The sequence below is a fragment of the Coregonus clupeaformis genome, chromosome 20 (genome assembly GCF_020615455.1).
Source record: "Coregonus clupeaformis isolate EN_2021a chromosome 20, ASM2061545v1, whole genome shotgun sequence".
Taxonomy (NCBI): Eukaryota; Metazoa; Chordata; class Actinopteri; order Salmoniformes; family Salmonidae; genus Coregonus; species Coregonus clupeaformis.
Genome location: NC_059211.1, coordinates 13731385 through 13874173, shown reverse-complemented (window position 1 = coordinate 13874173; position 142789 = coordinate 13731385). Strand labels below are relative to the sequence as shown.

The 142789-nt window shown below is 43.0% G+C and overlaps 2 protein-coding genes across 5 annotated transcripts; one reads left to right on the top strand and one right to left on the bottom strand.

Moving 5' to 3' along the window:
- The first annotated feature begins 6160 nt into the window (after positions 1–6160).
- LOC121533743 (guanylate kinase-like) lies at positions 6161–36641 on the top strand. Of its 4 annotated transcripts, none has more exons than XM_041839943.2 (16): positions 6161–6347; positions 8414–8529; positions 8986–9027; positions 9229–9325; positions 9866–10004; positions 11862–11946; positions 12090–12175; positions 12275–12318; positions 12494–12609; positions 13007–13048; positions 20200–20277; positions 27674–27770; positions 27923–28061; positions 32391–32475; positions 32624–32709; positions 36301–36641. In XM_041839943.2, the coding sequence occupies exons 2-16, from the start codon at positions 8418–8420 to the stop codon at positions 36334–36336; spliced, it is 1284 nt and encodes a 427-aa protein (XP_041695877.1). In that variant the 5' UTR covers positions 6161–6347; positions 8414–8417; the 3' UTR covers positions 36337–36641. The 4 variants fall into 4 exon arrangements, with proteins under 4 accessions (XP_041695877.1, XP_041695879.1, XP_041695876.1 ...); XM_041839942.2 differs by lacking the exon at positions 36301–36641 and adding an exon at positions 32839–33564 and having other exon boundaries at positions 6162–6347; XM_041839945.2 differs by lacking the exon at positions 20200–20277.
- Positions 36642–40559: 3918 nt separating this feature from the next.
- obscna (obscurin, cytoskeletal calmodulin and titin-interacting RhoGEF a) lies at positions 40560–123565 on the bottom strand. Its single transcript, XM_045205751.1, has 85 exons — positions 123547–123565; positions 122980–123264; positions 122510–122671; positions 121326–121430; positions 120925–121191; positions 119204–119473; positions 118740–119006; positions 117148–117411; positions 116523–116789; positions 116139–116408; positions 114115–114384; positions 113561–113827; positions 113152–113424; positions 112758–113021; positions 112235–112501; positions 111732–111998; positions 111308–111577; positions 110878–111147; positions 110055–110330; positions 109301–109567; positions 107987–108253; positions 107527–107793; positions 107148–107417; positions 106615–106881; positions 106110–106376; positions 105531–105797; positions 104945–105214; positions 104389–104667; positions 104003–104260; positions 103335–103601; positions 102910–103173; positions 100892–101158; positions 100466–100753; positions 98452–98718; positions 98027–98290; positions 96213–96283; positions 96016–96106; positions 95591–95854; positions 93580–93846; positions 93155–93418; positions 91157–91411; positions 90721–90984; positions 88060–88326; positions 87635–87898; positions 83605–87480; positions 82506–82581; positions 82317–82414; positions 77619–77728; positions 77225–77428; positions 76971–77053; positions 76701–76874; positions 76405–76564; positions 76177–76284; positions 75922–76086; positions 73894–74052; positions 73436–73613; positions 72918–73031; positions 72520–72687; positions 72188–72290; positions 71920–72049; positions 71300–71433; positions 70026–70156; positions 69529–69715; positions 69304–69443; positions 69074–69186; positions 68640–68808; positions 68305–68392; positions 67961–68161; positions 67784–67844; positions 67567–67644; positions 67213–67385; positions 67066–67092; positions 66814–66966; positions 66684–66729; positions 66501–66575; positions 45988–47728; positions 45748–45879; positions 45527–45649; positions 44956–45123; positions 44732–44837; positions 44317–44556; positions 43819–44036; positions 43247–43343; positions 41576–41725; positions 40560–41375 (listed from the first exon to the last, which is right to left on the bottom strand). The coding sequence occupies exons 1-85, from the start codon at positions 123563–123565 to the stop codon at positions 41195–41197; spliced, it is 21741 nt and encodes a 7246-aa protein (XP_045061686.1). The 3' UTR covers positions 40560–41194.
- Positions 123566–142789: the final 19224 nt, after the last annotated feature.

Below are 142789 nucleotides of genomic sequence, written 5' to 3'. Positions count from 1 at the left end.
AAAGATCAGAACCATAATCTCGCTTACACTTTATAATAACTGTCATGAATACCGGTAAACAATTATAAATGCTTATACATGTTTATAAATCAGCATTTCCCAAACTCTGTCCTGGAGACCCCAAGTGGTGCACATTTTGGTCTTTGCCCTAGCTCTATACAGCTGATTCAAATAATCAAAGCTTGATGATGAGTTGATTATTTGAATTAGCTTTGTAATGCTAGGGCATAACCAAAACGTGCACCCATTGGGTCCCCAGGAACAAGTTAGGGAAACGTTGTTATAAATACTTTGTAAATTATTATTGATGTTATGCTTATGAATTGTAATTTTAGTTAATAAATAGTTTATTAATTCTTATTCATGAACGTTTTTATAAAGGTTTACCGAAGTCTCTTGATCTAAATTATGTTCACAGTCCTAGGAATTAGTCCTGGCCTGTTGCCCTTATCTATGGTGTGATTTGTCCCATCATAAAAAGCCAAGCAGCTCCTTGCATGTTGATCTGTCCAATCCGGAGCCTTGATATACTGTATGTCAATGTGATTGTCCTTTAAGAAACAAGTGGGTTACTTCAGGATTAGTCCAGCCCAGCCCAGGTCAGGTCAAGACTATTAAATCCTGCTATTCTGAGCTTTTCTTCAGGTTCCGACCGTCCACTGTTCCTGCCAAGACAAAGGATATGAGCTAAGGAGTCTAACCCAGTAGGGCAGGAGGGTGGGATGGACAGAGAGAGAATGAAGACAGAGGAAGGGACTATTTCCATGGGCTGAGCAAAGAGGAAAAGTGGAATCTTCACAATGAGGCATCAGTAGCGTCAGGACCCATCCTCTGTATGCCAGGGGTGTCAAACTCAATTTCCAGAAGGCTGTTTGTCTACTGGATGTTCTTATTTCCTTTTAATTTAGACAACTAGGTGACCGGAGTTCCTAACTAATCAATTACCTTAATTAATCAATTAACTACAAGGGAGGAGTGAAAAAAACCCGCAGACACTCTGGCCTCCAGGAATTGAGTTTGACGCCAGTGTCAGATGTAAAAACACGTAATACCATCACCTCACCTGAGACGGGTGGGTGACCTGAGAAAGGGGTGTATCTCCGAGGGGAAGGCTTCTCCAAGCTCTGATGCTGCTGGTGGTCATTAGTAGTAACTGCCTGGTACTCAGAACTCTATTGTCCCTCTAAGCACTCTGACATCAATTCAAATGTAATCGAAAATATAAACAAACACTTAATGAGAGCCCATGAGCTCATGCTGTGCAACATTTCTATAGGCTATGCAATTGCGTGAGAAAACAGAGTTTTGATGGCCTCTATTAAAAGAGGATGATCCCATCAGCTTTCTATAGGCTAGGCCTGCTATATTTATTTCTCAACCTTCCTAATATTAAGTACATTGCTTCTCTTTACAACAGGAGTATAGCCTATAGCATGAAAATGAACCACGGGAAAAGCGTCCTCCATAGCTATTTAAGTGCATAGATTACATGTATTTTTCCCCCCCAGTTTCAAGACAGGTGCTTGATAATGGTCCATTCTAAATCAAAACAAATTTCACACATATATTATTTATTATATGTAAATACACGATTAAATCAAGAATAGTCTGATGTGTGACAATATTAGCCTATCACTGAATGATATATTTTCACTTGTGAATGATGCCCAGCTTGTGTGCAGTAAGGCAAGAAACAGCCCATTACTTTTTTTGACCTACTTTTTCAAATCATAGTCGCACACCTCATGCAGCCTAGCCCATAGGCCTATATGTTTTTGTATCACAACTAAAGTGGCCAAATAACTTCTTATAATTAAGCACATAAATCCGATTTACAACCGGTGTAGAGCCTAACTGGCATACATAGGCGACGTGTGAGTTTCAAGTTTGGGAAGATAATTTTCACCATAAAAATTCACCTTTATAATAAAGCATTACATGCATAATCACATTTTTGGTGACTTTTGAGAATGGTGTTCTCCCGCTAATTGATTGCATTTTGGAACATTTGCGCTTATAGCCTACTGCTGTGTGCACATTGCTGCGTTAATAATGTGAAGAAATAGCCTAATAGTTTATCAACATTTTAAGCTAAACGTTCTGATCTGTTGCATCAGCCTCATTGCTTTTAAACTTTTTTTATGATAGTGGTTGTATTAATTTGGGATCTATCACATCCCCAAACTGTCCCAGACTATGTTTGGAATATTTATTTCTCACACAGTAGGACAAGTTGACCAATAGAATAGGTCAACTTTTGTACAATGGGGGATAGTAGATTGACATAGGTTAGTGTTTTTGCTGTTCGTTAGGCCTACTCATCTTGTTGGCTGACGGAAAGTAAATGTGGACAGTTCTTCCAACATCTTCGGAATTCGCAGTTGCATCCCCGATGTCTGTCTTCACTCGTAGCCTGTGAGAAGGACCCGATCACATGACGGGCATTTGCTAATAAGAATTGAGATATCTGAGAGAGCCATGTGAGTGAGAGGTGCTTCGGAGCACGTAGTTGGGAGAAGGGAATTATAAATATTATATTCAGCCCAAGGGCACAACAGCCACTGGCTGCAAAAGGCATGGATTTTTTTTAGGGGGCATCACGGTCACGCAAAGGGGATGCTGCCGGGAAATTCGAGGCATTATCAAGTGCTTGCCAAATTGTGAATGAGAGACTGATGAAGTGTGTGCAGCTTGCGCAAAAAAACTAAGCAGAGCTCATGCCTTTCATGCAACTTTTTTCTAATAATCATTAGAGTCGTATCATGCAGCCTTAGAATGTATAAAAAATCTAAACAAATAGCCCAACGTTTGTATCACAACTAAAGTTGCATAAATAACTCTAAATTAAGCATATAGGAGGACCTGTTTCTTTGTTAACCGCTCAACACAGAATAGCCACATGTGCACACCCCCTCAAATCGTTTGGAGAAAATATCCTTTGTATTTTATTCAGCTTTGTTCAATTGTATTGTTCATACTTAAAAATAATATAAAATAATGCCACGGAATTCTAAGCAAATCTTGTCTGCTAAATGAACTATTGCAGCCCACAGTCATATGGCATAGCCAGATCAGGGCCTAACAGTACCAAGTCTAGGTCCAAAAGGCTTCTTAACAGCTTCCACTCCCAAGCCATAAGACTGCTGAACAGCTAATCAAATGGCTACCAAGACTATTTGCATTGACCCCCCCTTTTTTTTACACTGCTGCTTCTCGCTGTTTATTATCTATGCATAGTCACTTTACCCCTACCTACATGTACATACAGTGGGGACAACAAATATTTGATACACTGCCGATTTTGCAGGTTTTCCTACTTACAAAGCATGTAGTGGTCTGTAATTTTTATCATAGGTACACTTCAACTGTGAGAGACGGAATCTAAAACAAAAATCAAGAAAATCACATTGTATGATTTTTAAATAATTAATTTGCATTTTATTGCATGACATAAGTATTTGATCACCTACCAACCAGTAAGAATTCCGGCTCTCACAGACCTGTTAGTTTTTCTTTAAGAAGCCCTCCTGTTCTCCACTCATTACCTGTGTTAACTGCACCTGTTTGAACTCGTTACCTGTATAAAAGACACCTGTCCCACACTCAATCAAACAGACTCCAACCTCTCCACAATGGCCAAGACTAGAGAGCTGTGTAAGGACATCAGGGATAAAATTGTAGACCTGCACAAGGCTGGGATGGGCTAAAGGACAATAGGCAAGCAGCTTGGTGAGAAGGCAACAACTGTTGGCGCAAGTATTAGAAAATGGAAGAAGTTCAAGATGACGGTCAATCACCCTCGGTCTGAACCTCCATGCAAGATCTCACCTCGTGGGGCATCAATGATCATGAGGAAGGTGAGGGATCAGCCCAGAACTACACGACAGGACCTGGTCAATGACCTGAAGAGAGCTGGGACCACAGTCTCAAAGAAAACCATTAGTAACACACTACGCCGTCATGGATAAAAATCCTGCAGCGCACGCAAGGTCCCCCTGCTCAAGCCAGCGCATGTCCAGGGCCGTCTGAAGTTTGCCAATGACCATCTGGATGATCCAGAGGAGGAATGGGAGAAGGTCATGTGGTCTGATGAGACAAAAATAGAGCTTTTTGGTCTAAACTCCACTCGCCGTGTTTGGAGGAAGAAGAAGGATGAGTACAACCCCAAGAACACCATCCCAACCGTGAAGAATGGAGGTGGAAACATCATTCTTTGGGGATGCTTTTCTGCAAAGGGGACAGGACGACTGCACCGTATTGAGGGGAGGATGGATGGGGCCATGTATCACGAGATCTTGGCCAACAACCTCCTTCCCTCAGTAAGAGCATTGAAGATGGGTCGTGGCTGGGTCTTCCAGCATGACAACGACCCGAAACACTCAGCTAGGGCAACTAAGGAGTGGCTCCGTAAGAAGCATCTCAAGGTCCTGGAGTGGCCTAGCCAGTCTCCAGACCTGAACCCAATAGAAAATCTTTGGAGGTCTGTATTGCCCAGCGACAGCCCCGAAACCTGAAGGATCTGGAGAAGGTCTGTATGGAGGAGTGGGCCAAAATCCCTGCTGCAGTGTGTGCAAACCTGGTCAAGAACTACAGGAAGTATGATCTCTGTAATTGCAAACAAAGGTTTCTGTACCAAATATTAAGTTCTGCTTTTCTGATGTATCAAATACTTATGTCATGCAATAAAATGCAAATTAATTACTTAAAAATCATACAATGTGATTTTCTGGATTTTTGTTTTAGATTCCGTCTCTCACAGTTGAAGTGTACCTATGATAAAAATTACAGACCTCTACATGCTTTGTAAGTAGGAAAACCTGCAAAATCGGCAGTGTATCAAATACTTGTTCTCCCCACTGTATGACCTCAATTACCTCGACTAACCTGTACCCCCGCACATTGACTGTCACGTTCATGGTATAAAGGAACAGACCAAGGTGCAGCGTGGTATACGTACATAGTCGTTTATTATTATAAACACAGACAAAATAACAAAATCCAACAGAACGTGATGTTCAAGAGGCTAAACATCCAACAAGCCAAACAGAAACCAGATCCCACAACATAGGTAGGCAAAATGGCTGCCTAAGTATGATCCCCAATCAGAGACAACGATCGACAGCTGCCTCTGATTGGGAACCACACCCGGCCAACATAGAAATAGATAGATAGACACTAGAATGTATCCAAATCACACCCTGACCTAACCAAACAGAGAATACAGGTGATCTCTAAGGTCAGGGCGTGACATTGACTCAGTACCGGTACCCCCAGTATATAGCCTCGTTATTGTTATTTTGTTGTTGCTCTTTTATTTTTTACTTTAGTTTATTTAGTAAACTCTTATTTTTCTTAAAACTGCATTGTTGGTTAAGGGCTTGTAAGTAAGCATTTTACAGTAAAGTCTACACCTATTGTATTCGGCGCATGAGACAAATAACATTTGATTTGATTTGATTTAACATAAGGACAAATCAGAGTGTGCTATTCTGTTCTTCTGAAATAGACTACATTTTCTTCATATCATGTTTCTTTAGACCAGTCTAAAATAAATAATGGATTTATTGTGATGGTGTAGGCTATATTAAATGGATTTATTATACTTTTTTAAATGTAGATGTTCCAAAGGTCTGCATCAGTGGCTTTTAGGCTATGCGTGGAAGCCAAGAGATGCTAAATGTGTTTATGTTAATTAACGGTCAATTACGGTGAGACCAGCTGTTATTTGCTTGAAAATCACTGGGCTGACAAAATTGAAAGACTGCCACAGCCCTAATCTGGACCCATCCTCTATGTGAGACCAATGTCACATGAAACACCAACCATGCCAGGACAGCCACCTCTCACTTACGGACTGCAAATCTACTAGATCAAACAAGGTCTATACCTCTTGACTGTGTCTGTGGATACTAAAGTGGATGATGGTGTGGCCTTTTGTTCCCCTTAATCACATTTCCTCCTTCATTAAGAGGTTTATCATTAAACAGTGTTTAGTAGCCAAGAGCTGAGGATGACAACATGCTAGACCAGTGATACATTGTGACAAATCAGAAAAATGGACCTGAGAAGCCAACAGAGCCAGTCCTGTCACATGACCTGAAGTAATTAAGCCGCTACCTGTTTGGACGGCACAGATAAGCAACGCCAACACGCCAGCATGCCAGCATGCGATTGGCTGATGGGAGGAGGTGGTAATTGATGCTGGCAGTAAGCTGTCTCTGTCGATCAGTGTGACACACACACCTACCAACAACTCACTAACACACACCCAGGTCAAGCGGTCTCCTCCATCCCAATCACGCCGAGACATCTTCTCTACAGCCACACAGTACAGCCACTGAGATAAGGTAAGACAAATATACAACTTTAAAGATGTAAGAAAGACATAGCTAATATACAGTAGGACATAGCTATTATACAGCACATCAAGTTGAAACTGAGGTCTGTCTTCAGTAGTCAATGTAACCTGGCAATGACTTACTGTACTGTACAACTAACTACTGTTTATGGACTCCACATCGACATTTGGAAATCATTAACAAGTGTGTAGCAATTTATACAAATCTGTTAAATTGGTACAGTCCTTGAATGTTATTTTGTTGCCGTGCTTGGAGATATAAATTGTATGCGTTAGTAGGATGCCACCGAAATATTGACAACGTATCTTTGAAAAGGTTATACAATGATTAGATATAATATCAGGTACCTAAATGAAGTAACAGCTATAGTATGTTGTCTTTGTGAAGTTGAGTCCTCTTAAGGGGTAGGCAATAGACCGTTAACTAATTTATTCAATTATGGCCAGTAACTGCATGGCCAGTCTGGTCTGTTGTTTTCCATGAAATGCCCAGCTAAGGTCAGCAGACAGCAATCTGGGTTGTGATGGTTCAAGGATCTATGGATCTCTTAGAGTGGAGTCTGGTATACACTCCAATTAAATAAGTAAAGAGTTTGACAGCCTTGAGTGTGTTTTCCCAGGAAATATCCTTGAATGGTCACGACCTCATTGGTATAGAGTCAAACAGGACTCGAAATAGGTCAGATTGGCTGATGAGTCTAACGTCAGCAAGAACATCCTTTCACCAATAGGATGAAGAGCTTCAGACATTACCTCCAATGTTTTGCCACCACTACTGACTGACTTGAAATGCACCTATTTGAACATGGTGTACATCTGGGAATATCCTTATTGTCCGAGTCACAATAGACAAACCAATATGCCTTTCTGCAGGCAGATATTCTGTAGGGTGTTGACCCAGCTCTGTACCTAATGTTCCATTTGGACCAGTTCCTATGAATCATCCTCATTGACCTGGATTGACTTCATTAAACTGCATTTTTAAATGCACCTTGAGAGCATGGCATCTGTTTGTACTGGATGGTGAAATATAGGCCTAATCCCACTATCATCCAACCTGCTCCATCAAATCGCATTTCTACCCATTTGTATCATGTTAAGTTGGGCTTTTGCTGATGTGATGAATTTGCTGTGAACCTAATGTTGGTTTCTTGGAAAAACTGCATAATTCCCATAGGGCTGACAGAGTGTTACTGGAATAGCTGCACATGCATTATCTAAATGAAAGTAGTGATTATGACCACCTAGCTAGATTAAACTCTCAGGGGTATAAAACGCAATTTCTCTTAAGGTTTTTGTGGGTTTCGTGTTTAACCCTTTAACCTCTTGACACTCTCGATGTGTGGTCCTTGTATGGTCCTAATGTGCAGTCACATGGCTGTCCCCCCATGTCTGATCGTGGCGTAGCCATTAAATCAGGGTGGCTAATTCCCTGGATCAGTGGATTAGCATTAGCATCTGAGCCTAAGGCCAGAGGAAGAACTGCTCAGCTATAGGCTCGCTAGCTGGTTAGCTTCCAAGCACTCTACGCAGATTGGCTCCTATGAGTGGAGTTAGACAGGGCCTGACTTAATCATGCCAAGAGAGGGTTATTTTGAAGGTTACAGAAAAAGTATTGAGAGTGCTTCAGTCCCTTTTGTTTGGTATATCTGTATCTGGTTGTGGTAGTGGCAGGCTAGACAGTGGTAGGCTACTGAATAGTGAAAGGCTACGCCAGTCTTCGCTACTTTACATAGATGGTCACTATTGTCACACAACCGTGCACAGACTTCGACTACCCTATAGGCAGTCTTTGGACAAAGAGAGACAACAATCCATGCTTTGGTTTTGTTAACCTGGCTGGCGCCACCAAATACTAAAAGTGATGTATTAATTTCATGCCCAAATTATCCCAAAGTGTCTAAAACGGATTGTGTAGCTCAATTAAATTAGTTTAAGATTATTTGTGTAGCAAAGCATAGCTAAATCTACAAAATCTAAATGTACATACTTTTACAGTACGAAAGGGTTTTTCACTGTATCTTTCTTTGTATTTCCTCTCTCCCTCTCCACCAGTGTTATGCAAGGACCCAGGCCGGTTGTTCTGAGCGGCCCCTCGGGGGCAGGGAAGAGCACTCTTATGAAGATGCTGCTGAGGGATTACGACGGAGTCTTTGGCTTCAGCGTGTCACGTACGTTTGTGTTTCACCTGCCATTTGACTCCCATCCCAATATCCTGTCTGGGAGGAAGTGGGACAGCAGTAGGCCCTATCTATCCTTACTGTCTCAGGCTTATCCACCTCTAGGCCAAGTTTGTCATAGGATTTTGGTCTGGGTTAGTGTATCCAATTTGTATCCAAGCATAAGGCCGTTTGTCATTGGACTTGGGTGGGATATTTCTATATACCATCCATATCCAGTTTAGTTATGGTTGTGCTGATTGGTGTGACACAGGGATGTCCTCTATCTCCATTCCTCTTCTTGCTGGCTGCAAGGAAGACCACTGAAAACAAAATAAACGGCATACAGTTAGAGTTGTATGGCATGTCTTTGAATGCACATCATTGAGAGGTTAAGGTTGTTGATAGCATTCTGTATGATTGGATGTTGATGATGGATGATGATGCTCATTGAATGTGTCCTTACAGATACAACAAGGAGCCCACGTCCAGGAGAGGTAGATGGCAAAGGTACAGTAACATTCTCTCACTCATAAACACAGATCATGTCAGTAAACCCATGTCAGTCATGTTAGTAATCCCAGATGGATATCAGTGATGCTCTTCAGGCTTTGTAACTTCTGGTTTTAACTTCTGATTTTGTAACTTAAATGCTGGTTTCAAGCCTGATTGACAATTAACTGATTATTCTCCTCTCCGGTCTATTTGAAGATTACCACTTCTCAAACAGGGAGGCTATGCAGGAGGATATTGACGATGGGAAATACATTGAGAATACTGAGTTTTCAGGAAACCTGTATGGAACAAGGTAGAGTACATTTTGATAACTTGCTGTTGACATCAAAATGTCTTATTTATAAAACATTTACAGGGGAATGTGGGGAATGTTACTGCAGTTTTGGAAAAGTATGCTAGTTCATTGGGTTTTAAATGAACAAGTACAGTAATTGTTCCACTAGTGACTAGAACCTACAAGTGATTCTTCTGTCATGGCATTGTATAGATATCTTTAAAGGAGAAGTTCACTTTTTTAACCAAATTGGTTTTGAGAAATGTACCCCAACCTGCGATACACTTTTTTTTTATACGTCCTTTTAGAAACGTCAATGGTCTCAGTATGTTTTACGCATGAAATGGTGTCATTCCAAACTTTATCCGCAACATTATATTACATTTTGTGCGACCCCAGACATACTTTTCCGTGTGGGCACGCATGGGCTACACAGAGAAGTATGTAAGCCTACTGTGCATATCCAGGTGGAAAGATGCATATGTTCTTGTTTCTGCTGTTCAATGGAATTGTGAAACAATGAATGAACATAACTTATATTTTCTGTTTTCTACATAGCAAGTATTCTGTAGACGAAGTGCGGGCCAATGGCCTCATCTGCATTCTGGATGTGGACATCCAGGGAGTGAGGAACATCAAGCAGACTGACCTGGACCCTATCTATGTCTCTATCCAGCCCCCCTCTATGGAGATCCTGGTAATGCCAAATTCAGAGTTCAGTGCCGCAATAGTCAGTATGGCCCATTATGAGACATTTACGAACCTCTTTTGATATACTCTTATTGAGGTGTAGACATATGTCACAATGGAATACAGACTATCATGGCTGTGTAACTGTAAACTCTGCAACAAGTCCACAATCATACATCGCAAAGGGTTCTACTGTGTATTTTGGCATTCCTCAATGTTCTGTGCTTGGACAGCTATTATTGGATAAAAGTAGAGACTCAAAGCTACAAAATGGTATATCATACACTGCAGTTGAGGTTTAATGGGAAAGTAATTCTGCTTTGAAAGTTGATAAACTTGTAACCCCACTTTTGAGAAAATGGCCCTTGAATGTTTTGGTACACCTACTGGAGAGCTCTTCTTTGTCTACACCTATTCAGCATCGTTCACACCCTCTTAAGCCTTAGCCCCACCCATCTCTTTAAGGCAAACAACCAAAGATTTCAAGACTAAAAGTGGTGAAAGTAGTAGCCTACAATAAGGAAAAACTCCAGGTAAAAATACACTTTATCTAGTCCTGGGCCTATATACTAATCTGATTTTCAAAGTGTCCATATAAAAATATTTTATAAATATTTTATAAATATTAGATGATTCTTACCCAGAAACTTTGCTATAACCATCACCCAGCCACATCTAGCTAAGTGGATGGGTCACTATTGTCTACACATGTACACATATTCATTAAATACAATAGATGGCCGTAATCACCCCCCAGACACACCTGGCTAACTTGATGGGTCATGTAATCATTCTCTTGTAAAGTGAAGTCTTTTGTTTAGACATGTAGCTAGCTAGCTAGCTAAACAATGAACCATAATCCCAACCCATAGCTACAGTACAAACGGATTTGGCATAGCTAGCTACCATCCTTGAAATGCTTGAGTATGAATATGCAGGTAGCTAAAGCTAACCAACTAGGTTCAATGTCAGCTAGCTAGCTATGCCAATTAGGCTATAACTAGCAATTCAAATGGTTTTCTGAGATACAAATAATATTACTACACAGATCATACATGTAATGTTAGCTAGCGAGCCAGCAAGCTAACATTCGCTAGTACGCTTTAACTTGCAATGAAAATGACTTTCTGACAAAATTAGAAACGTATAATATCTGAAAATGTAGCTAGACTCTTACCCGTATACATGGATGAATGCTTCACAACAGCGTGTATTTTCCATTTGGTTTGTAGCTAGCTATAGCTTGTTTGGCCCGTTGTTGTGTCAAGTCACTCCGGTCAACCGTGTGCAGAAAGTAACGTTAGTCAATCGCAACCTTTTCCCACTGATCTTTGTTGATAGCGTCTGCTAAATTCGGGGCAGCAATGTTGTTGAGAACAGTAGCAACACTTTTGCAGTTCTCTATGGCTAACATTATATCTTTCAAGAAAGCTGTGGTAGCCAGGATTATCTACTACACATACTGAGCAGCTCATGTTATAGACAGAAGTGTGCTACATGGCAGACCAATCCGAACTCATCTCTCGGCATGTCCAGCCCATCCATTATCTCAACCAATCATGGCTAGTGGGAAGGTTCTTGTCTTTTTCAGTGGCTAAACCAACTAGGCTCGTAATTTAACAATTTTATTCGTATTTACAGATGGCATACATGTTTGTCATTAAAGCACATGAAAGTTCACATGTTCCAGAAGGCATTAAATGTTGAAATGCCTCTTCTGCAAAGTAGTGACGTGCGACATACGCCTAGCTTCTTGAAACAGGTCACATATGCTACCCCTTGGAAATGTCATCGTTGAGCTAGTGACATGAGACTCTTGAAATGTAGATATTGTAATAGTTTTAGGGACAATTGATGTGTACAGGAAAAGCGACTGAGGGACAGAAATACGGAGACAGAGGAGAGTCTGCAGAAGCGTCTGGAGGCAGCACGTGTTGACATGGAGCTCAGTAGGTCCCCCTTACTGTCCCATATAGACATAGTTGTACTGCAAATCTTTGAAAAATATGGATGGAACCAATAATAATCCATTCTATGCCTTTAACAATGACTTGAGTGCTTTCATAATTATTTTATCACTTTCCTATTTTAGGCAACGAGCCTGGAGTGTTTGACATGCTTATTGTCAATGATGACTTAGAGGAGGCTTATGAGAAGTTGCAAAGTGTTCTCATTGAGGTGAGTCTGAAGAGAGGATGATTGTCTGCATGTAGAAAAGGGACAAAGTAGAATTCTCAAAATTTGACTCACATAATTTTCTCACGTTTGTCTCTACAGGAAATTACAAAAGTTCAGTCAACCAAGAAAGAACGATGCAATTCGTAAGAAGGAATTTGTTATTATGCATATCATAGCCACACATTTCCTATAACAAATTAGTTTGTTCAATTGAGAACAAGCTTTCATTATTCAATGTAAAGTATAGCTTTTCACAGTATGAACGTTTTTTTCAGTGTATCTTTCATTGTATTCAATCCCTCTCTCCCTTTGTGTCAGTATTATGTCAGGACCTAGGCCTGTTGTCATAAGCGGCCCCTCAGGGGCAGGGAAGAGCACTCTGCTGAAGAAGCTGCTGAAGGACTACAAGGGAGTTTTCGGCTTCAGCGTGTCACGTACGTATTGTGTCACCCAACATGTAGTTTCCAGCAGTAGGGCAGTAGTATCTATCCCCGCTTTCTCAGCCTTATCAAAGGCCGTTTATCATAGTACTTGGGGTGTGATATTTCTGTATACCACTCATATTCAAACAATTTTATAACAGTTTAGTTATGGCTTGGTGCGAGACAGGGATATCCACCGTCACCATTTCACTTCTTGATAGCTATCGACTGGATCATGAGAAAGACCACTGAGCACAAAATAAACGGCATACAGTTAGGGTTGTCTGGAATATCTTTGAATGCTCATCATTGGTTGAGGTTATTGATATCATTCTGTATAATTTATGACATGTATGCTCACAGAATAAGATGGATGTTACATTTATGCTCACTGAATGTGAGTTTACAGATACAACACGGGACCCACGTCCAGGAGAGGTAGATGGCAAAGGTACAGTATCATTCTCTCATTCATAAACACAGATCATGTCAGTAAACCCAGAAGGAGATCAGTGGTGCTCTACAGGCCAAGAATGAAGCTGGTCTTCTACTGTATCTTTAGTAAGAACTGTATGAACGCCGGGCCTCAAACTTAATATGTGTTGCAGTGCCATGAATGTTATGTGGTGGCAGTTACTGTGCCTTCAGAAAGTATTCACACTATACCATATTTTGTTATGTTACAAAGTGGGATTAAAATGGATTTAATTGTAATTTTCTGACAACAATCTACACAAAATACTGTAATGTCAAAATGGAAGAACAATTCTAACATTTGTAAAATAAAAAACAATAAAAAATTAAAACAATGTATATATCTTGATTAGATAAGTATTCAACCCCCTGAGTCAATAGATGGTTGAATCACCTTTGGCAGCGATTACAGCTGTGTCTTTCCGGGTAAGTCTCTAAGAGCTTTGCACACCTGGATTGTACACATTTTTGCACATTATTCTTTAAAAAATTATTCAAGCTCTGTCAAGTTGGATGTTGATCATTGTTCGACAGCCATTTCCAAGTCTTGCCATAGATCTTCAAGCCGATTTAAGTCAAAACTGTAACTAGGCCACTCAAGAACATTCAATGTCGTCTTGGGAAGACACTCCAGTGTACATTTGGCCTTGTGTTTTTGGTTATTGTCCTGCTGAAAGGTGATTTTGTCTCACAGTGTGTTGGAAAGCAGTACTCTCGGATTTTGCCTGTGCTTAGCTCTATTCCGTTTCTTCTTATCCTAAAAAACTCCAGAGTCCTTGCCGATGACAAGCATACCCAATACATGATGCAGCCACCACCATGCTTGAAAATATGATATAAGAGTGGTACTCAGTGATCTGTTTTGTTGGATTTGCCCAAAACATAACGCTTTGTATTCAGGACATTAAGTTAATTTCTTTGCCACATTTTTTGCAGTTTAACTTTAATGCCTTATTGTAAACAGAAATAATGTTTTAGAATATTTTTATTCTGTACAGGCTTCCTTCTTTTCACTATGTCATTTAGGTTAGTATTTTGGAGTAACTGCAACGTCGTTAATCCATCCTCAGTTTTCTCTTATCACAGCCATTATACTCTTTAACTGTTTTAAAGTCACCACTGGCCTCATGGTGAAATCCTTGAGCTGTTTCTTTCCTGTCTGGCAACTGAGTTAGGAAGGACGCCTGTATCTTTGTATTGACTGGGTGTATTGATACACCATCCAAAGTGCAATTAATAAGTTCACCATGCTCAAAGGGGTATTCAATGACTTTTTAAAATATGTTTTTGTATCTACCAATACGTGCCCTTCTTTGTGAGGCATTGGAAAACCTCCCTGGTCTTTGTGGTTGAATCTGTGTTCGAAATTCACTGCTCGACTGAGGGACCTTACAGATAATTGTATGTGTAGGGTACAGAGATGAGGTAGTCATTCAAAAATTATGTTAAAAACTATTATTGCACACATAGTGAGTCTATTTAACTTATTATGTGACTTGTTAAGCAAATGTTTACTGCTGGACTTATTCAGGCTTGCCATAACAAAAGGGTTGAATACTTATTGACTCAAGACATTTCAGCTTTTCATTTTAAATTAATTTGTAAAAATATTTAAAAAATAGAATTCCACTTTGACATTATGGGGTATTGTGTGTAGGCCAGTGATACAAAATGTAAATGTAATCCATTTTAAACAAAATTTTGAAAAAGTCAAGGGGTGTGAATACTTTCTGAAGGCACTGTTTCTGCACAAAATTGTTATATTTCTGCATAGACTATTAATGTTCAGACAGCTCACTGAAGGGCCAAAAGTTATGTTTTAAATAATACATAAGTATAACTAAAGACAGAAAACAATATTAAAGTTAATACATGTCGTACAGTAGTATGACATATAGCAGAGATATATTACAGCATCCAGTCATTTGTATTAACTAGACTCTTATGGCTCTTGAGTCATTATTTATATTTGTATATTTTCACAGGACATTTAGCCTAATTGTAAACAACTGTCATATCAAATTGCCCATAAACTGCACTGTAAAATATATACATCATACTACCATTCAAAAGTTTGGGGTCACTTAGAAAAATGTCCTTGTTTTCGAAAGAAAATCACTTTTTTTGTCCATTAAAATAACATCAAATTGATCAGAAATACAGTGTAGACATGGTTAATGTTGTAAATGGCTATTGCAGCTGGAAATAGCTGATTTTTTATGGAATATCTACATAGGTGTACATAGGCCCATTATCAGCAACCATCAGTCCTGTGTTCCAATGGCACGTTGTGTTTGCTAATCCAAGTTTATCATTTTAAAAGGCTAATTGATCATTAGAAAACCCTTTTGCAATTATGTTAGCACAGCTGAAAACTGTTGTGCTGATTAAAGAAGCAATACAACTGGCCTTCTTGAGAGTAGTTGAGTATCTGGAGCATCAGCAATTGTGGGTTCGATTACAGAATCAAAATGGCCAGAAACAAAGAACTTTCTTCTGAAACTCGTCAGTCTATTCTTGTTCTGAGAAATGAAGGCTATTCCATGCGAGAAATTGCCAAGAAACTGAAGATCTCGTACAACGCTGTGTACTACTCCCTTCACAGAACAGCGCAAACTGGCTCTAACCAGAATAGAAAGAGGAGTGGGAGGCCCCGGTGCACAACTGAGCAAGAGGAAAAATACATTAGAGTGTCTAGTTTGAGAAACAGGTGCCTCACAGGTCCTCAACTGGCAGCTTCATTAAATAGTACCCGCAAAACACCAGTCTCAACGTCAACAGTGAAGAGGCGACTCCGGGATGCTGACCTTCTAGGCAGAGTTGTAAAGAAAAAGCCATATCTCAGACTGGCCAATAAAAATAAAAGATTAAGATGGGCAAAAGAACACAGACACTGGACAGAGGAAGATTGGAAAAAAGTGTTATGGACAGACGAATCGAAGTTTGAGGTGTTCGGATCACAAAGAAGAACATTTGTGAGACGCAGACCAAATGAAAAGATGCTGGAGGAATGCTTGATGCAATCTGTCAAGCATGGTGGAGGCAATGCGATGGTCTGGGGTTGCATTGGTGGTGGTAAAGTGGGAGATTTGTACAGGGTGAAAGGGATCTTGAAGAAGGAAGGCTATCACTCCATTTTGCAACGCCATGCCATTCCCTGTGGATGCCGCTTGATTGGAGCCTATTTCCTCCTACAACAGCACAATTTTACATTTACATTTTAGTCATTTAGCAGATGCTCTTATCCAGAGCGACTTTACAGGAGCAATTAGGGTTAAGTGCCTTGCTCAAGGGCACATCGACAGATTTTTCACCTAGTCGGCTCGGGGATTAGAACCAGCGACCTTTCGGTTACTGGCACAACGCTCTTAACCACTAAGCTACCTGCCGCCACAATGACCCAAAGCACAGCTCCAAACTATGCAATAACTATTTAGGGAAGAAGCAGTCAGCTGGTATTCTGTCTATAATGGAGTGGCCAGCACAGTCACCGGATCTCAACCCTATTGAGCTGTTGTGGGAGCAGCTTGACCATATGGTACATAAGAAGTGCCCATCAAGCCAATCCAACTTGTGGGAGGTGCTTAAGGAAGCATGGGGTGAAATCTCTTCAGATTACCTCAACAAATTGATAACTAGAATGCCAAAGGTCTGCAAGGCTGTAATTGCTGCAAATTAGGATTATTTGACAAAAGCAAAGTTTGAAGGACACAATTATTATTTCTTTAAAAAATATTTTTTTCTAACCTTGTCAATGACTACATTTCCTATGCAATTTACTATATTTCCTATTCAAACTCATTTAATGTATGTTTTCATGGAAAACAAGGACATTTCTAAGTGACCCCAAACTTTTGAACGGTAGTGTATATACAGTACCTGCTCATTCAAAGGTTTTTCTTTATTTTTACTATTTTCTACATTGTAGAATAATAGTGAAGACATTAAAACTATGAAATAACACAAATGGAATCATGTAGTAACCAAAAAAGTGTTAAACAAATCAAAATATATATATATTTTTTATTTATACTTCAAATAGCCACCATTTGCCTTGATGACAGCTTTGCACACTCTTGGCATTCTCTCAACCAGCTTCACCTGGAATGCTTTTCCAACAGTCTTGAAGGAGTTCCCAAATATGCTGAGCACTTGTTGGCTGCTTTTCCTTCACTCTGCCGTCTGACTCATCCCAAACCATCTCAATTGGGCTGAGGTCGGGGGATTGTGGAGGCCAGGTCATCTGATGCAGCACTCCATCACTCTCCTTCTTGGTAAAAATAGCTCTTACACAGCCTGGAGGTGTGTTGGGTCATTGTCTTGTTGAAAAACAAATGATAGTCCCACTAAGCCCAAACCAGATGGGATGGCGTATCACTGCAGAATGCTGTGGTAGCCATGCTGGTTAAGTGTGCCTTGAATTCTAAATAAATCACAGACAGTGTCACCGGCAAAGCACCCCCACACCATAACACCTCCTCCTCCATGCTTTACGGTGGGAACTACAGATGCAGAGATCATCCATTCACCCACACCGTGTCTCACAAAGACACGGCGGTTGGAACCAAAAATCTCAAATTTGGACTCCAGACCAAAGGACACATTTCCACCGGTCTAATGTCTATTGCTCGTGTTTCTTGTCCCAAGCAGGTCTCTTCTTATTATTGGTGTCCTTTAGTAGTGGTTTCTTTGCAGCAATTCGAGCATTCACACAGTTCCCTCTGAACAGTTGATGTTGAGATGTGTATGTGACTTGAACTCTGTGAAGCATTTATTTGGGCTCGAATTTCTGAGGCTGGTAATTCTAATGAACTTATCCTCTGCAGCAGAGGTAACTCTGGGTCTTCTGTTCCTGTGGCGGTCCTCATGAGAGCCAGTTTCATCATAGCGCTTTATGTTGTTTTTGGAACCGCACTTGAAGAAACGTTCAAAGTTCTTGAAATGTTCCGCATTGACTGACCTTCATGTCTTAAAGTAATGATGGACTGTCGTTTCTCTTTGCTTATTTGAGCTGTTCTTGCCAAAATAAGGACTTGGTCTTTTACCAAATAGGGCTATCTTCTGGATACCCCCCCTACCTTGTCACAACACAACTGATTGGCTCAAACGCATTAAGAAGTAAATAAATTAGACAAATTAACTTTTAAGAAGGCACACCTGTTAATTGAAATGCATTCCAGATGACTACCTCATGAAGCTGGTTGAGAGAATGCCAAGAGTTTGCAAAGCTGTCATCAAGGCAAAGGGTGGCTATTTTAAGAATCTCAAATATAAAATATATTTTGATTTGTTTAACACTTTTTTGGTTACTACATGATTCCATGTGTTATTTCATAGTTTTGATGTCTTCACTATTATTCTACTATGTAAAAAATAGTAAAAATAAAGAAAAACCCTTGAATGAGTAGGTGTGTCCAAACGTTTGACTGGTAGTGTATATACAGTGCATTCAGAAAATATTCAGAACCCTTTACTTTTTCCACATTTTGTTACGTTACAGCCTTATTCTAAAATGGATTAAAATCTTTTTTTCCCCTCATCAATCTACACACCATACCTCATAATGCAAAAACAGGTTTTTAGACATATTTGCTAAATTATCAAAAATAAAAAACTGAAATATGACATTTACATAGGTATTCAGACCCTTTAATCAGCACTTTGTTGAAGCACCTTTGGCAGCGACTACAGCCTCGAGTCTTCTTGGGTATGATGCTACAAGCTTGGTACACCTGTATTTGGGGAGTTCTCCCATAGATCCTGTCAAGCTCTGTCAGGTTGGATGAGGAGCGTCGCTGCACAGCTATTTTCAGGTCTCTCCAGAGATGCTCGATCGGGTTCAAGTCCGGGCTCTGGCTGGGCCACTCAAGGACATTCTGGAGCAGGTTTTCATCAAGGATCTCTCTGTACTTAGCTCCGTTCATCTTTTCTCGATCCTGACTAGTCTCCCAGTCCCTGCCGCTGAAAAACATCCCTACAGCAAGATGCTGCCACCACCATGCTTCACCTTAGGGATGGTGCCCGGTTTCCTCCAGACATGACGCTTGGCATTCAGGCCAAAGACTTCAATCTTGGTTTCATCAGACCAGAGAATCTTGTTTCTCGTGGCTTGAGAGTCCTTTAGGTGCTTTCGGCAAACTCCAAGCGGGTGGTCATGTGCCTTATACTAAGGAGAGGCTTCTGTCTGGCCACTCTATCATAAAGGCCTGATTGGTGGAGTGCTCCAGAGATTGTTGTCCTTCTGGAAGGTTCTCCCATCTCCATAGAGGAACTCTGGAGCTCTGTCAGAGTGACCATCAGGTTCTTGATCACCTCCCTGACCAAGGCCCTTCTCCGCCGATTGCTCACTTTGGCCGGGCGGCCAGCTCTAGGAAGAGTCTTGGTGGTTCCAAACTTCTTCCATTTAAGAATGATGGAGGCCACTGTGTTCTTGGGGACATTCAATGCTGCAGAAATGTTTTGGTACCCTTCCCCAGATCTGTGCCTCGACACAATCCTGTCTCGGAGCTCTACGGACAATTCCTTTGACCTCATGGCTTGATTTTGCTCCGACATGCACTGTCGACTGTGGGACCTTATATAAACGGGTTTGTTCCTTTCCAAATCATGTCCAATCAATTGAATTTACCACAGGTGGACTCCAATCAAGTTGCAGAAACATCTCAAGGATGATCAATGGAAACGGGATGCACCTGAGCTCAATTTCGAGTCTCATGGAAAAGGCTCTGAATACTTATGTAAATAAGGTATTTCTGTTTTTATTTTTAATACATTTGCTAAAAAAATGTAATTATGGGGTATTGTGTGTAGATTGCTAAGGACTTTTATTTATTTAATCCATTTTAGAATAAGTCTGTAACGCAACAAAACGTGGAAGGCACTGTACCTACTACTTCCAGATTTTCTGTAACTTTATGGACTTCCATCACTCTTTCAGTACCCTTGTGCCCTTTTTATGCCAACACACCTACACACCACCTCTTCTCCCACCCTACTCCATACCTACTTACACTGAAGCTCCAATGCTTCTTACTCCCAAATGAACTGCACCAATGGCTCTCCCAAATATCCCCCTATAAGAGACAGGGATATGCATCTTTGTTTGTGCCTTTTTTGTTTTCTCCATAGGCCTGTTCTGTCTACCTATGCTTCTGGGGGCTACCTTACTGCCCGTAGCAGACGTCCTATCCTCTGTTTCATCCGCAGGTGTAGCTATCGTCCTAATTTTGTGTTCTATCGAACCACATCTAAATGTGATTCATAAAAACATTACTTAGAGAGAGTGAGGGGGGTTACTTTCATCTTTCAAGTACAGAGTGACCAAACATAAACAATACGAAGGGCATAATAGTCATGGAAAATACTACATCTATTATTAAAAGGAATACAAATGCCAGTTTGCACTTTGGAGTAAAAAGCATTTGAAAATAGCCCCCTGTAATTCCTCAGTAGTGGATCCCCTCTCCAGACCCCAAGAGAGAAGTCATCACACCTGTCTGTTATGTACCCTTCATTAGCATCACAACATTTTGTTGATATTGATAGGATTCATAGTACAGCCATTTGTTCAATATAGCTCCAGTTCAGTAATATTAATTGAAGTATTGATCATAGCTGCTAGTAAGGTCTGGTCCTGTTGTAAAGGCAGATATCCTTGAGACTATTCTATTTCTTTGATCATTATACCTATGTGATTTCCTACGCCAAATTACACAGAAACTGCACCACCATGACCGTGAGCTTTGTTGGATTCAGTCTAATGTGATAGTTTACTACCCGCTATACATTCATTGTCTATTTTTCATTAATAATTGTGTCATTAGAAAGCATTATTATGACCTTCATAAAGAGCATTTTATTTACATCCATTGAAATCCTCTTTCCATCTACAGTGGCTTGCGAAAGTATTCACCCCCATTGGCATTTTTCCTATTTTGTTGCCTTACAACCTGGAATTAAAATATATTTTTTGGGGGTTTGTATCATTTGATTTACATTTACATTTACATTTACGTCATTTAGCAGACGCTCTTATCCAGAGCGACTTACAAATTGGTGCATTCACCTTATAGCCAGTGGGATAACCACTTTACAATGTTTATATATATTTATTTATTTATTTATTTATTTATTTATTTATTTTGGGGGGGGGGGGTTGGGGTAAGGGGGGGTAGAAGGATTACTTTATCCTATCCCAGGTATTCCTTACAGAGGTGGGGTTTCAAATGTCTCCGGAAGGTGGTGAGTGACTCCGCTGTCCTGGCGTCGTGAGGGAGCTTGTTCCACCATTGGGGTGCCAGAGCAGCGAACAGTTTTGACTGGGCTGAGCGGGAACTATGCTTCCGCAGAGGTAGGGAGCCAGCAGGCCAGAGGTGGATGAACGCAATGCCCTCGTTTGGGTGTAGGGACTGATCAGAGCCTGAAGGTACGGAGGTGCCGTTCCCCTCACAGCTCCGTAGGCAAGCACCATGGTCTTGTAGCAGATGCGAGCTTCAACTGGAAGCCAGTGGAGTGTGCGGAGGAGCGGGGTGACGTGAGAGAACTTGGGAAGGTTGAACACCAGACGGGCTGCGGCATTCTGGATGAGTTGTAGGGGTTTAAGGGCACAGGCAGGGAGCCCAGCCAACAGCGAGTTGCAGTAATCCAGACGGGGAGATGACAAGTGCCTGGATTAGGACCTGTGCCGCTTCCTGTGTAAGGCAGGGTCGTACTCTCCGAATGTTGTAGAGCATGAACCTACAGGATCGGGTCACCGCCTTGATGTTAGCGGAGAATGACAGGGTGTTGTCCAGGGTCACGCCAAGGCTCTTCGCACTCTGGGAGGAGGACACAACGGAGTTGTCAACCGTGATGGCGAGATCATGGAACAGGCAGTCCTTCCCCGGGAGGAAGAGCAGCTCCGTCTTGCCAAGGTTCAGCTTGAGGTGGTGATCCGTCATCCACACTGATATGTCTGCCAGACATGCAGAGATGCGATTCGCCACCTGGTTATCAGAAGGGGGAAAGGAGAAGATTAGTTGTGTGTCGTCTGCGTAGCAATGATAGGAGAGGCCATGTGAGGATATGACAGAGCCAAGTGACTTGGTGTATAGCGAGAATAGGAGAGGGCCTAGAACTGAGCCCTGGGGGACACCAGTCGTGAGAGCACGTGGTGCGGAGACAGCTTCTCGCCACGCCACTTGGTAGGAGCGACCGGTCAGGTAGGACGCAATCCAAGAGTGAGCCGCGCCGGAGATGCCCAGCTCGGAGAGGGTGGAGAGGAGGATCTGATGGTTCACAGTATCAAAGGCAGCAGACAGGTCTAGAAGGACAAGAGCAGAGGAGAGAGAGCCTCCGTGACACAGAGAAGAGCAGTCTCAGTTGAATGACCAGTCTTGAAACCTGACTGGTTTGGATCAAGAAGGTCATTCTGAGAGAGATAGCAAGAGAGTTGGCTAAAGACGGCACGCTCAATAGTTTTGGAGAGAAAAGAAAGAAGGGATACTGGTCTGTAGTTGTTGACATCAGAGGGGTCGAGTGTTGGTTTTTTGAGAAGGGGTGCAACTCTCGCTCTCTTGAAGACGGAAGGGACATAGCCAGTGGTCAAGGATGAGTTGATCAGCGAGGTGAGGTAAGGGAGAAGGTCACCAGAGATGGTCTGGAGAAGAGAGGAGGGGATAGGGTCAAGCGGGCAGGTTGTTGGGCGGCCTGCCATCACAAGTCGCAAGATTTTATCTGGAGAGAGAGGGAAGAAATAAGTCAAAGCATAGGGTAGGGCAGTGTGAGCAGGACCAGCAGTGTCATTTGACTTAACAAACGAGGATCGGATGTTGTCAACCTTCTTTTCAAAATGGTTGACGAAATCATCCACAGAGAGGGAGGGGGGGAGGAGGATTCAGCAGGGAGGAGAATGTGGCAAAGAGCTTCCTAGGGTTAGAGGCAGATGCTTGGAATTTAGAGTGATAGAGAGTGGCCTTAGCAGCAGAAACAGATGAAGAAAATGTAGAGAGGAGGGAGTGAAAAGATGCCAGGTCCGCAGGGAGTCTAGTTTTCTTCCATTTCCGCTCAGCTGCCCGGAGCTCTGTTCTGTGAGCTCACAATGAGTCATCAAGCCACGGAGCTGGAGGGGAGGACCGAGCCGGCCGGGAGGATAGGGGACATAGAGAGTCAAAGGATGCAGAAAGGGGAGGAGAGGAGGGTTGAGGGAGGCAGAATCAGGAGATTGGAGGGAGAAGGATTGAGCAGAAGGAAGAGATGATAGGATGGAAGAGGAGAGAGTAGCGGGAGAGAGAGAGCGAAGGTTGCGACGGCGCATTACCATCTGTGTAGGGGCAGAGTGAGTAGTGTTGGAGGAGAGCGAGAGAGAAAAGGATACAAAGTAGTGGTCGGAGACATGGAGGGAGTTGCAGTGAGATTAGTAGAACAACAGCATCTAGTAAAGATGAGGTCAAGCGTATTGCCTGCCTTGTGAGTAGGGGGGGGCGGTGAGAGGGTGAGGTCAAAAGAGGAGAGGAGTGGAAAGAAGGAGGCAGAGAGAAATGAGTCAAATGTAGACGTAGGGAGGTTGAAATCCCCCAGAACTGTGAGGGGTGAGCCATCCTCAGGAAAGGAACTTATCAAGGCGTCAAGCTCATTGATGAACTCTCCAAGGGAACCTGGAGGGCGATAGATGACAAGGATATTAAGCTTAAATGGGCTAGTGACTGTGACAGCATGGAATTCAAATGAGGAGATAGACAGATGGGTCAGGGGAAAAATTGAGAATGTCCACTTGGGAGAGATGAGGATTCCTGTGCCACCACCCCGCTGACCAGATGCTCTCGGGGTATGCGAGAACACATGGTCAGACGAGGAGAGAGCAGTAGGAGTAGCAGTGTTTTCAGTGGTAATCCATGTTTCCGTCAGCGCCAAGAAGTCGAGGGACTGGAGGGTAGCATAGGCTGAGATGAACTCTGCCTTGTTGGCAGCAGAACGGCAGTTCCAGAGGCTGCCTGAGACCTGGAAGTCCACGTGGGTGGTGCGTGCAGGGACCACCAGGTTAGAGAGGCAGCAGCCACGCGGTGTGAGGCGTTTGTATAGCCTGTGCGGAGAGGAGAGAACAGGGATAGGCAGAGGCATAGTTGACAGGCTGCAGCAAATGGCTAAAATAATGCAGAGGAGATCCGAATGAAATGAACTAAACATCTGGGAAAGGAGAGAGCGGGGCCTCCCTCACCACAACTCCCAAATATAACTCTCCCAACTTCCACCTCAGAAACTATAATTGTTGTAAACTACAGCGGTTCAATGTTTTCTAGGAATAGACTAACTTAGTTTATTCAGCTAGCTAACTAGGTACAGTATTATTCCGTGAAAATCGTCCGGCCACCTAGTCATAAGACGCCACAGCCAGCTAGCATGCCGGACTCCAACAACACGGTTTAGCGCCAATACTCGGCCACAACAAACCACCAGTGTATCAACACGCAAGCAGATCGTTCGTGTCCGTGTCTAACGTTGTGGGTTAGTCCCGACAGTTTGAGCGAGTCCGTCGTCAACTTATTCAGCCAGTTAGTTAGCTAGAATAGTTAGCAAACTAGCTAGCCATTGCTTTCAGACAAAGAAGAACCCCTCCTTTCACGGCACGAACACACAGAGAGAGCCAAACTAACGTTAACTAGTCACCCATGTCCCGAATTCCTTGAACGACTCGGGCTACCAATATGTAAAAAACAAAACACAAACAAATGACAAATGTAGGTTATGACTTACCCCTAGCAGCTACTGTTAGCTAGCCAAGTGCAAAGCTAGCCACTGAATTGACTCAGCCAGTTCGCGTCTGTTCGCTAGGTCATTCCAGCTATTGTTTACTAGTAGCTATCCAGGTAGCAACAAGCTAGCTAAATTTCAAGCACAGTAGCCACTTGCTACCTAACGTTAACGGTTCAGACAATGAGGTTAGAAAACAGCTGAATGATAGGCAATTATTGTATGTAATAATTGTAGGCAGCCAGCTGGCATAATTACAGGCACTCTCAGGCGTGAAAAAAATATACCGTTGCTAATAGCTACTCGCCAGCTAGTCCAGGTGGTGGGTTAGCTAGCTAGCTTCGTGCTACACTGGGCACAGCCGAATACAACACTAACCTACAATACCTAACTACAATCTAAATACATAGTTTAAGCCTTACTCGACAAAGCCCAAGCTATGTATAAAGCCAAGCTTACCCGACGCCAAGCTTACCCGACGACCTCCTCCTTCGATGACATCAATAATAAAAGAGCAAAAGCCAGTAAATATAAAATTAACATGAATTGAAAAAATGAAATACATATCACACTTTGCATTATTTAGGTACGTGTTATTTACCGTATTGTAAAACCAACACTAATATTCGATCCGTTTGCAGTCTTTCGTCTCCTCAACTTGCTCAGTCACTCCATTCATTACCAGATTCTAGAAATACACAACCTGCCTACCACTTTGAAGATGCAAAACATTTTGGGGGGTGAAACAAACAAGAAATAAGACAAAAAAACAGAAAACTTGAGCGTGTATAACTATTCACCCCCCTCAAAGTCAATACTTTGTAGAGCCACCTTTTGCAGCAATTACAGCTACAAGTCTCTTGGGGTATGTCTCTATAAGCTTGGCACATCTAGCCACTGGGATTTTTGCTCATTCTTCAAGGCAAAACTGCTCCAGCTCTTTCAAGTTGGATGCGTTCCACTGGTGTACAGAAATCTTTAAGTCATACCACAGATTCTCAATTGGATTGAGGTCTGGGCTTTGACTAGGCCATTCCAAGACATTTAAATGTTTCCCCTTAAACCACTCAAGTGTTGCTTTAGCAGTATGCTTAGGGTCATTGTCCTGCTGGAAGGTGAACCTCCGTCCCAGTCTCAAATCTCTGGAAGACTGAAACAGGTTTCCCTCAAGAATTTCCCTGTATTTCATGCCATCCATTATTCCTTCAATTCTGACCAGTTTCCCAGTCCCTTCCGATGAAAAACATCCCCACAGCATGATGCTGCCACCACCATGCTTCACTTTGGGGATGGTGTTCTCGGGGTGATGAGAGGTGTTGGGTTTGCGCCAGACATAGCGTTTTCCTTGATGGCCAAAAAGCTCAATTTTAGTCTCATCTGACCAGAGTACCTTCTTCCATATGTTTGGGGAGTCTCCCACATGGCTTTTGGTGAACACCAACCGTGTTTGCTTATTTTTTTCTTGAAGCAATGGCTTTTTTCTGGCCACTCTTCCGTAAAGCCCAGCTCTATGGAGTGTACGGCTTAAAGTGGTCCTATGAACAGATACTCCAATCTCCGCTGTCGAGATTTGCAGCTCCTTCAGGGTTATCTTTGGTTTCTTTGTTGCCTCTCTGATTAATGCCTTCTTTGCCTTGTCCGTGAAATTTGGTGGGCGGCCCTCTCTTGGCAGGTTTATTGTGGTGCCATATTCTTTCCATTTTTTAATAATGGATTTAATGGTGCTCCGTGGGATGTTCAAAGTTTCTGATATTTTTTTATAACCCAACCCTGATCTGTACTTCTCCACAACTTTGTCCCTGACCTGTTTGGAGAGCTCCTTGTTCTTCATGGTGCCGCTTGCTTGGAGGTGCCCCTTGCTTAGTGGTGTTGCAGACTCTGGGGCCTTTCAGAACAGGTGTATATATACTGAGATCATGTGACACTTAGATTGCACACAGGTAGACTTTATTTAACTAATTATGTGACTTCTGAAGGTAATTGGTTGCACCAGATCTTATTTAGCGGCTTCATAGCAAAGGGGGTGAATACATATGCACGCACCACTTTTCCGTTATTTATTTTTTTAGAATTTTTTGAAACAAGTTATTTTTTTCATTTCACTTCACCAATTTTGACTATTTTGTGTATGTCCATTACATGTCCATTTAAATTACAGGTTGTAATGCAACAAAATAGGAAAAACGCCAAGGGGGGTGAATACTTCTGCAAGGCACTGTACCTTTTACCAGGAAACATGGTGCTGGGATTCATTCTGAGTCTGAACAAACCTGTCATGTTGTAATGCTAATGAGTATGTGTTGACATCAGTGGCTCTAGGTTCAATATGAGTGTTGTTGTTCCTGTAAATGTGATCGTGACAAGGTTGTCCTGTGTTACCTACAGAGTTCTCCCCACTGTATTAGATCCACTGTGATGTTGTGGAGGAATAAGATAATCCCAATGGTAGGGCCACAGTAATGTGTTAGTTTGATGTGTGCCCTGTCAACACTCTCTCTCTTGCTAAACTGATGTTGTGTGTTTGCATGGTGTCTGGTGGTTTCTATACTGCGTTCTATGTGGTATATACTGTTTCTCTTACACCCAGTCCTTGGCAAAAAAGAATGTATTTTTTGACATTTTCAATTCACCTTCAACCTTTCACACTTGGGGTCTTTCCTTGTGTGAATTGCTTGTAGTGATGTGAATGTTAATTTCCCTATCTACCAATACTTGTCCTTGCATTCTTTCTATATAACATTTTCTAGTGCCTGAATACTAATCATTATAAATGTATTGTACCCTGTGAACTTACCCTTTATTGTTTTGAGAGAACTCCATCCATCCAGCCCAACTGATGACTAACCTCTTCTTCTTCTCTCCTGTCCGTTTCAAGATTACCACTTCACAAACAGGGAGGCTATGCAGGAGGATATTGACAAGGGAGAATTCATTGAGACTGATGAGTTTTCGGGCAACCTGTATGGAACAAGGTAGAGTATATTTTCGGAACTTTCTGTTGGCACCAAAATGTCTTACAGAATGAATCAGTGATAGTTGTGGAAAGATATATCATTTCTCATTTCTTCTGTGGAATCGTGGATGCAATGAATAAACATAGCTATTTTGCTTGTTTTCTCCACAGTAAGAGTGCTGTACAGGACGTGAGGGCCAAAGGCCTCATTTGTATCTTGGATGTGGATATCGCGGGAGTGCGGCACATCAAGGAGTCTAACCTGGACCCCATCTACATCTCTATCCAGCCCCCCTCTATTGAGGTCCTGGTAAGAGTCCACAACCATACATTGCACAGGGTTCTTCCACTGCAGGGTTCCGCAACAGGCGACAAATTTATTTGGCCCCCCAAAGTTTTAAGTTAAAAAATAAGAAAATACAGTTGAAGTCAGAGGTTTACATACACCTTAGCCAAATACATTTAAACTCAGTTTTTCACAATTCCTGACATTTAATCCTAGTACATATTCCCTGTCTTAGGTCAGTTAGGATCCCCACTTTATTTTAAGAATGTGAAATGTCAGAATAATAGTAGAGAGAATGATTTATTTCAGCTTTTATTTATTTAATCACATTCCCAGTGGGTCAGAAGTTTACATACACTCAATTAGTATTTGGTAGCATTGCCTTTAAATTGTTTAACTTGGGTCAAACGTTTTGTGTAGCCTTTCACAAGCTTCCCACAATAAGTTGGGTGAATTTTAGCCCATTCATCCTGACAGAGCTGGTGTAACTGAGTCAGGTTTGTAGGCCTCCTTGCTCGCACACGCTTTTTCAGTTCTGACCACACATTTTCTATAGGATTGAGGTCAGGGCTTTGTGATGGCCACTCCAATACCTGGACTTTTTGCCACAACTTTGGAAGTATGCTTGGGGTCATTGTCCATTTGGAAGACCCATTTGCGACCAAGCTTTAACTTCCTGACTGATGTCTTGAGATGTTGCTTCAATATATCCATATAATTTTCCTTCCTCATGATGCCATCTTTTTTGTGAAGTGCACCAGTCCCTCCTGCAGCAAAGCACCCCCACAGCATGATGCTGCCACCCCCGTGCTTCACGGTTGGGATGGTGTTCTTCGGCTTGCAAGCCTACCCCCTTTTTCCTCCAAACATAACGATGGTCATTATGGCCAAACAGTTCTATTTTTGTTTCATCAGACCAGAGGACATTTCTCCAAAAGTACGATCTTTGTCCCCATGTGCAGTTGTAAACCGTAGTCTGGCTTTTTTATGGCGGTTTTGGAGCAGTGGCTTCTTCCTTGCTGAGCGGCCTTTCAGGTTACGTCGATATAGGACTCATTTTACTATGGATATAGATACTTTTGTACCTGTTTCCTCCAGCATCTTTACAAGGTCCTTTGCTGTTGTTCTGGGAATGATTTGCACTTTTCACACCAAAGTACATTAATCTCTAGCAGACAGAACGCGTCTCCTTCCTGAGCGGTATGATGGCTGCATGGTCCCATGGTGTTTATACTTGCATACTATTGTTTGCACAGATGAATGTGGTACCTTCAGGCGTTTGGAAATTGCTCCCAAGGATGAACCAGACTTGTGGAGGTCCACAATTATTTTTCTGAGGTCTTGGCTGATTTCTTTTCATTTTCCTATAATGTCAAGCAATGAGGCACTGAGTTTGAAGGTAGGCCTTGAAATACATCCACAGGTACACCTCCAATTGACTCAAATTATGTCAATTAGCCTATCAGAAGCTTCTAAAGCCATGACATCATTTTCTGGAATTGTCACGATCGTTGACTGATGAAACGGACCAAGGCGCAGCGTGATATGCGTACATTATTTTATTTAGGTACACACACGAACAAAAACAACAAAACAAATGATACGTGAAGTCCTGGGTTGAACACAAACCTTCCGGAACAAGATCCCACAATGACTAGTGCCAAACATGCTGCGTAAGTATGGTCCCCAATCAGAGACAACGAGAAACAGCTGCCTCTGATTGGGAACCACCCTGGCCAACATAGATCTACACGATCTAGATCAACAACATAGAAAATACAACATAGACACTACACACCCTGGCTCAACATTTAAGAGTCCCCAGAGCCAGGGCGTGACAGTACCCCCCCAAAGGTGCGGACTGCGACCGCGCCAACCAAACACAAGAGGGTAGGGGCCGGGTGGGCATTCCGCCTCGGAGGCGGATCCAGCTCCGGGCATGACCACCACTCTCTCTCTACCCCCCCGTAGCGCCCCTGGTCTGGTCTGGCCCCGCTGGCCGGAGCTGGACTGAACATCGGTGGAGCGGATTGCTCTGGCTCCGGTGTGGAGCAGCTGACCGGTGCCGGACCAGGCACCGGTGGAACAGGCCGGACCGGGCTGGCGACGCGCACCACAGGCTTGGTGCGGGGGACAGGAACGGGCCGGACCGGGCTGACGACGCGCACCACAGGCTTGGTGCGGGGGACAGGAACGGGCCGGACCGGGCTGACGACGCGCACCACTGGCTTGGTGCGGGGAGCAGGAACGGGCCGGACCGGGCTGACGACGCGCACCACTGGCTTGGTGCGGGGAGCAGGAACAGGCCGGACCGGGCTGGCGACGCGCACCACTGGCTTGGTGCGGGGAGCAGGAACATGCCGGACCGGGCTGGCGACGCGCACCACTGGTTTGTTGCGAGGGACAGGAACAGGCCGGACCGGGCTGGCGACGCGCACCACAGGCTTGGTGCGAGGGACAGGAACAGGCCGGACCGGGCTGACGACGCGCACCACTGGCTTGGTGCGGGGAGCAGGAACGGGCCGGACCGGGCTGGCGACGCGCACCACAGGCTTGGTGCGAGGGACAGGAACAGGCCGGACCGGGCTGGCGACGCGCACCACAGGCTTGGTGCGAGGGACAGGAACAGGCCGGACCGGGCTGACGACGCGCACCACTGGCTTGGTGCGGGGAGCAGGAACGGGCCGGACCGGGCTGGCGACGTGCACCACAGGCTTGGTGCGAGGAACAGGAACAGGCCGGGCTGGACTGTGGAGACGGACTGGAGGTCTGGAACGGAGAGCTGACACAACCCGTCCTGGCTGAATGCCTATTTCCACACACTCTGTGTGAGGCATCAGCACAGGACGTACAGGGCTGTGCACTCGTACTGACACTACAGCACGTGGCACTGGCGCAGGATATCCGGGACCGAGGAGGGGTACTGGAGGCCACGAGCGTTGAGCCGGCACACTCCGTCCTGGCTGCATGCCCACCTTAGCACGGCACGTGCGTGGTGCTAGCACAGGACGTACAGGACTGTGCCGGAACACTCGCGGCACAGTACGTAGCTACGCATAACTCGGAACCTGCCCAGTCTCACGCTGCCTAGCCTGAGTACGGGGAGTTGGCTCTGCTCTACCTCTAGGCTCCGCCAACCACCCTTCCAGCCCCCCAAACCTGGTGGCCTCCTCTCCTAAATCGCCAATGCGCCCTGTAGCTGCCTCCAGCAGCCCCGTCGTCCATGCCGTGTGCCCCCCCAAAATGTTTTATTGGGGTTGCCTCTCGCGTGTCCGTCGTCGGCACAGTTGGTGCCGTTTCTCCTCTCTTGCCAGGGCCTGTACCTTTGCCCAGGGCCCTCTGCCCGCGAATATGTCCTCCCATGACCACCATTCGCCCACCTGAGCCATCGCCAGCTTCTCCTCCTGGGCACACTGCTTGGTCCTTTTATGGTGGGATCTTCTGTCACGATCGTTGACTGATGAAGCGGACCAAGGCGCAGCGTGATATGCGTACATTCTTTTATTTAGGTACACACACGAACAAAAACAACAAAACAAACGATACGTGAAGTCCTGGGTTGAACACAAACCTTCCGGAACAAGATCCCACAATGACTAGTGCCAAACATGCTGCCTAAGTATGGTCCCCAATCAGAGACAACGAGAAACAGCTGCCTCTGATTGGGAACCACCCTGGCCAACATAGATCTACACGATCTAGATCAACAACATAGAAAATACAACATAGACACTACACACCCTAGCTCAACATTTAAGAGTCCCCAGAGCCAGGGCGTGACAGGAATTTTCCAAGCTGTTTAAAGGCACATTCAACTTAGTGTATGTAAACTTCTGACCAACTGGAATTGTGATACAGTGAATTATAAGTGAAATAATCTGTCTATAAACAATTGTTGGAAAAATTACTTGTGTCATGCACATAGTAAATGTCCTAACCGACTTGCCAAAATGATAATTTGTTAACAAGAAATTTGTGGAGTGGTTGAAAAACTAGTTTTAATGACTCCAACCTAAGTGTATGTAAACTTCCGACTTCAACTGTATATGTTGTTGGAAAAGAAGACTGTAAATCACTAAGAATTCAGCCAAAAAAAATGTAATTCATGAAACCTCTTCCCAAGTATTTCAATGAATAAATAGAGACATATGTGATTATGAAATTATGTTACTGTGAAATATATAATACATTTGAGCTTATTTGTGGTCCGTTTGTAGTGTACAAATTATTATAATTATGTTCCGGCCCACTGACCATTCGCTCAGAAAAGAATCAGCCCACGGCTGAATCTAGTAGCCTACCTCTCTTCTACTGCATAAACTGTCATTGTTTTGGGGACATTGATATTTACAGGAAGAGCGTCTGAGGGGTAGAGCGACGGAGACAGAGGAGAAAATACAGAGCCGCCTGGAAGAAGCACGGACTGACATGGAGGAGTGTAGGTCCCCCTTACTGTCCTTTGTAAACTGGTTTGAAGACTACACATGCTTGAGGGATATGAATTGAACTAAGTATAGTCCATCACATGCCTTTGACAATGATTTGAGTAGTGTTTTCATAATTGTTTCTTCACTCTCCTACTGTAGGCAACGAGCCTGGATTGTTTGACATTGTCATTGTCAACAATGACTTGGATGAGGCCTATGAGAAGTTGCAAAGTGTTCTTAAGGAGGTGAGTCTGAAAATAGGATGATGAGTAGATGCAGGAGGTGGTGATGAATAGATGTCCATGTTGGACAAGAATCATATATGTACTGAGATTCGGTAAATATACTTTATATTCTCATATCTGTCTCAACAGGAAATGTCGGATGTGATTCTGATGAAGGCCTTTCAAGGCCAAACCTGCTATTTAATTTCATTTTAATAGAGTTTATCGGTATAGGTTATTACACAATTGGAACAAGGACTTTGTAATCACAAATCCACTCACTGAAGGTAATTCCACATGTGTAATGACTCATGATCTATTTTATGTTATTATTTTATTACACATTTCCTTCTTCCAGTATGGAACTAATATGTTTTGTAATCACACTTTTGGAAGTCACCTGTGTATTACCATGTCAAGAACTTCAACCCAAATGGGTAAATGATGAGACATTAGGCATAAACCTTTTAGTTACTTTGTACTGTGTAACAACATTTAACAACCAACTTTGTAATTGCAATGCTGTTATAAAGGATATAAATGTATTTACAATGTATTTACCCAAGAGCAAGCAACTTAATATGTAGTTACAGTCTTTGGAAAAGGTAAGACATGCTTTGATTATGTTTACCTTGCCACTGTCTCCTAATGATAACTTTTTTTGCATTTATGGCACAAAACCAATTCAAAATCATCTTAAAGGAACGTTTTAGATACACAATCAATTGAAGACATAGATTTGTACATTGTTTACAATGTTTGTTTTTGACAATGTAATGTAGCTACAGGCCTAGCTACTCTTCCACAACATTGTATTAAATGAGATTGATTTTGAATATGAATCTTTATTAAATCCATTAAAGGCCCAGTGCAGTCAAACTTCTGTTGTTCCTGTGTTTTGTATCATTGTGTACAGCTGATGAAACTAACACTGTAAAAAGTGTGAAAAAATGTGATCAGTGCTATGTCCTGATAGCTGCTGGTTGAAAATACAATTTACACAGGACCTTCAATTCAGCAGGTTTTGCATGGATGGAATTGTGGCTTGCCTCATGAGATCACAACGCAAAATAAGTTAATAGACTAATAACAAAGAGACATTGTAACTATATAGTAATTAAAAAGGTTACTTCACTCTACCTTAAGTCGCTTGCTCCTGGGTAAGCACATTGTAAATACATGTGCAACCTTTGTAACAACATTGTTCTAACATAACATTTGATCAGTGGGGAACCGTAAGAAAACGCCTTCAGAAAAGGTCTAAGGATGTGTAAAATGATGTATTATTTTTTATTTACATTTTTTATTTAATATTTTCTATAATTTAAATGATATTCTGATTTCACCTCTTCAGTTTGTGTTGGAAAGGGAAGGGTTAACACTGAAGAGAAAAAAAGGTCCAATCAGGATTTTTCTTTGGTGGTCTCCAAATGCTAGACCAAAGACTGGGGAGAACAATTATTTGATACACTGCCGATTTTGCAGGTTTTCCTACTTACAAAGCATGTAGAGGTCTGTAATTTTTATCATAGGTACACTTCAACTGTGAGAGACGGAATCTAAAACAAAAATCCAGAAAATCACATTGTATGATTTTTAAGTAATTCATTTGCATTTTATTGCATGACATAAATATTTGATACATCAGAAAAGCAGAACTTAATATTTGGTACAGAAACCTTTGTTTGCAATTACAGAGATCATACGTTTCCTGTAGGTCTTGACCAGGTTTGCACACACTGCAGCAGGGATTTTGGCCCACTCCTCCATACAGACCTTCTCCAGATCCTTCAGGTTTCGGGGCTGTCGCTGGGCAATACGGACTTTCTGTTTTTATCAGCTCGCTTGCTGTTAGCTATCTCTTTGAAAATAATGCCTGCGAAACATTGTTGCGTTTAAACTTTAGATCACCAGTTACTTTGTGTGCTGAATGTGATCAAATATGTTTGCAATGAGAAGTAATAGTTGTACATTTCGATTTGGAAATGCTTAATGGTTGTGTTTTTGTTATGATTGGGGGTCTACTGGGTTATTAGGAATGGGTTGCTTTATGCCATGTCTATGTGTTTTGCAAAAATTGTTCTCTCCTACATGGAGTGTGCAGATTATGGTCGCTGTCCTTTCAGCACAACAAGCCTGTCACCTTTGATGTGTCACTGTTGACATCACTAGGCTATTGGGGATAGTGTGATAGTGATGGTGTTAGGCTACCACAGGTTGTTTAAGTGGTTGTTGTTGTTGCTGGTCGCATTATTTCGTGCAGGCGTGTGAGTGACAGCCTGACGCTGGCTCAGGCTTGTTTGATTAATTAATTATGTAATCAAAAAGCATTGCTACTCCTGCATTAGAGCTAGATGTAATGTTGTGGGCATTAAGGGCCCGATCCCGATTTAGGAATGTATGCCTTTCCTAGGCACTTCTCAGTATTTGGTATTCAAACTTACTTTTTTCAGTCGCTTAACTTGCTCTGCGGTTGTGGCTACCTTGCACGCTCTGAATACATTTCATTCAACCACAGAAAACCCTCCCACTTACTCGGGGGCCTAAGTGATGATGTTTCAGGTATTTTTCTTGATTTTTGAGTTTGACGTTTTGGAAGATTTTTCCCCCCCACTGAAGGTCCAATAGTCATGGTTCGCCACCGCATTTGATTCAATATACCTGGTCTATGTAGCATGGCAATAAACTTTTTACTGAAAACAATCTTTAGTTAATGGCAGGGTATGCCTTTTTACAAGTGTTGTTACCAGGTCATAGTCTACTAAGATCCACATATCAAGACCATATCAACCCTGAGACTACCTGGTGATTTGGTTTTACTGGCCCTTTGTAGTTACATGTAGCAATGTTACCCATTTGGATTGGAGTTCTTAACATGGTAATATACAGGTGAATTCCAAAGTGTAATTACAAAACATACTAGTTACATACTCTAACAAATAAATGTGTAATAACATAAAATAGAACATGATTAATTACACAACATATGTGGAATTACCTTCAGCAAGTAAATTACATAGTCCGTGTTCCAATTGTGTAATAACCTATACCGATAAACTCTATTACCATGTTATTACATAGCAATTCCTAGGTAACTACAATGTTTTTTCTACAGTTATTGCTGTGCAGTTACATATTTACAGGGGCACCTTAAATTAAGGTACAGTGTTACCCAAGTTGGCAAGTGTGTGCGAGAGTTGTGCCTTTTCCTTCCCAAGGCCATACAAATTGTATTAAATGTTTCACAGATTACATTTTTTGAAAATTGAGGCAGAAAGTGAATGGAAAAAGCTAAAGTGTGCCTTCTTGTTAAAATACTATAGCGACCTTAGTCCAACACTTACCGACCCAATCAAGCCTCTTGGTGAGGCTAACCTCTTGGGGAGGCTAAAAGAGGCATAGTTCAGCCATAATCTGAGAGAAAGTTTTTGTTATAATCGTGGAATTTTTCAGTACAATTTTTACATTTTTCAGATTTGTATTTTATTTTTGTGGAATGTAAAGAGGGGTATCAGTTCAACATTTATTTACATTTGTATGGCCTAATGCTCATATTATTATATTATATCCTACTCACGTTTCCTGAGCACCTTATACTCCTCTCCTCAACAGGAAATAACGAAAGTTCAGGAGGTCATCAAGTCATAAGGAGCTACAGTAACAGCGTCCCAGTCTTCCTCTTGCCTGGTACTTTACAGGAGATATGAAGCCTTTTACTCCAGCATGACCATGCTGCATCAACACTGAAACTCAATAAGATCCACTCCCCTGACATCAGCTAATTTCGATTTAGCCACATAAAGAAATGTTCTGAGCATTGCTATATGATTAATAGCGGGATTTCCAGAGAAACACATACTATATGCATCTAAGACCAGGGGTTGGAACTGGTTCAGGGAACAGAACTGAAAACCGTAAAATAACTACATTTTTCGAGGAACAGAATCAGAACTGGGAACGAAAGTGATCTATACTGTTCTGGAACAGAACCGTTATTTTAAAAGCATGGAAACTATTTTAAAAGCATGGAATCCGGTTAATAACGTTATTTTACACTTCAGACATTTTTCCCAGTCCCACAAAAAACGCAACAAAGCGCCTATGCGAAGCCCTCACTCTGTCACTCAGAAACTTATTCCAGTGTCTGCCTGCCAGATGAAAATCTTTGCCAGTGTGTGTGTGTAGGCAACCTGCCCCTCCCCCTCCCCCTCCGAAGCATTGTCTAGTAGCCAACTTACATTACAAGCGTAATTCAGAAAGAAGCCTTTCCTCTGTAGGTATAATTCTGTGGGCCTAATTCAGATAATGGGGGTCATAACAACAAGATACGCTTCAAGCCTCCTCCTCCACTCTCTCTTGCTCTCCCCACCCAAAAAATGTCAGTCGCATCTCGCGCCCTACACTCGTTTGTCCAATGCATATAAATAGCTTGCCCGCTCCATAGCAAGCTGCTCTTTCCGTACTGACTGGTGAAGAAATTTAATGTCGAGCTAAATGTAAAAAATATATATTTCAGAGGTTTAAAAGGGAACAGAAAGGAACAATATAAACCGTAACGTTTTTTTGGTTCGAAACGGTTCAGAACTGTCTTTTGCTGCTTGGAACAGTGGAACGGAAGGCAAAAAAATAAGGGTTCTGTTCAGAACTAAACTATTGGAAAATAATTTCAGTTCCAACCCCTGCCTAAGACTCAAGATGGGTTGTTAGGTCGTTTTCCATGTTCATTCAGTCAATAGATCATGAGAAATGGGTAAGAGAATGGGGCATTTGATAGGTATGTGTAGAGTATATAGTAGACACAGTGCCTTGCAAAAGTATTCATCCCCCTTGGCGTTTTTCCTATTTTGTTGCATTACAACCTGTAATTTAAATGGATTTCTATTTGGATTTCATGTAATGGACATACACAAAATAGTCAAAATTGGTGAAGTGAAAAAAAATAAAATAACGGAAAAGTGGTGCATGCATATGTATTCACCCCTTTTGCTATGAGGCCCCTAAATAAGATATGGTGCAACCAATTACCTTCAGAAGTCACATAATTAGTTAAATAAAGTCCACCTGTGTGCAATCTAAGTGTCACATGATCTGTCACATGATCTCAGTATATATACACCTGTTCTGAAAGGCCCCAGAGTCTGCAACACCACTAAGCATGGGTCACCACCAAGCAAGCGGCACCATGAAGTATTGACTTTGGGAGGGTGAATAGTTATGCACGCTCAAGTTTTCTGTTTTTCTTGTCTTATTTCTTGTTTGTTTCACAATAACAAATATTGTGTATCTTCAAAGTGGTAGGCATGTTGTGTAAATCAAATGATACAAACCCCAAAAAAATCAATTTTAATTCCAGGTTGTAAGGCAACAAAATAGGAAAAATGACAAGGGGCTGAATACTTTTGCAAGCCACTGTACATTGCACAGTAAATGTCTACTTCATACTTTACTGACAACTGGTTTTCCGCCATGTAGACAAATAGAAACTACTGCCAAAGCCACTAGACCTTCCACTGAACCTTCATTGTCAAGGTTTGACATTTTACTTAACATGCCCCTGACTTGACATGTGTGATGACCATCCAGCATATCATGGACAAACAACCCGAGAAGTAGTAAAACAAAAAACATAAAACTGTCTAGGCTGTGAAATGTCATATTAGTAGAATAGCTTTGAGGTAAACACTACACTGTCTTAATCTAAACTGTTTTTATTTGTCCAATAGTAAGAAACCATTCTGTATTCTGTAGTCTAATTTTCTCTCTTGGTTTTAATCAATGATAAAGTCTGAATGATGTTACACAGAAGGTAGGGATGTGTATTGTTGAGTGTTTTACTAATTTAACAGTATTTGTGGATGAATATGTAACTGACTGAGTAAGGACCCAAGCACTCAACACAGCTTTCAGAGGTCACAGGTCAGTCCTGAGGTGGTCAGTTTAACTCTCAGGTCACTTGCTGTAGCCATCCATCAGCAGAAAAGAAAATGTGTGTGTCTTGGTGTGTATGTTTTGGTATGCAACTGAGCTAGATGAATAAAAAGCATATAAAGTAAAACCTACCACTGATATACTGTTTAATTAGCCTTTCAGTACATCCATCACCTGTCACAAGGTATACTCCATGAAATCAAATAAACGATAATCAAAAATATGCTTAATTTACTTATGATCTTATTCTCCATTTATATAATCTATTTATGCATTTATACATTATAACAATAAAACAGTTGAAAACATTTCAATAGTGTAAATGTTTCACTCTTAAATATCTATCTATATTTATACACAGTACCAGTCAAAGGTTTGGACACACCTACTCATTCAATTTTATTATTATTTTTTTACTATTTTCTACATTGTATAATATTAGTGAAGACATCAGAACTATGAAATAACACATATGGAATCATGTAGTAACCAAAAAAGTGTTAAACAAATCAAAATATATTTTATATTTGAGATTCTTCAAAAGAGCCACCCTTTGCCTTGATGACAGCTTTGCACACTCTTGGCATTCTCTCAACCAGCTTCATGAGGTAGTCCCTGGAATGCATTTCAATTAACAGGTGTGCCTTGTTAAAAGTTAATTTGTGGAATTTCTTTCCTTCTTAATGCGTTTGAGCCAATCAGTTGTGTTGTGACAAGGTAGGGGTAGTATACAGAAGATAGCCCTACTTGGTAAAAGACCAAGTCCATATTATGGCAAGAACAGCTCAAATAAGCAAAGAGAAACGACAATCCATCATTACTTTAAGACATGAAGGTAAGTCAATCCGGAACAATTCAAGAACTTTGAATGTTTCTTCAAGTGCAGTCGCAAAAACCATCAAGCACTATGATGAAACTGGCTCTCATGAGGACCGCCACAGGAATGGAAGACCCAGAGTTACCTCTGCTGCAGAGGAAAAGTTCATTAGAGTTCCCAGCCTCAGACATTGCAGCCCAAATAAATGCTTCACAGAGTTCAAGTAACAGACACATCTCAACATCAACTGTTCAGAGGAGACTACGTGAATCAGGCCTTCTTGGTCGAATTGCTGCAAAGAAACCACTACTAAAGGACACCAATAAGAAAAAGAGACTTTCTTGGGCCAAGAAACATGAGCAATGGACATTAGACTGGTGGAAATCTGTCCTTCGGTCTGATGAGTCCAAATTTGAGATTTTTGGTTCCAACCGCTGTGTCTTTGTGAGAAGCAGAGTAGGTGAACGGATGATCTCCGCATGTGTGGTTCACACCATGAAGCATGGAAGAGGAGGTGTGCTGGTGAGGGGGTGCATTGCTGGTGACACTGTCAGTGATTTATTTAGAATTCAAGGCACGCTTAACCAGCATGGCTACCACAGCATTCTGCAGCGATACGCCATCCCATCTGGTTTGCGCTTAGTGGGACTAGCTTTTTTTTTCAGCAGGACAATGACCCAATACACCTCCAGGCTGTGTAAGGGCTATTTGACCAAGAAGGAGAGTGATGGAGTGCTGCATCAGATGACCTGGCCTCCACAATCACCCGACCTCAACCCAAATGTGATGGTTTGGGATGAGTTGGACCGCAGAGTGAAGGAAAAGCAGCCAACAAGTGCTCAGCATATGTGGGAACTCCTTCAAGACTGTTGGAAAAGCATTCCAGGTGAAGCTGGTTGAGAGAATGCCAAGAGTGTGCAAAGCTGTCATCAAGGCAAAGGGTGGCTCTTTTGAAGAATCTCAAATATAAAATATATTTTGATTTGTTTAACACTTTTTTGGTTACTACATGATTCCATGTGTTATTTCATAGTTTTTATGTCTTCACTATTATTCTACAATGTAGAAAATAGTTAAAATAAAGAAAAACCCTTGAATTAGTAGGTGTGTCCAAACTTTTGACTGGTACTGTATAAAAATCTGTCTATAAATATGTATCTACCGAAAGGGATTTCAATGTTCCTCACTTTGTGAGACAAAGCTGTATACTGGTAGGGGCCCTGTATACTGGTAGGGGCCCCTCCTCTGATCTTTCCCTTTGGCTAATGAACCACAAACATATTGTCAAGATTCACAAAAAACACAAAAACATTTTCTGAATGGCTAGATGCAACAGCCTTTGTTATTATAAATGTCTAACTGTAAATTGCTCTGGATAAGAGCGTCTGCTAAATGACTAAAATGTAAATGTAAAATGTAATTAGTGTCCAATGCTGCAAACTCAAAGGGATGATGTATTTACACATCAATATCATCATGTTTTCAAACTCATGCAACAGTATTTGCATAAAGCATTTAACAAAAAATTTCCCTGATATCATGGCGCCGTAATTCAACCAAAGCCAAAGTCCAACTCATTCAGACATATAAACTTTTAACAAAACTCTAGGCAGCCATTAATACGTACACATTTGACCACTCTCCACTTTAGGTCAACATTTGTAAGACATCACATATTTGTGATCAGGATCTGGGCTATGAAGAGATCTCATCCAGCTCCAGCTAATTTGTATTTCCTAACAGTCCTACTGGAAGAGCAGTTCACTGGAAGAACGGCCCTTGCAGCTTGGTGCGGACCTGGTCTCGTTTCACCTCTCTCTCCTTGAGGAAGGCCTGCAGCTTGTCAGTGGAGAAACACAAGATGGAGTCTCTGTGTTTGGAGGGGGCCCGCTCGCCCCCTACCCACGGGTTCTGGAGGCACTCAGCCGCCGAGGGTCTCCCCCTGAGGAAACACATCAGACGAAACACATCAGGAACATTCTGAAATGTTTGGTTCTGGTTGTTCAGAGGGAGTGGGGAACATATAATGTTAACACTATCTATCAATTACCCCACAATGAAACGACTTTGGGTGTGCTTGGCTATCTCAAAAAGGCAATAGGTATAGGTCCTGGTTGGCTGAGATGTTGTCAATGGACTCACCAGGCCTTGTTGCTCAGTGTGTTCTTCATGAAGTTGATTGCTCCCTCTGACAGGCCAGGGTAGCAGCGGCCAAACTGGATTTTCCCCTTCCGGATGTTTCTGTCCCTCTCCCAGTTGAGGTCTGAATGGAACGGGCTATCTGCACTCAACCTAGGTGGTGAGAGGGAGGACATATTTGTTTATTTGGATCCCCATTAGCTTTTGCAGAAGCATCAGCTACTCTTCCTGGGGTCCACAAAAAACACAAAACATGACAAATAACAAAACACGGATACGCTGATAGACAAGGCCAGTCACACAAATTTAAAATACAACGATATACAAACAATACAAAATAAAAATACATAATAATAATAATACAAACAATACAACAACAAAAATAATGTGTGTGTGTGTTTGTGTGTGTCCCCTCACAGTCCCCTCACATAGACATATCAGAGGAGAAACAGAGGAATAAATGGCAATATGGCTGTATAGCAGGGGTGTCACACATAAGGATCCGGCCCGCGAGCCCATTCAATCTGGCCTGCAGGGGGTTTCAGTTTTTCTTTGAAAAACGGTCTTAATTGACATTGAAATGACTAAAACCAAATTGAAACTGTGTAAAAATGATGATGGATCTACATTTACAATCTCTTCATGCTGTCCAGCTTGCTAACAGTCATTGAAACGAATGCTAGATAGTCAGGGAGCATCGAAAATTCCAAAAGCAATGGATATGGGACAATTTCTTGCACATTTTGGCCGCGAGGAAATATAACACATTTTAAGTGCGGCCCTCTGGACCACTGTGAAGACCCAGTTTGGCCTGCGGGGCTAAATGAGTTTGACACCTGATATATAGGATAAAACTTACACATCCAGGGCAATCAGTACTCTAAATATTAGAGAGAAGTGTAATTATTGCAAAAATAATTAAATCCTTTCTGGGTCGTTCCACCAATTGGGTGCATTTTCAGCAGTGTAACTTGGTGATTTTTTTTTTTTACATTCTGTCATAAAGAGCACATGTTCAACTTAATAAAAAACATGTCTTCCCTTCAAAAAAAAAATCACTATAGTAAGGGCCTATTAAGACCAAAGTAAAGTAACAGTGTTGATCTTACATCAGCCATGAATCCCCTTGTGACAGTGGAAATGGAAGCGTGTTGTGTGCAACAGGGAGGGGCAATTGAATGCAAGCTTCACAAAAAAAAGGACATTGTTGAAACATTTCTAGCCTGTCTATCTATGGGTAACAGGGTTAACCTGTTATGCTCGACCCGCTCAGTTTCACCATATTAAAATGAGAGTTCAGTTCACGTAACAGGGTTGACCTTTTTTTTTTTTATGAATCACTAATCACATTAAATAAATAATAGTCGCCAGAAATGACTTTGTCAAAACAACATACTAATTAGGGCTTTACAATGATGGTGAAAACATTTTCAGGTTAAGTGGGTTAATATATTCCTAGAAGTCACACAGGGTGCACAGAGGGATATGTCAAAATGCTGAATTTTGGCACTTTAGCAAGTCAGATGTATTGCATCTTCCATGTGGTCTATATGTAAGGGCACTTCATTTAATATAACTGGCTTTTAAAATGCAATATTTGTGCACAATTTCTACTTAAAATATTAAAGGGACACAAAAGGCACTCATTTCGTGGAACAACCCCTCTATACTTACATTATAAAAGCCAAAACCCCAATAGCCCAGATGTCGGTCTCAGGTCCGACTCCTTGTCCGTCGAGGATTTCTGGAGCTTTAGGAAGGACAATGTAAACTGGCAAAACATGACAGATAGAGAGGGCATTCTTCATAAGAGTTTTACTTTCCATTGTTTCCATTAGTACGTGCCAGTAAATTAAAATGAATCTTTCAAGGAAGAAAGTGTATATTCCAGTGGCAGAACATAGAGGTCGAAATGAATTAAGGTTATGGTGAAGGTTAGGTTTAGGAAAAAGGGTTAGGTTAAGGTTTGGCATAGTTTCAGTGAGGTTAGGGTAACGGTTAGGAAAAGCATAAAAGTTAACATTGGGTTAGCGTACTGCCATCTGCCATTCTTTTTCTGCCCGTTGTCTGTGGAGAGGCACACAATGGAGTCTCTGCGTAAAATGGGAAGATGGATGTAAGTGTTCTTCAGGAGAAAAGTTGAGTGATGAAGTTAGGCAAGCTTTTGTTCAGTAACACCTATCCTCCCCATCCACCCATCCACTCATCCTCCCCGCTCATCCTTTCCAGTCATTCTCTTGATGTACCTTTCTCTTGTCCCTGAATGTGCTCTATGTTGAGTGTCTGTCCGGGTGTGAAGGACTGAGCGGAGCCCAGGTCTACGATCTTCAGCATGTTGCGGTCCGTCACCAGCATGTTATCAGACTTGAGGTCCAGGTGGACGACGCGGCGGCCGTGCAGGTAGTCCACAGCACTCAGGATCTGAGCCAGCAGCTCTGCCACATGGAGTTCAGCATACAGATCTCTGTGTGGGGGAAAAAGGAGGGAGGGAGGGAGGGAGGGAGGGAGGGAGGGAGGGAGGGAGGGAGGGAGAACATGGTATGGCCTTTTTATTTATCTAAAAGACATCTTCTGCATGTGGTTTTCACCAAGTACAGTAAATAACACATTTTGCATCCATACTCTGGAAATTCCAAAACCCATTAGCCAGGTAACACTACAAGCTAACACACCCCCAAACACTACTAAGTAATGTTGTAATGTAAAGCAGTCAGCAATCATTTTCTATGCTGTGTCTTTCTGACCTCTTAGCCAGGTTGTGGAGCAGCTCTCTGCCAGCACACAGCTCCTGGATGAGCACCAGGTAGTGGGGGGTAATGTAGGCCGTGTGCAGCTGCACCAGGTGGGGGTGGTTGAGCCTCTTAAGCAGTTGGTACTCCCTGAGCACCAGCTCTCTCTTCTCTGGCCTGTAGGGGGTGATCTTGGCAGCAAACAGCTGCTGGCTCTGGCTGTCCTGGCACTGGGTCACCACGCTGAAACGACCCCTGACATGAACAACATGGAGAGGGAGATGGTGAGAGAGATTGCACACACATCTACACAGGCCTACTTTGCAGGTGTGAAGGAAAGATGAGTAGTAAAGAAATGTTCAATGAGTACACATTCACGTCGTCTAGAAAAAACTGCAACTCTCCTAACCCAGTGTTGACTGTTCAGTACCTGTTGATCTCTGAGAGGAAGCTGTAGGTCTTGTGGCTAGGTTGATCTCTTGATCCACTGCCCTGTGATCCTGGGGACTCGGTCTGGATGAGGGGAATGTGGGTCTCTGTAGATTAAAAGAGAAGTATAATTTCTGGCCACAGACTCAAAAAGGGAGGTAGAGCACCAAAGACTTTCATCAATAAACACTACTATAAAACAAGGAGCATAGATAATTTTCTTGCCTTCAGGATGGGTTGCCATAACAACAGGTGGTGAAGGGTCACTGAAAGGTCCTGCCCCCTTCTTGGTGATGCAGCCCACCCTGAACACGTATCCTGCTCCTCTGGGTAAGTCCTTCACCACGTAGCAACTGTCTGTCACCTCCTCGCACAGTAGCTTCCATTCCCCACCTGTGGCAGCACAGAGTATGCAAATGTTCTATAATTCTAATATTTTATGTGCAATAGGTGCATCATCATCATTGTCATCTGCCCACTCCGGTAGACAGTGTTAAACTTGTTAAGTTTAATGTTGCTTCACTTCACTGCACATACACCACAGGCGGCTGGTGGTACGGCGGCTGATGGCACTTAATTGGGGTGGACGGGCGGATAGTAATGGCTGGAACGGCATGAATGGAATGATATCAAACACATCAGACACATAGTTGCCATGTGCTTGATACCATTCCATTTACTCCATTCCAGCCATTATTATGAGCCATCGTCCCCTCACCAACCTCCTGTGACATACACATTCCTGTGGAAAATCAATATACAAATCTGTGTGATCTGTAAGCAGTGTTTTTCGTACCATCTGTGCTGTACTGAACACAGTAAACCACTGGGTCGCTGGACTGCACTGGTCTCCATACCAGCAGAAATCCACCTGCCTCCAACTGGTGCACATCAGGCCTGGTGGGGTGGATGGGCATCTCTGGAGAGAAAACAGAAAGATAAACATTAGACTTGCAGAGACACACAAAGTCTCTCTCCTGCTGAATAGATTGCAAATTGAGTCCAAATATACTTCACCTTTGTTCTTCTTGAATGCAGGTATTTTAGGTATTTTAAAGGAAAATAATTTGGACTTCTTTTTAGGACTCTCCAAGCCAGGGCTCCCCTCTTTCTCAGGTAGAGCAGGAGATGCACCCTTTACAATCGGCCCTGCATCGCACCAAGAAACATAAAGGGTGGAAATTGTGATTGTTTCCACTATATGAGAGTGATAACATTTTAAAAAGTCTACAAAACTAAAAGTGCATGGTAGCTCACCTCCCTTTGTTAAGTCCTCCTTGCTGGACGATTTAGTGAACAGATTGGTGAGGCTAGAGGCTGATGCCCTCATCTTTTTCCTGAGTGACATGGTGGGGGTTTTGGGCTGCAATTCCCCTAGTGTGGGTCCATGCTCCACGCCCTCCAGCTGCGAGTATGAATGCCCCGCCCAGGACTGCCTACGGAACAGATTCATCAACCCAACCTTGGGTGACATCCTGGGAGACTTCCCCGTGGGTGGTTTGGCCTGGAGGGCCGAGGTGGACGCGTGCCTCTGGAGTCGTGCCTCTGTATCGCTGGCCCTCGAGGGCCTCTCTGGGGCCTTGAAGGACAGGCTGGGGCTGGGTTTCACCGGCATGGCCGTCTTCTCTACCTTACCATTATTTCTGGCCATTGAGTTCTGGTTGGAGTGGGTTGTCCTTCTCGGTAGGATCTGAAGTTGGCCGGTCCGGTGCTGGGGCTCCTGATCAGCTTCCTCAGCCTCAGAACCCTGGAGCAGGGAGCAGGGGGATGGAGTGATCAGGGGCTCCTCCTGGTCATCATACTCATCCCCTGCTCTCCCTCTGTGTGTGGCTGCAGGGCAGCTGTGGGACAGCTCCTCACAGGAGCCCAGTCTGCTGGAGGCCTCAGAGCCATGCTCCAGGATGAGGGACTCAGCCAAGGAGTAATGAGAGCCAGCCAGGTTCCCTGCCTCTTCCTCCCCTGGTCTCTCCTGCTCTGGTCTGGGGCTCTTCCCTGGACCAGCATGGGGCGATTTTGCACACAGTTTCTGAAGCCTGGCCATAAGCTGAGTGGGAGCCACTGCCACCGAACCTCTGACTTGGGGAGGGGGAACGTCCAAGCTCTTCTCCTCTTCCTCCTCATCAGTGAAATCCTCCTTAAGATTCAAAGCACTCTCCTCTTCTTTGCATTTGGCGGATCCTGGTGAGCGTCGGGAGTACTCGTCCAAAGACCTGCTCCTCCTCTGCGGTGGTGCATTGTGCGAGAGGCCGACCCCGCTGTCAAAGGAGCAGGACTTGAGCATGGACGACTGCAAAGACCCTCGCCTTTGCCCATGATTGGTCTCTCCCTCGTCCTCCACGTACTCAATGAGAGGCTCGTTGAGGCGGCTAGAAAGGCTTCTGCGGAGCGGCTTGCGGCCTCTCTCCTGCTTCTTGGCCTGGAACTTGTCCCTGAGGGTCATGTGACGAGCGGACATGGGCGAGAGCTGCGCGGAGCTGTTGTAGAAAGTGCTGCGGATCAGGCTGCTCCTGGCGATGCGGCCTCCTTCACTCCCGGACGCGGAGCCATCATCCCCCTCGGAGAGGTATAGGGACGGGCTGCTGTCTCGGCTGACCCTCCTCTCCCTCTGGGGGGTCGGCTGCTGTGAGGCGTCTGAGGACCCTACGGACTGCCTGCTTATGCTCCTCTCCAGCACGCTCCTCCGTCCTCCCATCTCCTCCTCCTCCTCCTCCTCCTCTTCGTCCAATTTCAGTTTGGCAAAGGGCTCAGGGATCCTGGCTCTCTCCATGACGGGGTCGAATTCTTCCTCCTCCTCATCCTCGTCGGCGGTGGTGCAGTGATGGAAGAAGTCCCAGGAGTCGGCCTCGTCGTACTCAGAGGAGGAGCCGCTGCTCATGGAGGTGCTGCTGAGCTCATGGGGGTCCCGGGGGGCTGTGATGGAGGTCTCCCGAAGAGGGGCATCGAGCAGCTCTGGGATGGGCTTCAGGATTAGCACCGAGCCCAGGCAGGTCAGAGAACGCTGGGTAGAGAGGGGAGAGAATGCAGGTGAGAGGGAAGACAGAGCGGTCATACAGAGCTGGAAAATGACCGTTCAGAAAACACTGGATATAAAGAGAGAGAAGAGACAAGAAAGCACTGGACAGAGTTAAAAGACTGCAGGCTTTATTTTCATATGGCGCTAAGGATGCACAGGTGTCAAATGCATGTTAGTTTGCAATTTTGTCATGTAAAACAGGCGCACTGGCATTTTCCAGCCCTAATGCCAGGAATTATACAATGAGCAAAGTGATCATGCTGTTTGTATGTGGCTGCTATGAAAGTGAGCGGGTGATCAGGGGTGTATTCATTCTGCCAATTCTGTTGAAAAACGTTTCTTAAATGGAAGCAAGCGGAAAAGAAATGGGGATAAACATGCTTGAATTTGTCCAATAGAAACTCTCGTTTGCAACTGTTTGGACTAATGATTACACCCTAGATCAGTCAGAAGCAGGCAAGAGTGTGCAACGCGGTATTTAATGTGTCACTGTCTGTCACCTTGATTACTGAAATCTTTCTCTCGACCTGTGCACCTACAGTGCCTTGCAAAAGTATTCAACCTGTAATTGAAATTGATTTTTCATGTAATGGACATACACAAAATAGTCCAAATTGGTGAAGTGAAATGAAAAAAATTAAAATTCGAAAAAAAATTATAACGGAAAAGTGGTGCGTGCTTATGTATTCACCCCCTTTGCTATGAAGCACCTAAATAAGATCTGGCGCAAACAATTACCTTCAGAAGTCACATAATTTGTTAAATAAAGTCCACCTGTGTGCAATCTAAGTGTCACATGATCTGTCACATGATCTCAGTATATATACACCTGTTCTGAAAGGCCCCAGAGTCTGCAACACCACTAAGCAAGGGACACAACGAAGCCAGCGGCACCATGAAGACCAAGGAGCTCTCCAAACAGGTCAGGGACAAAGTTGTGAAGAAGTACAGATCAGGGTTGGGTTATAAAAAAATATCAGAAACTTTGAACATCCCACGGAGCACCATTAAATCCATTATTAAAAAATTGAAAGAATGTGGCACCACAACAGACCTGCCAAGAGAGGGCCGCCCTCAGGGACTGGGAAACTGGTCAGAATTGAAGGAATGATGGATGGCCCTAAATACAGGGAAATTCTTGAGGGAAACCTGTTTCAGTCTTCCAGAGATTTGAGACTGGGACGGAGGTTCACCTTCCAGCAGGACAATGACCCTAAGCATACTGCTAAAGCAACACTTGAGTGGTTTAAGGGGAAACATTTAAATGTCTTGGAATGGCCTAGTCAAAGCCCAGACCTCAATCCAATTGAGAATCTGTGGTATGACTTAAAGATTTCTGTACACCAGTGGAACGCATCCAACTTGAAAGAGCTGGAGCAGTTTTGCCTTGAAGAATGAGCAAAAATCCCAGTGGCTAGAACTTTCATTCATAGGCTAGGTTAAATTAGAGTATCATGTAGTGACCTAAACCTATCGATGTTACATTGAGCTGGGTGAATGGAATATAAATGACAGTCATCCAATATGCTGTAATAGAAATAAGGCCATGGTCATAAAAGACAAATCGTCCTCCCTAACCATAAACGGCACCGACTGCCACTGAATAGCATAGACAGTGAGACAGACCTGCCCAGCAGCTCCAACTTTTTTTTACATAAGACAACACATCACACATTTCTTTACTTGAGAAATACTGCACCGACCCCCTCTTTTATTTTTTTATATATTTTTTAGGGGGTAGATCAGCTTTAATACTGCAGATAGATTGTAACTTCTATCAACTAAATTGTCTGCATCACTTCCAATCCCCCATATAAGGTAATTGAGGTCATACAGTGGGGAGAACAAGTATTTGATACACTGCCGATTTTGCAGGTTTTCCTACTTACAAAGCATGTAGAGGTCTGTAATTTTTATCATAGGTACACTTCAACTGTGAGAGACGGAATCTAAAATCCAAAAAACAGCCCCAAAGCATGATGTTCCCACCCCCATGCTTCACAGTAGGTGTGGTGTTCTTTGGATGCAACTCAGCATTCTTTGTCCTCCAAACACGACGAGTTGAGTTTTTACCAAAAAGTTCTATTTTGGTTTCATCTGACCATATGACATTCTCCCAATCCTCTTCTGGATCATCCAAATGCACTCTAGCAAACTTCAGACGGGCCTGGACATGTACTGGCCTAAGCAGGGGGACACGTCTGGCACTGCAGGATTTGAGTCCCTGGCGGCGTAGTGTGTTACTGATGGTAGGCTTTGTTACTTTGGTCCCAGCTCTCTGCAGGTCATACACTAGGTCCCCCCGTGTGGTTCTGGGATTTTTGCTCACCGTTCTTGTGATCATTTTGACCACACGGGGTGAGATCTTGCGTGGAGCCCCAGATCGATGGAGGTTATCAGTGGTCTTGTATGTCTTCCATTTCCTAATAATTGCTCCCACAGTTGATTTCTTCAAACCAAGCTGCTTACCTATTGCAGATTCAGTCTTCCCAGCCTGGTGCAGGTCTACAATTTTGTTTATGGTGTCCTTTGACAGCTCTTTGGTCTTGGCCATAGTGGAGTTTGGAGTGTGACTGTTTGAGGTTGTGGACAGGTGTCTTTTATACTGATAACAAGTTCAAACAGGTGCCATTAATACAGGTAACGAGTGGAGGACAGAGGAGCCTCTTAAAGAAGAAGTTACAGGTCTGTGAGAGCCAGAAATCTTGCTTGTTTGTAGGTGACCAAATACTTATTTTCCACCATAATTTGCAAATAAATTCATTAAAAATCCTACAATGTGATTTTCTGGAGAAAAAAAAATCTCAATTTGTCTGTCATAGTTGACGTGTACCTATGATGAAAATTACAGGCCTCTCTCATCTTTTTAAGTGGGAGAACTTGCACAATTGGTGGCTGACTAAATACTTTTTTCCCCACTGTACTTATTATGGACACAGTATGTTTTACATTAGTTATTTTGTTGTTATTAGTCCCAACCTTCAGCTCCATTCAATCCCTCCCATCTATCTCTTAACACCATCCATATCAGATTTCTACTTTCCATATATTTCTCAACTGTACTGTGATGTTTCACAAAAGTTCTGAACCCTTCTATTCTCATTGTTTCTACAGATTGTAAATTGAAAATAAATGTTTTTGCTAAAAGTATTATTATATTATTGATCAATTGACTATGACTTTTCAGATCACCCAGTAGTGCTATCTGCAGGGTTATCTCCAGGTAAATATTGCATTCCTTAATCCATTCCTGGACACCAAAAACAAGCTACAAATGGACAGTACCAAAACAATTTGATCTAATGATTCTGTCTCTTCGCAGCAAAATCTGCAAAGCTGGGAAGATTGTATCCCCCATATAAATAACATTCTATTGGTTGCAATAATGTTATATAATAATTAAAATCGTTTTGAATCCGGCGTCGTTTTATGTATCGGTTTATAAACCATTTGCCATGGAATCGGGACATCAAAAATCTCTTCCCAACAATTTTGCGATCTATATGGGACAGCTGTCAATCCTTTGGTCCTTAAATTAAACTGGTATACTTTTATATTTATCACAATTTTCTTTAACCAATTATGGTCTTTAATGCAGGGCCGACAGACAAGTTCCTTACTTTTTCCCCCTTCCACTTTCCTTTTCCATTTTTGCGGTAATGCTGCAATTATTTGGTTGTAATTTTGGGTAGAGCAGACATTTCCATATGTTTTTGTTAGCTGCATGTGCGACATAACTCCACCAGTTCTACCTATGATATAATTTACTTTTTTTATCAATTAGTATATTTGGGTTTAATTTCAAGATTTGTTGCATTATTTGTTCTGTAGTTTCTGGAGGATTAAATTGAAATTGCAACCAACTTTCTATAGCTTGAAATAGTGATATTTGGGAGATGATTTCCTTTTCAAATAACTGAAAGTGAGAGGTTGTAATCTGAATGAAGGGAAAAAGGCCATTCTTGAACATGGGGTGAGACAATCTTACTAATTTGCTAGATAACCAGTTCGGATTTAAGTATAACTTTTTTTATGACTGAAGCTTTTAGTGATAGGTCTAATGCTTTAATATTTAATCATTTCTGTCCTCTGAATTCATATTCATTATATAAATAGGCCCATTTAATTTTGTCTGGCTTGCCGTTCCAAATAAAATGGAATATTTTTTTCTCACATAAATTCAAAACTGTTCGCTAGGCGTAGGCAAGACCATAAGCAAACAGGTAAACTGGGATAATACTAAAGAGTTAATCAGTGTGATTTTTCCACAAATAGACAGGTATTTACCTTTCCATGGTAGCAAGATCTATTTTTGCTAACTTTCTATAAAAATGTATTGGATTGAGATCATTTATTTCTGTTGGGATATGTGTTCCGAGTATATCCACATCACCATCAGACCATTTTATTGGTAAACTACTTGGTAATGTAAAAAAATTATTTTTATTTCTGAGAAATAGCCATTATTTACTATTTTACACCTAGGGTTACTACATATGATTTAAACCTAATTTATAAGAGATTTTCCAAAATTGAAATGCTCCAGGCATTTATATATAAGCTCCAGTCGTACTTTATCAAAAGCCTTTTCAAAGTCAGCTATGAATAGCAGGCCTGGTTTCCCAGATTTTTCATAGTGTTCTATTGTTTCGAGTACTTGCCTTATATTATCTCCAATGTATCGTCCATGTAAAAAACCTGTCTGATTTGAATGAATAATGTCCGACAATACCTTTTTAATTCTATGCACTATACATTTTGCTAGAATCTTTGCATCACAACACTGAAGTGTAAGGGGCTTCCAATTTTTTTAATGGACAGGATTTTTATATTTCCCACTTGTATCCTGTTTCAGTAATAATGAAATCAGACCTCTTCTTGAGTGTCTCATAATCTACCATTTACATAGGAGTGGTTAAAACATGCTAATAACGGTCCTCTGAGTACATCAAAAAAGGTTTGGTATACCTCAACTGGTATGGCATCCAACCCTGGAGTTTTCCCGGACTTACAGTCTTTAATTGCATCCAGAAGTTCCTCCTCTATAATTTCACCTTCACATGTTTATTTCTGTATGGCTGTTAAATTATCATTATCAATAGAAACAAATCCATACAATTAGCTTCAGTTAGAGGAGAAAAGATATGCTTAAAGTACTTTGCTTCCTCCTTCAAAATATAATTTGGTGAATCATGGGTGACTTCGTCATTTGAAAGCAGTTTCAGTAAATTATTTTTGGTAGCAATTTTATGTTGAAGATTTAAAAGAAATCCCCATACTCCATCTAGTTTGCTTTATTTGTATGATATATTACACTTGATCTTTCTCAAATAAGTTCCTTAAGTTTCTTTTAGTTTTTTTCTCTATCTTATTCTGAGCCTCTATGTTACAGTTTTTATTGCTATCTATCTGTTCTGTTAGACCTATTTCTGTCAGGGTTGAGTGTAGAGGTTGTGTAGAATCAGGCGCAGCACACACAGAGGTTTTGAACAGCGTCTTTAGTAAAGTCCAAAAACGAGCCACACACGGCAACAGGCTACAGGCGAACTTTACGCACAACAGTAAAGTATGCTAAGGCGCACAAAGTGCGGAACTCTCTCTCAAACACAAAATACAGAGAGAACAGAATAAACGAACTAGCACACAACGTGACAAAGAACAATTACACACAACACCTGACCAAACTCAAGAGAACTAAATAGGACGCATAATAAACACTAATAAGGAACAGGTGTAGCAAAACAGACAAAACCAATCAAACATAGAAACATAGAACGGTGGCAGCTAGTACTCCGGAGACGACGACCGCCGAAGCCTGCCCGAACAAGGAGAAGGAGCAGCCTCGGCCGAAACCGTGACAATTTCCTTTGTTGGTATGGACTCTTTTGACCTAAATGCTTTTGTTTCTGAGATGAGCACTGAATTGCATGGCCTCTAAAGGCACATTTAAAAGTGTCCCATACAATAAGGGAATTTGCTGTACCTATGTTATGATGGAAAAATGCAGTTATAAATTCCTCTGTCCTAGTTAAAAACAAGTTATCATCCAATAGGCTTTGATTACATTTCCAATATCCTCGCCCACATGGAAATTCAGTAAGAGTAATGTATATGCCAATTATATGATGGTCCGACCGCATTCTGTCCACTATCAACACTTTTTAAACTTTGGTGCCAACGAGAATGACATAAGAAAGAAGTCAAGATGACTAGCTTGAAAAAGTTTTAAAAAGTGTTGATAGGGGACAGAATGCAGTCGGACCATCACATAATTGGCATATACATTACTCTTACTGAATTTCCACGTGGGCGAGGATATTGGAAATTTAATCAAAGCCTATTGGATGATAATTTATTTATAATTAGAACAAAGGAATTTATAACTGACTTTTTCCAACATAACATAGGTACAGCAAATCCCCTTATTGTATGGGACACCTTTAAATGTGCCTTTAGAGGCCATGCAATTCAGCAATCATCTCGAAAACAAAAGCAATTTAGGTCAAAAGAGTTTATACTAACAAAGGAAATAGAAAGTCTAACAGAACAGATAGATGGCAATAAAAACTGTAACATAGAGGCTCAGAATAAATTAGAGGAAAAACAAAAAGAAATGGAGAAACTTATTCAAGAAAGATCAAGTGTAATATATTATAAAAATAAAGCAAACTGGTTGGAATATGGGGAAAAATGCACAAAATTATTTTTTAATCTTCAACATAGGAATGGTACCAAAAATTATTTAATGAAACTGGTTACAATTGACGGAGTCACCCATGATTCACCAAATGATATTTTAAAGGAGGAAACAAAGTACTTTAAGTTTTATATGTTTTCTTTTCAGTCGCCTCCATCTCCTCTAACTGAAGCAAATTGTAGAGATTTTTTTTCTATTGATAATGTAAAATTAACAGCCATACAGAAAGACTCATGTGAAGGTGAAATTACAGAGGAGGAACTTCTGGATGCAATTAAAGACTTTAAGTCCAGTAAAACTCCAGGGTTGGATGGCATACCAGTTGAGGTATACCAAACCTTTTTTGATATACTAAGAGGACCATTATTAGCATGTTTTAACCACTCCTATGTAAATGGTAGATTATCTGACACTCAAGAAGAGGTCTGATCTCATTATTACTGAAACAGGATACAAGTGGAAAATATAAAGATCCAGTCCATTTTAAAAATTGGAGGCCCCTTACACTTCAGTGTTGTGATGCAAAAATTCTAGCAAAATGTATAGCGCATAGAATTAAAAAGGTATTGTTGGATATTATTCATTCTAATCAGACATATTTTTTACATGGAAGATACATTGGAGATAATATAAGGCAAGTATTGGAAACAATAGAACACTATGGAAAATCTGGGAAACCAGGCCTGCTATTCATAGCAGACTTCGAAAAGGCATTTGATAAAGTACGACAGGGGTTTATATATAAATGCCTGGAGCATTTCAATTTTGGAGAATCTCTTATAAAATGGGTCAAAATCATGTATAGTAACACTAGGTGTAAAAAAAGTAAATAATGGCTATTTCTCAGAAAGTTTTAAACTGTCAAGAGGAGTGAAACAAGGTTGTCCACTATCGGCATATCTATTTATTGTGGCCATCGAGATGTTAGCTATTAAAATCTGATCCAATAATAATATCAGAGGATTAGAAATCCAGGGCTTAAAAACAAAGGTGTCATTGTACGCTGATGATTCATGTTTTCTTTTAAATCCACAACTAGAATCCCTCCACAGCCTCATAGAGGATCTAGATACATTTTCTAACCTCTCTGGATCACAACCAAATTATGACAAATGTACTATATTACATATTGGATCACTAGAAAATACAATTTTTACATTACAATGTAGTTTACCAATAAAATGGTCTGATGGTGATGTGGATATACTCGGAATACATATCCCAAAGGAAATAAATGATCTCACTTCAATACATTTTAATAGAAAGTTAGCAAAAATAGATAAGATCTTGCTACCATGGAAAGGTAAATTCCTGTCAATTTGTGAAAAAATCACCCTGATTAACTCTTTAGTATTATCCCAGTTTACCTATTTGCTTATGGTCTTGCCTACGCCTAGCGAACAGTTTTTTAAATTATATGAGAAAAAAATATTCAATTTTATTTGCCATAAGCCAGACAAAATTAAACGGGCCTATTTATATAATGAATATTAATTCGGAGGACAGAAATTATTAAATATTAAAGCATTAGACCTATCACTAAAAGCTTCAGTCATACAAACGTTATACTTAAATCCGAACTGGTTCTCTAGCAAATTAGTAAGATTGTCTCACCCAATGTTCAAGAATGGCCCTTTTCCCTTTATTCAGATTACAACCACTCATTTTCAGTTATTTGAAAAGGAAATCATCTCCCAAATATCACTATTTCTAAAACAAGCCATAGAAAGTTGGTTGCAATTTCAATTTAATCCTCCAGAAACGACAGCACAAATAATGCAACAAATATTGTGGTTAAATTCAAATATACTAATTGACAAAAAACCTTTATTTTTTGACAAAATGTTTAAAAAAGGTATAATCTTCGTAAATGATATCATCGGTAGGACTGGTGGAGTTATGTCGCACATGCAGCTAACAAAAACATATGGAAATGTCTGCTCTACCCAAAATTACAACCAAATAATTGCAGCCTTACCACAAAAATGGAAGAGGAAAGTGGAAGGGGGAGAAAGTAAGGAACTTGTCTGTCGGCCTTGCATTAAAGAACATAATTGGTTAAGGAAAACTGTGATAAATAAAAAAGTATATCAGTTTCATTTAAGGACCAAAGGATTGACACCCGTCCCATATAGATTGCAAAATAGTTGGGAAGAGATTTTTGACGTACCGATCCCAGGGCATAGTGTTTATGAACTGACACGCAAAACGACACCGGATTCAAAACTTAGAATCTTTCAATTTAAATTATTATACAAAATTATTGCTACCAATAGAATGTTATTTATATGGGGGATACAATCTTCCCAGCTCTGCAGATTTTGCTGTGAAGAGACAGAATCATTAGAGCATTTGTTTTGGTTCTGTCCATTTGTAGCTTGTTTTTGGACACAGGTCCAGGAATGGCTAAAGGATTGCAATATTTACCTGGAGCTAACCTTGCAGATAGCATTACTGGGTGATCTGAAAAGTCACAGTCAATCGATCAATAATATAATAATACTTTTAGCAAAAATGTTTATTTTTAATTCACAATCTGTAGAAGCAATGAGAATAGAAAGGTTCAGAACTTTTGTAAAACATCACAGTACAGTTGAAATATATAAATGGCAAATAGAAATCCTATATGGATGGTGTTAAGAGATAGATGGGAGGTGTTGAAGGATGGGACTAACAACAAATAACAACAAATAATAACAAGATAACTAATAATGTAAGCATACTGTGTCCATAATAAGTATATAGGTTGTATGTTGGGAGCTTTTGGGAAAGAGCACAGTTAGAATGATATGGCATATAGAAGCAAACCGGATGGACATCATGAAAATGATCGTAGAGGTTGAGAGTAGAAGAAGTTCAGGAGCAAAAACAAATAAAATAGAATTATTGTAAAATTGACTGTGTCCATAAAATGTAGATAGTAAGTACAGTGAGGGAAAAAAGTATTTGATCCCCTGCTGATTTTGTGCATTTGCTAACTGACAAAGAAATGATCAGTCTATAATTTTAATGGTAGGTTTATTTGAACAGTGAGAGACAGAATAACAACAAAAAAATCCAGAAAAATGCATGTCAAAAATGTTATAAATTGATTTGCATTTTAATGAAGGAAATAAGTATTTGACCCCTCTGCAAAACATGACTTAGTACTTGGTGGCAAAACCCTTGTTGGCAATCACAGAGGTCAGACGTTTCTTGTAGTTGGCCACCAGGTTTGCACACATCTCAGGAGGGATTTTGTCCCACTCCTCTTTGCAGATCTTCTCCAAGTCATTAAGGTTTCGAGGCTGACATTTGGCAACTCGAACCTTCAGCTCCCTCCACAGATGTTCTATGGGATTAAGGTCTGGAGACTGGCTAGGCCACTCCAGGACCTTAATGTGCTTCTTCTTGAGCCACTCCTTTGTTGCCTTGACCGTGTGTTTTGGGTCACTGTCATACTGGAATACCCATCCACGACCCATTTTCAATGCCCTGGCTGAGGGAAGGATGTTCTCACCCAAGATTTGACGGTACATGGCCCCGTCCATCGTCTCTTTGATGCGGTGAAGTTGTCCTGTCCCCTTAGCAGAAAAACACCCCCAAAGCATAATGTTTCCACCTCCATGTTTGACGGTGGGGATGGTGTTCTTGGGGTCATAGATAGCATTCCTCCTCCTCCAAACACGGCGAGTTGAGTTGATGCCAAAGAGCTCCATTTCGGTCTCATCTGACTACAACACTTTCACCCAGTTCTCCTCTGAATCATTCATCATTCAGATGTTCATTGGCAAACTTCAGACGGCCTTGTATATGTGCTTTCTTGATCAGGGGGACCTTGCAGGCGCTGCAGGATTTCAGTCCTTCACGGCGTAGTGTGTTACCAATTGTTTTCTTGGTGACTATGGTCCCAGCTGCCTTGAGATCATTGACAAGATCCTCTCGTGTAGTTCTGGGCTGATTCCTCACCGTTCTCATGATCATTGCAACTCCACGAGGTGAGATCTTGCATTGAGCCCCAGGCCAAGGGAGATTGACAGTTATTTTGTGTTTCTTCCATTTGCGAATAATCGCACCAACTGTTGTCACCTTCTCACCAAGCTGCTTGGCGATGGTCTTGTAGCCCATTCCAGCCTTGTGTAGGTCTACAATCTTGTCCCTGACATCTTTGGAGAGCTCTTTGGTCTTGGCCATGGTGGAGAGTTTGGAATCTGATTGATTTATTGCTTCTGTGGACAGGTGTCTTTTATACAGGTAACAAGCTGAGATTAGGAGCAGTCTCTTTAAGAGTGTGCTCCCAATCTCAGCTCGTTACCTGTATAAAAGACACCTGAGAGCCAGAAATCTTTCTGATTGAGAGGGGGTCAAATACTTATTTCCCTCATTAAAATGCAAATCAATTTATTATGTTTTTGACATGCGTTTTTCTGGATTTTTTTGTTGTTATTCTGTTTCTTACTGTTCAAATAAACCTACCATTAAAATTATAGACTGATCCTTTCTTTGTCAGTGGGCAAAAGTACAAAATCAGCAGGGGATCAAATACTTTTTTCCCTCACTGTATAAGCTGGAAGTAGAGGCCTAAGCATTGTTGTTCACTAATTTACCCCAAGTAGGGAAAGAATGGCTGGGTTGAAAAGTAATAAAGGGGAGTATATATATAAAAAACATGGGGGATTGGAAGTGATGCAGACAATTACATTGATGGAAGTTACAATCTATCTGCAATATTAAAGCTGATCTACCCCCCCCCCCAAAAAAAAAAAAATATTAATAAAAAAAAAAAAATGACTAGCTTGATTGAGTCTCCGCCATGTACACTGCTCAAAAAAATTAAGGGAACACTTAAACAACACAATGTAACTCCAAGTCAATCACACTTCTGTGAAATCAAACTGTCCACTTAGGAAGCAACACTGATTGACAATACATTTCACATGCTGTTGTGCAAATGGAATAGACAACAGGTGGAAATTATAGGCAATTAGCAAGACACCCCCAATAAAGGACTGATTTTGCAGGTGGTGACCACAGACCACTTCTCAGTTCCTATGCTTCCTGGCTGATGTTTTGGTCACTTTTGAATGCTGGCGGTGCTTTCACTCTAGTGGTAGCATGAGACGGAGTCTACAACCCACACAAGTGGCTCAGGTAGTGCAGCTCATCCAGGATGGCACATCAATGCGAGCTGTGGCAAGAAGGTTTGCTGTGTCTGTCAGCGTAGTGTCCAGAGCATGGAGGCGCTACCAGGAGACAGGCCAGTACATCAGGAGACGTGGAGGAGGCCGTAAGAGGGCAACAACCGAGCAGCAGGACCGCTACCTCCGCCTTTGTGCAAGGAGGAGCAGGAGGAGCACTGCCAGAGCCTTGCAAAATGACCTCCAGCAGGCCACAAATGTGCATGTGTCTGCTCAAACGGTCAGAAACAGACTCCATGAGGGTGGTATGAGGGCCCGACGTCCACAAGTGGGGGTTGTGCTTACAGCCCAACACCGTGCAGGACGTTTGGCATTTGCCAGAGAACACCAAGATTGGCAAATTCGCCACTGGCGCCCTGTGCTCTTCACAGATGAAAGCAGGTTCACACTGAGCACATGTGACAGACGTGACAGAGTCTGGAGACGCTGTGGAGAACGTTCTGCTGCCTGCAACATCCTCCAGCATGACCGGTGTGGGGGTGGGTCAGTCATGGTGTGGGGTGGCATTTCTTTGGGGGGCCGCACAGCCCTCCATGTGCTCGCCAGAGGTAGCCTGACTGCCATTAGGTACCAAGATGAGATCCTCAGACCCCCTGTGAGACCATATGCTGGTGCAGTTGGCCCTGGGTTCCTCCTAATGCAAGACAATGCTAGACCTCATGTGGCTGGAGTGTGTCAGCAGTTCCTGCAAGAGGAAGGCATTGATGCTATGGACTGGCCCGCCCGTTCCCCAGACCTGAATCCAATTGAGCACATCTGGGACATCATGTCTCGCTCCATCCACTAACGCCACGTTGCACCACAGACTGTCCAGGAGTTGGCGGATGCTTTAGTCCAGGTCTGGGAGGAGATCCCTCAGGAGACCATCTGCCACCTCATCAGGAGCATGCCCAGGCGTTGTAGGGAGGTCATACAGGCACGTGGAGGCCACACACACTACTGAGCCTCATTTTGACTTGTTTTAAGGACATTACATCAAAGTTGGATCAGCCTGTAGTGTGGTTTTCCACTTTAATTTTGAGGGTGACTCCAAATCCAGACCTCCATGGGTTGATACATTTGATGTCCATTGATAATTTTTGTGTGATTTTGTTTTTGTGTGATTTTGTTGTCAACACATTCAACTATGTAAAGAAAAAAGTACTTAATAAGATTATTTCATTCATTCAGATCTAGGATGTGTTGTTTAAGTGTTCCCTTAATTTTTTTGAGCAGTGTATATCTCACTAGGTCAGGATATTTAAGCCTCCATATATCCACTAGTTCTAATGTATCCATTACATTCATGATTTCCTTAAGAGAATGAGCGTGATAGTTTGTAGTGTGATTTAGTCCATTGAGCTATTTAAAACAGTATTATAATCTCCTACCATACCAAAATACTATTGTATTGCTTGCAGGGTTGATAATTGATTATATATATTTTCAAAGAAGCATGGATCATCATTATTTGGTCCGCAAAGGTTAATGAGCCATATCTGTTTACAGTCCAATAATATATTTAAAATCATCCATCTACCTTGCGGATCTGTTTGGACAATTTGCACATTCGGATCAAAATTACTGTTAATTAATATCATAACTCCTTTTTCCACACAACTTCATCTAGAATTGTTGAATGAGTTTCCTGTAAACAATATATATTATATTCCTTCTCTTTGAGCCAGGTAAATATTGTTATTCTTTTCTTATTATCTGCTAAGCCATTACAATTATAACTGGCTATACTTATTTCACCATTTACCAAAATTGCTCAACTAAAACATCCTCGGGAAAAACATCAAAATTAATTACAGATTTTATCTTAGATTCATTCTGGGGATTTTGAGGAAGTGAAATAGGCTACAGTGTCTCATGGAGGACTAACATCATTAACCAAACGCGGAATCAGTCAGTAAACACACCTCCAAGACTGAAATCCGTTTTTTCTAAAGAGCACTTAAGTACATTTAAAACCAGATACTTTTAGACTTTTACTCCAGTAGTATTTTTCTGGGTGACTTTTACTCTATTTCCGGCTGGTGCTACGGCTAACCTTTTTAGAATGATTCACCATCCTGGCTTTATGATGAGAACGTCCAGCTGGCATGCAATGGAATTTAGGATCCGTCTGCTATTTCTGGAGAAGTGTGAATGCGATCTGTAAAATGGTTCCGTTATGTTATTAAAACATTATATTTGAGAGCAGTATAACGGTGAGTGGACAATATTTCCATATTGAAGACATGCAATTACTTATATCAATGTGGACTGAAAACATGTTCAACGTATTTAGCAAAGATAATATTTTGTTTCTGTAGGCTATTTAACAAACTAGGCTATGTTTCTGTAGGCTATTCAACAAACTAGGCTATAACGGAGTAACATTGAAATTGAAGTTGATGACAAGGCAATACATAAAGGCAATACATAAAGATAGAAGCAACCAAATACAGTGCATTCGGAAAGTACAGCCTTATTCTAAAATGGATTAAATTGTTTATTTTCCTCATCAATTTACACACAACACCCCATATTGACCAAGCAAAAACAGGTTTTTGTGTGCAAATTTATACAAATAAAAAAACAGAAATAACTTATTTACATACACTACCGGTCAAAGGTTTTAGAACACCTACTCATTCTAGGGTTTTCGTTTATTTTTACTATTTTCTACATTGTAGAATAAAAGTGAACAAATCAAAACTATTAAATAACACATATGGAATCATGTAGTAACCAAAAAAGTGTTAAACAAATAAAAATATATTTTATATTTGAGATTCTTCAAATAGCCACACTTTGCTTTGAAGACAGCTTTGCACACTCTTGGCATTCTCTCAACCAGCTTCATGAGGTAGTCACCTGGAATACATTTCAATTAACAGGTGTGCCTTCATAAAAGTTCATTTGTGGAATTTATTTCCTTCTTAATGCATTTGAGCCAATCAGTTGTGTTGTGACAAGGTAGGGTTGGTATACAGAACATAGCCTTATTTGGTAAAAGACCAAGTCCATATTAAGGCAAGAACAGCTCAAATAAGCAAAGAGAAATGACAGTCCATCATTACTTTAAGACAGTCAATACGGAACATTTCAAGAACTTTGAACATTTCTTTAAGTGCAGTCGCAAAAACCATCAAGCGCTATGATGAAACTGGCTCTCATGAGGACCGCCACAAGAATGTAAGACCCAGAGTTACCTCTGCTGCAGAGGATAAGTTCATTAGAGTTCCCAGCCTCAGACATTACAGCCCAAATAAATGCTTCACAGAGTTCAAGTAACAGACACATCTCAACATCAATTGTTCAGAGGAGACTGTGTGAATCAGGCCTTTATGGTCGAATTGCTGCAAAGAAACCACTACTAAAGGACACCAATAATAAGAAGAGACTTGCTAGGGCCAAGAAACACAAGCAATGGACATTAAAAGTCGTTGTCGTCGGTTGAGGTTGTGTCTCTCTCTGGCGGGAGGTAAGCTTGGCTTATATGGCTTATATACATAGTTTAAGCTTTGTCGAGTAAGGCTTAAACTATGTATTTAGATTGTAGTTAGGTATTGTAGGTAGTTATCGTGGGTTGTTGTATGTAATTATTGTAGGTAAGTGTTGTATTCGACTGAGCCCGGTGAAGCACGAAGCTAGCTAACCCACTACCTGGACTAGCTAGCGGGTAGCTATTGCTACCTATTAGCAACTGTGGATAGTTGTTTCACGCCTGAGAGTACCTGTAATTACGCCAGCTAGCTGCCTACAATAATTACATACAAAAATGCCTACCATTCAGCTGTTTTTCTAACCTCATTGTCTGAAGCGTTAACGTTAGGTAGTAAGTAGCTACTGTGCTCGAAATGTAGCTAGCTTGTTGCTACCTGGATAGCTACTAAACAATAGCTGGAACGACTTAGCGAACAGACGCGAACTGGCTGAGTCAATTCAGTGGCTAGCTTTGCACTTGGCTAGCTTAACAGTAGCTGCTAGGGGTAAGTTATAACCTACATTTGTGTTTTGTTTTTACATACTGGTAGCCAGAGTCGTTCAAGGGAATTAGGGACATGGGTGACTAGTTAACGTTAGCTTGGCTCTGTCTGTGTGTTCGTGCCGTGGGAGGACGGGTTTCTTCGTTGGCAGAAAGCAATGGCTAGCTAGTATGCTAACTATTCTAGCTAACTAACTGGCTGAATAAGTTGACGACGGACTCGCTCAAGCTGTCGGGACTAACCCACAACGTTAGACACGGACACGAATGATCTGCTTGGCGTGTTGACACACTGGTGGTTTGTTGTGGCCGAGTAGTGGTGCTAAACGGTGTTGTTGGAGTCCGGCATGCTAGTTGGCTGTGGCGTCATATGACTAGGGGCCCTGGACGGTTTTTCACGGAAGAATACTGTACCAAGTTAGCTAGCTGAATAAACTAAGTTAGTCTATTCCTAGAAAACATTGAACCGCTGTAGTTTACAACAATTATAGTTTCTGAGGTGGAAGTTGGGAGAGTTATATTTGGGTGTTTCAGTGAAACGTAAGTGAGGGAGGCCCCGCTCTCTCGCTTTCCCAGATGTTTAGTTCATCATGTTTTTCAGTGTCAGGGACTGGGAGACCAGTCAGGATCGAGGGAAAGATGAACGGAGCAAAGTACAGTGAAATCCTTGATGAAAACCTGCTCCAGAGCGCTCAGGACCTCAGACTGGGGCGGAGGTTCACCTTCCAACGGGACAACGACCCTAAGCACACAGCCAAGACAATGCAGGAGTGGCTTTGGGACAAGTCTCTGAATGTCTTTGATTGGCCCAGCCAGAGCCCGGACTTGAACCCGATCATCTCTGGAAATACTTGAAAATAGCTGTGCAGCGACGCTCCCCATCCAACCTGACAGAGCTTGAGAGGATCTGCAGAGAAGAATGGGAGAAACTCCCCAAATACAGGTGTGCCAAGCTTGTAGCGTCATACCCAAGAAGACTCAAGGCTGTAATCGCTGCCAAAGGTACTTCAACAAAGTACTGAGTAAAGGGTCTGAATACTTATGTAAATGTGATATTTCCGGGGGGGTTTTTTCCATATATTTGCAAAAATCTCGAACAACCTATTTTTTATCTGTCATTATGGGGTATTGTGTGTAGATTGCTGAGGGAAAAAAAACAATTGAATCCATTTTAGAAAAAGGCTGTAACTTAACAAAATGTGGAAAATGTCAAGGGGTCTGAATACTTTCCGAATGCACTGTATACAGTGGCTTGTGAAAGTATTCACCCCCCTTGGCATCTTTCCTATTTTGTAGAGCTACTTTTTGCAGCAATTACAGCTGCAAGCAAGTCTCTTGGGGTATGTCTCTATAAGCTTGGCACATCTAGCCACTGGGATTTCTGCCCATTCTTCAAGGCAAAACTGCTCTAGCTCCTTCAAGTTGGATGGGTTCCACTGGTGTACAGCAATCTTTAACTCATACCACAGATTCTCAATTGGATTGAGGTCTGGGCTTTGACTAGGCCATTCCAAGACATTTAAATGTTTCCCCTTAAACCACTTGAGTATTGCTTTAGCAGTATGCTTAGGGTCATTGTCCTGCTGGAAGGTGAACCTCCGTCCCAGTCTCAAATCTCTGGAAGACTGAAACAGGTTTCCCTCAAGAATTTCCCTGTATTTAGCGCCATCCATCATTCCTTCAATTCTGACCAGTTTCCCAGTCCATGCCGATGAAAAACATCCCCACAGCATGATGTTGCCACCACCATGCTTCACTTTGAGGATGGTGTTCTCGGGGTGATGAGAGGTGTTGGGTTTGCGCCAGACATAGCGTTTTCCTTGATGGCCAAAAAGCTACATTTTTGTCTCATCTGAGCAGAGTACCGTCTTCCATATGTTTGGGGAGTCTCCCACATGGCTTTTGGCGAACACCAACCGTGTTTGCTTATTTTTTTCTTGAAGTAATGGCTTTTTTCTGGCCACTCTTCTGTAAAGCCCAGCTCTGTGGAGTGTACGGCTTAAAGTGGTCCTATGGATAGATACTCCAATCTCCGCTGTGGAGCTTTGCAGCTCCTTCAGGGTTATCTTTGGTCTTTTTGTTGCCTCTGATTAATGCCCTCCTTGCCTGGTCCGTGAGTTTTGGTGGGCGGCCCTCTCTTGGCAGGTTTGTTGTGGTGCCATATTCTTTCAATTTTTTAATAATGGATTTAATGGTGCTCCGTGGGATGTTCAAAGTTTCTGATATTTTTTTATAACCCAACCCTGATCTGTACTTCTCCACAACTTTGTCCCTAACCTGTTTGGAGAGCTCCTTGGTCTTCATGGTGCCGCTTGCTTGGTGGTGCCCCTTGCTTAGTGGTGTTGCAGACTCTGGGGCCTTTCAGAACAGGTGTATATATACTGAAATCATGTGACAGATCATGTGACACTTAGATTGCACACAGGTGGACTTCATTTAACTAAGTATGTGACTTCTGAAGGTAATTGGTTGCACCAGATCTTATTTAGGGGCTTCATAGCAAAGGGGGTGAATACATATGCACGCACCGCTTTTCCGTTATTTATTTAAACAAGTGATTTTTTTCATTTCACTTCACCAATTTGGACTATTTTGTGTATGTCCATTACATGAAATCCAAATAAAAATCCATTTAAATTGCAGGTTGTAATGCAACAAAATAGGCAAAACGCCAAGGGGGATGAATACTTTTGCAAGGCACTGTATAGCCATGGAGCATGTTCTGATTGGCCAGTGAGGCATCAAGCCTCCAACTTATTTATTCTTCCAAACCCAGCCCTTTCACACCAACACCAGCTACTGTGCCCATAATTCCATTTGTGAAAATAGCACAAATATTTCTGACACACCCCTGAACCTGTAACGCTACAACTTAATCATTGTATTAGGTTTGTTAAACTAGTGCCCTGCATGTCATTATTGTACCTGCCATTTTCTCCTTGCGATGAAGACTTTCAGAGCCCTTGTATTGATATCATCAGTGTCATCCTCATGTTCGCTCTGACAACGTAATCAACAAGAGAGAATGTGTTAGACAAGATTAAGTAATTTTATTTGTCTCCATCAACCCCGGCTGAGACATAAACAAACTGTGTATGTAATTCTTACCTGGAACCATTCATGCCCCAGACACTCAAATGCAGTTGGTCGCTTTCTGAGGAGAGAACAAATCATTTAGAGTTATATCCATATAAGAGATCATAAAATCTTTATTAATGTCGATGGTTGTGTATCTTACTCTGGGTCTGGCTGCAGGACTGTGCGGAGGAAGCCCTGGGCCCCGGTGCTCCTGTAGGTGAGGTCAGGTGCGTCCCAGTTCAGTGTCCCCACCCCCACCCTCAGCAGAGTGGCCCGGTCCGTCTCCCCCATGAACGGACAGCGGCACATCAGACTGCCAGGACACAACATGATTTCAACAGTCAATGTACTGAAAGATGAGACTCTAATATCTAATATTGAATCTTAAATTCACAAATCATAAAGTACTTACCATAAATAGGCCACAACACCAATAGACCTGACAAAGAAGAGATAAGACATTTCTGTAGTGATATATCATCACATTTTCCCTTCATATGACAGGAATGTCACATACAGTAGCACAGATGTACTAAAACAGATAATACGTTTAGCTTACCAGATATCACTTGCTATAGTGACAGGGTCTTGATGTATGATCTCAGGGGCTACAAACTCAGGAGTGCCAAACTTGCTATACTGGTGTCTGGAAGTGTCTATCTCCTGACAGAACCCAAAGTCACAGATCTTGATCTCCTCTCTGGGTGGAAACACCATCAGGATATTGTCCGGCTGTGTGAATTAATTACAATGGCAGATGGCGAGTGAGGGAATTTATCATTTCATGACTAAGCTGTCCATCAAATGATCGACCATTGTGCATTGTTTCAATGTGCACAAACCTAAATGAATGCAAAACAATCAAATTAAATATACAAACTGCTTTAGGAATATGAATGTATGAAGAGCTTACTTTGATGTCCAAATGTAGGATGTTCATGCTGTGGATGTGACCAACTCCCTCCAGGATTTGCTGAATGTACATCTGCACCTGGTACCATGAATGCATGGTGCAGTTTATAAACATCATAGGGGCAGTCATAATAGCCTTAGCATTCAGGCAAAACAGGGGTCAACTCAAACACAGTTCAACAAGGTTGGGTTTACTGTAAAAATATCTAAGGTTTTACCTCTCTCTCACTGACTGATCCCTTCAACAGCAAATGATCAAGAAGACCATGAGAAGAGCAGCTATGTATGGTATTAAGAATGATGTACTGTGTTAAACATTGATCAAATTGAGCACTACATTTCCACTCTTAGGTCTTCATCAGTGAAGTGACTAAAAGCGTCATGGGGAAGGATACACTTCAGTGACCAGGACCAGGGTCCTGCGTGTAGAGAAGAAGTCCAGCAGACAGGCCACCCTGGGGTGGGCCAGCCGGGAGAGCAGGTCCCTCTCCTGGAACGCCCTGGTCCTTGTACTGCTCCTCAGGGGCAGGAACTTGGCGGCAAAGTCCTCACCAGTCCTCCTGTGGGTAACCCGCTTCACCACCCCATATGTGCCTCTACAGACACAGGGAGAAGAGACAAAGTTTATTGGAACACAGCTAAAGGGAGCGTCACAGCTAAAGGGAGCGTCACCTCCACAGTTGCAGATTGACTGACTGCTGCAATGTGAAATATGATACCCAACTAAATGTGTACTTACCTCCCAATCTCCTCATGGACGTCATACACAGACAGCAGCTTCCTCCTCTTCCCAAGCTCCACCTCTCTCTCCTGCGACTCCAGTGGACCTACAGAAAAGAGGATCATGACCATGCAGTCACATGTAGTCAGCCAGAGAACATCACATCTGTGATGATATGTTGACTTGGGATTAGGATGCTCATCTTCTAGGCATTTTGTGTTAAATCTGTCATAGGTTTGGCATCAGCTAGTTTGAATGAAAGTAACAATTAGAACAGTGAACAGAAAAGTAGTGCACTACTGTACAAGGGGGATTCATTTGACAGACACCATAGGTATGTACTAAGGCCTTACCCTCCTCCACTGTGAGCTGAGCCTGACAGGAGGTGTGTCCTAAGTCGTTATAGGCCCAGCAGGTGTAGATGCCACCATCCTCGCTCTCCGGGCACAGCACAGTCAGAGAGCAGCGGGCACCATTCTGGACCACCTCCACATTCTCATTGGCCAACAGCTCCTCTCCATCCTCCAATCATATGAGAGAGACATTACTAAGGTACAGCTTCTACGACAGCACATGGGCCAAACAGTAGAGGAGGACACCAACGATTACCATGCTCGTACTGCTCAGTTGATTAATTGTTTTGGTTAGTTACAGTATGTCCGGTGTCAGATATGCTGAAATGTTATGGGGAATGTCATAATGAAGGCTTGTATTAAGTGAATTATAACAGTGAAAGAGTTGATTGGGTCTTAGATTGAGGAAGTACATTGGTTTGAAGCATCCCTACCTTGTACCACTGAATCTCGGGAGTGGGCCTTCCTGTGATGATGATGGTGAAGGTAGCTGATTGACCAGGCTCCACACACAGGTCCTCTACCGGCACCTGGATGGAGGGAGGAGCTGAGGAGACAGGAAGTGAGGTCATTTTGTGAGATTATTCATGTTTTAGGCACAGTGGCCATTTCTTTTAGAAAATAAGGAACTACAGTGTGTATGCACAATTGCACAGTACAGTACCTGTTGGCATTTCCTCTATGGCCTCAGGAACATAAAGTACCTCCTCAACCTCAGGTCTCTCCTCAAGCTCAGTGGGGAACTGTGGAACCTCCACGTAGTCACTGGCGGTAGGGTCCCTTTCCTCTTGGCTACCCTCGGCTCTGTAGAGAAAATAAAGATTGGGATAGAAATAGAGATGGTGCAGTAGTATGATGAATGTATCACAGTTCTGGCAGGTAGACTCACGGCTGAGGGTATCCAGGCTGGAAGGGCATTTTGACGATAGAGGTGGGGTGGAAGTCTGTCTGCAGCCATTGCTTCACCATGGCTGTGGACCAGCCCTCTGAGTCTGAGTCTGGAAGCACAATGACACCACTCTCATACTGACAGATGCTCTTAGGTTCTGTTAGGGTCTCATAATCCAAAATCATTACTTCATATTAGCTGGCCTTAAAACATTATATATTTTTTGAAGCCATGCTAATTTGTGACCGAGGCAAAGCGTGTCGAGACATTAACAACTGTCTATTTAAAAATGTAGAATGTGAAAAATATGATAAAATCAAATATTAGGAACGTACAGTACCCTTACCTCCAGACTCACAGGAACATAATAACCAGTGCACGTCTTACCTCCAGACTTGAAGGACACCCAATAGTTTGTAAATCAGCCCATGAACAGGACATGACACATGCCCACTCCCCAGGGGGGAATAAGGGGCGCCTGACGCCCAGCACATTACCATCTTGTATGGGTAGTTGTGGAGAGTTAACTGGGCATGCATTGGAGAGGAGAGAGGACCCATCCACATGCACTGGGTCCATGATACTGTGAACATGATGAAGGCTCTGTGAGGTACTTCCTGTTCGGGGACTACAGAGGATGGAGAGCAGGAGGGTTACAGAGAATGGATTGACTCACATGATCAACTGGTGTCCAAAAGCCAAAGTGAAAACTACTTAGAGGTGAAATCATAGCTCATGAAGGAAAGTGATTGATAGATATTGCAATGTCTGTGTTCTAATTGTATTATTATAATTGTTACTAATTTTGATCTGCCTAGCCTTGAAATACAGAAAATATAAATGTACTCTATGTGATTTCATGTGTTTTGTTGAAGGTGTTTGAGATGGATTAAATATACACTTGTCAGATATATGGATATAGCAAGGATTTACTGCTGTGTCGTAATCAATCGACTTTCCGGGTCCTGATATGGACTCTGAGGTGCGGTTATCGGGCACAGATTAAGCCTAGTCCTTGACTAAAAAGCAAGATCAACGGAGAGTGTCTATTGAAAGTGCTTTTTAGTCCAGGACATTTACCCCTAGATGTAAATGAGCTATGGCCCCTTATTTATCCTGTTTGGAAAAGCTTTTGGAAATCCATCAAGATCAGTCAAATGGGAGGAAATGACCCGGTCCTTTCCAATGCTATTCATTTCTGAAAGATGGAAACATGATGAAAACACAAGCAAAAACATCCAATACTAAAGTGTATCAATGTCTTTCATGAATATGTACAACTAGTACATATACATTGCTAATGTAGGCGACTGGAAGTGTTTATGGTTTCAAGGGTGTTTGGAATGAAATGAGAGAGAAAGGGTAACCTAGGTAATGAGACAATCCAAATTGAACATGAGGAATGGCAATGATGACTGACAGTGTGAAAACAGAGATAAAGTGAAGTGAAGTGAAGTAAAGTGATTTAAGGTAAAGTAGGTGAAAGTGAAGTGAGGTGAAACTAACAAAATGACCATGGCATGTGATTTTCAAATCCCTCTTCAGTTAACACTAAGCTTGTATTGTCCACAGAATAAAACTGGGATAGAACAATATTTTTCCTTGTCGCTCATGAGATATCAATAAGAGTTAGACCTATGGGGCCTTGTCCTGTATTGTATTAGACTGTCATCATGTCTTATAGTGTAGAACATGTGGACACTAAAGATGAACATCTCTACAATAGCTTTCTTCTCAAAACCTGTTTCCTTACTCTGAGGTGGACATTTACCTTGATTTGGTGGAGGGAACTCTCCTACCTTTGGTCAAGATGACCTGTGGTTGGTCAGGCTCACTGTCCATCACTTGTGCAAAGGCGGAGCACATCTCTGCCTTACTCTTGGCACTGCCCAACTTGTTCCACAGCTAAAACATAACAAGATTTCACATTTTAAATGCACTATTTTATAACAGTGCACAAAAGCTCCTAGGATGCATTGCTATAAAGAAAAGCAACAGTGTATTGTACCTTTAATGTTATACCTGTACTGTGCACAATGGGGACCGGGCATTCAGTGCCCCTGCCCCCAAACTCTGGAACTCTTTCACCCCAGCCACCCGCAACTCTGACTTCATCACCACTTTCAAAGCCCGACTCAAAACCCACTTGTTCAGTCTGTCTTTTCCCTCAGCTTAGCTCGCCCCCTTACTCAGCCCTTGTTTAAGATAAGTAGCTTTTGTTTCATTTTAATTATTGAATCCCTGTTTTAGTTTTTCCACTCTTTGCTGTACAGAGTCCTTGGTTTTTTTGAAAGGCGCTTTAATCCTATGTATTATTATTATCTGTATGTTAGGAAGAATTATTACATATGAAGTACATAAAGGGATTTAATACATGTACTGTAGGCCTACCTCACACTCATACTGTCCCAGGTCTGTCTCTCCAGGGTTCATGATGGTGAGCGTGAGGATCCCACTGCGGGCATCACTCTCTATGTGGTACTTCCTCTGGTCTGTCAGCTCTCTGCCATCCTTAAACCAACTGTCATAAACATGCCAGGGCACACAACCAAATAACAACACGTGGGTGGATCTTAATGGGATTCAAGCAGGGACTAGCCAGGTTCCCATGACATTGTAGGGGGATCCAGTAAATCCAGTGCAGTTTACTATACCATACCTGACTCGGAGTAAAGGATAACTGTGTGTGGAGCAGGTAAACTGGATGTCCTCTCCCTCCAGCAGACATGCACTCTGCAGCCTGGTAATGAACCTGGGGGGTGCTGTAGGACAGGAAATAATGAGTTCATTCACTCTACGCATGACCTTTGCACAATATGCCGTGGAGTATACTGTAACATGTTAGAGAGTACAATCATATGTGTTGTTTTTTTTGTATTTTAGTGTATTTTAGCCCTAATATTCATTAACATGAAATGCATACAGTGAGTGGTCCCTGACTGTGGTTGTTTAGTTCAGCACCAGAGCTACTGTAAGTGACCATAGACTCACCATCCACCACTATCTTGGCCAGTGTGCTAGCATGGCCCACAGAGCTGGAAGCGTAGCACACGTACTGTCCAGAGTCCTCAGGACTGACCCCATCCAGGATGAGACAGCAGGTGCCTGCCCGGTCTGCAGTGATGATGTGGTGGGGGCCGTCCTCTAGGGCCAGGCCGTCTAGGGAAGTGATGTCATATCAGATTGTCAGAGACCGTACTGCTGTTAAAGAGCAGGACATACCTTATTCTGCTCGCTAAATATGGTGCACAAGGTTGTACTCCCTGAACTCCCATACTACTCCCTAATGGCTGGCTAACTAGTCTAAAGCTCAAATCTATTTGGTTGAACTATTTGCTATAAACAACTAAAAAAGAACAAACCCTATGCAAGCTATCTGGTTTGTATACCTTTGAACCAGCTGACCACTGGTTTTGGTGTTCCTGTGACTTTGCAGGCCAGTTTGATTGTTTGCCCAATCTTTGTGGTGCAGTCAGCCAGGAGAACTTCAAACTCTGGTGGACCTACAGAAACATACACATGACTACTGTAATAATGGGAAGAGATGAGGAAAAATACATCTACTGCTGCCCAGATCCAACATTGGATAGAGTTCATGCTGGACAGAGTTAACAGAGGACAAAGCCAGTGTTAGTACACTCTTAGAAAAAAAGGTGCTATCTAGAACCTGAAAGGGTTCTTCGGCTCTCCCCATAGAAGAACCCTTCGGCTCTCCCCAAGTAGAACCATTTTGAGTTCCATGTAGAACCCTTTCCCCAGAGGGGAACCAAAGGGTTTTACCTGGAACCAAAAAGTGTTCTCATATGGGGACAGCCGAAGAACCCCTTTGGAACCCTTTTTTCTAAGATTGTATACTAGACAAACTTAACAATGGATAGTGCCAAAAGACAGTCATAGAGGAACTCACTGCTGGCAGTCAGGCTGGAGCGTTGCTGCAGCTCTCTCAGGTCTTTGAGCCAGGACAGCTTGAGAAGGGCAGAGCGACCCTGCAGTGTGTACCTCCTCACTGAGCCTCGGTGCTCGTGCCACAGCCCCCACGACTTATCATCTCCCCCCACCGTCTCCTTCACCTCCATATCATTCAGCTGGGGAGGGGGAGAAGTTAATATTACAAGGAAGGCACTCTATGTGTAATGAAGATGGTTCGGGGAAACCATACTCATGTGATTAGTAGCCTTGCCTAAAACCTTAACACTTGTGTTATCTCCCCAAGCTAATGCTTAGGTTTTAGCTCCAAGAGATAACACAATCTTGTGGCTCACAGGAGACCTGTGTTCGAACCCCAGTTGATAACATAAGCTTGGCGCAGGGAATTGGACTATACATTTACATTGACTGGGGCAAAGGTCAAGAGGCAGCTTTTACCTTCATCTTGTTCTTGAAGGCGTAGGTGTCAGTGTTCATGCCAGGGTCTCTCTTGAGCTTACACAGCAAGACACAGTCCTTGAAGAGGAACACCTGCCTCTGGTGCCCCCTGGAGGACGTCTTGATCTCGGGAGACTCCTCCCACACAGTGAAAGGACCCTGGGAGGAGGAAATATGTGGTATGAAAGCTTCAGGTGGAGCTGGATTATCGATGAGGAAATTACATGAATAAGCCAATTTCTGCACCAATGTGAGATCAAGATGGCACATTTCAAGCTATGTCCTTGACATTCAACTTTCAATGATGCTGTATCCCCATCAGCATCTGAGAAACAACTGCCACTGTTTGTTACAGTACAGCTCAGGTAGTTTAGACATGTTGGCATCCTCTAAACCAGGGCTGTTCAATTCCGGTCATGGAGGACCGAAAAACCTCTGGTTTTTGTTTCGACTTGGTAATTAGAGAGATTATCCTGTACTTTTATATACTTTTTAGCCAGTAGTTCTGAAAGTAGCGCTCACGAGCGAAAAGTGGTCCCCGAAAATTGCGTACTACATCGCAAACAGTTGCGGCCAAATATATTGGCACCCTTGCACTTTTCTTAAATAATTCCATATTTCTTCTAAAATAAATTGAAGCTGAAAGAAAAAAACATTCAACATTGCAGAACCAATTTTATTTTTGATAACTTCCACACTTCCTTTGGTCATTGGTAAACATAGGATCACCCTACTGCTGAAGGAGCCCCAAGAAAGGCTGATTGAACTTCTCAAAACCCCACCTAAACAAGCATAAATCCTGGGGGAAATGTTATGTGGACCAATAAAACAAAATTAGAGTTTTTTGGCAATACAGATCAATGCTGTGTTTACTGACGACCAAATGAAGCAATCAATGAAAAGAACACCCTCCCTATAATCAAACATTGGGGAGGTTTGATAATGCTGTGGGGTTGCTTTGCTGCCTATGGTATTGGGGGCCTAGAATGTGCGCAAGGCATCATGAAATCAGCAGATTATCAAGTGTTTTGGAGTCCAATGTTGAACCCAGTGTTCAAAGACTGGGCCTCCATTGAAGGTTGTGGGTCTTCCAAGCAGGACAACAACTCCAAACACACATCATAAAACACCCAGGAATGGTTAAGAAGAGATGCTGGACTGTTCTGGAGTGGCTATGGCGAGATCTGAAAACAGCAGTTGGTGGAGGGCACCCCTCAAACATGAAAGAATTTGAGCAGTTTGCTGCTGAAAAGTGGGCCAAATTGTCAGTAGAAAGGTGCAGCAAGCTCATTGATGGCTACAAGAAGTGTTTGTCTGCCATTATCTTGGCCAAAGGCTATGCAACCAAGTACTAGCTCCGGGGTGCCAATAATTTGTCTTTATTTTCTCAATTAATTAATGTACATTTAAGTTTACAAAAATAAAATTGGTTCTGCAATGTTAAAAATCCTATAACAAGGTGTGGTGACCAAAACGTTTTGTTAAAATGTCAACTTATTTTAGAAGTATGAGGGAATTATTCAAGAAAAGTGCAAGGGTGCCCATATACAGTATTTGGTTGCAACTGTATGTGCAGATGTGCACCACGTCATTGCTTTCTCTCTCGCTCTGCTGTGTGTGCATCTTGCTAGCTGTCACTCAAATGGCGAGGGGCTGAAGCTCATTGGCTAGAACTCGAATTGCTAGGGGGCTGGCCCACATGGGCGAAAAATTTAGGGAAAATGGCACAGCACAGCTTCCAGAAAAACAGTCACTTTCAAACTAGAGATTTCGTGGCTAATTGAGGTAAAACAGTAATTCTGGCAGTGGTAGAAAAAGTACCCAATTGTCTTACTTGAGTAAAAGTAAAGATACCTTAATAGAAAATGACTCAAGTAAAAGTGAAAGTCACCCAGTAAAATCCTACTTGAGTAAAAGTCTAAAAGTATTTGGTTTTAAATATACTTAAGGCCCTCCAGGACTAACATTGAAAAACCCTGCTCTAAACATTCTATGGAGGTAACCTGTGGTTTAGGAGGGGTGAGTTACCTGGCGGACAGGTTCTCCCAGTGCAGTGAGTGGGGCAGGGTAGTTCTCAATCAGAGACACCTGGTGTAGGTTGTCAGAGCGCCAGGGCAGACAGGACACCATGGAGAAGGCATCCTCCAGTAGAAGGCAGCTTTTCGCACACTTAGCCTTGTTCTTGATCAGCTCCTGTCAACACACACACAGGGAGAAATACGTGGATTAAGGCTTCAGAAAGGTCTAAACATGGACACTTAGAATCAGATGATGAGCACTGACCTTGAGCAAGGCCTGGTAAGTCTGAATCCTCTCCACTGGTCTCTGTAAGAAGGTGATGACATCCAGGACTGCAGTTTCGGGGTGCTCAGGCTTAGTTTCTGTGTTTTGCTGGAACACAAAGGTCAATACACGTGAATGTGAGCATGGAAGCATGTGAGTGCAAATAGTTTTTCTTCTGGAAGTGGGGATCGATTTTTGTGCATTATGGTAAATGATCTGATTGCATACCTTGAAGTACTGCTGGATGGTCTTGTCAGTGACACAGGCCTCTGCCTGTGTTTGGCCCACCATGTACTGCAGATACTTTTCAAAGTCCATTGCATGTTTGACCAGGTGCATGGCCACTTCATCGTCAGTAGAACACTCACTCAGACTGGGCAGAATAGATCTGAGTAGGGGGTAGGAAAATAAGGACAGTATTTATCAGAAGTTTTTATCTTACATTTCATTACATTAGTAAAAACATATCTAAAACCAGCGCTAAAACCAGCTCTCCCTCTCAACAAAAAGAACAGGTGTGTCACCTCTCGTGTAAAGCCATGATGTCCTTTATATTGCGGAAGATGGTTTCTTTCTGGTTGATGATGTTGATAGGGACATGAGGGCTGGTGTCTAAGTGGTGTAGGTGGTGGGACGTAAAGTCCTTCATCTCTTTCACAAACTCTTCCTCCCCATCAATCAGTCCCTGGATTAATTGGCTAAAAACAGAAGGGAATGTAGACAGTTTTCTTTAAGAAACGATATGAATCAAATATGCAGAACACACTGTGATCAAGTGATATTCATTCACTCACCTTAGTGTTCTCCTGTACTCCTCCCCTGTAGACCCTGATACATCCAGCTCCTGTTGTGGTGTCCTCATTTGTGGGAATGTCTCCTTTACAAAAACACAAAGCTTGAATAAATGCATGGTAAAATATTATCATTACTAGTGACAAATCCTGTTTATATAACAAAACATAAAAGTGGTTGATTGCACAGTCAAAAACATATTGACTTTGTCCATTTTATGCCCACCCTTTACCAGGACATACTGATGACCTCATACCTTTCTCTTCTTCTCCAGGTATGCAGGAGAGACCCATCCTTGGCGTGAGGGGGTGGTCTTGGAGGGCTTGGTGCGGACCAGCCACTTATCCGGGTGGATAGAGTCCAAGACCTCCACGTATTGACCCTCCTTCAACACAAAGCTCTCCTTGTTGCCACCTTGTTGAGGGCTGCAGTTAGCTCTGGCCACGTAGATATCAAATGTCTATGGAAAAGAGGTTGGTAGAAAATGGTGGTTAACTGCTTGTCCAAGCAAACGTTACTGTAAAAGGACCAAGTATGAGGAGGTTACCGTGTTCATTAGTGAGATCAAAATGTATACTTTTGTCTCAATTAAAAAACCTGATCAGAACACATTGTTTGAAAGAGGGCTACATGTTCAAACCATACTGTACCTCTATTCCATCCTCGTCCCCATCTGACTCCGAGCCAGAGCCTGTAAGAGCAGTAGGAGTGTGGCCACGATGGTGTTTGGGGGATGGAGTCCTCAACATGGCATCAGGTGCTGATGGGATATTCAGAAGTGGACAGAAGTGTGCAAAGGTTAGCACCGTAATCTTCGCCTAGGTTTTGAAATAGTTGGCTTTCGACATACCAGAGATGTGACATTTTTACTTTTGCCACTGTTATTTTGAATGAGCAGAGTGATTATAGAGTGGACTGGGTCAATTAGGTCCCTTTTAAGGGATTCTTTTTAAAATCAAATCAAATTGTATTTGTCACATGCGCCGAATACAACAGGTGTAGACCTTACCGTGAAATGCTTACTTACAAGCCCTTAACCAACAATGCAGTTTTAAGAAAATAGAGTTAAGAAAATATTTACTAAATAAACTAGAGTAAAAAAAGTAACATAGTAAAATAACAATAACGAGGCTATATACAGGGGGTACCGGTACCGAGTCAATGTGCGGGGGTACAGGTTAGTCGAGGTAATTTGTACATGTAGGTAGGGGTAAAGTGACTATGCATAGATAATAAACAGCGAGTAGCAGCAGTGTAAAAACAAAGGGGAGGGCAGGGGGTCAATGCAAATAGTCCAGGTGGCCATTTTATTAATTGTTCAACAGTCTTATGGCTTGGGGGTAGAAGCTGTTAAGGAGCCTTTTGGACCTAGACTTGGCGCTCCGGTACCGCTTGCCGTGCGGTAGCAGAGAGAACAGTCTAGGATCCAGTTGCAGAGGGAGGTGTTAAGGCCCAGGGTCCTTAGCTTAGTGATGAGCTTTGTGGGCACTATGGGGTTGAACGCTGAGCTGTAGTCAATGAACAGCATTCTCACATATGTGTTCCTTTTGACCAGGTGGGAAAGGGCAGTGTGGAGCGCAATTGAGATTGCGTCATCTGTGGATCTGTTGGGGCGGTATGCGAATTGGAGTGGATCTAGGGTTTCCGGGATGATGGTGTTGATGATGGTGTTCTGAATAAATGTTCTACTTGTGGTATTGCCTTATTATTTTACCATGCATGATGGTGTATAATTTGTAAAATCAATACAAAACTGCATCTGTCATCTGAGTTTAGCAGACCTGTTATAAGAAAATATGACGATCAAAAACGCGTGAAATGGTTTGGTCCATCTCCTATGAACCTGTTACATTGTCAATTTCATTTTCTCCTGTCTTCAGCTCTATTAGAGAATGTATTTTTTCTGCTCTGCTAATGACATTAAACTTGTAAATATCACTATATTTTTACTTACAATTGTGAAATATATTCCTTGTAAACATTATTCATACAGTACATTGAGTCGGAATTCTGTTGTCTAGAATGTTATCCTTGTACACAAGCTCAATGGAATGTTCTTGAGCAGGAGCTGCTAGCACTCTGTGTTGTTTTAGCATTGTATGCTCGCTATGCAGCCTAACATGTGAGCCTTCTTGCCAAGGTGTTTCCTTTAGTGAAAATAATTATATTCTCACTGATCAGGCACTGAAAGTAATAATGCTTTACTATCCAACAGTGTGTTATTTTGTCAGATGATAGCTATGAAATATGCCACCATGTCACGCCCTGGCTCTGGGGACTCTGTTATGTTGAGCCAGGGTGTGTAGAGTCTATGTTTTGTGTTTCTATGTTCAGGATCTAGTTCATTGTGTTTCTATGTTGGCCGGGGTGGTTCTCAATCAGAGGCAACGAGAATCAGCTGTTGCTTGTTGTCTCTGATTGGGTACCATACTTAGGCAGCCGTTTGGGCATTTGTGTTTGTGGGATCTTGTTCCGTGTATGGTTTGTGTATGTACCCAAGGACTTCACGTATCGTTTTGTTGTTTTGTTGCATTGTATTAAGTACTTAATAAAAGTATGTTCGCATTCCACGCTGCGCATTGGTCCACTCCTTTCAACGATCGTGACAGAAGATCCCACCAAAACTGGACCAAGCAGCGTGTGTCGGAGCAAACGCCGGGTAGGGAGCTGGAGAAGTTGGCGATGGCCCAGGTGGGCCAATGGTGGTCCTGGGAGGACATGTTCGAGGGCAGAGGACCATGGGCAAGGGTTAAAGCCCTGGCGAGAGAGGAGGTACGGCGCCAACAGTGTCGTCATCGGACAGACGAGAGGCACCCCCAATAAATGTTTAGGGGGGGGCACATGGCATGGGCGACGGGGCTGCTGGAGGCAGAAAAAGGGTGAGTTAGTGGACGAGGAGAGAAGGCCACCAGGTTACGGGAGCCATTGGTGAGTAGAGGGAAGGAAAGTGTAGAGGCACGGCGAGAGGTACTGAAGTGTGTTGCCAGTCCGGTCCGGCCCGTTCCTGATCCCCGTGTAAGGACAGTGGTGTGTGTTCCAAGTGCGGTCCGGCCTGTTCCTGTCCCTCGCACCAAGCCTGTGATGCGCGTCGCCAGCCCGGTCCGGCCGGTTCCTGTCCCTCGCACCAAGCCTGTGATGCGCGTCGCCAGCCCGGTCCGGCCTGTTCCTGTCCCTCGCACCAAGCCTGTGATGCGCGTCGCCAGCCCGGCCCGGCCGGTTCCTGCCCCTCGCACCAAGCCAATGGTCGCGTCGTCAGCCCGGTCTGGCCTGTTCCTGCCCCTCGCACCAAGCCAATGGTGCGCGTCGCCAGCCCGGTCCGGCCTGTTCCTGCCCCTCGCACCAAGCCAATGGTGCGCGTCGCCAGCCCGGCCCGGCCTGTTCCTGCTCCCCGCACCAAGCCTGTGGGGCGCATCGTCAGTCCGGTCCGGCCTGTTCCTGCTCCCCGCACCAAGCCTGTGGTGCGCGTCGCCAGCCCGGTCTGGCCCGTTCCTGCTCCCCGCACCAAGCCTATGGTGCGCGTCGTCAGCCCGGCCCGGCCCGTTCCTGCTCCCCGCACCAAGCCAATGGTGCGCGTCGCCAGCCCGGTCCGGCCCGTTCCTGCTTCCCGCACCAAGTCTATGGTGCGCGTCGCCAGCCCGGCCCGGCCTGTTCCTGCTCCCCGCACCAAGCCAATGGTGCGCGTCGCCAGCCCGGCCTGTTCCTGCTCCCCGCACCAAGCTAATGGTGCGCGTCGCCAGCCCGGCCCGGCCTGTTCCTGCTCCCCGCACCAAGCCTGTGGGGCGCATCGTCTGTCCGGTCCGGCCTGTTCCTGCTCCCCGCACCAAGCCTGTGGTGCGCGTCGCCAGCCCGGTCTGGCCCGTTCCTGCTCCCCGCACCAAGCCTATGGTGCGCGTCGCCAGCCCGGCCCGGCCTGTTCCTGCTCCCCGCACCAAGCCAATGGTGCGCGTCGCCAGCCCAGCCCGGCCTGTTCCTGCTCCCCGCACCAAGCTAATGGTGCGCGTCGCCAGCCCGGCCCGGCCTGTTCCTGCTCCCCGCACCAAGCCAATGGTGCGCGTCGTCAGCCCGGTCCGGCCCGTTCCTGCTCCCCGCACCAAGCCAGGGGTGCGCGTCGTCAGCCCGGTCCGGCCCATTCCTGCTTCCCGCACCAAGCCTGGGGTGCGTGTCGTCAGTCCGGCACAGCCCGTGCCCGGTTCACCGGTGCCTGGTCAGGTACCGGTCAGCTGCTCCACACCGGAGCCTAAGCAATCCGCTCCACTGATGTCCAGTCCAGCTCCAGCCAACGGGGCCAGACCAGACCAGGGGCACTACGGGGGGGTTATTAGAGGGTGGTGGTCACGCCCGGAGCCGGATCCGCCTCCGAGAAGGAATGCCCACCCGGCCCTCCCCTGTTCGGTTTATGTTTGCCGCGGTCGCAGTCCGCGCCTTTGGGGGGGGGGGGTACTGTCACGCCCTGGCTCTGGGGACTCTGTTATGTTGAGCCAGGGTGTGTAGAGTCTATGTTTTGTGTTTCTATGTTCAGGATCTAGTTCATTGTGTTTCTATGTTGGCCGGGGTGGTTCTCAATCAGAGGCAACGAGAATCAGCTGTTGCTTGTTGTCTCTGATTGGGTACCATACTTAGGCAGCCGTTTGGGCATTTGTGTTTGTGGGATCTTGTTCCGTGTATGGTTTGTGTATGTACCCAAGGACTTCACGTATCGTTTTGTTGTTTTGTTGCATTGTATTAAGTACTTAATAAAAGTATGTTCGCATTCCACGCTGCGCATTGGTCCACTCCTTTCAACGATCGTGACACACCATCAGAGGCTATCGCTTGTGTTTCTTGGCTACATTGGTATTTACATTTTATGAAAATTGTTTGTCAATTTCGGTTAATAGCCTAATGTATGTCACTCTGGTTGTTGGAGCTATCTGTTGTATGGTGAACTCGGGATTCATCAAGGTTTATTTGTGAGTAAATCTGGCTTTGATAATAGCCAGTGCTTAACCAGCCACCGACCTCACTGCACGTCACTGGTATGCAAATTCTGGTGCCACATGCATTGCAAGTGCACAAATACTTGTATAGGTCTAAGCATCACTGTTTCTTCTCCTATTGGAGAAGGTGCAGAGGTAGTTAAGAGACATTGAACTGATGCCTGTTATTTTCTATTTCTATAACTCTGTCTCTACTCTACACAAAACAATGTAGAGTGAAACCCATTACCTTGTGCATGATATTACATTATTATTACATTTACAGCCATTAGTGTTAAAGTGAATGGATTCAGTACAACATGTGAAATACCATCACCACAAAAGGTAACAACTCAATATTTAGATCTAACAACATAACAGAATATGGCTGACCTTGGACATTCAAATGCCTCTGTGGTTGAGGGATGACTTTCTGTTCTTTCTCCTCCTTATGGGGTAACTGGTCCTCTGACTTAATGGCTTCCTTTTCCCTGTGGGAATATATTTGCTTATTAACACATGATAATGCCATAGAACGGGGAGATATAGTTAAATGTTAAATGATGATTGTGAAGGACTTACCTGGGGTGATCTTTGGGGATTATGTCAGCAGGCTCTATGAAATCTGGAGCTGTGTCGTAGTCAGAGGGACTAGACACTGGGGTAACAGAGAAAATAAATGATAATTGTCAGCTAAAGGGGCAATCTGCTGTCAGTTAAAGGGGCAATCTGCAATTCAACAACAACAAAGTGTTCTCCCCGCTACTGTTTTGGTAAACACCTGAGGGATGAGAGTGGAGGAATGTAAGTACACTCTAATTCATAAACAGAGCCATGGATGCGAGGACTGACCATCCATGAGATCAAAATGATAGTTTTGACCATGTTTTGAGGGTATACAGCAGAGGTGTCATGCCCATAGGCGGCACAGGGGCACGTTCCCCCTCAGATTTGTCCTGTAAATTTTTTTACAAATAAAATAATATTATTATTTTTGTTGTTGTTAGTTTTTTTCTCTGTAATACTACTAGCCACTTAGCAATTTTATGAAGTTGGTTTTAGCTAGCCCAGATAGGTTCCCAAACTCCCAACCTCATAACTAGCTTGTCTTAGTAACTTAGCTGGCATGCCTGCAGGCAAGGTTGGTAGACTTTAGAAAAGCAAGCAATAAACTGAATGTACTGAATAAGACTCACATTCCTTTCAATATTTTAGCCAGATTTTAGCAGAGATGCAGAGAAGCATATTTCGTTTCTTTCGAAAAAGAACCACCAGTCAGGAGGATACAGACAGCTGAAAAGGTATGCTTAGACATGCAGAAAAATATACATTTTTCTTTACACAGAATTCAGCATAATGTTTATGGCTCTAGATTGCAGGAAAAAGCTGTTTCAGGTGTTTGTAAAATTATAAATTCTCCAACTTAAGGACCGGAGACACAGCCCCCCGACGGCCCACATCCCAGCCATCCTCACGTACTTTGTGCCCCCTCAGACTTTTGGGGTGATGACGCCCCTGTATACAGTGTTTGATGTACAAATTGCCCCTTTAATAATGCAAAGATGATTTTCAGTCTATCAACAGACAGCTACAACTCACTCCTAGCAAATGCAGACACAATTACTGCATATGACCCAGTTCACATACTAAGGACATCTATAATGTTTATAACTTGACTTACTAGAGCTGGCAGTGATAAGGGAGGCCCTCCTCCTCTCCTGCAGGGTCATGTGGGAATCCTCCTCGGTCAGATTGTAGGCCTGCCACAGGGAGATCCCCTCACTCACCACAGAATCCATAGTCTCCTTCCCGGAGGTGGAGGTCTGGCCTGGCTGGAGAGGGCCAATGGAGGCCAGGACTGGGTGCACAGAAGGGCTGGAGGGCTGGGCTGGGGCTGGGGCTGCAGGCCTCTGGGTAGAGGATGGAGGCTTTTGAGGTTCACCCACAGTAATGTTGCCATTATATGAGGTCACACCAAAGTTGTTGACCACCTCACAGGTATAGACCCCAGTGTCTATGGCAGACATGTTGATGATCACCAGTGTGCAGATGCCATCCTCTGAGGTGTTCATGTTGTGGCGTTGGTCTCCTATGATCTCCTGGCTGTTCTTCAGCCAGCGTACTGCGTTGAGCTTTCCTTCCACCACGCACTCCAGCTCGATGGTACCGTTGATCTCAGCACTCTGGTTCTTAAACACCTGCTTGAAGACAGGCCGCATGTCTTTGCGGGTCTTGTATCCCTTGAAAGCTGCCTGGATCTTAATGGCAGCTTCCAGCATCTCATGTTCATCCTCGACACTGTCAGGTGCAATCTCGTCAACTTGCTGAGTCATCTGTAGCCCCTTGGGAACTCCAGCAACAGCGACTACAGGCTTGCTGGTCTTCTGGTTGACTGTTACCTGGGTGGGGGCCTCAGTGAAGGACTCATCCTCTGAGATATGGAGTTGGTTATCGTCCTCCGCCATCTTGGGTTTTTCAGTCTCCTGTACTGTAGACCTTGCTGGCTGTTTATCCCTCTGTTCTATCTCTGTCTCCTTCACCATATACTTCACTGGCTGTTTCTCCTGATTGTCTATTTCTACATCTAGGTCCTTTTTAGATCTAAAAGATCTAATTATCTGTTCTACCCCAGCATCGGACACTATAGATGATCGTCTCGCTGGTGGCACTGGCTGTTTCACTACTTGGTCTATCCCAACATCCGATACTACAGATGCTCGTCTCGCTGGTGGAACTGGCTGTTTCCTCACCACGTCTACCCCATTATCCAAAACTGAAACTACAGATGCTCGCCTCACTGCTGGAACTGGCCGTTTCCTCACCTCATCTACTCCAACATCCGACACTACAGATGCTCGTCTCGCTGGTGGAACTGGCTGTTTCATCCCTTGGTCTATCCCAGAATCCGACACTACAGATGCTCGTCTCACTGGTGGAACTGGCTGCTTCCTCATCTCGTCTACCCCAGTATCTGAAACTGAAACTACAGACGCTCGTCTCGCTGGTGGCACTGGCTGTTTCCTCACCTCATTTACCCCAGTATCCGAAACTGAAACTACAGATGCTCGCCTCGCTGCTGGTACTGGCTGTTTCATCCCTTGCTCAATCCCAGAATCTGACACTACAGATGCTTGTCTAGCTGGTGGAACTAGCTGTTTCACTACTTGCTCTATCCCAGCATCCGACACTACAGATGCTTGTCTCGCTGGTGGAACTGGTTGTTTCCTCACCTCGTCTACCCCAGCATCTGACATTATAGATGCTTGTCTCGCTGGTGGCACTGGCTGTTTCCTCACCTCGTTTATCACCGTATCCGAAACTGAAACTACAGATGCTCGCCTCGCTGGTGGAACTGGCCGTTTCCTCACCTCGTCTACCCCAGCATCCGACACTACAGATGCTCGTCTCGCTGGTGGAACTGGCTGTTTCATCCCTTGGTCTATCCAAGAATCCGACACTACAGATGCTCGTCTCACTGGTGGAACTGGCTGCTTCCTCATCTCGTCTACCCCAGTATCTGAAACTGAAACTACAGACGCTCGTCTCGCTGGTGGCACTGGCTGATTCCTCACCTCATCTACCCCAGTATCCGAAACTGAAACTACAGATGCTCGCCTCGCTGCTGGAACTGGCTGTTTCATCCCTTGCTCAATCCCAGAATCTGACACTACAGATGCTTGTCTAGCTGGTGGAACTAGCTGTTTCACTACTTGCTCTATCACAGCATCCGACACTACAGATGCTTGTCTCGCTGGTCGAACTGGTTGTTTCCTCACCTCGTTTATCACAGTATCCGAAACTGAAACTACAGATGCTCGCCTCGCTGGTGGAACTGGCCGTTTCCTCACCTCGTCTACCCCATTATCCGACGCTATAGATGTTCGTCTCGCCTCTGGGACTGTCCCTTCCCTCACCTCATATACCCCAGCATCCGACACTACAGATGCTTGTCTTGCTGGTGAAACTGGCTGTTTCATCCCTTGGTCTATCCCAGAATCCGACACTACAGATGCTTGTCTCGCTGGTGGAACTGGCTGTTTCACTACTTGCTCTATCCCAGCATCCGACACTACAGATGCCCGTCTCGCTGGTGGAACTTGCTGTTTCACCACTTGGTCTATCTTGGCATCCGACACTACAGATGCTCGTCTCACTGGTGGAACTGGCTGTTTCCTCACCTCGTTTATCACAGTATCCGAAACTGAAACTACAGATGTTCGCCTCACTGGTGGCACAGGCTGTTTCCTCACCTCATCTACCCCAGTATCCGAAACTGAAACTACAGATGCTCGCCTCGCTGGTTGAACTGTCCATTTCCTCACCTCGTCTACCCCAGCATCGGACACTATAGATGCTTGTCTCGCTGGTGGAACTGGCTGTTTCCTTACCTCGTCTACCCCAGGATCCGAAACTGAAACTACAGATGCTCGTCTCACTGGTGGAACTGGCTGTTTCACCACTTGGTCTATCCCAGCATCTGACACTACAGATGCTTGTCTCGCTGGTGGAACTGGCTGTTTCCTTACCTCATCTACCCCAGGATCCGAAACTGAAACTACAGATGCTCGTCTCGCTGGTGGAACTGGCTGTTTCACCACTTGGTCTATCCCAGCATCCGACACTACAGATGCTTGTCTCGCTGGTGGAACTGGCTGTTTCCTTACCTCGTCTACCCCAGGATCCGAAACTGAAACTACAGATGCTCGTCTCGCTGGTGGAACTGGCTGTTTCCTCACCTCGTCTACCCCATCATCCGACACTATAGATGCTTGTCTCGCTGGTGGCACAGGCTGTTTCACCACGTGGTCTACTTCAATCTCCTTCACCATAGACTTCAATGACTTCTGTTCCTCTGTGTCCCTCACCATAGCTCTTACTGGCAGTTTCACTGGCTCTTTCTCCCTCTGGTCTATCTGTGTCTCCTTCACCATAGATGCTTCCTTCCCTTTAGACCTCAATGGTGGTACTAGCTGTTTCTCTGTCTTTTCTACTATGGTATCCTTCACCATACTTACTGTCTGTTTCACTTGCTGTTTCTCCTGCTGGTCTACCTTAGTCTGATTACCCATAGACCTTAATGACATTTTCTCATGTAGGTCTACCACTGTCTCTTTTTCCTCAGGCTCCAGGTCTTTCTCTGACTCCACAATGGATGCCCGGGCCATGCCACATTTCTTTGGCTCTGGAGGGCCAGGATGGGCCTCCTCTGGTGGAGGAGTAGGAGATACAGCCTTTGTGGGAGCCTTTGTGGGAGGCATTGTCTTGGGAGGTTCTGTCTTGGCTGGGAGAGGCTTTACTGCCACAGAGGCAGTGGTCTCCACACCACCTGCCTGGCACGTGTAGCTGCCACTGTCGTCGTGCTTCAGCTCCAAGATGTGTAGCTGAAACACACAGTCGTCCTGCTTCATCTGATACTTCCTGTTGGGCCTGAGAGGCAGCTGGCCCTTCCTCCACTGGACTGGGACTCCAGGCTTAGACAGCTCACAGGACAGGCAGGCTGTGCCCCCCGCCTCAGCCTCCACAGCCTGCAGCACCTCCTCAAAGTATGGAGGCAGCTCTGGAGAGACTGAAGACAATTAGGGATTTGCAAATCTATTTGACCAATGTTAGGGTGAGTAATGCAAAGAGAGATTTCAGAATATTGTAACCCCCTGAGATAAACCTGAGTTCCTGGTTATGTTACTTCTCTCTAGAAGATGGGAAATCCTTACCTGTGACAGTCAGATTGGCGCTGCTCTGCATGTCTCCAGTGTCACAGGAGTATATCCCAGAGTCATCTGGGTCCACATTGTGGATGAGAAGAAGGTTGAGCTTGCCCTGCTTACAATTCTCGTACTTGTCTCTGTTCAATAGGGGCATGTTGTTGCGTCTCCATGTGACAGGGGTAGTGAGGTCAGAGGTCGTACAGGATAAGGTGGCCGTCTCTCCTTCCATGATGACGGTGTCCCGGGGATTCTTCTCAATGAGTACTTTAACTGGACACAGAGGAAAGTCAACTCTCAAAATGTGTACACATATATTAGTGTTTATACTTTATACTTCTTGAAGTTTTGTTGCACTGAATATGACCGAGATGAGGTGTGATTCCTCTACAGGCAGCAGGTGTGTGCTATTACACAACAAATCACACACATACCTTTCACAGACACAGAGGCGGTGGTCTCCACGCCACCTGCCTGGCACGTGTAGCTGCCACTGTCCTCGGGCTTCAGCTCCATGATGTGTAGCTGAAACACACAGCCGTCCTGCTTCATCTTGTACTTTCTGTTGGGCCTGAGAGGCAGCTGGCCCTTCCTCCACTGGACTGGGACTCCAGGCTTAGACAGCTCACAGGACAGGAAGGCTGTGCCTCTTTCCTCAGCTTTCACAGCCTGCAGCTCCTCCTCAAAGTATGGAGGCAGCTCTGGGTAGATGGAAGACAATAAGGGAATTCCAAATCTATGTTCCATTTGACCAATGTTAGGGTGAGTAATAGAAAGAGAGAATTCAGAATATTGTATTGTAATATGTGGATCAATTTATCAGTGAATTCTGAAAAGCTATCGAAAGGATTGTTCCATAAGGCTGTGTTTTTAGGGAGAGATATTGGTTATTGCAGAAGTTATTTGCGGGATGAGCATGCGCATCTTCAATATGTCCCCATTGTTCCTCTTTAGTGCATTTAACTATATGTCTCAAGCAAAAGCCTTGGGTAGCGAATTGATACAATTCCAGGTCTGGAAGGTTAAAACCACCCTCAGACTTAGGAAGATGTAAAACGTTCCTTTTTATTATATGAATGTCTTCGGTTGGGTAATTGGTATTACCGAAAATAAATACAACAACTTTGGGAGCCATGCCATTCTAAAGAGGTTTATTCTACCTGTAAGATTTATGGGAAGATTATTCCATTTACACTACCGGTCAAAAGTTTTAGAACACCTACTCATTCAAAGGTTTTTCTTTATTTTTACTATTTTCTACATTGTAGAATAATAGTGAAGAAATCAAAACTATTAAATAACACATATGGAATCATGTAGTAACCAAAAAAGTGTTAAACAAATCAAAATATATTTAAGATTTGAGATTCTTCAAATAGCCACCCTTTGGCTTGATGACAGCTTTATACACTCTTGGCATTCTCTCAACCAGCTTCACCTGGAATTATTCTCCAACAGTCTTGAAGGAGTTCCCACATATGCTAAGCACTTGTTGGCTGCATTTCCTTCACTCTGCCGTCCGACTCATCCCAAACCATCTCAATTGGATTGAGGTTGGGGGATTGTGGAGGCCAGGTCATCTGATGCAGCACTCCATCACTCTCCTTCATGGTTAAATAGCCCCTACACAGTCTGGAGGTGTATTGGGTCATTGTCCTGTTGAAAAACAAATGATAGTCCCACTAAGCCCAAACCAGATGGGATGGCGTATCGCTGCAGAATGCTGTGGTAGCCATGCTGGTTAAGTGTGCCTTGAATTCAAAATTAATCACAGACAGTGTCACCAGCAAAGCACCCATGCAAAATAGCACCTCCTCCTCCATGCTTCACGGTGGGAACTACACATGCGGAGATCATCCGTTCACCCACACCGCGTCTCACAAAGACACGGCAGTTTGAACTAAAAATCTCAAATTTGGACTCCAGACCAAAGGAAACATTTCCACCGGTCTAATATCCATTGCTCGTGTTTCTTGGCCCAAGCAGGTCTCTTCTTCTTATTGGTGTCCTTTAGTAGTGGTTTCTTTGGAGCAATTTGAACATGAAAACCTGATTCACACAGTCCCCTCTGAAGAGTTAATGTTGAGATGTGTCTGTTACTTGAACTCTGTGAAGCATTTATTTGGGCTGCAATTTCTGAGGCTGGTAACTCTAATGAACTTATCCTCTGCAGCAGAGGTAACTCTGGGTCTTCCATTCCTGTGGTGGTCCTCATGAGAGACAGTTTCATCATAGCGCTTGATGGTTTTTGCGACTGCACTTGAAGAAACTTTCAAAGTTCTTGAAATGTTCCGTATTGACTGACCTTCACGTCTTAAAGTAATGATGGACTGTCGTTTCTCTTTGCTTATTTGAGGTGTTCTTGCCATAATATGGACTTGGTCTTTTACCAAATAGGGCTATCTTCTGCATACCTTGTCACAACACAACTGATTGGTTCAAATGCATTAAGATAGAAAGAAATTCCACAAATTAACTTTTAAGAAGGCACACCTGTTAATTGAAATGCATTCCAGGTGACTACCTCATGAAGCTGGTTGAGAGAACGCCAAGAGTGTGCAAAGCTGTCAACAAGGAAAAGGGTGGCTGTTTGAAGAATCTCAAATATAAAATTATTTTGATATTTTTTGGTTACTACATGATTCCATATGTGGTATTTCATAGTTTAGATGTCTTAACTATTATTCTACAATGTAAAAAATTGTAAAAATAAATAAAAAGAAAAACCTTGGAATGAGTAGGTGTGTCCACACTTTTGACTGGTAGAGGACATTCTTAATCTGTCCAGAACTCTTATTCATTTCACAATGGGTTTACAAGTCACAAAAAAAAGTAATATTATTAAGTCCTTCCATCTCTCTCTCCCAAACCAAATAAATCCCCTCCACCACCCCCTCCCAGTTCTTCCCCATTTACGCCACCCAAGCCAAGCTTTGTCCCACCCTCCCACTCTTGCCCTCTCTTACAAATCTATGTTCCATTTGACCAATGTTAGGGTGAGTAATACACAGGAAGAGTTCAGAATTTGAAACTCCCTGAGATAAACCTAAATTCCTGGTTATGTTACTTCTCTCTAGATTATAGAAAATCCTTACCTGTGACAGTCAGATTGGCGCTGCTCTGCATGTCTCCAGTGTCGCAAGAGAATATCCCAGAGTCATCTGGGTCCACATTGTGGATGAGAAGCAGGTTGAGCTTTCCCTCCTTACGGCTCTCATACTTGTCTCTGTTCAGTAGGGGCATGTTGTTGAGTCTCCATGTGACAGGGGTAGTGAGGTCAGAGGTCGTACAGGATAAGGTGGCTGTCTCCCCTTCCATGATGATGGTGTCCCGGGGATTCTTCTCAATGAGTACTTTAACTGGACACAGAGGAAAGTCAACTCTCAAAATGTGTACACATATATTAGTGTTTATACTTTATACTTCTTGGAGTTTTGTTGCACTGAATATGACCGTGATGAGGTGTGATTCCTCTACATGCAACAGGTGTGTGCTATTACACAACACATCACACACATACCTTTCACAGACACAGAGGCTGTGGTCTCACGCCATCTGCCTGGCACGTGTAGCTGCCACTGTCTTCCTTTTTCAGCTCCATGATGTGTAGCTGAAACACACAGCCGTCCTGCTTCATCTGGTACTTCCTGTTGGGCTGGAGAGGCAGCCGGCCCTTCCTCCACTGGACTTGGACTCCAGGCTTAGACAGCTCACAGGATAGGAAGGCCGTGCCCCCTTCCTCAGCCTCCACAGCCTGCAGCTCCTCCTCAAAGTATGGAGGCAGCTCTGGAGAGGGAAGACAATTAGGGAATTACAAATCTATGTTCCATTTGACCAATGTTAGGGTGAGTAATACAAAGAGAGTAATACAATTCAGAATTTTTTACTGCAATATTGTAATATGTGGATCAATTTATCTGTGAATTCTGAAAAGCTATCCAAGGATTGTTCAATAATGTTGTGTTTTTAGGGAGTGATATTGGTTGTTGTAGAATACGTTTCATTTTCTTCCCTATTATAGTATTCTTAACAATGAAGTTGTTTATGTTCTTAGCTTTAACCTTTGAAATTAGACACTTAAAACGATTCTGGGGATGAGCATGCGCATCTTCAATATGAACCCATTGTTCCTATTTAGTTCATTTAACTATATGTCGCAAACAAAAGCCTTGGGTAGCGAATTGATACAATTCCAAGTCCGGAAAGTTAAAACCACCCTCCGACTTAGGAAGATGTAAAACGTTCCATATTCTATGAATGTTTTCGGTGGGGTAATTGGTATTACCGAAAATAAATACAATAACTTTGGTAGCCATGCCATTCTAAAATAGGTTTATTCTACCTGTAAGATTTATGGGAAGATTATTCCATTTAATTAGATCTCCTTTCATATTGTTGAGTAATGGAATAAAATTATCTTTACATATTTGTTGTTTGTTGTCACTTGTTAAGCATCCTAAGTCCTAAGTATTTAATATTTTTTGTGGTCCACTTAAAGGATTGCAGTAGATCATGAGTTATTCAATTTCCTTTTCCTATTGCCATTATTTTGTTCTTTCCACAATAATTTTATATCTTGAGATTTTAGAGCATTCTGAAAATATTTTTAGCAAAGGGGGCATTGAGTTTTCAATATTGGTCAGGTATATTAGGAGATCATCAGCAAATACGTTTATTTTATATTCATGTTTACCAATACTGATACCTGTTACATTTGGGTCCTGTCTAATTATTTCTGCAAGTGGTTCGATTGCCAGTGCAAACAGGAGGGGGGAGAGGGGATATCCCTGTCTTGTGCCCCTTTCTAAAGCAATTTCATCAGATAATGTATTATTTGAGTATATTTTTGCTTTAGGACATTTATACAGTATTTTTATAACATTGAATATTTCAGCTGGAAAGATGAAATCTTCCAAAGTCTTGAATAGAAAAGGCCACTCAAGATAGTCGAAAGCCTTTTCGGCATTAACAGCCATTATTGATTAATCTATATCAATTTTTTTTGTGCATCGTATTAAACTGAAACGTATTCTTCTATTTGTTTGTCAGTGTCTATTTTTAATAAACCCTGTTTGATTGATATGTATCAAGTCTGGTAAGCCCTTTGCCTTTCTATTGCTTGTAAGCTTTGTTATTATTTTATTGTCACAATTTACTAAACTAGTACTAATAATAATGATTTGACATACATTCCTAATCTGTCCAGAACTCTTATTCATTTTCCAATGGGTTTACAAGTCACACAAAAAATAAACACAATTACATTGTATTATTATTAAGTCCTTCCATCTCTCTCTCCCAAACCAAATACATCCCTCTCCCCCCCCCTCCCAGTTCTTCCCCATTTACGCCACCCAAGCCAAGCTTTGTCCCACCCTCCCACTCTTGCCCTCTCTTACAAATCTATGTTCCATTTGACCAATGTTAGGGTGAGTAATACACAGAAAGAATTCAGAATTTTGAAACTCCCTGAGATAAACCTAAATTCCTGGTTATGTTACTTCTCTCTAGATTATAGAAAATCCTTACCTGTGACAGTCAGATTGGCGCTGCTCTGCATGTCTCCAGTGTCGCACGAGTATATCCCAGAGTCATCTGGGTCCACATTGTGGATGAGAAGCAGGTTGAGCTTTCCCTCCTTACGGCTCTCATACTTGTCTCTGTTCAGTAGGGGCATGTTGTTGAGTCTCCATGTGACAGGGGTAGTGAGGTCAGAGGTCGTACAGGATAAGGTGGCTGTCTCCCCTTCCATGATGACGGTGTCACGGGGATTCTTCTCAATGAGTACTTTAACTGGACACAGAGGAAAGTCAACTCTCAAAATGTGTACACATATATTAGTGTTTATACTTTATACTTCTTGGAGTTTTGTTGCACTGAATATGACCGTGATGAGGTGTGATTCCTCTACATGCAACAGGTGTGTGCTATTACACAACACATCACACACATACCTTTCACAGACACAGAGGCTGTGGTCTCCACGCCATCTGCCTGGCACGTGTAGCTGCCACTGTCTTCCTTTTTCAGCTCCATGATGTGTAGCTGAAACACACAGCCGTCCTGCTTCATCTGGTACTTCCTGTTGGGCTGGAGAGGCAGCCGGCCCTTCCTCCACTGGACTTGGACTCCAGGCTTAGACAGCTCACAGGATAGGAAGGCCGTGCCCCCTTCCTCAGCCTCCACAGCCTGCAGCTCCTCCTCAAAGTATGGAGGCAGCTCTGGAGAGGGAAGACAATTAGGGAATTACAAATCTATGTTCCATTTGACCAATGTTAGGGTGAGTAATACAAAGAGAGTAATACAATTCAGAATTTTGTACTGCAATATTGTAATATGTGGATCAATTCATCTGTGAATTCTGAAAAGCTATCCAAGGATTGTTCAATAATGTTGTGTTTTTAGGGAGTGATATTGGTTGTTGTAGAATACGTTTCATTTTCTTCCCTATGATAGTATTCTTAACAATGAAGTTGTTTATGTTCTTAGCTTTAACCTTTGAAATTAGACACTTAAAACGATTCTGGGGATGAGCATGCGCATCTTCAATATGAACCCATTGTTCCTATTTAGTTCATTTAACTATATGTCGCAAACAAAAGCCTTGGGTAGCGAGTTGATAAAATTCCAAGTCCGGAAAGTTAAAACCACCCTCCGACTTAGGAAGATGTAAAACGTTCCATATTCTATGAATGTTTTCGGTGGGGTAATTGGTATTACCGAAAATAAATACAATAACTTTGGTAGCCATGCCATTCTAAAAGAGGTTTATTCTACCTGTAAGATTTATGGGAAGATTATTCCATTTAATTAGATCTCCTTTCATATTGTTGAAAAATGGAATAAAATTATCTTTACATATTTGTTGTTTGTTGTCACTTGTTAAGCATCCTAAGTCCTAAGTATTTAATATTTTTTGTGGTCCACTTAAAGGATTGCAGTAGATCATGAGTTATTCAATTTCCTTTTCCTATTGCCATTATTTTGTTCTTTCCACAATAATTTTATATCTTGAGATTTTAGAGCATTCTGAAAATATTTTCAGCAAAGGGGGCATTGAGTTTTCAATATTGGTCAGGTATATTAGGAGATCATCAGCAAATACGTTTATTTTATATTCATGTTTACCAATACTGATACCTGTTACATTTGGGTCCTGTCTAATTATTTCTGCAAGTGGTTCGATTGCCAGTGCAAACAGGAGGGGGGAGAGGGGATATCCCTGTCTTGTGCCCCTTTCTAAAGCAATTTCATCAGATAATGTATTATTTGAGTATATTTTTGCTTTAGGACATTTATACAGTATTTTTATAACATTGAATATTTCAGCTGGAAAGATGAAATCTTCCAAAGTTTTGTATAGAAAAGGCCACTCAAGATAGTCGAAAGCCTTTTCGGCATTAACAGCCATTATTGATTAATCTATATCCATTTTTTTTGTGCATCGTATTAAACTGAAACGTATTCTTCTATTTGTTTGTCAGTGTCTATTTTTAATAAACCCTGTTTGATTGATATGTATCAAGTCTGGTAAGCCCTTTGCCTTTCTATTGCTTGTAAGCTTTGTTATTATTTTATTGTCACAATTTACTAAACTAGTACTAATAATAATGATTTGACATACATTCCTAATCTGTCCAGAACTCTTATTCATTTTCCAATGGGTTTACAAGTCACACAAAAAATAAACACAATTACATTGTATTATTATTAAGTCCTTCCATCTCTCTCTCCCAAACCAAATACATTCCTCTCCCCCCCCCCTCCCAGTTCTTCCCCATTTACGCCACCCAAGCCAAGCTTTGTCCCACCCTCCCACTCTTGCCCTCTCTTACAAATCTATGTTCCATTTGACCAATGTTAGGGTGAGTAATACACAGAAAGAGTTCAGAATATTGAAACTCCCTGAGATAAACCTAAATTCCTGGTTATGTTACTTCTCTCTAGATTATAGAAAATCCTTACCTGTGACAGTCAGATTGGCGCTGCTCTGCATGTCTCCAGTGTCGCACGAGTATATCCCAGAGTCATCTGGGTCCACATTGTGGATGAGAAGCAGGTTGAGCTTTCCCTCCTTACGGCTCTCATACTTGTCTCTGTTCAGTAGGGGCATGTTGTTGAGTCTCCATGTGACAGGGGTAGTGAGGTCAGAGGTCGTACAGGATAAGGTGGCTGTCTCCCCTTCCATGATGACGGTGTCACGGGGATTCTTCTCAATGAGTACTTTAACTGGACACAGAGGAAAGTCAACTCTCAAAATGTGTACACATATATTAGTGTTTATACTTTATACTTCTTGGAGTTTTGTTGCACTGAATATGACCGTGATGAGGTGTGATTCCTCTACCTGCAACAGGTGTGTGCTATTACAAAACACATCACACACATACCTTTCACAGACACAGAGGCTGTGGTCTCCACGCCATCTGCCTGGCACGTGTAGCTGCCACTGTCTTCCTTTTTCAGCTCCATGATGTGTAGCTGAAACACACAGCCGATCCTGCTTCATCTGGTACTTCCTGTTGGGCTGGAGAGGCAGCCGGCCCCTTCCTCCACTGGACTTGGACTCCAGGCTTAGACAGCTCACAGGATAGGAAGGCTGTGCCCCTTCCTCAGCCTCCACAGCCTGCAGCTCCTCCTCAAAGTATGGAGGCAGCTCTGGAGAGGGAAGACAATTAGGGAATTACAAATCTATGTTCCATTTGACCAATGTTAGGGTGAGTAATACAAAGAGAGTAATACAATTCAGAATTTTGTACTGCAATATTGTAATATGTGGATCAATTCATCTGTGAATTCTGAAAAGCTATCCAAGGATTGTTCAATAATGTTGTGTTTTTAGGGAGTGATATTGGTTGTTGTAGAATACGTTTCATTTTCTTCCCTATGATAGTATTCTTAACAATGAAGTTGTTTATGTTCTTAGCTTTAACCTTTGAAATTAGACACTTAAAACGATTCTGGGGATGAGCATGCGCATCTTCAATATGTACCCATTGTTCCTATTTAGTTCATTTAACTATATGTCGCAAACAAAAGCCTTGGGTAGCGAGTTGATAAAATTCAAAGTCCGGAAAGTTAAAACCACCCTCAGACTTAGGAAGATGTAAAACTTTCCATATTCAATGAATGTTTTCGGTGGGGTAATTGGTATTACCGAAAATAAATACAAAAACTTTGGTAGCCATGCCATTCTAAAAGAGGTTTATTCTACCTGGAAGATTTATGGGAAGATTATTCCATTTAATTAGATCTCCTTTCATATTGTTGAAAAATGGAATAAAATTATCTTTACATATTTGTTGTTTGTTGTCACTTGTTAAGCATCCTAAGTCCTAAGTATTTAATATTTTTTGTGGTCCACTTAAAGGATTGCAGTAGATCATGAGTTATTCAATTTCCTTTTCCTATTGCCATTATTTTGTTCTTTCCACAATAATTTTATATCTTGAGATTTTAGAGCATTCTGAAAATATTTTTAGCAAAGGGGGCATTGAGTTTTCAATATTGGTCAGGTATATTAGGAGATCATCAGCAAATACGTTTATTTTATATTCATGTTTACCAATACTGATACCTGTTACATTTGGGTCCTGTCTAATTATTTCTGCAAGTGGTTCGATTGCCAGTGCAAACAGGAGGGGGGAGAGGGGATATCCCTGTCTTGTGCCCCTTTCTAAAGCAATTTCATCAGATAATGTATTATTTGAGTATATTTTTGCTTTAGGACATTTATACAGTATTTTTATAACATTTAATATTTCAGCTGGAAAGATGAAATCTTCCAAAGTTTTGAATAGAAAAGGCCACTCAAGATAGTCTAAAGCCTTTTCGGCATTAACAGCCATTATTAATTCATCTATATCCATTTATTTTGTGCATTGTATTAAACTGAAACGTATTCTTCTATTTGTTTGTCAGTGTCTATTTTTAATAAACCCTGTTTGATTGATATGTATCAAGTCTGGAAAGCCCTTTGCCATTCTATTGCTTGTAAGCTTTGTTATTATTTTAATGTCACAATTTATTAAACTAGTACTAATAATAATGATTTGACATACATTCCTAATCTGTCCAGAACTCTTATTCATTTTCCAATGGGTTTACAAGTCACAAAAAAATAAACACAATTACATTGTAGTATTATTAAGTCCTTCCATCTCTCTCTCCCAAACCAAATACATCCCTCTCCACCCCCCCTCCCAGTTCTTCCCCATTTACACCACCCAAGCCAAGCTTTGTCCCACCCTCCCATTCTTGCCCTCTCTTACAAATCTACGTTCCATTTGACCAATGTCAGGGTGAGTAATACACAGAAAGAGTTCAGAATATTGAAACTCCCTGAGATAAACCTAAATTCCTGGTTATGTTACTTCTCTCTAGATTATAGAAAATCCTTACCTGTGACAGTCAGATTGGCGCTGCTCTGCATGTCTCCAGTGTCGCAAGAGTATATCCCAGAGTCATCTGGGTCCACATTGTGGATGAGAAGCAGGTTGAGCTTTCCCTCCTTACGGCTCTCATACTTGTCTCTGTTCAATAGGGGCATGTTGTTGAGTCTCCATGTGACAGGGGTAGTGAGGTCAGAGGTCGTACAGGATAAGGTGGCTGTCTCCCCTTCCATGATGACGGTGTCCTGGAGATTCTTCTCAATGAGAACTTTAACTGGACACAGAGGAAAGTCAACTCTCAAAATGTGTACACATATATTAGTGTTTATACTTTATACTTCTTGGAGTTTTGTTGCACTGAATATGACCGTGATGAGGTGTGATTCCTCTACATGCAACAGGTGTGTGCTATTACACAACACATCACACACATACCTTTCACAGACACAGAGGCTGTGGTCTCCACGCCATCTGCCTGGCACGTGTAGCTGCCACTGTCTTCCTTTTTCAGCTCCATGATGTGTAGCTGAAACACACAGCCGTCCTGCTTCATCTGGTACTTCCTGTTGGGCTGGAGAGGCAGCCGGCCCTTCCTCCACTGGACTTGGACTCCAGGCTTAGACAGCTCACAGGATAGGAAGGCCGTGCCCCCTTCCTCAGCCTCCACAGCCTGCAGCTCCTCCTCAAAGTATGGAGGCAGCTCTGGAGAGGGAAGACAATTAGGGAATTACAAATCTATGTTCCATTTGACCAATGTTAGGGTGAGTAATACAAAGAGAGTAATACAATTCAGAATTTTGTACTGCAATATTGTAATATGTGGATCAATTCATCTGTGAATTCTGAAAAGCTATCCAAGGATTGTTCAATAATGTTGTGTTTTTAGGGAGTGATATTGGTTGTTGTAGAATACGTTTCATTTTCTTCCCTATGATAGTATTCTTAACAATGAAGTTGTTTATGTTCTTAGCTTTAACCTTTGAAATTAGACACTTAAAACGATTCTGGGGATGAGCATGCGCATCTTCAATATGTACCCATTGTTCCTATTTAGTTCATTTAACTATATGTCGCAAACAAAAGCCTTGGGTAGCGAGTTGATAAAATTCAAAGTCCGGAAAGTTAAAACCACCCTCAGACTTAGGAAGATGTAAAACTTTCCATATTCAATGAATGTTTTCGGTGGGGTAATTGGTATTACCGAAAATAAATACAAAAACTTTGGTAGCCATGCCATTCTAAAAGAGGTTTATTCTACCTGGAAGATTTATGGGAAGATTATTCCATTTAATTAGATCTCCTTTCATATTGTTGAGTAATGGAATAAAATTATCTTTACATATTTGTTGTTTGTTGTCACTTGTTAAGCATCCTAAGTCCTAAGTATTTAATATTTTTTGTGGTCCACTTAAAGGATTGCAGTAGATCATGAGTTATTCAATTTCCTTTTCCTATTGCCATTATTTTGTTCTTTCCACAATAATTTTATATCTTGAGATTTTAGAGCATTCTGAAAATATTTTTAGCAAAGGGGGCATTGAGTTTTCAATATTGGTCAGGTATATTAGGAGATCATCAGCAAATACGTTTATTTTATATTCATGTTTACCAATACTGATACCTGTTACATTTGGGTCCTGTCTAATTATTTCTGCAAGTGGTTCGATTGCCAGTGCAAACAGGAGGGGGGAGAGGGGATATCCCTGTCTTGTGCCCCTTTCTAAAGCAATTTCATCAGATAATGTATTATTTGAGTATATTTTTGCTTTAGGACATTTATACAGTATTTTTATAACATTTAATATTTCAGCTGGAAAGATGAAATCTTCCAAAGTTTTGAATAGAAAAGGCCACTCAAGATAGTCTAAAGCCTTTTCGGCATTAACAGCCATTATTAATTCATCTATATCCATTTATTTTGTGCATCGTATTAAACTGAAACGTATTCTTCTATTTGTTTGTCAGTGTCTATTTTTAATAAACCCTGTTTGATTGATATGTATCAAGTCTGGAAAGCCCTTTGCCATTCTATTGCTTGTAAGCTTTGTTATTATTTTAATGTCACAATTTATTAAACTAGTACTAATAATAATGATTTGACATACATTCCTAATCTGTCCAGAACTCTTATTCATTTTCCAATGGGTTTACAAGTCACAAAAAAATAAACACAATTACATTGTAGTATTATTAAGTCCTTCCATCTCTCTCTCCCAAACCAAATACATCCCTCTCCCCCCCCCCCCCCTCCCAGTTCTTCCCCATTTACACCACCCAAGCCAAGCTTTGTCCCACCCTCCCACTCTTGCCCTCTCTTACAAATCTACGTTCCATTTGACCAATGTCAGGGTGAGTAATACACAGAAAGAGTTCAGAATATTGAAACTCCCTGAGATAAACCTAAATTCCTGGTTATGTTACTTCTCTCTAGATTATAGAAAATCCTTACCTGTGACAGTCAGATTGGCGCTGCTCTGCATGTCTCCAGTGTCGCAAGAGTATATCCCAGAGTCATCTGGGTCCACATTGTGGATGAGAAGCAGGTTGAGCTTTCCCTCCTTACGGCTCTCATACTTGTCTCTGTTCAGTAGGGGCATGTTGTTGAGTCTCCATGTGACAGGGGGTAGTGAGGTCAGAGGTCGTACAGGATAAGGTGGCTGTCTCCCCTTCCATGATGACGGTGTCCCGGAGATTCTTCTCAATGAGAACTTTAACTGGACACAGAGGAAAGTCAACTCTCAAAATGTGTACACATATATTAGTGTTTATACTTTATACTTCTTGGAGTTTTGTTGCACTGAATATGACCGTGATGAGGTGTGATTCCTCTACCTGCAACAGGTGTGTGCTATTACAAAACACATCACACACATACCTTTCACAGACACAGAGGCTGTGGTCTCCACGCCATCTGCCTGGCACGTGTAGCTGCCACTGTCTTCCTTTTTCAGCTCCATGATGTGTAGCTGAAACACACAGCCGTCCTGCTTCATCTGGTACTTCCTGTTGGGCTGGAGAGGCAGCCGGCCCTTCCTCCACTGGACTTGGACTCCAGGCTTAGACAGCTCACAGGATAGGAAGGCTGTGCCCCCTTCCTCAGCCTCCACAGCCTGCAGCTCCTCCTCAAAGTATGGAGGCAGCTCTGGAGAGGGAAGACAATTAGGGAATTACAAATCTATGTTCCATTTGACCAATGTTAGGGTGAGTAATACAAAGAGAGTAATACAATTCAGAATTTTGTACTGCAATATTGTAATATGTGGATCAATTCATCTGTGAATTCTGAAAAGCTATCCAAGGATTGTTCAATAATGTTGTGTTTTTAGGGAGTGATATTGGTTGTTGTAGAATACGTTTCATTTTTTTCCCTATTATAGTATTCTTAACAATGAAGTTGTTTATGTTCTTAGCTTTAACCTTTGAAATTAGACACTTAAAACGATTCTGGGGATGAGCATGTGCATCTTCAATATGTACCCATTGTTCCTATTTAGTTCATTTAACTATATGTCGCAAACAAAAGCCTTGGGTAGCGAGTTGATAAAATTCCAAGTCCGGAAAGTTAAAACCACCCTCCGATTTAGGAAGATGTAAAACTTTCCATATTCTATGAATGTTTTCGGTGGGGTAATTGGTATTACCGAAAATAAATACAAAAACTTTGGTAGCCATGCCATTCTAAAAGAGGTTTATTCTACCTGGAAGATTTATGGGAAGATTATTCCATTTAATTAGATCTCCTTTCATATTGTTGAGTAATGGAATAAAATTATCTTTACATATTTGTTGTTTGTTGTCACTTATTAAGCATCCTAAGTCCTAAGTATTTAATATTTTTTGTGGTCCACTTAAAGGATTGCAGTAGATCATGAGTTATTCAATTTATTTTTCCTATTGCCATTATTTTGTTCTTTCCACAATAATTTTATATCTTGAGATTTTAGAGCATTCTGAAAATATTTTTAGCAAAGGGGGCATTGAGTTTTCAATATTGGTCAGGTATATTAGGAGATCATCAGCAAATACGTTTATTTTATATTCATGTTTACCAATACTGATACCTGTTACATTTGGGTCCTGTCTAATTCTTTCTGCAAGCGGTTCGATTGCCAGTGCAAACAGGAGGGGGGAGAGGGGATATCCCTGTCTTGTGCCCCTTTCTAAAGCAATTTCATCAGATAATGTATTATTTGAGTATATTTTTGCTTTAGGACATTTATACAGTATTTTTATAACATTTATTATTTCAGCTGGAAAGATGAAATCTTCCAAAGTTTTGAATAGAAAAGGCCACTCAAGATAGTCGAAAGCCTTTTCGGCATTAACAGCCATTATTGAATAATCTATATCCATTTTTTGTGTGCATTGTATTAAACTGAAACGTATTCTTCTATTTGTTTGTCAGTGTCTATTTTTAATAAACCCTGTTTGATAGATATGTATCAATTCTGGTAAGCCCTTTGCCATTCTATTGCTTGTAAGCTTTGTTATTATTTTATTGTCACACTTTATTAAACTAGTACTAATAATAATGATTTGACATACATTCCTAATCTGTCCAGAACTCTTATTCATTTTCCAATGGGTTTACAAGTCACAAAAAAATAAACACAATTACATTGTAGTATTAATAAGTCCTTCCATCTCTCTCTCTCTCCCAAACCAAATACATCCCTCTTCACCCCCCTCCCCTCCCAGTTCTCCCCCATTTACACCACCCAAGCCAAGCTTTGTCCCACCCTCCCGTTCTTGCCCTCACTTACAAATCTATGTTCCATTTGACCAACGTTAGGGTGAGTAATACACAGAAAGAATTCAGAATTTTGAAACTCCCTGAGATAAACCTAAATTCCTGGTTATGTTACTTCTCTCTAGATTATAGAAAATCCTTACCTGTGACAGTCAGATTGGCACTGCTCTGCATGTCTCCAGTGTCGCACGAGTATATCCCAGAGTCATCTGGGTCCACATTGTGGATGAGAAGCAGGTTGAGCTTTCCCTCCTTACGGCTCTCATACTTGTCTCTGTTCAGTAGGGGCATGTTGTTGAGTCTCCATGTGACAGGGGTAGTGAGGTCAGAGGTCGTACAGGATAAGGTGGCCGTCTCTCCTTCCATGATGACAGTGTCCCGGGGATTCTTCTCAATGAGTACTTTAACTGGACACAGAGGAAAGTCAACTCTCAAAATGTGTACACATATATTAGTGTTTATACTTTATACTTCTTGGAGTTTTGTTGCACTGAATATGACCGTGATGAGGTGTGATTCCTCTACTTTCAACAGGTGTGTGCTATTACACAACACATCACACACATACCTTTCACAGACACAAAGGCTGTGGTCTCCACGCCATCTGCCTGGCACGTGTAGCTGCCACTGTCTTCCTTTTTCAGCTCCATGATGTGTAGCTGAAACACACAGCCGTCCTGCTTCATCTGGTACTTCCTGTTGGGCTGGAGAGGCAGCCGGCCTTTCCTCCACTGGACTGGGACCCCAGGCTTAGACAGCTCACAAAACAGAAAGGCTGTGCCACCCTCCTCAGCCTCCACAGCCTGCAGCTCCTCCTCGAAGTACGGTGGTAGCTCTGGGTAGATGGAAGAAAGTTAATATTACTCTAATGTTCATAAAATACATTTTAAGGTGAGTATTGCACTTACAGAACATCCCCATAGAATGATAGAACAAGCTCCCTCACGACGCCAGGACAGCGGAGTCACTCACCACCTTCCGGAGACACTTGAAACCCCACCTCTTTAAGGAATACCTGGGATAGGATAAAGTAATCCTTCTACACCCCCTTACCCCACCCCCCAAAAAATAAAAAAATACATATTGTAAAGTGGTTATTCCACTGGCTATAAGGTGAATGCACCAATTTGTAAGTCGCTCTGGATAAGAGCGTCTGCTAAATGACGTAAATGTAAAATGTAAGAATGACGTACCCTCACTAAGGTACAGAAAAACGGTGCTACTCTATGTCTTTACCATTGACCGTCAGATTGGCACCGCTCTGCATGTCTCCAGTGTCACAGGAGTATATCCCAGAGTCCTCTGGTTCTGTCTCATGGATGAGCAGTACGTTGAGCTTGCCCTTCTTACGCGTCTCATACTTGTCTCCATTCAGTAGGGGCATGTTGTTCCTTCTCCATGTGACAGGGGTAATGAGGTCAGAGGTCATACAGGATAAGGTGGCCGTCTCCCCTTCCATGATGTCAATGTCCTGGGGCTTCTTTTCAATGAGTACTGACAGAGACAGTAAACAGAGTAAACAAAGTAAATGCGCTCTAATTGCATACACATACTGTATAAGTGGTTAAAGAGAATAATTTCACATTGTACTGTATATTAACAAATTAAAAGAGGTGGCGCACCTTTGGGTTTGGGGACAACTAGCAGTTGGGCAGAAGTCCTCTCCTCCCCGACCAAGAAGGCCACTGTCCCGGTCTCCTCCGGGGTGGTCATGGTCAAGACCAGGCGGTGCTGGTGGCCCTCAAAGCTCATCTGGTTCATTTCGTTCTTCTGCAGGGGGCTGGAGCCCAGCCACCACTCGCCTTCACTCACCTCAGCGTGGGACAGCTCACACACAAACACTGCGTCCTGCCCGGCTATGATCTTCATGTCCTTCAGACCTGACAATATTTTCACACGCTCTGTAGAGGTAGAGTTAGAATCAGGAGAGTTGTTTATAGGCTAATGTAGCAAGCCATACAGAGATGAGATGACCCATGCAAATAATGCAGATAATCTTGTTGATGGTCTACCACCATCCCTTATATTTGTGGAAAGGTATAAGCTATCCTCTACCAACAATAATCAAATACCAAAACAGGGTGAAACAAAGACTCATTGTGCTCCTATAATTTTGTAAGTTTAAAGAGGATATATTGTAGATTTACTTCAGTCCCCACTAGGATGGGGTTGGCCTACCTTTCACAACCAGCATGGCTGTGGTCTTCTTTCCCCTAGTGATGCAGCTGTACTCCCCGGCATCCTCCAGACTTAGCTTCTTGATCTCCAGGGTGTGAACGGGACCTTTTTTTCCCACAGTGAACCTCTCCCCATCTGTGACCAGGCAGGCGTCCTTCTTCCAGGTGACGGGGACGGTGGCGCTGGAGACCTCACAGGAGAGGACCACGGACTTCCCCTCCATCACCACATTGCTCTCCAGCTCCTTTTCAAAGAACACTGAGGCAGCAGCTGTGTGGAACAGAGAGCGACATCATTAGAAAATGCCTTGTCCTTCGGGGCCATTGCACTATACTATACAGTGTATATACGATACTGTGTAGGTTACAATTTGTCTGTTATGGCAAAACATTGTTCTAGAATATATTGAATATGTATTGTTAGAGAGAGAGCAACTGCATTGACCTCTTGCTTATTGTGTATTCTAGAACACTTTGGTACAGTTGCTGGGGAGGCCCATACTTCAACTCTTTATTTCCTGGTGAATGAGCATTTCATATCCAAAAAACACAAAATGACAGCCAGACAACAGTAACATGTACTGTACCTCTCACGTTGACTTCAGCAGTGGTTTTCTGATCTCCGAATATACAGCTGTACTCCCCCACGTCCTCTGGCTGGATGTTCTTGATGTGCAACTCTGCTATTTTTCCCTCCAGCTTCATCTGGTACCTTCCTCCAGGGCTCACCTCCTCCTCCCCTTTCCACCACTCCACTGGGACCCCAGCCTTAGACAGCTCACAGCGCAGGGTCACGATGCCCCCCTCTGAGGCCTCCTGGTTCTTAAGACCCATCTTGAAGGTGACAGGGATGGCTGAGGACATGAGATCAAAACCAACAGTTTGTAGTGCTTTTTAAAATATGTCACCAAGTGCTTAAAGGGATGTTTTACTCAAAAACTATCTTTTAATTTTGTTCATAAATTCACTGTTAATACAATCCGCAAAAATGTTGCATGTCAGCTGTTGAGTTTTCAAGATAGAGCACTTTCAGTTCAGAGCAAAAACTGTGATGATTAAGCAAATGATATGTAAATGGTCATTTTTGAGTAAAATATCCCTTTAACAGGAACCAGGCTTAACAGAGTTAAATAACGTTATAGCAAACCAAGAGCAACTCCTCTTACGGGTGATGTTGACAGTGGCGGTGGTTTTGGCTTCTGCGTAAAAACAGCTGTAGAATCCGGTGTCCTCAAGCACTGCGTTCCTTATTGTCAGTTCCATTGTTGCCTCTCTCTTCTTTATCTGGTACTTTACTCCGTTCTTCAGCAGCTCCTCTCCCTTTCTCCACTCTGCCGTCAGTCCTGGTTTAGAGAGCTCACAGAATAACGTCACACTGTTCTCCTCCTCAACTTCCAGGTTCTTCAACTTCACCTTGAACGTGACGGGAGGAGCTGGGGACAACAAGCAAAAGTAAATCGTAAAACTCATACAAAGTCCTCATAGTGGAAAAGTGTAAAACACTTGGACCCATGAAATATCAGAAACTGCAAGCAGCTACAGTAACAAATCCAAAGGGCATGTAAAAAGCCTGTCTTTGGTGTTTATAGAGTATATTGTTGTTGCCTACATATGAACAACATATAACAAAGTGTATACACAAAGTGTATCAATATCATCAGTCTGACCTACCCTTCATGGTCAGTTCAGCAGTTGACTGGGCATCTTTACTCTTACAGGTGTATTTCCCAGCATCACTCTCCTCCACATTATGGATGAGCAGTTTAGTGATGCGTCCTTCCTGCTTCATCTCATATTTGTCTCCAGACTTCAGGATGACTCTTCCCCTCCTCCAGTCCACTGGGGCTCCAGGTTTGGAAAGCTCACAGAAGAACTCCCCACTGTCCCCCTCTTTAATCTCCACATTCTGGACCTCTTGTGTGAATATTACAGGGAGAGCTGAGAAGAACATATATTTAAGACTGTGAGAAACATTACCTGGCTCAACTGCTTTGATTTATATCCATCAGTGGCATGTTATTTGACAAGCAGGGTCAATGATTCATCTCATCCTTCATGGAAAATGTACTTAATCCAAACCCAAGATTTAAAGACATTGACATTTTCAGAAGTACACACTTGTAACTTGCCCACAACCACAGAAGGATAAACAGTAAATCTAAATATTAGTATTGAGTAGGCTTAAACGTTAGTATGGAACATACCCCTAACTTTGATATCAGCTGCTGTCTTGATGTTGCAGGCTGTGACACAGCTGTACTCCCCAGCGTCCTGAAGGACCACATTCCTGATGACCATCTCCACGGTCCTGCCCTCCTGCTTCATCTGGTGCCTCTCACCTTCCCTCAGCAGCTCCTCTCCCTTCAGCCACACCACAGGGACCCCTGATTTAGACAGCTCACAACGCAACATCACGCTGCCCTCTTCTAGAGCCTCTTGATTTTTCAACTTCTGCTTGAAAGTGACTGGCATGGCTGAAGAATGGTGAAAACCCATAACATCAACAGTGTGTGGGATTGAGTGGTACAATGTGAATTTTGAATGTCAAGAAGACACACATTTTCTACAAAGTGTTCCTCCTACCAGTGATAATGATGGTGGCAAATGTTTTCTGGTCTTCCAACACGCAACTGTAGACTCCACTGTCCTCAGGGAAGGTTTTCCTGATGACCAGCTCTAACGTTGCATCTTTCTGCTTCATCTGGTACTTCTCTCCGTTCTGCAGAAGATCTGTTCCTCTCTTCCATTCAACTGACATCCCTGGTTTAGAGAGCTCACAGCGCAACGTCACATTGTTGCCCTCCTCAACCTGAACATTCCTTAACTCTTCTATAAATGTGACAGGGCGAGCTGAAAGACACCATAGGAGAGGGTAGTCAAACCTATATGAAACCTACATTTCCCTTTGTTTATGTAAGCAACTGGGATTGAATGCAAATGTGTGTCCTATTTGCCCAATTCAATATTCAAGCTTTCTCCACATCTCCATAAGACATAAAACAACTCATGACTTTTGCACTTAACGTAACCTAAATATACCCACCCTTTATTGTAACAGTTGCTGTGGTCTTTTGTTCACCACAAATACAGGTGTAAACCCCACTGTCCTCCAGATTTGCATCGATAATCTTCAATTCCACCAGTAAATCTTTCTTCCTCATTTGGTACTTGTCTACATTCTTCAATAGCTTTGCTCCCCTCTTCCACTCGACTGAGGCTGCTGCTTTAGACAGTTCACAGTGTAGCGTCACAGTCTCACCCTCCTCAACTTCCATGTTCCTCAGCTGTTCATTGAAAGTGGGGGGTAGGCCTGAGGAAAACCAGGAACAGTGGTGAGTGGTGGTAAAACTTGAATGTGGAAAGGAGAACGGGCTAGTCCATGTCATGCTTTATGCTTGTGCTTCTGTCACAGAGAGAATCCAATTATCCAGAGTAGCCCTTGGATTTCCTGTGGTGGAATGAAAGCTGAAATACAGTACTCTTCTTCACAATGACTACACACATCTATTTTTATGCAGCATCAGGTTCATTCTTTCACTTTCAGGGCAGCGCTGTGAAACAATGTTATTATTGGTTCTCAGGCACATTGCTGCAGGCAACAGGGCATTTGATTGGCTCGTTGCTCATTGAAGAATCAGTGATGAACATGCACTGTTTACCAGGCCTCCTTAGCAAGGTCCCATTCATTTTGCACTGGCTTTTGTTGACTAAATGGAGAGTTAAATGTGGTATGCCTACTTATTGCAGGTTGTGTGCCCCAGACATACGATTACTAGGCAGCTCCATTGGATCACTGAAAAGCTTGAGCAGGAGGATAACGACCACAGTGATCCATTTTCTACATGCATCATAACTTACTCGCAGACAGTAACCACAAAAAGACTCGCAGTAACACTGTGATCTGAGGACTAATTCTGAGCGTAGTGGTTTCAAGAACCTTTGATTGCAGTAATCCCAGCCATAAATGTCCTGTAAAGGGTTAATTCTTATAGGGCATTCGGGTTCTTGAACTTGCCTAATAACGTTCATTCATATTCAAGGACTCTGATCTACTAACCCTTTACAGGACAATAAGCAGGTAACCAAAGTTACAAGTAAGGGATAAAGCTCTTTCAGGGCAGAGTACTTAAAGCATGGATACACAGGAAGATATAGAACTGTATGTAATCTAACCTCTCTTGTTTATCACACTGGAATGAAGATTCCCCTGGATATACAGTATCACAAAGGAATATACAGGAATTTGTATTTCATCATAATGAAGTCATGGTTAACCAAAAATCTATCCATGTTCACAGACCACACATAAAAATAAAAAAATGTCTGAGACTGCATTAATAGATTTGGTCTGTCTCACCCTTCACGGTCAGTTCAGCAGTTGACTTGGCATCTTTACTCTTACAGGTGTATTTCCCAGCATCCCTCTCCTCCACGTTATGGATGAGCAATTTAGTGATGCGTCCCTCCTGCTTCATCTCATATTTGTCTCCAGACTTTAGGATGACTCTGCCCCTCCTCCAGTCCACGGGGTCTCCAGGCTTTGAGAGCTCACAACAGAACTCCCCACTGTCCCCCTCTATGATCACCATGTTCTGGAGCTGCCGCTTGAACGTCACAGGGAGAGCTGTGGAACCATTAACATTGGTTCATATTGTATGAGTGCAAGAAGTATAAATACAAACTAACTATTTGTATGGTCTCAAAGCAGGAGTCACTCAACCCTTCCACCTCTAACCTAAATAATTAAATGTGCTTATTTAGAAGGAAAAGCATTGATATTTAACTCGTCTCCCGAGTGGCGCAGTGGTCTAAGGCACTGCATCGCAGTGCTAGCTGTGCCACTAGAGATCCTGGTTCAAATCCAGGCTCTGTCGTAGCCGGCCGCGACCGGGAGACCCATGGGGCGGCGCATAATTGGCCCTGCGTCGTCCAGGGTAGGGAATGGCCGGCAGGGATGTAGCTCAGTTGGTAGAGCATGGCGTTTGCAACGCCAGGGTTGTGGGTTCATTTCCCACGGGGGGCCAGTATGAAAAATAAAATAATGTATGCACTCACTAACTGTAAGTTGCTCTGGATAAAAGTGTCTGCTAAATGACGTAAATGTTTTTTACCTTGCACTTTAACTTCAGCTGTGGTCTTCTGGTCTGCAGTGACACAGCTGTACTTCCCTATGTCCTCTGGTTGCACATTGGTAATGGTCATCTCAACTATTTTCCCCTCCAGTTTCATCTGGTACTTTCCTCCAGACAGGTTTTGGGACAGTTCTGTTTCCCCCCTCCACCACTCCACTGAGACCCCAGCCTTAGACAGCTCACAGTGCAGGGTTACGCTACCCTCCTCTGGGGCCTCCTGGTTCTTCAGACCCACTTTGAAGGTGGCAGGTACAGCTGGGGGAAAAAAACTATTTCATCATAGAGTGAACATTGAATGTGCTGAAAGCTAGAACAGCCTTGAGAAACCTTCCCCTTCAGTGGATAAGATGAAGGACATTAAATGAAGCCTACACTATAGTTAAGGGCTCTGGTTAAGTCAGGAACATTAAACACCCTAGAGAGGGGGATTCTACTAAGCTAACATATGGTATTGTTTTAAGATGGTCATACCAAAGATCATTTAGCTATTTGATTTTGAATTTTAGAACGCTACAGACATTTTTGTGAGAAGGCCAATTTTCTGGATGTCTCACGGTCTGACAAACACCGCTCTAGCTCTGCCACCTTTAACCGCAGTTGTGGATGGCCATTATCGTCGGATGCGGTGGATTCAGACACAGCCCATGCAAAAAATAGATATCTCTAGCTTAAAGAGACAGATTCTTAAGCTAGAGTCGATGTCCGCAGGGGCGTGGACATCGACTCTAGGTTAACCACGTTTATGTGCAATGAACACCAGTGACAGTTGTTTCATTAGAGCACAGAGCATTTTTCCCCCTACCAATGACTTTGACAGTGGCCTTTGTCTTCTGGTCTCGACACACACAGCTGTAGACTCCACTGTCCTCTGGCAGAGCCTCCCTGATGAGGAGTTCCAGTGCTGAGTCTGTCTGCTTGATCTGGTATTTGTCTCCATTCTGCAGTATCATCTCTCCTCCCAGCCTCCACTCCACTGGGACCCCTGCTTTAGACAGCTCACAGTGCAGCGAGATGGTGTTCCCTTCCTCAGTCTGCAGGTTCCTCAGCTTTTGCTTGAAAGTGATGGGAATTGCTGAAAGACACCATGGCAATGAGAGACATGGAATGCCGTTTATTTACTTAAAGGACTGTGATTTGATGCTGATGTACTGTATACTGCATACAATTTTGTTCACATTGGATATGAATTCAATGTGATTTTAAATATTTTCTCAATTGTCTCAAACCCTTACCTGTGACCGTAACACCGGCTGTGGTCTCCACATTGCCACAAACACAGGTGTAGATATTGCTGTCTTCAGGTTTCGCATCTATTATCTTCAGTTCATTCACCAACTCTCTCTGTCTTATCTGAAACTTCTCTCCATTGTTCAGAAGCTCCTCTCCTCCCCTCATCCATTCAACAGGGACTCCTGGTTTAGAGAGCTCACAGTGTAACACCAAATTGTTCCCCTCCTCAAACTGCACGTTCCTCAGCTTTTGTTTGAAGGTAACAGGCAGGGCTGAAGAAACATGAAAAATAATTTAATGAGAATAGTACAAACTGTATAAAAAAATGTGCCTTCATGTAAATGTCCAAAATGTAAATTCATAAAATGTAACTTCAAGAAAGATTAGCTATACAGGAAAACATAATAAGGCTGAGAAACTTCCTACCGCTGATTTTGACGGTGGCTGTGGTCTTTTGGTCTGCACACTCACAGCTATAGACTCCACTGTCTTCAGGCACAGTTTTCCATATCTGAAGCTCCGATATGGTCTCTCTCTTCCTTATCTGGAACTTCACTCCATTCTTTACCAGCTCCTCCCCTTTCTTCCACTCTACAGGCACTCCTGGTTTAGAAAGCTCACAGCGCAATGTAAAACTGTTGCCCTCCTCAGCCTGAACATTTTTCAACTGTTGTTTGAAGGAGATGGGGATAGCTGGGGAGTAAATAGCCATATTTTAGTATTAACCACCAACAGGCATGAAGACTGAATGAAAATGGAAATGTCTATTAAAAATATTTCCATTAATCTTCAGATAGATTGGGTTTAATGTGTGGGTGTGATAATGCAACATTGCAAAGTTATTGAATTCATTTGATTTCTGTTGGCACTAATGTTACTCCATATGATGCATCCTGGAAATTGAAATGAAAAGCAAGGATGGCTTTTACCGTGTACTGTGAGGGTGGCTGTGGTTCTGTGGTCTCGGCACTGACAGGTGTAATCTCCTGAGTCCTGAGGCTTCGGGCCAGTAATGGTCAAAGAGATGAAGGACTTCTTCTGCTTCATCAGGTACCTCTCTCCAGCTCTGAGGGTCTCCAAGCCCCTCCTCCAGTGGAATGCAACCCCCGGCAGGGAGAACTCACAAGACAGGGTCACATCCTCCCCCTCCTTTACCTCCATGCTCCGCAGCGGCTGGGTGAACTCAGCTGGGATGGCTGGAATAGAAAGAAGGACCCATAACAGCATCTCCCAATGACTAATACTGTACATTGTACTGTGACAAGAATAATCTAGGAGGAGTTGTAAAGCAAACAGGTAAAGAAGTAATCCTGTTCTGTCTTTTGAAATAATTGTTATCACATTTGACTATGACCACTATCCCATACATTAAACTTTACATGTGATGCCAAATGACCAGTAAGGGGGACAACAACATGATAAAATGAAGGAAAAAATAGGTCCTGTTCTCACCTTTTACAGTGACGACAGCCTTGGTGCTAACCGATCCAGCGCTGCACTCGTACACCCCTGCATCACTGTTACTGACCTCCCTGATGGTCAGCCTGGCCTCGTTACCTGAGCGACTGACATAGTACCTTGAGGAAATCCACATTAGGCAGCCATCTTTGTACCACAGGATGTGGCATGGCTTAGAGGTCATACACACCAGCACCAAACTGCCTCCCTCAATGGCCTCACAGTCCTCCAATGCTTTGGTAATGGTGGGACGTCGCTCTTTTCCACGGGAAGGGTAGATTACATAGACAACATGTCAAATACATACACTCTGTACAAAAATGATTGACACATAATTAACATTTTGTGAATAGTTGTTGTAAAACAATTAACTTTATGCTGACATTACCTCTAACAAGCAGTGAGGCGTAGGATCTCTTGTCGCCTGCCTCAAATGAGATGGTGCCTGAATCTTTACGAGCCAGCTGTTTGAACGTGAGGCTGTGGTAGCCCCCCGGGATCACCTGGATCTCATTCAGCTCGTTGGTGTACAGTAAGGTCTCATCCAGGTACCAATTGACCCCAACATAGTCGCTGGGACAGATACGACACCTGAACATCACTGTGTCATTCTCCAGACACTCAACATCCTCCAGCTCGTCCATGATCAACACCTTCTGACCTGCAGAGATCACACACACAGGGATTTAACATGAAACATACAAGCTGTATAGAATGGGTGCACTCAAAATGCCTGTCGTTCCACACTGACTTTAATGGTAATGACCGTTCTATTCATTCTATTTCTATGGCCTTACCATGCACGGTCAGTAGCGCCCGGCTCTGCATGGTGCCAACATCGCAGGTGTACACGTCGGTGTCACCCTTCTCCAGGCAGCTGATGGTGAGGTAGAGGACCACACCCTTCTGCTTCATCACATACTTCTTGCCCGCCCGGAGCTCCGCCATGCCCTTCAGCCAGGTCACCCGCTTGGCCGGCAGTCTCGTCTCGCATTCCAGCATCACCTTGCTCTTCTCCTCGGCCTGTGTGTCCCGCAGCTCCCGTGAAAATGAGTGCTGCAGCTCTGCAGAGGTGGGAGGGGTTAAATACACTTCCTGTGTGCTACACCTGAGCAGGTGTGTGGAGTGACAAAATGGTGCAAAAGCAGTATAAAAACTGGCCAAAACATTTCAAAACAGAACATTTCAAAACAAGTCCTTCAAGTCATCAGTCTCAAGTCAAAGTTGAGTCTTGAGGCTCCGAGTCAAAGTCTTGTCACAATTAATCTCATTTGCATGTGACACGAATCCACAACTTTGCTAAACAGCACTGTACAGTTACAGAAATACTGTAGTACTACCCAGTACTTGCCTCTGACCTCCAGCTTGGCCCGGGTGGCGATGCCATCGGCCTCACAGCAGTACTCCCCAGAGTCTCTGATGCAGGTGTTCGCGATCACCAGCCGTACCAGGTGCTCCTCCACACTAATCTCGTACTTGGGGGGGCTGTGCCTGATCTGATGGCCGTTCTTCAGCCAACGGATGAAGGCCTCAGGCTTGGTGATCTCACAGCTCAGTTCAGCGTCCTCCCCTGGGGTGGCTTTAACGCTCATCATGTCCCTGAACACATGCACTGGCTTCTCTATAGGAGTAGGGATATATATACACTGCTCAAAAAAATGAAGGGAACACTAAAATAACACATCCTAGATCTGAATGAATTAAATAATCTTATTAAATACTTTTTTCTTTACATAGTTGAATGTGCTGACAACAAAATCACACAAAAATTATCAATGGAAATCAAATTTATCAACCCGTGGAGGTCTGGATTTGGAAATTAAAGTGGAAAACCACACTACAGGCTGATCTAACTTTGATGTAATGTCCTTAAAACAAGTCAAAATGAGGCTCAGGAGTGTGTGTGGCCTCCACGTGCCTGTATGACCTCCCTACAACGCCTGGGCATGCTCCTGATGAGGTGGCGGATGGTCTCCTGAGGGATCTCCTCCCAGACCTGGACTAAAGCATCTGCCAACTCCTGGACAGTCTGTGGTGCAACGTGGCGTTGGTGGATGGAGCGAGACATGATGTCCCAGATGTGCTCAATTGGATTCAGGTCTGGGGAACGGGCGGGCCAGTCCATAGCATCAATGCCTTCCTCTTGCAGGAACTGCTGACACACTCCAGCCACATGAGGTCTAGCATTGTCTTGCATTAGGAGGAACCCAGGGCCAACCGCACCAGCACATGGTCTCACAAGGGGTCTGAGGATCTCATCTCGGTACCTAATGGCAGTCAGGCTACCTCTGGCGAGCACATGGAGGGCTGTGCGGCCCCCAAAGAAATGCCACCCCACACCATGACTGACCCACCGCCAAACCGGTCATGCTGGAGGATGTTGCAGGCAGCAGAACGTTCTCCACGGCGTCTCCAGACTCTGTCACGTCTGTCACATGTGCTCAGTGTGAACCTGCTTTCATCTGTGAAGAGCATAGGGCGCCAGTGGCAAATTTGCCAATCTTGGTGTTCTCTGGCAAATGCCAAACGTCCTGCACGGTGTTGGGCTGTAAGCACAACCCCCCACCTGTGGATGTCGGGCCCTCATACCACCCTCATGGAGTCTGTTTCTGACCGTTTGAGCAGACACATGCACATTTGTGGCCTGCTGGAGGTCATTTTGCAGGGCTCTGGCAGTGCTCCTCCTGCTCCTCCTTGCACAAAGGCGGAGGTAGCAGTCCTGCTGCTGGGTTGTTGCCCTCCTACGGCCTCCTCCATGTCTCCTGATGTACTGGCCTGTCTCCTGGTAGCGCCTCCATGCTCTGGACACTACGCTGACAGACACAGCAAACCTTCTTGCCACAGCTCGCATTGATGTGCCATCCTGGATGAGCTGCACTACCTGAGCCACTTGTGTGGGTTGTAGACTCCGTCTCATGCTACCACTAGAGTGAAAGCACCGCCAGCAGGAAGCATAAGAACTGAAAAGTGGTCTGTGGTCACCACCTGCAAAACCAGTCCTTTATTGGGGGTGTCTTGCTAATTGCCTATAATTTCCACCTGTTGTCTATACCATTTGCACAACAGCATGTGAAATGTATTGTCAATCAGTGTTGCTTCCTAAGTGGACAGTTTGATTTCACAGAAGTGTGATTGACTTGGAGTATTTTTTTGAGCAGTGTATTACACATTACATCAGATTTCCTCTAGGGACAAATATGTTTTACAGGCCTTCTGTCGACACAGACACATGTTGCTATAGGTTCTCTTTAGGAACAAACACACATTACAGATTAATTAATATTACTTGAGTGCAATCCTCTTTTTGCTTTTCCAGAGATTAGGCCATGACTGGCCATGATGACACCCAGCTTAGTATACATTTCAGACACTCACCTTTGACGAACAGCATGGTCCTGCAGCTGAGGTCTTTAATGAAGAAGACTATGTCCCCAGCTTCAGTCATAGTTGCATCTCTGATGGTCATCTTGTATTTGCGGCCCTTGTTTACGATCTGGATGCGGCTGTTGCTGATCACAAGTTGACCGTTCAGGGTCCAGGAGGGCTCGTCGATGACGTCGTGAGAGAGGACGCACTCGAAACTGCAACTCTCACCCTCCAGAACAGAGACGGTCTTCATACGCTGGGCGATGGTGATGTGAAGGTCTGTGGAGGGAAATGTCAGTGAGATCAGATGGACAATTGATTGACGATCAGATGGAGATTTCTGGTCCAATAATTTTTGGTCCAGACCACACTGATGATCTGTACCATACGTACCATGTACAGTGACCTTGGCCTTGGTCTGGCTAGTGCCCAGGTCACAGCTGTAGTGGCCTGCATCATCCTTACTCAGACTATGGATGATGAGGGTTAAGGACTTCCCAAACATGAGCAGCTCATATTTGTCACTGCTGGCCAGGACCGTACCATCCTTCCTCCAGACGGGGGTGACCGTTTCCTTAGAGGTCTCACACTGCAGACACACCTTCCCCTCCTCCTCCCCTGACATGTCTTCTAGAGACCTGAGGAACACTGCTGGCTTTTCTGGAGGAGACAAGAAACAGTCCAAACACATTAGCTACTGATCTAAATCTAAATCTCTTACATTCTTCCATGCATCAGTGGCTGATAGATCTCTTGCTCATTCCGAGTTACTTAAGGAGATCAGATTCAATCATCTTCAGGTCTCAGACATACAAAGTCTATTAGATTTGCTTCATTTTCCAATTAGATCTCCAGATTGGGGAAAAACAAACTCTGTCTTCCTCTATACATTGCAAATAAACTGTAAGACTTAAACAGAACTGACAAGGAACATACAACCACTAGCATTACACTACTTTCTCAATTACTCTTGCAGTGGCAGCTCACAAGTGAAAAGTGACAACTGTACAAGGCATACCTTTGACCTTGAGGGATGTGGACTCTGTGAGAAGGCCGGCCTTGAAGGTCACCCTGCTCTCCTGTGGGCAGAGCTTTTTGATGGTGAGGCTGTGAATGGTGCCCATGTTCTGAATCCTGGTAAAAGTGTTGGCATTGAGGTGGTTGTCGTTCAGAAGCCACTGCACGTTGGCTACTACGTAGTTGAGTTCACATGTGAACGTGGCGTTGCTATCCTCTTCCACCTTCATGTGCTCCAGGTGCCTTACGATCTTTAGCCTTCGCACTGAAAAAAAATATATATAGTTAATATCCATGGTGTCAGGGTTTTCTTGTCATTAATATCTACTGTTTCTACAAGGGGTGCTGATTAGTTAAAACCGCATTCCAGCAGGTGTCTATTCCACAAGTTACCACCGGCTAAATCTATGACGTTAAAATGCCTATTTACTCTTTTCCATCTGACTGCGCAATCCACTGTCTCATCAGCCCAGCCAGGCAATTTATAAACTTGATCTCCACTATAAAAAGCATCTAGACATTATCTCACTTCTCATTTCTTTTAGACTAACATTTTGTTTTTCAACAGCGGAGAATGGTATAAACTTTACTGTCTATCTCTCCGACATTTGCAACATTGTATCAATATTCAAATTCGATCTCCAGTTATCGCATAGTAATGAACGAGTCGGGATGAGACAGACAGGCAGGCAGGCAGATTTTCTCAGCCAGTCGAAATCATGAATCAGCATAATTTTTATGGATATACACAAAGAAATATCAATAGAAAACAGGTAAAACAAAACAGCTAGTTTGCAGTCTTTCCAGCTTCAGTTTGAAGTGATTGTGTTAGCTGTGTTGTTGGCTAGCTCCTCTGAACAAGTGACCTCATGAGAGAGCACATTTTCTATGCCAGGTGAAATTGTGCATCATTAGCTCATTGTTATGGATGTATCCAAATAAATGTCACTAGAAAACAGCTTAAACAAATGAAAATGCAGCTACTTTGTTGTTATTCAGTCTGCACTGTTTGACGTGACTGTAAGTTAGCCGTAGTTGGCTAGCAAGCAAGGGATAAGAACGTTGCCAGCCAGTATGGCAATAGAACATTTATAACGAACGACTGGGTTGCGTCCATAGATACAGAACAAAAAGACTTAACGACTGGATCGCGTCTCTGGCAACTGAACCGATAGAACGAACGACCAGCCGGCTTGGGTAGCAACCCAAGATTTGTGTCGTGACTATATCTTGTGGAAGGATGAAATAGTATGAATAAATTCATCAAAGTAAAGTTTTTAATTAAAATATGTAAATAATTATTTGAATATGTTGGTAACCCGTTGTATAAAAGTGATAATGCCCTCAAAGCCGGCATTTCATCTCGGGCGTAACAACACCCGTGCCAATATACCCTCCAAACACCGGCTTCTCTGGCATTATCACTTAAACAGCACAGTATAGATGAAGCAGTATAGATGAAGTGATATATAAAGAGTTTCACATCATCAAGCATGAAGCTGATTTCCATGATCAACCATCTGAACGTTGAAGCTTTGTCCGCAAAAACATTTCTAGCACTCTTTAATACAGTTCAAACAACAGCATCCTCACCCTCCACAGTGACCTTGGCCGTGCTCTTTGACCCTCCAGCCATGCAGCTGTACTGGCCAGTGTCGGTCTCCTTGAGGCCCTGGATGGTCAGCTCTGCCTGGCTCTTCTCCGTCCTCATGCTGTACTTGCTGGATGTCTGCAGGGCGGTGCGGCCCCTGTACCAGTGCACCACCCTTGGGGAGGGGGCGAACTGACAGCTCAGTGTGACCGAGCTGTTCTCTTTAGCCTCCACATCTGACATGGGCTGGACCACCTTCAGAGGGCGCTCTGGAAAGGTACAGGGATGGATAATGATATAATTCTCTATCTTAGTCTGTTTAAGGGATTAAAAAGCAAAGTATGAACCCAACGGCAAACACCTCTTGCAATACAGTATTCTAGCCTAGAGCCTGAAGGGTCACTGTCAACAGTGAGCAGGGTATCGTTCCAACTTTCACTTAGTGATAATCAATTAACTACCTTACCCTTAACGGTGAGCTGTGCCGTGGAGCGGCTCTTCCCGGCGTTGAACTGCACAGGGCCGGTCATAGAGCTGTCTGTGCTGATGAAGCAGAGGGTGTGCAGTGTGCCCTCCCGGTCTATGGTCAGTTCAGGCCCCTCCATCAGGACCTTTCCATCCAAGGTCCACTTGGGGGATCTCCCCGCCCTCAGGCTGGTCTCCACCTGGAACAGGGCCTCCCTGGGCTCGGTCACCTCCACAGACCTCAGCCCCCGCACTATGCTGATAGCCTGCTCTGCATGCACAGGGAGCACACATTGGATCAGTATCATCACTTAGGGCTACTTCAAAGGAAAGTGTACATCCAGGAAGTGAGTAAGGTAAATAGTTGGGTTATCAGTGTGAACATACATTAAGTATGTGGACACCTACTCGTCGAACATCTCATTCCAAAATCATGGGCATTAATATGGAGTTGTCCTCCCCCCTTTGCTGCTATAACAGCCTCCACTCTTCTGGGAAGGCTTTCCACTAGATGTTGGAACATTGATGCGGGGACTTGCTTCCATTCAGCCACAAGAGCATTGATGTTGGGCGATTAGGCCTGGCTCGCAGTCAGCGTTCCAATTCATCCCAAAGGTGTTTGATGGGGTTGAGGTCAGGGCTCTGTGCAGGCCAGTCAAGTTATTCCACACCGATCTCAACAAACCATTTCTGTATGGACCTCGCTTTGGGTACGGGGGCATTGTCATGCTGAAACAGGAAATGGCCTTCCCCAAACTGTTGCCACAAAGTTGGAAGCACAGAATTGTCTAGAATGTCATTGTATGCTGTACCGTTAAGATTTCCCTTCACTGGAAATAAGGGGCCTAGCCCGAATCATGAAAAACAGACCCAGACTATTATTCCTCCTCCACCAAACTTTATAGTTGGCACTATGCATTCGTCCGTCGGACTGCTAGATCGTGAAGTGTGAAATCGTCACTCCAGAGAACGTGTTTCCACTGCTCCAGAGTCCAATGGCGGCGAGCTTTACACCACTACAGCCGATGCTTGGCATTGCCCATGGTGAACTTAGGCTTGTGTATGGCTGCTCGGCCATGGAAACCCATTTCATGAAGCGCCCGACGAACAGTTCTTGTGCTGACGTTGCTTCCAGAGGCAGTTTGGAACTCAGTAGTGAGTGTTGCAAACGAGGACAGACGATTTTTACACACTAAGCGCTTCAGCACTTGGCGGTCCCGTTCTGTGAGCTTGTGTGGACTACCCCTTCGCGGCTGAGCCTAGATGTTTCGACTTCACAATAACAGCACTTACAGTTATCCGGGGCAGCTCTAGCAGGGCAGAAATTTGACTAACTGACTTGTTGTAAAGGTGGCATCCTATGACGGTGGCACGTTAAAAGTCACTGAGCTCTTCAGTACGGGCCATTCTACTGCCAAAGTTGGTCTATGGAGATTGCATGGTTGTGTGCTCAATTTTATACACCTGTCAGCAACGGGTGTGGCTGAAATAGCCGAATCCACTAATTTGAAGGGGTGTTCACATACTTTTAGCCATGTAGTATATTTAGTTGAATGATGTGTTTTGGTGACTTACGGATAAGTAAAAGGGTGTAACACTTTATATGAAGGTGTGCTTGTAAACTGCTTATTAACATTTAACATAAAAATATATATAACATTGGAACTAGTATGTTAAGCTGACCAGACAATAAGTCAGAATGAATCACAATGAGCATCTCACCCTCCACTAGCAGCTGGCAGGAGGTCTTGTCATCGCCAGCATCACAGGTGTAGGTGTCCTCGTCAGATGAGGCCACGTCATCAATGTGCAGCTGCCTGTAGACATCGTCGCTAACAATCTGGTGCTTCTTACTGGGCTGGATCTCATGCCTGTTCTTGAACCACCTGACCAGGGCATTGGCCCTGGACACCTGGCACTCCAGCAGTCCTTTGTGTTTGTACATCGCAATCTTCACTCTCAGAGGCTTCACTATCTGCACAGGTAGCTCTGTGGAAATAGGAGTAACATTGAACCATTGTTTATTGAACCTTCACCTGATGAGGTCACTTAGGCCAGATACAGGGTTTTTTTGTCATTGAGGAACCTTGAGATAGTTGATTCTCAAAATAGATGTTGTTCACCTTTTACCGTGAGAGTTGCATAGGAGGAGATCCTGTCAGCAGTGAATTTGATCTCCCCAGCAATTGCTGGCCTTACAGACTTGAAGCACATGGAGTGAGTTTTACCTGTATTCAGATAGAAATACATGTTTCATTAGTAGTATTCAATTATGTGTATAAACCCTGGATTGCTGGTGCTATTTAGTGGCCAATGAGAGGCTTTGAAGCCACCGGCCTCTATATTGGCACTCCCCAGTAGGAGCAGTCCTCCATAGGAATGAATGGAATTCTACAGTATTTCAATAAAATGTTTCAAGGGCAAAATTACATGTATTTAAGTATTTATTTGTTGTAATGGGGACAGTAACATTAGTACTCTCTAAACAAATATGGTAACACTTTCTATGAAGCCCATATGCGTAATGCATCATACAGCATTATACATGTACTCATAATGCACTATGATAGAGTAATAATACAGTATAAGCATAATTATGCACTCAATAAAGACTTATATAGACTCATAATTCCATATACCAATACCTATAATCATAATCACTTATAATGTACAGCAACATAGTGCTGTATAATTCCAGGTCATTTTTTCCTCAAGGATCATAAAGCATTATAATGACCATCAGTGTGATGCATTTCTAATGTTTATTTTGTCAATGAAAAGCACATCATTATTACTGCATCATAATCTTTGTTATGGTGTGTTATAGCATACTTATAAGCCACTATAAAGTAACCTTTGATTGCTTTAGGTAAAGTGATGATATGCCTAAGGCAGACAGATATAATACACCTGTTAAAGCTGTTACTATACAATTATAAAGTGGTTTATTGTCTGCTTTCAGTAAAGTAAAACTTTCTCCACGTTTCAACAGCGCCTCCTGTCAGTCATCTAGGGTTAATACATATAATTGGTAGTATACTGAGCTATAGACACATTTCAACAGCGCCTCCTGCCAGTCATCTAGGGTTAATACATATCATTGGTAGTACACTGAGCTATAGACACATTTCAACCTGGCCTCCTGTCAGTCATCTAGGGTTAATACATATCATTGGTAGTATACTGAGCTATAGACACATTTCAACAGCGCCTCCTGTCAGTCATCTAGGGTTAATACATATAATTGGTAGAATACTGAGCTATAGACACATTTCCATGACTAGGCTCAGTTGTGTCCCATGCTCACCCTCGTGCCTGATCTTGACGTTGTCTCCGTGTTTGATCCTGGTGTTGTCTCTGTACCAACGCCCGTCCACGTCCTCATAGTTGACCTCACACAGGAAGGTCACACTCTGTCTCTCAGTCACTTCCTCATCTTCCAACTCCTTCACAATCTGTATGTCTCTGGCTGGCAGACAACCACAGTGAGACAAACACAGACAGATAGGCCAGAAATTACCTAGAGATCGAGTATGTGATTCGATCAAATTATGTGCTGTGATGTATTGTGGTCTGAACTGGGATTTATCTGTGATTTTACATTTATTCTAGGCCAAGCCATTAGTCTGCCAAGTCAGTGAGACAATATCTGGCTAATATAGAGACAAACTGGCAAGAGACTTCCAGCTATTACAGAAGCGTTAGACTGAGGGAGGGTCATACAATTGTCCCAGTTGCATTATTCCTCTCATCTGTTGTGTTCTGTCATTCTGTTACCTATGACAGTGAGTTGGCCTGAGGTTTGGATCCAGTTTTGGTTCCCGTCAGTCTGGAAGGAGAACAAGCCAGTGTCTCCTATGGTGACCCGGGTGAAGGTGAGAGTGTGTTTATTCTTATGGGTAGTGATGCGACAGGTGGGCTTGGACTTTAGCCTGACCCCATCTTTGGTCCAGGTGCCCACTATGTAGGACAGGTTGAGGGTCACCTCGAACGTGCAGCCCTCACTCTCACACACCTCCACATCCTCCAGCCCCTTCACCACCTGGAGATGGATCTGGTTCTCTGCAGACAGACAGTAAGATATGTTCCAACGTGTGTGTGTGTGTGTGTGTGTGTGTGTGTGTGTGTGTGTGTGTGTGTGTGTGTGTGTGTGTGTGTGTGTGTGTGTGTGTGTGTGTGTGTGTGTGTGTGTGTGTGTGTGTGTGTGTGTGTGTGTGTGTGTGTGTGTGTGTGTGTGTGTGTGTGTGTGTGTGTGTGTGTGTGTGTGAAACATTTCACTTTTCTATGTCGGGTCATTGAATATTGAATAAATTAGAATGAAACACAAAGTCGAAGACAAGTAACTGAATAGAATGTGTCCCATGGAATGGAGGTCTTACTTGCAGCAGCTACTTTGCTCCCAGGCTTATCTCCCATGGTTTGTCAGGAGGGATGGCTTCAACCACTTCTGATAGGGGTTGGCTTTCCGTATCTCTAGGTTGTCCCTAGGGCTAAAACTACACAGTTTGATACATTTTTAAAAACATGCTATAAGTCAAGGAAACCTTCATATTGACTTGTAAATAACCCCTCCACTCTCTCACTCTCACAGACATTTTTCAAAATGAAGGACCAACGTGGTCAGAACTTGAAAGCAACACTTTTAATATGGCTATACTGTGATGTGTCATGGCTGGCTGGCGCCCGACATAATGAAGATGACAAGTAATCTCTGTCATCTCACATGGCTGAGCTCAGCATCATTAATTTAGCTTCAGCTGTGCTGTCCCATCCAGCAGTCTACATGTATAGTATGTATGTTAGAAGGAGGATCCACTAACCTCGCAATAGGTTAAACAAATTAAAGGTGTCAATCATTATGACTGACTGATATACCTGTAGACTACAAAAACATAATCAATCGATGAGTTGAAAGGTTATTAAGACTCCACCCACTATGAGGGGCATGAAGCTTGATAATGGCGGAGGGCCAACCAAGGACAACACCTCATCAAATGACTTGCCACGTCATTTTACTCACGTGGTGCTGTGTGCGTGATACAGAAATACAGACACATTCTCAATCTCAGACAACATTGTCTCACAGACCTTACGCAACAAAACCCAATAAGGTTATCGACAAAGGAGGTCAGCCAAAGTCACTTCACATATTTATATGTCCAAACAGCTATGGAGAGAGTATCTGATTAACCATCATGCATCTCCCACTCGGGACTGTGTCATTTTCCATTATCTGTTTCCATAGAAGGTAAGACTAGTGTAAAAATCTTAACAACTAGATCACATTAACATTGGCCAAATGGGCAACTGGCTAGTGTGAGCACGTAGTATGATATTCAGTCTACAGTACTAATTGATGGATAACATACTCACAACTTGTCACTACAGGAACATAGAGCAGAACAGCAGATAGATACAATGTCAAACGGCTTTGAAATGATACTAAATGTTAATGTGAACACCTGCCTGTAATGTCATAATTCTCAGACCCATGAGCATTATGGTACCCAATCATTATCAATTTCCTGATGCATAAAAATAAGTGCCAGAAAAGTATCAATTTCTTTTGATACAATAACATACAGTATCAGTAATATTCTACTCACAATGACAACTAGAACTCTGACCACTTGCTGTGGTGTACCCACCTTAAGCCTGGTCAGCTGTATTCTGGGAAAATCTCTTTCCTCACATGCCCTCTCAGTATCCTAACAAAAATACCACTTTTAGCTGGACAAAAAAGCTGTCAAAACTGTCCGCCTGTCATGAAAGGTATGTCCGACCCTTGTCTTCTTTCTCCCCAATCCCTCAAGATTAATAACAAAAGTTTGGCGAGGAGAGAGAATGCCCAGGTTGGAGGGCTATCCTATCTCACGGTCCCCAGAGCGGACGGTCAGCCAGTGGCCCTTTCTCTTTTTTTCTGCTTTGGTAAAGCCTAATGCTGAACAGCTGACATATCTCTCCTGTCAGACTGTCCTCCAAAATAGACCAGTGTCATTATACACGTTAAGATAGCTTTGGCTTTACTGCTGTGAGGCAACTCCTGCCCAGCATCAGTAGAGTGGATTTATCCACGCAAGTTCAGAAAACACCAGACAATTATATGATAGACATGCTATGATGTTTTTCCCTTTTTGTTCTTATGTCATATTGGATGGGAAGCTCTCCTCTGACCAACAAATTAGTTGGATTTTATGCCTGTATCTTGCAACTTCCTTGGATTGTAAACTGTCATGGTCAAAACATATTGATTCAATGGTTGTAAAGATGGGGAGAGGTCTGTCCATGATAAAGAGATGATCTGCTTTTTTGACACCACAATCCACAAAGCAAGTCCTGCTGGCTCTAGTTTGATCTTATCTTGATTATTGCCCAGTCATATGGTCAGGTGCTGCAAAGAAGGACCTAGAAAAACTGCAGCTGGCCCAGAACATAGTTGCATGTTTTGCTCTGCACTGTAATCAGAGGGCTAATATCAATACTATGCAAGCCAGTCTCTCTTGGCTAAACGTAGAGGAGAGACTGACTGCATCACTTCTTCTTTTATAAGAAACATTTTGTGCATAGTCAACTTACACACAGCTCTGACACACACACTTACCCCACCAGACATGCCAACAGGGGTCTTTTCACATTCCCCAAATCCAGAGCAAATTCAAGAAAACGTACAGTATTATACAGTATTGAGCCATGATTGCATGGAACTCCCATCTCAGATTGCTCAGGTGAACATCAAACCTGGTTTCAAAAAACAGATAACGCCTCTCCCCTATTTGACCTAGATATTTTGTGTGTATGTACAGATATGTCGGCTATGTGTGACGTTTCAAATGTATGTAGTTCTGTCCTTGAGCTGTTCTTGTCTATTAATGTTCTGTACTACGTAATGTTTCATGTTTTGTGTGGACCCCAGGAAGAGGGCTTGATGGCATTCCAGTACAGTTATATCAAACCTTTTTTGATGTACTCAAAGATCCATTATGAGCATGTTTTAAAATGGTAGACTATCAGGTACTCAACAAGGAGGTCGGATTTCACTCTTACTGAAACAGCACCCAGGTGGTAAGTAAAACTGGAGGCCTCTTACACTTCAACAATCCTGGCGAAATGCATTGCGCATAGAATTAAATCGTTTTTTACCAGATATTGTTCATTCTGATCAGACAGTTTTTTACATGGACGATACATTGTGCATTCGGAAAGTATTCAGACCCCTTGACTTTTTCCACATTTTGTTACGTTATAGCCTTATTCTAACAAGGATGATATTCTTTTTTTGTTGAAATATCACATTTACATAAGTATTCAGACCCTTTACTCAGTACTTTGTTGAAGCACCTTTAGCAGCTATTACAGCCTCGAGTCTTCTTTGGTATGACGCTACAAGCTTGGCACACCTGTATTTGGGGAGTTTCTCCCATTCTTCTCTGCAGATCCTCTCAAGCTCTGTCAGGTTGGATGGGGAGTGTCGCTGCCCAGCTATTTTCAGGTCTCTCCAGAGATGTTTGATCGGGTTCAAGTCAGGGCTCTGACTGGGCCTCTCAAGGACATTCAGAGACTTGTCCCGAAGCCTCTCCTGCGTTATCTTGGCTGTGTGTTTACGGTCATTGTCCTGTTGGAAGGTGAACTTTCTTCCCAACCTGAGGTCCTGAGGGCTCTGGAGAAGGTTTTCATGAAGGATCTCTCTGTACTTTGCTCCGTTCATCTTTCCCTCTATCCTGAATAGTCTACCAGTCCCTGCGCCTGAAAAACATCCCCACAGCATGATGCTGCCACCACCATGCTTCACCGTAGGGATGGTGCCAGGTTTCCTCAAGACGTGGCGCTTGGCATTCAGGCCAATGACTTAAATCTTGGTTTCATCAGACCAGAGAATCTTGTTTCTCATGGTCTGAGTCCTTTAGGTGCCTTTTGGCAAACTCCAAGCTGGCTGTCATGTGCCTTTTACTGAGGAGTGGCTTCCGTTTGGCCACTCTACCATAAAGGCCTGATTGGTGGAGTGGAGTGCTGCAGAGATGGTTGTCCTTCTGGAAGGTTCTCCCATCTCCACAGAGGAACTCTGGAGCTCTGTCAGAGTGACCATCGGGTTCTTGGTCACCTCCCTGACCAAGGCTCTTCTCCCCCTTCTCCTCAGATAGCATAAGAACATGGCATAAGCTAGTGATGGGGGAAAAAATCGATACAGTTACATATCGCAATATTATTTTTGGACGATATAATATCGATATTTCACTCCAAGTATCGATTTGTAAAAAATATATATACAGTACCAGTCAAAAGTTTGGACACACCTACTCATTCAAGGGGTTTTCTTTATTTTTACTATTTTCTACATTGTAGAATAATAGTGAAGACATCAAACCTATGAAATAACACATATGGAATCATGTAGTAACCAAAAAAGTGCTAAACAAATCAAAATTTATTTTATATTTGAGATTCTTCATATAGCCACCTTTGCCTTGATGACAGCTTTGCACACTCTTGGCAATCTTTCAACCAGCTTCACCTGGAATGCTATTCCAACAGTCTTGAAGGAGTTCCCACATATGCTGAGCACTTGTTGGATGCTTTTCCTTCACTCTGCCGTTTGACTCATCCCAAACCATCTCAATTGGGTTGAGGTCGGGGGATTGTGGAGGCCAGGTCATCTGATGCAGCACTCCATCACTCTTTTTCTTGGTCAAATAGCCCTTACACAGCCTGGAGATGTGTTTGATCATTGTCCTGTTGAAAAACAAATGATAGTCCTACTAAGCCCAAACCAGATGGGATGGCGTATCGCTGCAGAATGCTGTGGTAGCCATGCTGGTTAAGTGTGCCTTGAATTCTAAATAAATCACAGACAGTGTCACCAACAAAGCACCCCCACACCATAACACCTCCTCCTCCATGCTTTACGGTGGGAAATACATATGCGGAGATCATCCGTTTCACTCACACTGCGTCTCACAAAGACACAGCGGTTGAAATTCAATTTTATCTCAGAGAAATAAAGCTAATTGATTGTACCCAAATTGTCCATTTTAATTCATAGGATTCAGATAATATTCAATAAATGTAATACCCAACATCCGATTTGGACCAAACTTCTTCCTACCAATGAGTAAGACAGGAATAGCACTAGCAACAATAGAATAAACAAATGTTGAATTACACACTTACAGTAGAAAAGAGGAGAATATCTTATTGCTAATGATGTCAACTTTATTTCTTAACTCCTAATATTGAGAAAATTACACTCATTGGAGCCAATTACACTAATTGGAGTATCTGACACAGGCTTTGAAAAAGCACCCGATAATAGGATACCAGTGAGGAAAGTGCTGCTGGCTGCTGGAAACTTTCTTGACTTGGACATACATTTTTGCCAACACATGGCTAACCTTTGTTTAACCAGCTAAACAGCTCCTCTTAGTGAAAATGTGTTTGGAGGTACCTTTCTAGCTAATAGGCTATGTAAGAGTTTACACTTCCTTTTCCAATTATAATGTGGGGAGGTCAAAATAATGAAAAACGATCTACCAAATCTATTCATTTAAAAATGTTGATTATTTCTCCTTGCCATTATCATTCACCTGATGATGAGACAAGACGTGAAAAAAACATTCCCTGTGAATATGGTGCTGTTATTTTACCCCTGCTTATGATTTATTTTTTAAGTAGTGTGAAAGTACCCGGTTTTGACCACTAGATGCCGCTGTTCCTGCTATACTGCCACACTATTTTAGTCGCTTGTGTTTATTAAATAGATCACAACATTTCCTTTGCAACTTTGGGTAGAAAACCAATATATTTGGCTCAGGATGAAAATAAATGGTGTGGTTATCCTCACAATTCAAGCCAGTCCTCCATGAAAGGAAATCGGTTTGTCCTTCTTTTACGCTTAATCTGTGTCCAAGAAACGGCCCCTTTCTGTGTGGTTTATTCCCTTCGAAAAAGTTATAGTTACTGTTAGACCATTCCTGGTGAACAAGCAAACCATTAGGCTACAGCAGTTCTAATGGTTTTAATGTTATGCTCTCTAATGGTCTTCAGTGGTAAAAGCCCCAAACACACACTGTGGTTTGCAATTGTAATGGTATTGGATTGTGTTGGGTTTAATGGTAAATGTCACTAATCACAATACATATAGAGCTGTTTCCTGATAATTGTTATTGAAAAATAAAGACTGCCATGCAATTTTTTATTTATTAGGGTTGTCACAACATTTTATTCCCTAGCCCAAGTTTTGGGCTTGTAGGAAAAGTCTTAATGTGAGAATTGCATAGGGATAGTCCTCTCGGAGAGAGGCCACTTGTTGGACTATTCAAGGAGAGTTGGGTTGAAGCATTAAGTTGCTATTAGAGAAAAACTGAATTGCTTTCATGGAGGACTGGCTTGAATTGTGAGGATGACCACACAATTTATTTTCATAATGAGACAAATCTATTGTTTTCTACCTAAAGTTGCAAAGGAAATGTTGTGATCTTTTTAATAAACACAAGAGACCAGCACAATGGATAAAAGAGTGTGGCGGTTTAGCAGAAACAGCGGCATCTAGTGGTCAAAACCTGGTGCTTCTACACTACTTTATGATAAATAATGCAAACAACTTCAATTACTAATTTCTCTGAATGGGGGGGGGAAGAAAGTCACCACATTACATTACTTAGTATGGAGAAGCAATACTCCAAGCCACAGCTTCATAGTACTTGTCAAACATAGATAATTTATACTGCATACTGGTGTTGGGCTGGAATTGGCATTGGGTGTGAGGGCTCCGTGGGTGGCTTTTGACAATTTTGGGGGGATTCATCATGTCTTACTCATTGGTAGTAAGAAGATTGGTCCAAATCGGATATTGGGTACCATATTTATTGAACATTATCTGAATCCTACAAATTAAAATGTCCAATTTGGGTGCATTCAACTAGCTTAATTTCTGCAACATTTTGTCTCTGCGGCCAAGAGGAGGGCCTCTAAAACTGTGCCATTGGCCACACCCACTATCACATTCCTTAAATGTATCCATAATGGAAAGAAAATTGCCTATATTAATGTGTATGTTCCAAATTCATATGATCCTATGTTTTTTGATTCTCTGACTAGCATATTGTTAGAATTAACTGAATTCCATCTGGTTATTGGGATGAACATCAATTCCATTTTGGACATGCGAAACAAATCTAATAAGACCAACTACAATCCACACACACTCAAGGCTCTCCAGCATATACTCTGATTATGATCTCATTGATGCCTGGTGAGCACATAATCCTAAAGAAAAAGAGTACACTTTCTACTCAAACAGGCATAAAACATTCTCACGAATCGATTTCATACTAGAAATCCAACATATGAACTTGTCTGACCACCTTGTTTACTACTGCCAATTTTAAATCTTAGAATTTACTAAAAGAGACACAAGATGGTGTTTCAACATTTCATGACTACGAAATCCTACATTCTGTGATCAATTTGAAATTGAAATAAATGAAATCAAAATGATCAATAAAAATTCAGTCGATGACCCCCAGATTCTATGAGATGCAACCGAAGGTTTTATAAAAAATAATGTAACTGCATTTGCATCTGCATTGAATAAATCACAATTAAAGAAGATTGAAACATTTTGTTTACTGCATTAGAACATTCTGAACAAACACTACTTTCAGACCAGGTAGCTATTTCCAAAGTCAAGACAGAACTTCATTTATTGATAAGACAGAGAGAAGAATTTGCCATCCATCGAGTTAGATGAAACTATTTGAGGTCTATTTAAAATGTTGGAATCAATTAGCTCCACTATTGCTCGAAATGATTAAGACAGCTGTTCACAAAGATTCATTTGGGAGATATGTAACAGCAGCACTAATTTCGCTTTTTTTTATAAGGGTGTCACCCAGTGTTCTCACTATCGCCCCCTATCTTTGATAAGCAGAGATAACTGTTTTCCAAAATGTTGCCGTCCCGTCGAGAGACTTCATTACCCAAATTGGTCCACATGGACCAAAGCGGGTTTGTTAATTTTTTAAAAATCTTTGGATAACCTCCGTCAACTATTACATATCTTAAATGCTTTATCAGAAACAACAGCTCCTTGGACTGTATTATCTGCCGATGCAAAAATAGCGTTTGATAGACTAGAATGGACATATCTCTGGTCTCTTTGAACATATGGGAATTGCCTCCAATTTCATTAATATGATTAAAATGCTATATGCCAATCCCTCTGCCATAGTTATAACACGCAATTTCTGCTCTGCTCCACTCAGATTTACTAGAAGCAGCAGACAAGGAGATCCAATTTCGCCTTTGCTATTTTCATTATCCATGGAACCCCTGGTTCAATTCGTCAATCGAAGGAAATAACACACATTTCCCTCAAATCTACTGATCATTTCATCTCATTACACAGACAATATTTTACTATATCTAGACAATGTATCTCAATCGTTCCCATATGCATTGAAGATCATAGATAAAAGTTATAAAGTATGAAAAATGTATGCACTCACTAACTGTAAGTCGCTCTGGATAAGAGCGTCTGCTAAATGACTAAAATGTAAATGTAAATGTAATAAAATGTATCTAACCAAATCAGCCCTACTGCCTCTCAAGACCCGGATAGAGGACTCCAGCACTACTTATGGAATCCCAATCCTTTCCCATTTGAAATACTTTGGAGTAGATATATTTCCTTCCTTAGATAAAACCAATGGCCAAAACTTTAACAGAATGCTCAAATCAATTCATTAAAGGTTTCTGGCATTGGTTTCTGTAGGTCAATGCTTCTCATTGCTCCCCATTATGACTACTGGGATAAAATTCATAGTGCGGTTTCATAATGTATATGTGAAGGTAAATGATCCCATATAAAATTAACAAACTTAAAAAGAAGGAAAGACGTAGGAGGACTCTCCGTACCAAACTTTAAATTGTATTTCCAGGCACCAGCATTTTGCCCCAACCTATATTAGTTTAGACATGATTCTTCTGCCCCTTGGCTGAATATAGAGATAAATATGGTGTCTCCTATTGCCCTGGAAGAGGTGGTCTTCACTGATATATCCCTTAAACAATGTAAACTACGCTTTGGTCCTGTTATTGCTCACACAATTTATATTTGGCGCAAAATTTAAAAACAATGTAACTGGGCAAAAAAATGGGATGCCCATACTCCAATATTTCACAATAATAACTTGTGATCTGGAGGGCGGCCTTTTGCATCCCCCCAATGGTCCAAACATTCCAAGATTTGAAGGAGGCCCACTTATTTTTTGTTTTCTTTTCCTGTTCATACTGAATGTATTATTACTTAAATGTATTTCCTAGTACATTTTAATATTTTTGTAGCAGCCTATACCTGTCTACAGTGCCTTGCAAAAGTATTCATCCCCCTTGGCGTAGATTTTTATTTGGATTTCATGTAATGGACATACACAGAATAGTCCAAATTGGTGCAGTGAAATGAAAAGAAAATGTGTTTTAAAAAAATCTAAAAAATTAATAACAGAAAAGTGGTGCGTGCATATGTATTCACCCCCTTTGCTATGAAGCCCCTAAATAAGATCTGGTGCAACCAATTACCTTCAGAAGTCACATAATTAGTTAAATAAAGTCCACCTGTGTCTGTCACATGATCTCAGTATATATACACCTGTTCTGAAAGGCCCCAGAGTCTGCAACACCACTAAGCAAGGGGCACCACCAAGCAAGCGGCACCATGAAGACCAAAGAGCTCTCCAAACAGGTCAGGGACAAAGTTGTGGAGAAGTACAGATCAGGGTTGGGTTATAAAAAAATATCAGAAACTTTTAACATCCCACGGAGCACCATTAAATCCATTATTAAAAAATTGAAAGAATATGGCACCACAACAAACCTGCCAAGAGAGGGCTGCCCACCAAAACTCACGGACCAGGCAAGGAGGGCATTAATCAGAGAGGCAACAAAGAGACCAAAGATAACCCTGAAGGAGCTGCAAAGCTCCACAGTGGAGATTGGAGTATCTGTCCATAGGACTGTTTTGCTAGCACAGACTGGAACATGTTCAGGGATTCTTCAGACAGCATTGAGGAGTACACCACATCAGTCACTGGCTTCATCAATAAGTGCATCGATGATGTCGTCCCCACAGTGACCGTACGTACATACCCCAACCCAGAAGCCATGGATTACAGGGAAACATCCGCACTGAGCTAAAGGGTAGAGCTGCCGCTTTCCAAGGAACGGGACTCTAACCCCGGACGCTTATAAGAAATCCCGCTATGACCTCCGACGAACCATCAAACAGGCAAAGAGTCAATACAGGTCTAAGATTGAATCATACTACACTGGCTCTGACGCTCGTCGGATGTGGCAGGGCTTGAAAACTATTACAGACTACAAAGGGAAGCACAGCCGCGAGCTGCCCAGTGACACAAGCCTACCAGACGAGCTAAACCACTTCTATGCTCGCTCGAGGCAAGCAACACTGAAGCATGCATGAGAGCACCAGCTGTTCCGGACGACTATGTGATCACGCTCTCCGTAGCCGATGTGAGTAAGACTTTTAAGCAGGTCAACATTCACAAGGCCGCAGGGCCAGACGGATTACCAGGACGTGTACTCCGAGCATGTGCTGACCAACTGGCAAGTGTCTTCACTGACATTTTCAACATGTCCCTGACTGAGTCTGTAATACCAACATGTTTCAAGCAGACCACCATAGTCCCCGTGCCCAAGAACTCTAAGATAACCTGCCTAAATGACTACCGACCCGTGGCACTGACGTCTGTAGCCATGAAGTGCTTTGAAAGACTGGTCATGGCTCACATCAACAGCATAATCCCAGAAACCCTAGACCCACTCCAATTTGCATACCGCCCCAACAGATCCACAGATGATGCAATCTCTATCGCACTCCACACTGCCCTTTCCCACCTGGACAAGAGGAACACCTACGTGAGAATGCTATTCATTGACTACAGCTCAGCATTCAACACCATAGTGCCCTCAAAGCTCATCACTAAGCTAAGGATCCTGGGACTAAACACCTCCCTCTGCAACTGGATCCTGGACTTCCTGACGGGCCGCCCCCAGGTGGTAAGGGTAGGTAACAACACATCTGCCACACTGATCCTCAACACGGGGGCCCCTCAGGGGTGCGTGCTCAGTCCCCCTCCTGTACTCTCTGTTCACCCATGACTGCATGGCCAGGCACGACTCAACACCATCATTAAGTTTGCCGACGACACAACAGTGGTAGGCCTGATCACCGACAACGATGAGACAGCCTATAGGGAGGAGGTCAGAGATCTGGCCGTGTGGTGCCAGGACAACAACCTCTCCCCTCAACGTGACCAAGACAAAGGAGATGATTGTGGACTACAGGAAAAAAAAGAGGACTGAGCACGCCCCATTCTCATCGACGGGGCTGTAGTGGAACAGGTTGAGAGCTTCAAGTTCCTTGGTGTCCACATCACCAACGAACTATCATGGTCCAAACACACCAAGACAGTCGTGAAGAGGGCACGACAAAGCCTATTCCCCCTCAGGAGACTAAAAAGATTTGGCATGGGTCCTCAGATCCTCAAAAATTCTACAGCTGCACCATCGAGAGCATCCTGACTGGTTGCATCACCGCCTGGTATGGCAACTGCTTGGCCTCTGACCGCAAGGCACTACAGAGGGTAGTGCGTACGGCCCAGTACATCACTGGGGCAAAGCTCCCTGCCATCCAGGACCTCTATACCAGGCGGTGTCAGAGGAAGGCCCTCAAAATTGTCAAAGACTCCAGTCACCCTAGTCATAGACTGTTCTCTCTGCTACCGCACGGCAAGCGGTACCGGAGTGCCAAGTCTAGGTCCAAAAGACTTCTCAACAGCTTCTACCCCCAAGCCATAAGACTCCTGAACAGCTAATCATGGCTACCCGGACTATTTGCACTGCCCCCCACCCCATCCCTTTTTACGCTGCTGCTACTCTGTTAAGTATTTATGCATAGTCACTTTAACTCTACCCACATGTACATATTACCTCAACTAGCCGGTGCCCCCCGCACATTGACTATGCAACGGTACCCCCTGTATATATAGCCTCCCTACTGTCACTTTATTCTATTGTATATATAGCCTCCCTACTGTCACTTTATTTTTTACTTCTGCTCTTTTTTTCTCAACACTTTTTGTTGTTGTTTTATTCTTACTTTTTGTTTAAAATAAATGCACTGTTGGTTAAGGGCTGTAAGTAAGCATTTCACTGTAATGTCTGCACCTGTTGTATTCGGCGCATGTGACCAATAAAATTTGATTTGATTTGATTTGATTTAAGCCGTACACTCCACAGAGCTGGGCTTTACGGAAGAGTGGTCAGAAAAAAGCCATTGCTTAAAGAAAACAATAAACAAACATGTTTGGTGTTCGCCAAAAGGCATGTGGGAGACTCCCCAAACATATGGAAGAAGGTACTCTGGTCAGATGAGACTAAAATTGAGCTTTTTGGCCATCAAGGAAAACGCTATGTCTGGAGCAAACCCAACACCTCTCATCACCCCGAGAACACCATCCCCAAAGTGAAGCATGGTGGTGGCAGCATCATGCTGTGGGACTGGGAAACTGGTCAGAATTGAAGGAATGATGGATGGTGCTAAATAGAGGGAAATTCTTGAAGGAAACCTGTTTCAGTCTTCCAGAGATTTGAGACTGGGATGGAAGTTCACCTTCCAGCAGGACAATGACCCTAAGCATACTGCTAAAGCAACACTCGAGTGGTTTAAGAGGAAACATTTAAATGTCTTGGAATGGCCTAGTCAAAGCCCAGACCTCAATCCAATTGAGAATCTGTGGTATGACTTAAAGATTGCTGTACAACAGCGGAACCCATCCAACTTCAAATAAAATAAAATAAAATGTTATCTGTAACATACACATGTTTAGCAGATGTTATTGCGGGTGTAGTGAAATGCTTGTGCTTCTAGCGCCGACAGTGCAGTAATATCTAACAAGTAATATCTAACAATTTCACAACATATACCCAATACACACAAATCTAGTAAGGAATTGAATTTAAGAATATATACATATATGGACAAGCAATGACAGAGCGGCATGGATTAAGACACAGTAGAATATTATAGAATAGAATACAGTATATACATATGAGATGAGTAGTGCAAGATATGTAAACATTATTAAAGTGACTAGTGTTCCATTTCTTAAAGTGGCCAGTGATTTCAATAGGCAGCAGCAGCCTCTAATGTGCTAGTGATGGCTATTTAACTGTCTGATGGCCTTGAGATAGAAGCTGTTTTTCATTCTCTCTGTCCCAGCTTTGATGCATCTGTACTGACCTCGCCTTCTGGATGATAGCGGGGTGAACAGGCAGTGGCTCGGGTGGTTGATGTCCTTGATGATCTTTTTGGCCTTCCTGTGACATCGGGTGCTGTAGGTGTCTTGGAGGGCGAGTAGTTTGCCCCCGGTAATGCGTTCGGCAGACCACACCACCCTCTGGAGAGCCCTGCGGTTGCGGACGGTGCAGTTGCCGTACCAGGCGGTGACACAGCTCGACAGGATGCTCTCAATTGTGCATCTGTAAAAGTTTGTGAGGGTTTTAGGTGCCAAGCCAAATTTCTTCAGCCTCCTGAGGTTGAAGAGGCTCTGTTGCGCCTTCTTGGGTGGACCATTTCAGTTTGTCAGTGATGTGTACGCCAAGGAACTTGAAGCTTTCCACAATCTCCACTGTGGTCCCGTCGATGTGGATAGGGGGGTGCACTCTCGGCTGTTTCCACGATCATCTCCTTTGTTTTGTTGACATTGACTGATAGGTTATTTACCTGGCACCACACTCCCAGAGCCCTCACCTCCTCCCTGTAGGCGGTCTCGTCATTGTTGGTAATCAAGCCTACTACTGTTGTGTCGTCTGCAAACTTGATGATTGAGTTGGAGGCATGCTTGGCACGCAGTCATATGTGAACAGGGAGTACAGGAGGGGGCTGAGCACGCACCCTTATGGGGCCCAAGTGTTGAGGATCAGCGAAGTGGAGATGTTGTTTCCTACCTTCACCACCTGGGGGCGGCCCATCAGGAAGTCCAGGACCCAGTTGCACATGGCGGGGTTCAGACCCAGTGCCTCGAGCTTAATGATGAGCTTGGAGGGGACTATGGTGTTGAATGCTGAGCTATAGTCATTGAACAGCATTCTTACATAGGTATTCCTCTTGTCCAGATGGGATAGGGCAGTGTGCAGTGTGATGGCGATTGCATCGTCTGTGGATCTATTGGGGCGGTATGCAAATTGAAGTGGGTCTAGGGGCCAGTATGAAAAATGTATGCACTCACTAATTGTAAGTCGCTCTGGATAAGAGCGTCTGCTAAATGACTAAAATGTCAATTGGATCACTAAATGATTGGTAAGGTAGATGTGGTATGATCTTGAAGGAGCTGGAGCAGTTTTACCTTGAAGAATGGGCAAAAATCCCAGTGGCTAGATGTGCTAAGCTTATAGAGACATACCCCAAGAGATGTGCAGCTGTAATTGCTGCAAAAGTTGTCTCTAAAAAGTATTGACTTTGTACGCTCAAGTTATCTGTTTTTTTTGTCTTATTTCTTGTTTGTTTCACAAGAAAAAATATTTTGCACCTTCAAAGTGGTAGGCATGTTGTGTAAATCAAATGATACAAACCCCAAAAAAATCCATTTAAATTCCAGGTTGTTAGGCAACAAAATAGGGGGGGTGAATACATTCGCAAGCCACTGTATTTATGGAAGAATCACACTGATTAACTCTTTAGTCATATCACAGTTTACTTACAGTGCATTCGGAAAGTATTCAGACCCTTTCCATTTTTCCACATTTTGTTACATTACAGCCTTAATCTAAAATTGATTAAATATTTGCTTTTCCTCATCAATCTACACACAATACCCCATATTGAAAAAGTGAAAACAGGTTTTTAGATTATTTCATTTTTTATTTTTTTATAACTTATTTACATAAGTATTCAGACCCTTTGCTATGAAACTCAAAATTGATCATCCTTGAGATGTTTCTACATCTTGATTGGAGTCCACCTGTGGTAAATTTAATTGATTGGACATGATTTGGAAAGGCACACACCTGTCTATATAAGGTCCCACAGTTGACAGTGCATGTCAGAACAAAAACCAAGCCATGAGGTCAAAGGAATTGTCCGTAGAGCTCCGAAACAGGATTGTGTCGAGGCACAGATCTGGGAATGGGTACCAAAATATGTCTGCAGCATTGAAGGTCCCCAAGAACACCTCCATCATTCTTAAAGGGAAGAAGTTTGGAACCACCAAGACTCTTCCTAGAGCTGGCCGCCCGGCCAAACTGAGCAATCAGGGGAGAAGGTCCTGGGAGGTGACGAAGAACCCGATGGTCACTCTGACAGAGATCCAAAGTTTCTCTGTGGAGATGGGAGAACCTTCCAGAAGGACAACCATCTCTGCAGCAATCAACCAATCAGGCCTTTATGGTAGAGTGGCCAGGCGAAAGCCACTCCTCAGTAAAAGGCACATGACAGCCCGCTTGGAGTTGGCCAAAAGGCACCTAAAGGACTCAGACCATGAGAAACAAGATTCTCTGGTCTGATGAAACCAAGATTGAACTCTTTGGCCTGAATGTCAAGCGTCACGTCAGGACCTCAGACTGGGGCAAAGGTTCACCTTCCAACAGGACAACAACCCTAAGCACACAGCCAAGACAATGTAGGAGTTGCATCGGGACACGTCTCTGAATGTCCTTGAGTGGCCCAGTCAGAGCCCGGACTTGAACCCAATCAAACATCTCTGGAGAGACCTGAAAAAAGCTGTGCAGCAATGCTCCCCATCCAACCTGACAGAGCTTGAGAGGATCTGCAGAGAAGAATGGGAGAAACTCCCCAAATACAGGTGTGCCAAGCTTGTAGCGTCATACCCAAGAAGACTCGAGGCTGTAATCGCTGCCAAAGGTGCTCCAACAAAGTACTGAGTACAGGGTCTGAATACTTATGTAAATGTGATATTTCCTAAATGTGCTAATATTTCTAAAAATCTATTTTTGCTTCGTCATTATGGGGTTTTGTGTGTAGATTGATGAGTGGGGGGACAATTTAATCAATTTTAGAATAAGGCTGTAACGTAACAAAATGTGGAAAAAGTAAAGTGGTCTGAATACTTTCCAAATGCACTGTAAGTGCCTTTGAACGGGGTATGGTAGTAGGTGCCAGGTGCATTGGTTTGAGTGTGCATGAACTGCAGCGCTGCTGGGGTTTTTCACGCTCAACAGTTTCCCGTGTGTATTAAGAATGGTCCACCACCCAAAGAACATCCACAACTGTGGGAAGCATTGGGCTCAACATGGGCCAATAACCCTGTGGAATGTTTTCGACACCTTGTGGAGTCCATGCCCGATGAATTGAGGCTGTTCTGGGGGCAAAATGGGGTGGAACTCAAAATTAGGAAGGGGTTCCTAATGTTTTGTACACTCAGTGTATATGGGGCATACAACAATATCAGCTCTGCAGATTTTGCTGCAAAGAAACAAAATCATTAGATAATTTAATCTGATATTGTCCCTATGTAGTTTGTTTTTGGCCACAGGTTCAGGAATGGCTGAAAAATCACAACATCATTTAGAATTATCCCTACAAATAGAAGTGTTGGGCTATTTGGAAAGCCATCGTCAATTAATCAACAATATAATAATACTGTTAGGAAAAATATTAATCTTTACCTTACAATCTGTGGATACTATGTGATTAGAAAGGTAAAAAATGTATGTAAGACATCACAGCACAGTTGAAAAATACATAGCACATGGAAATCAAAAGAGGGTGGTCTATGGAGATAGGTGGGGTGGGCTGAGAGAAGCAGAGGGGTGGGAATAAAAAGCTCATGATTGGTAATAGTTATTACTGAAAACACTATATACACTGCTCAAAAAAATAAAGGGAACACTTAAACAACACATCCTAGATCTGAATGAATGAAATACACTACAGGCTGATCCAACTTTGATGTAATGTCCTTAAAACAAGTCAAAATGAGGCTCAGTAGTGTGTGTGGCCTCCACGTGCCTGTATGACATCCCTACAACGCCTGGGCATGCTCCTGATGAGGTGGCGGATGGTCTCCTGAGGGATCTCCTCCCAGACCTGGACTAAAGCATCCGCCAACTCCTGGACAGTCTGTAGTGCAACGTGGCGTTGGTGGATGGAGCGAGACATGATGTCCCAGATGTGCTCAATTGGATTCAGGTCTGGGAAACGGGCGGTCCATAGCATCAATGCGTTCCTCTTGCAGGAACTGCTGACACACTCCAGCCACATGAGGTCTAGCATTGTCTTGCATTAGGAGTAACCCAGGGCCAACCGCACCAGCATATGGTCTCACAAGGGGTCTGAGGATCTCATCTCGGTACCTAATGGCAGTCAGGCTACCTCTGGCGAGCACATGGAGGGCTGTGTGGCCCCCCAAAGAAATGCCACCCCACACCATGACTGACCCACCGCCAAACCGGTCATGCTGGCTGATGTTGCAGGCAGCAGAACGTTCTCCACGGCGTCTCCAGACTCTGTCACGTTTGTCACATGTGCTCAGTGTGAACCTGCTTTCATCTGTGAAGAGCACAGGGCGCCAGTGGCAAATTTGCCAATCTTGGTGTTCTCTGGCAAATGCCAAACGTCCTGCACGGTGTTGGGCTGTAAGCACAACCCCCACCTGTGGACGTCGGGTCCTCATACCACCCTCATGGAGTCTGTTTCTGACCGTTTGAGCAGACACATGCACATTTGTGGCCTGCTGGAGGTCATTTTGCTGGGCTCTGGCAGTGCTCCTCCTGCTCCTCCTTGCACAAAGGCGGAGGTAGCGGTCCTGCTGCTGGGTTGTTGCCCTCCTACGGCCTCCTCCACGTCTCCTGATGTACTGGCCTGTCTCCTGGTAGCGCCTCCATGCTCTGGACACTACGCTGACAGACACAGCAAACCTTCTTGCCACAGCTCGCATTGATGTGCCATCCTGGATGAGCTGCACTACCTGAGCCACTTGCGTGGGTTGTAGACTCCGTCTCATGCTACCACTAGAGTGAAAGCACCGCCAGCATTCAAAAGTGACCAAAACATCAGCCAGGAAGCATAGGAACTGAGAAGTGGTCTGTGGTCACCACCTGCAGAACCATTCCTTTATTGGGGGTGTCTTGCTAATTGCCTATAATTTCCACCTGTTGTCTATTCCATTGCACAACAGCATGTGAAATGTATTGTCAATCAGTGTTGCTTCCTAAGTGGACAGTTTGATTTCACAGAAGTGTGATTGACTTGGAGTTACATTGTGTTGTTTAAGTGTTCCCTTTATGCTTTTTTTTGTGTGTTATTTCTTACATTATTTGCTCAGAATATTTATTGTATTACTTATAGCCGAAAAAAACTCAAGCAGAAATGTGACTTCCCTGACCTGGATCCTTTGTTTGAACTTCCAGAGGCAGCTCTATTCATCCCGGGGGCTGCACCAAAACTCCAATACCGGAGATGAGGAAGGAGAAGTGGGGCTCTAGTCAGACTCTGACGGTGTGTATATTACTCGCTAACGTTCAGTCCCTGGGCAATAAAGTAGACAAGCTCAGGGCGAGGATCTCCTTCCAGAGAGACATCAGGGACTGTCAATATCCTGTTTTACGGAATCATCGCTCTCTCCGGATATATTGTCCCCATCCATTCAGCCAGCGGAGTTCTCCGTCCATTGCGCGGACCAGAAGAAAGAACTCTCCGGGAAAAAGAAAGGTGGAGTTTTTTTTTTTTTTTGATTAACAACTCATTGTGTGATTGTGGTAATGTACAAGAACCCAAGTCATTTTGTTCTCCCGATCTGGAATGCCTCACCTACAAATGCCGACCACATTACCTCCCGAGATAATTTTATTCGGCCATCATCACTTCCGTGTACTTTTTGGTCCACCAACCACTGTGGCAGGTAGATGAACAAATATTTTTTGCCAGCCCAAAATGTTTTAGAAATGTATTACTAGTAAGAAGTAATGGGGTATATTGCTAAATGTCAGTATTTGATCCCCTGCTGATTTTGTACGTTTGCCCACTGACAAAGACATGATCAGTCTATAATGTTAATGGTAGGTTTATTTGATAAGTGAGAGACAGAATAACAACAAAAAAATCCAGAAAAAAACGCATGTCAAAAATGTTATAAATTGATTTGCATTTTAATGAGGGAAATAAGTATTTGACCCCTCTGCAAAACATGACTTAGTACTTGGTGACAAAAGTCTTGTTGGCAATCACAGAGGTCAGACGTTTCTTGTAGTTGGCCACGAGGTTTGCACACATCTCAGGAGGGATTTTGTTCCACTCCTCTTTGCAGATCTTCTCCAAGTCATTAAGGTTTCGAGGCTGACGTTTGGCAACTCGAACCTTCAACTCCCTCCACAGATATTCTATGGGATTAAGGTCTGGAGACTGGCTAGGCCACTCCAGGACCTTAATGTGCTTCTTCTTGAGCCACTCCTTTGTTGCCTTGGCCATGTGTTTTGGGTCATTTTCATGCTGGAATACCCATCCACGACCCATTTTCAATGCCCTGGCTGAGGGAAGGAGGTTCTCACCCAAGATTTG

Coding starts and splice junctions, on each gene's coding strand:
- LOC121533743 (XM_041839942.2), top strand. CDS start 8,418: ATGCAAGGACCCAGGCCGGTTGTTCTGAGCGGCCCCTCGGGGGCAGGG. Junction 12,176..12,274: donor TGCAAAGTGTTCTCATTGAG/GTGAGTCTGAAG, acceptor TTGTCTCTACAG/GAAATTACAAAAGTTCAGTC. Junction 32,710..32,838: donor TGCAAAGTGTTCTTAAGGAG/GTGAGTCTGAAA, acceptor CTGTCTCAACAG/GAAATGTCGGATGTGATTCT.
- obscna (XM_045205751.1), bottom strand. Junction 119,007..119,203: donor GGCACAGCTCACCGTTAAGG/GTAAGGTAGTTA, acceptor GTACCTTTCCAG/AGCGCCCTCTGAAGGTGGTC. Junction 68,162..68,304: donor GTCCATGAGGAGATTGGGAG/GTAAGTACACAT, acceptor CTGTGTCTGTAG/AGGCACATATGGGGTGGTGA.